Source organism: Delphinus delphis, chromosome 15 (assembly GCF_949987515.2).
Source record: "Delphinus delphis chromosome 15, mDelDel1.2, whole genome shotgun sequence".
Classification (NCBI taxonomy): Eukaryota; Metazoa; Chordata; class Mammalia; order Artiodactyla; family Delphinidae; genus Delphinus; species Delphinus delphis.
Window position 1 is genome coordinate 9568946 of NC_082697.1, and position 144179 is coordinate 9713124.

Consider the following 144179-nt stretch of genomic DNA (forward strand, 5'->3'; position numbering starts at 1 on the left):
GCTCCCACCAGAAACTGAATTGGCTGGCATCTTGATCTTGAACTTCCCAAACTCTGAAAGTGTAGGAGACAAATGTATGTTGCTGAAGCCCCCCAGTCTATGGCATTTTTGTCATAGCAGCCCAAGCTGACCAAGACAACAGCTGAGTATGTGCAACACTGCCCCCAGAGCTCCCTGGGGGATTCAACCAACATAAATTTTGGAGGGTACACAATTCAACCCACAACAGAAGCTGGGCCCTAAACTAAGTTATTTGTGTGTCTCTTTAAGCATTTCCCAGATGGGAAGCCTTGAAGGAAAAAAAAAAAAAAAGTGCAATTTGTGCCAGAAATGAGCTGTTATGAGACCTTATTGAAATCTTCTTGATCAATTCTGCTCACTTTTCTTTCTCATTTTTAGTCTAGGCCTGGTCAGCCAAGTGTACACACCAAAGTCATCCTTTTCTTTTTTTAACTTGAGCCAAATATGCTAGGACACAAGACTAAAGAGTAATGACACCTTGAAGTGCTGAATAAGTTTTTTGGAAAAAAATGTCACATCCCTGCCAACAAAAAAACAAAGCAGACAATGAAATCTCTGGTAAAAATCAAAAAGGAAGTCAGTTGTGATGTTTCAACCATTGAGTCCTCTTTGCAATGTGGTAAAAGAGATTAAAGTCGGTAACCATCACTGTATAATTTTCTTCTGTCTCTGACACCTCTTGGACATGGCCTCATTAACACCAGCTTTATTTCCTACAACTACAGGAGGTCTCAAGAACCTTTTATGTACTATGGTCAAACAGAAATGCTGACCCAACACTATCTTTGTTTCTCATACTTTTAGTTGAATTTCTGATACATTAATAGGAACTTGGGGATTTGAATGCATTTTGAAAACCACATAAGTGATCCTGATATAATAAAAGCTTACTTTAATTCAGGCTGCAGGCTTCATTTTGAGTTATTATGTTAGTGAGTTTTTCAAGCACTTCTCCACACCAACCTTTTCATCTGAGGCACAGGCACTAAAATTCCCTTTGTGTCCCAAAGCAGAGAGGTTTCCTCTTGCTGCTGTACCAAATTACCACAAACTTAGTGGCTTGAACCAACACAAATGTACTCTCTTTCAGTCATGGAGGTCAGAAGTCCAAACTCAGTCTCCCTGGGCTAAATTCAAGGTGTTAGCAGGTCTGGTTCCTTGTGGAGGTGTTAGAACCAGTTCAAAGGAGGATCCAAAGAACAAACACATTCACAGACCAGGGATATTGAATGAATGTGTGAAAAGAGGTGTATTGGTTTCCTAATGCTGCTGTAACACATCACCACAATTAGTGACCTTAAAACACTAAGTGGCTTATTAGCTTACAGTTCTGGAAGCCAGAAGTCCTAGAACCAAGGTGTCGGCAGGGCTGCATTCCTTCTGAAGGCTCAATGGGAGAATCCGTTTCCTGGTCTTTTCCGGCTTCTAGAGGCTGCCTGCTTTCCTGGGCTCATGGCGCCTGTCTCCATCTTCAAATCCAGCAGTGTAGCGTCTCCAAATCTCTCTCTTTCTCTGACCTCTTCTTCTATTGCCACATCTCCTCCTGCCTCCTTTTTATACAGACCCTTGTGGTTACACGGGACCCACCCAGACAATCCAGGGTCATTTCCCCAACTCAAGATCCTTCATTGAATCATGTCTGCAAAGTCCTTTTTGCCAAGTAAGGTAACCAGTCCATGGTTTTCAGGAATAAGGACTTGAACATCTCGGGAAGGAGAGAGCATTACACTGACTACACAGGAGGAGAGACAGGAAATTTGAAACCAACTTGCCCCTAATACGGTGTCAGAAAAGGAGGGGCGTGTAGAACTCCATCAACACACACACTCCCTCTCTGAACCTCAAGTCTCACCTCCACAGAGCCCAGTTCTAGGGGTTCAGATTATATACCTTTCCAAGGGTAAAGCCTTTCCTTAAATTTTTCATTAATTAATACATTTAAAATTTGTTTTAGCTTACAATACAGATAACTTGATCTTTTTCCTTTCAATGTACAGATCTATATATTTTAACCCATGTATAGATTTGTGTAAGCACCACCACAATCAGGATACAGAACAGTTCCATCACTGTCCAGAAAAGACTCTCATGCTGCCCCTTGGTAGTCACACTTTCCCCCCACCCTTTAAAATCTTAAAATCTTTAAAGTGTGTTCACTTTTCTACCAGTATGAGAGTCATGATTTTAGCTTTTCTGAGAATTCTCTTGCAACACTGAGAATGCAGCGAACAAGTGGTAACTGAATCAGCAGATCCAGGAGAGCCAAATCCTGAGCCGGCAGTGGGAGAGGCCAGAAAGGAGCCCTGGAGATGCTCGGGAATTAGCGGCACCAGATACCTCTGCAAGCTGGAGGTGGAAGTGTGACCCAAAATAGTAAGAGTGCGCGAAAATCTAAGAAAGAGTCAAATCCCCATTCTCCCCTCCCCCATGCCACATGCTGGGCACCCGACGCCCTTCAAACCTGGTTAAATGACTGGGCTTTGTGCTTTTGAGAGGATGAAAGAGAAAGAAGGTCTGTGGACGGGGACTGAAGATAGAGGGGACGGGGGAAAGGTGACATTCTGATTGCTGAGACCCCGGCCTTCCTCCCCACCCTTTCCAAGACCAGGCAAGAAGGCTGAACTCCTCCAGGCAGGTGAGTGGACAAGAATTCTCTGGAAATTTTGCCCATAAAGAAGAAAACCTAAAGATACTGATATGTGAGTGTAGGGAGGTGGGTGATCGGCAATGACACAGCCCAGCCAGGTCACTCCACAGCGCTGCTCAGGCTGCCTCTTTCTAGAAGACAATTGGACACCCAAGGAGTACGAGACCTTTGAGGAAAACTGAAAGACACAGGCTAAAAGAACCAAACCGCTGAAGGCAGCCCGCACGGAGGAAACCAAAACTCTCTCTCCCTAAAACATTAACATCGTCGATAAGGGAAAATACTGCAGCCACAAAATAAGAATCAGAGTTCTTTTTTTTTAAATTCAGGTAACAAGGAAGAGTTCTGGGAAATTAAAAATATGAGCACAGAAATGAAAAACTAAGTTGAAAGCTTGGATGACACAGTTGAAGAAATATTCCAGAAAGTAGAGCAAAAAGAATAAATAAATAACAAGACGTGGAACTTGGAGAGAAATGATAATTAAGAAAAGGAGAGGACCAGTGCAGGAGTTCCAATGCCGAACACTGGGAGTTCTAGGAAGAGAACAGAGGAAACAGAGGGAATGAAAAAAAAAAAAAATCCAATAAGATTCCCAGAACCAGAGGACATGAGTTATTAGACAGCAGGGATCCATGCAATGGGTAGAAATAGACCCAACCAATAAATATCATCATTAAAATTCAGATTACAAGGGGACAAGGAAAGGTAGAAGCTAGTGGAAAAAAATACGAAGTTTGCATCTAAAAGTACAACAATCAGAATGGCATGAGACATATCATCAACAACACGGTAAACTCAAAGACAGTGGAGCAAGGCCTTCAGATTTCCGAGGGACAATTATATAGTTGATCCTCATTATTAGCGGATTCAGTATTTGGAATTTATCAACTCGTTACAGTTTATTTTTATCACCAAAATCAATACTCGAGAAGCTTTTGGGGTCATTCAAAGACGTGCAGAGCAGCAAAAAAAATTGAATCACATGAAGCGTGCATTTCCAGCTGAGGCCAACCAAGGCAATGCTCTACCTTCTTGTTTCAGATCTCATACCTAAGCAAGTGGCCTCTTCACAGTCTATTTAGGGCCACATTTTGTGTGTGTGCTTTTTGTTAGTGATTTCAGACTGTTTAAAACAGCCCCCAAGCCTAGTGCTGAACTGCTATCTAGTGCTCTAAGTACAAGAAGCCTGCCATGAGCCTTGTGGAGAACATCGGCGTGGTAGGTAAGCTTTGCTCAGGCATGACCGTGAGCTCTGTTGGCAGAGAGTTCAACGCTAATGAATGAACAATATATATTAAATAAGCTGTCTTTCAACAGAAACACACATAAAATAAAGTTATGTATTGATGTGTTGATGAAAATGTCATGACCAGGGACTCAAAGCAACCCAACTCTGTATCTCCTCTAGAAGCAGTGGTTCGGTTTTTGCTGATTTGGTAGTCATGGTGACTGCAGGACACAACTAACTCAAACACCAAGAATCAATTAGAATTATAACCTAGGATGTTTCTTTCGTTTTTGTTTTATAATACAGGTAATGACATTTTTCTGTCAGTGTACAGTTCTATGAATTTTAACACGTGTATAGATTTGGGGGACCACCACCACGATCGGGATGCTGAATATTTCCATCACCCCCAAAATTTCCCTGGTGTGGCCCATTTGTACTCAGAGCTTCCCCTCACCCTTAAACCCTGGCAATGATTGACCTGTTCTCCATCACTCTATCATTTTGTCTTTTACAGAGTGTCATATAAGTGAAATCCTACAGTAAGGAACCTTTTGAGACTGGCTTCCCTCATTCAACCTAATGTTTTGGGATTCAACCAAGGTTTTACAAGTAGCTACCATTTGCTCCTTTTCACTGCTGAGTAATAGTCTACATAGCCTAGAATTTTAAACTCAAATCCATAAAGTGTGAAGATACACAGATCTTAAACTGTACCTTCCTTATACTTTGTCACAGGAATCTACTACACACACACACACACACAAAGGAGAAGTTAGGGAATAAACCAAGAGGTGAAGACATAAGGGGATCTGCCATAAGGAAGAAACATAAGAAATCCCCAGGATGATGGTGAAGACAACGTCTTAAGACAATTGCTCTTCAGCTGCTCCAATCCACATTGAAGAAACTTCTTCAGAAGATGAAATCGATAGAAGTTGTAAAGTGTTTGAATACATTGAGAAGAGATTTACACAACTGGTGGTGACTAATTCAGATGAATTAATACACAAAAAAGTAAGCAGACAAGGAGAAAAGGAAAATTATTAACTCTAATGAAAACAAAAAGGTGTGCAGAACAGGAAAAGGAATCAGAATACCCTATGGTGCAACTATGACTACTGAATATTTGTCTAAACATAATTACACTGTAATTCCTTTGGGGCCTGGGAAATAGGGGTGGGGAGATCACTCTCGTTCATAACAAGCCTTGCAGAATTATTTAACTCTTTAAAATACGTGCCTTTATAACATAGATAAAAATTAAAACTAAACTTAAAAATTTAACTTGATGAAATATATTCTTTTTCTATGTAAGGTCTGAGAGAGAGAGAGAGAGAGAGAGAAAGCCATTCCTGGTAATACCATCCTTGAAGGGGAAGTCATTAATTCCCTTCTTTGTCTAAAGCCAGTTCAAATTTGGATTTCATTAACAAAAGAAAACTGACAAGTACTAAAGCTATGCACCCTCCACACCAGGAAGCACCAGGTCTTCATTGTGGTCCTCCATTGAGCAGCTGGGACGGTGCAGGATGTGCTGAATGTGGTCCAGAAGATGCTCCACCAGCTGGACGTCCACATCAGCTGCAGAGCTCGCTGCTACGAACAGTGGCCAAGGCGTCCTGGGCTGCTGGAGGAGCTTGTGTTCCAGATGCCCAAGGAACATGGTGCCCAAGCCGACCAGCATGGGGTTGGTTGGGCGTCTGGCCAGGTCTCCTAGCTGGTCCATTTCCAGGTACGTAGTGGTCCCGATCTCTGCCTTTATATAAGTTGGTTACTTCACTGTGTCCTCAGTTGTGCCTGTTTACTGGATGCAGGCTACCAGCAAGTGATTGCTTGAACCACACCTCTGTGCTTTGCTGGTGGTAGTTCGTCATTATTGTAAAATATACAGTATTTCACCTTTAAGTCTGATTGGACTTGAAAGCCATTTGCACTATCACAAGAAATTCCAACATTTACCAGTGACAGGAAAGGATATGCTTGCTGTTAGAGCCTTTAAATAAAACGTTAGTATTGGAAATTTCTGAAAGTTTGTTGTAAAAATAGCGTATGTTTTGGGCTTCCCTGGTGGCGCAATAGCTAAGAATCCGCCTACCAATGTAGGGGTTACGGGTCTGAGCCCTGGTCCGGGTAGATACCACATGTGGCAGAGCAACTAAGCCCGTGCACCACAACTACTGAGCCTGTGCTCTAGAGCCCGCAAGCCACAACTACTGAGCCCATGTGTCACAAGTACTGAAGCCCACGTGCCTAGAGCCCATGCTTGACAACAAGAGAAGCCACCGCAATGAGGAGCCTGTTCACCGCAACGAAGAGTAGCCCCCTCTCACTGCAACTAGAGAAAGCCCGCACACAGCAACAAAGATCCAACGCAGCCAAAAATAAATAAATAAATTTATTTAAGAAAACAATAAAACCATAGTGTATGTTTTTATATAGCTTCCTTGTGCTAACAAAGCTTTGCACTGATGGTACCTATCATATATGTAACATGATCGTCATTAAAAAGACCCAAACAGGAATTGCATGGAGCCACTTTAAGCATAAAACATGATACACAAACTTTATGGATGCAAATTCAAGTTTCTCATGTAAAAATCTGATATGTTATAACAAGAAGTTTTGTAAAATTGTAATATTTAATTACTTTCTAAACTTTTCTGTTTGAGTTTTTATATTTTAAGGAAATAACATAAAGAAATATGATTAATTTTCTTTTCCAGCCTCCACATCAATGCCTCAAAAGTCCTGCCATTTTACCCCAGTGTGATAATAATTAAATTATTAGCATTTTAATCATGATTAAATCATGATTAATGTGAAAAAAAATCTTGGAGAGAACTGGCTGAAATCATAAGGACATCTATTATTATTACAATTGATGAAAAGTCAGGAGCTAGGCAGTCTCAGAGTAGGTTCGATGGCTCAGTAATATCAGCAAGAACCCAGGTTCTTTTCAGTTTTGCTCTCCACCTGACTCAGCATCCCGGCTTCCACCCCCAAGCCTGCCACCTGGTGTCCACAAGACGGCTGCTGCAGCTCTAAAACCCAGGTCCACTCGTGACAATCCCCAGAGCAAAGAGGATCAAGTTGGGAATGAGGGAGGAAAGGGCTTTCTTCTCACATGCCTCTTTCTTTTCAGGAGGAAAATTTTTTCTCAGAAGGTTCCAGGAGATTTCCCCTCCATCTTATTGAGCAGAACTTGGTCACATGTTCCAACGTGTGTGTGGGCGGGTGTGTGTGTGTGTGTGTTTCGACACCAAGTAATTCTCCAACACTAGCTGGGTGTCCTACTCAATTCTACAGCTACATAGTGTCAGATCCCACAGGCTCAGGGCTCAGTCCTGCAAGATGGCCTCCCACTCTACTTCAGAAGCCAGTCACAAGTCCACGTTGTCACCTGTGCTTCTGACAATAGCTATAGATCAGAGGTTCCCAAGAACCCCCTCCTTGAGGTCAATTAATTTGCTAGAGTGACTCACAGAACTCAAAGAAACATTTTACTTACTTGTTACCAGTTTATTACAAAAGGACACAACTCAAGGACAGCCAGATGGAAGAAAGGCATAGGGCAAGTATGTGGGAAGTGGCCCAAAGCTTCCTTGCTCTCCCTGAATGGCCAAGTGTTCACCAACCTGGACGCTATCTGAAGCCTGTTCTTTGGGGTTTTCATGGAGGCTCTGTTACACAGGCAGTGTTGATTAAATCATTGGCCACTGGTGATTAAAGGGGGAGGTGAGACTGAAAGTTCCAACCCTCTAATCACAGGGTTGGTTCCCCTGGCAACCAGCCCCCATACTTAGGTTACTTAGAGACTTTCCAAAAGTCACCTCATTAACATAACAGAAGACACTTTTGGACTTCTCTGGTGGCGCAGTGGTTAAGAATCCACCTGACAATGCAGGGGACACGGGTTAGATCCCTGGTCCAGGAAGATCCCACGTGCCACAGAGCAACTAAGCCCGTGCACCACAACTACTAAGCCTGCACTCTAGAGCCCATGAGCCACAACTACTGAGCCCGCGTGCCACAACTAATGAAGCCCGCACACCTAGAGCCCGTGCTCCACAACAAGAGAAGCCACAACGAGAAGCCCGCGCACCGCATGGAAGAGGAGCCCCCGCTCACCGCAACTAGAGAAAGCCCGTGTGCAGCAACGAAGACCCAACGCAGCCAAAAATAAATAAATAAATAAAATTAAAAAAAAAAAAAGGCACTTTCATCCACTCTCGTCTCTTAGGAAATTCCAAGGGGTTTTAGGAACTCCATGCCAAGAAAGGTGGAAAACCAAACACATATTTCTCATTATAAATCACAACATCATACATGTCCACTGGTAGACTAATCACTAGTGAAAGGAAATGAGTATTTTCATGTACAGCTTAGAAGGAGGCTGGACACAGCCCGAGACAAAAGCTAGTCCTGACCAATGTAACCAGTCCAGCAGCTCCAGTAAACCCACTGCTGTCCATCTACTGAGAGGATTGACGTTATCTATGCCTTGAGGCATCACTGAGAAAAACTCTATGTAAGATGTTGACAGCCAAAGGCATCCTAACTGAAACAGGCCAACAAGTCAACCAGTGGTTACAAAACACTGTGGCAAGTGCTAGAACATGGGCACACAGAAGGATCTAGGGAGAGGCTCCTCAATCCACCTAGGAGATCCTGAAAGAGGTTCCGTAGAAGGGGACCTTGAGCTTAGATTAAATAAGGAGATACGATCCTGGTAGATAAAGTGAGAAACAGAATTTCAGTTGGGAAACAGAATGGAACGTATATGGTACAGAAACTTGGGTGAGCTTCAGATAATTCAGCATGGTAGGAGTTGCTGGCTTGGTCTGTGTCCCATGACCACCTCTGTGACCTTTGGGCTGGGGGGCTGCGATTAACATTATGTGGAGTAAGGGGAACCTTTCTCAAAGGAAGTCATGGAAAGAAGCAACCCTGTTATCAGAAGTAAGAGAGGGATAGTAGGAAGACCAAACAAAAAAGTCCAATAGAGTTAGCTAAATAATAATACACTGAATTAAAACCTAGGTCTACAGACCTCCTGGGTGAAACATCATCTGAGAAAAAGCAGAGAACCTTTTCTGTGCCACAGCTATCCATCCACCAAAATTTGCCCCCCTCCCACTCTAGAAGGCCCACATCTCCTTCAAGGAGACCTCCTTCCACTGACAGCAGCACCCATCTTAGAATGGAGAATGAGAAATTAGTTTCTGTGACTTTGAGCCTTTGTATTCTGGGGACTATTGATTTTTTTAGCAAGTGTGGTCTAACTAAAATACTTACTGGGACACTGTAATGAAAATCTGGATTATCAATACAATTGTGACATGACTATCCTTCTGAATTGGCTGTGATCTTGGATGGGTCAAAAGCATTTAAAAGTAACGAACATTTCAAGAGTTTTTGGCAACACAAAAAGAATATGATCTTATCACTGTGGGGGGGAAGGTAGTGTGAGAACTCTGTACTGTTTTTGCAACTTCTTGTGAGTCTTAAACTATTCCAAAATAAAAAGATATGAAAAAGTATTCAAAAAGGTAAAAAAAAATAAATATTTTCAAATTTCCACCAGTAGCTTTGGATTCCCACAAGGGAAGGACCTCAGTTTCCCATTCTGTAAAATGAGAATTACAGCAGTGGTTTTCAAACCATAGGGTCACTGAGGGTGTTTCAAAAGCTCAGCAAATATCTGATTTGAATTTTGTCTTTAACATATTAAAACTATTTGAAAACACACAGGCCAAAGCATTACATGCTGACTTTTAACACATTGGGGACCCCCACAAGTTCACATGAACTGTCACATTAGCTCTTTGACATTCAGACTTTGGAACAAAGTGTCTTCTTTGCCATCTATGCATTATATTTGAACCTCTTCTGAATCAATAATTACACATTTTGTAACTACATTGTTCTGTTTTGTTGGAGATAGATAGGTGTTAGGAGTTTGTTTTGTTTTGTTTTGTTGCTTAAATTCAGAACTGTATCGTAATTAGAGAAATGCAAGTTAAATTTACAACATAGCTTTTTTTTTTTTTTACCCACCAGATTGACAAAGATCAGAAACTTGATAACACTGTGTGAGTTAGGATGTAGGAAAGAGGTGTCCTAACAAGTTATTGATGGGAGTTCTAAGTGCCATTGGAAAGCATCAAAACTTTAAATGCATATACCCATTGACCTAGCAATTCTATTTTAGGAATGTATCCTACAGATATACTCTCTTCTGTACAGGCATAGATACAGATATATATTCATTGCAGCTTTGTCTGTGGTAACCAAAAACCAAATTAAATGTTCATTAACAGGGAATGTTTAAGTAAATTTTAGTATATGTAGATACACAGTGGAAACCTGAAATCTTCCTAAAGCAATGAGGCAAATCTAGATCCACTTGTAAGCGATATTTTCCAAAATACATTGTTATGCAAACAACAAATCAGGCCGTAGAGTGTTGTTTGCATTATGGTGTCATTTGGAAGAAAAAGAAATGGCTGGATATACATACACCTTTCTGAAGAACACCCCAGCATCTGGTAATAGTGACTATTTCCTGAAAGGAAACTGGGCTGGGGGGGCTGTGAGAGGTTGAAGGGGCGCCCACTTCTCACTGTATACCTTTTTATACTGTTTGAGTGTTTTCATGTTAAGATATTAACTATATAAAAGAGTGAAAAAATCAAGCATGTGTATGCTTGCTCGTATGAAATTAAGTGAATATACTATTAAAACACAGGTGTGCCACCCTCCGTTAGATGCCAGGCAAGACTCAAAGCCAGCTGTCATCAAAATAATGGGTTGTGTAATCACCACTTAATGCCCGACAGGCTGAGTCTTGATTATATCCTATTACAGTAGGTTTTAGCACTTATTTAACTTTCAAGTGTTTCTTTATTGACCTTCATGTTTATGTGAGGACTGCACGCAGTTGTTAAATATTGTTAGTGAATCCATTTTGGAATATAAAAAATTTTCCCCTGGTCTGCTCCAAGATTTCAGATCAGGTTTCAGTGAAAAGGTCAGGAGGGGCTTGCTAGTGTCGTCCACGACGTGCCTCCATGCTACGTGCCTGGAGCCCACGCCCCAAGATTCTATTCCAATGCATCTGGGTGGTGCCTGAGCATGTGTGTTCTCAGCAAGTTCCCTTGGAGACTCTAAGGCACTCTCCAGTTAAGAATCACCTGCCGCGTCCAGAAAAGCAAGAAGAAAATTATAAGCCCCACAAACCTTAATCCAAACCTTAAACCAGAGCCCAACCAGAAAGAGAAAGCAACTGTGAGGATTTAAGTAAAGTTGATGTCAGGAGTTGATTCACAGGTGATGAAAGAGCTGAAAGGCTAAATGGGAATGGTTAGGCAACCAGAGATTAGTAACGGCTGGAAGTCACTACCCCTGCTCCCCAGGGAGAAGGCTGGGGACCAAAGGAGGAGGATATATTTTCAGACACCAGGAACCAGTCACCTGCCAGAAGCTGAGGCCACAGTGGGCCCTTCTGGGATCCGGGGCCATAGCAGAGACACAGCCACTGCCAAATACTCTGGTTTCTCCCTTCCATCCATTAGGCAAACCCAACAGGAAGCTAGAAGCCCCAGGAGCCTGGAAATTACAGACAGGGGTCAGCTCCCCTGACATGCAGAGCTGAGCAGGGTGGCAAGGAACGGATCAAAGGGCAACAGACTCAGGGTCAGCTCACCAGCCTCGGTTCAATGTATAGGTGAAACTTTAGGCCAGAATTTTCTGTAGTACTTTTGAGGAAACTGAGTGGAGAGGCTGCTGACAAGTACTTCTGAAAAGTGCAAAGTTCGCCATTCTTGTTCGCCTTTGTCTAGGAAAATGAAGGAGACTAAAAAGGTATTTGCATACCAGTTACCACACGACTTAAATGGAATCTATAATTTTTCTAGATTCTGTCATTGTACCACACTTTTGTCTGTATGTGTACTGAAAAGGGAAAAATGCTTTTCTGTAATAGTCAAAGGTTTGCTTTAATAGTTATCTTCCAAAGTAACCGTGCTACTAATCGCCCACCCCTCCATCCCTTTTTAGATACCAGGCGCTGTTATAGACGCTGGTGTCCAAGGAAGAAAATAAAAGTTTCTGCCTCGAGAACTTAAATTTTAGTCAATTGTGCATGGTTGCCATAGGAAACTAAACTTGTTAAAATGTCTACTGTCAAAAACATTTTGATCACTTGAAATTATAAATGATTTTGTTAAGAGAAGGATATCTTTGCTCACAAAACCAATGACAATTAACCCAGTGACTATGGCCTCATTATTCTTGTTATGATATTACCAGAATTTTTAAAATATTGTGTATTTTCTTAATAATTGAAGAAAGTATCTGGAAATCTCCGCCAGGAATCATTTAATGAAGGATATAATTCTAACTGACTGACTTTGAAGCCTATGCAAATCTCTATTCTTCTACAGTTTCTGATACTTGCCCTCAAGGATTCTTAACTGAGCTGGTCCTTTATTGGCCTTTTGACTGGAGGAAATTTGTTTAACCTTTAAGAGGCTGTTTCTGCATCTATGAACTAGTATGATAGTGTCTATCTCTGTGTTGTTCTGAGGATTACATGACATAGCACAGGTAATACGGGTAATTCCTTGGTAGAGATTTTTAGTCAAAAGGAATATTTAAACCATGGGGGGGGTAAATCCCTTTTTCTATCAGAAACATGTTGGAAATTTTGTATAAATACATTTTATTTGAATGTAAAAATTCAAATACATGCAGCACAAGGGCAATGATCTAGGAGAACTGATACTCAGTCTTGATATCAAGAAGTATTAAGGAGGAGTGGAGACTGGGGTAAACTGGAGAAGTCAGGCTTCATCCAAAGGAGCGGCTTCTCAGACCTAGCCAAGCGCTACCATGTGATATTCCAAGTCCAGATTGGAGTGCCCACTGAGGCAAAGAGATTGTTATTTTTAATCCTACGTTCATTAGGATTTATTGAATGTAAGGGGCAAGGGAAAACAGGTAATAAACAAGTAAATTGTCATCTATCTCTATAGACAGATATACAGATAGACTGATGGATTGATAGATAGATACAGATAGAGATATTCCAGATATACAATGTTAGGTGTGATAAGTTCTAAGAAGATGAAGCAGACCGGAAGGAAACAGGGAGCCATTGGGTGGTGGAGGAGGGACTGCAGGATTAGAATGGGCTAGCCAAGGAGGGTCTCTCTAAGGATGGGAATTTGAAATCAGGACCTGAAGGGGTTATGGAAGGTGGCAGGTGGATAGAGGGAACAGTAAGCACAGAAGCCTTGAGGCTGGAGAGTGCCTGGGGCTGCCGCCTGAGGGAAGGAGAGAGTAGTAAAGAGAGGAAGTCAGGCAACCGGTCAGATCAGGGAAAGCAGCGTCCACCAATAGCAGGAGCTTCACCTTATAACTTAGAAATGCTCATCCTCGGCCCTCACCCTAGACGCACTGAGTCAGAAACTCTGGGGTGGGCCCAGCAGTCTCCGTCCTAACAAGCTCTCCAGGTGACTGTGATGCATAAAAAAGTTGGCAGACCCCCGAGCAGGGAGCTTACAGCGATTGATCCCAGTTGTTACTCAGGCACGTGATCACGGTCCTCTTTATTTCATTAGCTGGGCAGGGGACCCGCCCAGCGCTCTGCTGATTTGCCGGGCGCTGACGCTCAGCCGGGGTTCACCCCAAGCCCGCGGCGCCCCGCGCACCCACCCAACTGCAGCCCGATTCGGTCTTCTCTGCAAACCACCCGGGCGACCCGGGGGTGACACGGCTGCCCGGCCACAGTGGGGACCAGACGCCCAGGGCTGCAGGTGCAAACGCGCCAGAGCCGGGGAGGCCAAACGCGCCGGCCCAGATCGCAGGGGTGTGAGCTGGGCGCCGGCTGCCGCAGCCCGGGGTGCGCATCCCTCGCCGCCCGTGGTCGCCCAACCCGCGGAGACGCGTGTGCGCCATCCGGCTCCCGGGGGATTCCGCGGGTGCAGGGCCTAGCGGCCCGGGCATCGGGATTGGACCGCTGCTTCCCCCGGGAGCCGCTGATGCAAAGGCAGGTTGGGGCGGCCGAGCCCGGCCAGCGCCCTCTAGGCAGCGGAAGTGGAGCTTGCTTTACATCCGTCCTCCCCGCCTCGCAGAGTTGGGAGAAGGAAGGCTGGGGGGTGTGGAAAAATAAAAGGAAAAGTCCTTGCACCATGTAGACCCGCGCCCCCCTACCCTGGCACCCCGGCCGGCCGGGGACCTCCCAGTCTGCGGCCATGAACGCGAGCAGCGAGGGCGAGAGCTTCCCGGGCTCGGTGCAAAGTAAGTGCTTTTCCGGGCGCAGCGCGCGCTCCGGGGCCCAGTGCGCGCTCCGGGGCCCGGGCCCAAGCACGTCTGCGACGCAGCTAGCAGGCCCGGGGCCCCGAAATCAGGGTGACGGCCTGGAACCGGCGTCTCGGGGACCGCGGCGGGCGCGCCGTGCGGGAGGCGCCGGAGAGGGCTGGCGGGGGGGGCCCCAAGCCGGCGCGGGGGCGGGGGCGTTCTCCAGCCTCCGGAGATCTCTTGGAAGGGAATCGTGGGGGAGGGCGTGCCGTTCAGACAGTCGTCACCCCCTTGGGGCATTCCCCGCCCCCCGGCGGAGTTTGGAGGTAGATTCGGGGTAACCGCGGCAACGCTGATGGGAAAACTTCTGTCTCGGCGGCCCCAAATTCTGGAAGTCTGGGGCTCGGGGACTTTCACAAGGTCTGCCGGCTTACTGCGAAGCCTTTTCCACATTAAAGGTGGAGATCTGAATGGGGAACGGGGCCGTGGTCGTTTTGAGTTTGGGGTTCATTTTAATTTTCTTGTTGAAGACAGCCTTTTTCAAGTCCATGGTTTCGCCCGGAGCATTGTTTCCCAAAGTGTGGACCAGGGACTGAGCGCAAACCAGCCACCTGGGAGCTCGAGCGATTACTTAAAAAAAGAAAAAAGGACAAAAAAAAAAAAAAGAAAAGAAAAGCTCTTTGCGCCCCACCCATCAGGTGGCGGGGTGGGCTTGAGGGGAGGAGGGCGGCCTTATCCTGGGCGATTCTGATGCACATAAAGTTTGAGAACCCCTGGCACCTAGTAAGCGTTTAGCTTGTTTGCTGTTACTGTTTACAAGTTTGGAGACATTGGTTTCCAAACTTGACTGTGTATTCCATGCATAACTTGTGAAAAGCGCAGATTTCCCGAAACCTCAGCCCGCATTCAGCCCACCACCATTATGACTCAGTATCTCCGAAGTGGGGCTCAGACGTGGCCATATTTAAACAACCCCCCACCCCCGGCCCGCCCCCTTATTCTGATGTGGAGACAGGTTTGGAGAACTTTGCAAAGATAAAGGAATTCTTTTTGTTGGTGATACGCACAAATTGTGCCCGTTGTTTGTTACTGGGTCTCAATTAATACAGATTTTCGGAGGGGATACTTTCAAATTCAAATAGGGCACCTCAGTAATAACCTAACCAGGTGACATGCTGGGGGAGGGGATCCCTGTGCTGGCCTTTTACAAGCACCATCTCATTTAATCCTCATAACCATCATATGAAGCAGAAACTTCTCCCCATTTCTTCCTGGGTATCAGTCCTATTTGATCATTAAGGAATCCTCAGCGATGCAATCACTACATCTCTTGATTCCTTGTCTTCCTCTTAGCTTGGGCACCTTAGTAGCTACAGGAAGGCAGTGTTCCAGAGGAGAAGAAAAGTGTCCATTCCTTCCATCCATTGATTTCGGTGTTTGCAAGATGGCTTATAAAACATTACCATGCTCAGCCCAGAGGATCTCTTCATAGCAAGTCAACCAAATTGTATTTCTGCACAGAGATGTCTTGTCTTGGTTGGAAGGGGGAAATTGGACGTAAAGCAAATATTTTATAAATTTTCCAAAAAAGATTATGATGCATGGATGCCAACCATATGTGTACAAAGGTAGTTCTCGTACTGTTTAGACTGGGGAAAATTGGGAATAATATACAAATCTTATAGCTACTGAGAAATTATGAGGCTTGGAAAACATGGAATAATGTGTTGTCATTAAATAATTATTTTATAGAGATTTTAGTGATATAGCACAATGCTTGTGTGATAGCATGTGGGAAAAAGATTAATTTACAATGCACTAGGATCTTAAATAATTTTTAACTGAAAATGAATGGAAGAAAATATTTTGTAATGTTCATGGTATGCGTGGGTGGAAAGATTGTGAGTGATAGCCCTCCTTGCTTCTTCTCTTCCAAATTTTCTGTTATAAACCTGAGTTTCCTTGTAATAAGGCAAAGAAATTTTTTAAAATAAAAAGGTAGTCATATTGGTTAGAGACTTATTAATTGTATTTCTTTATTTAACAAACATTTATATAGCACTTTCTAATATAGTGCCAGGACTGTGGTAAGTGCTTTGCAAATGTTAATACAGTATTAACTCTTTGTATTATTACTGTTGTGAAATAACGCCTCTGTCAGTTAGGAATGAATTTTGGTTACAAGTAACAAAACTGAACTATACTGGCCTAATGAGAAGTCTAGAATTGGTTGATTCCAAGGTTGATTCAGGGGATCCGTGAAGTAAGCTTTTGTAGAGATCTTAGCATTTATCTCATGGTTATAGTGTGGCTGCAGAAGGCCCTGGCATCACATCTGCATTCAAGGCCAGAAGAAGAGGTGGACAGTGTTAACCATGTCAGATCCCTTTTTATCATGAAAGCCACACTTTTCCCAGAAGCTCCTCCAGCATTGTGCTGGAGGGGTTCCCAAGTATGTAGTGGACCAAGATTATTTAGACTAGTGGTTCTCATAATGGGATAGGGGGTTGGAATAGTGGGGGCATTAGTTTTCATAATGACTGGGAAGTACGACTACCTTTTAGTTGGGGTAGGAGATGGCTGCTGGTCCTTTGACGTGTAGGGTAGCCCTGCACATTGGAGAACCTTCTCACATAAAATACCACTAGTGCCCCTGTAGGCAATGACCAGGAGCATCACTTGGGTCTGGGTACATTGCTGCTAGGGCAGAACTGGGATTCTGTTTGCAAGAAGAGGGGAATGGAATAGATATTGGGCCAGCAACTAGCTATGTCTGCCGCCATGCCCTTTTTTTTTTTTTACCATGAATCTGGTTTGTGTTGTAATTTCAAGCTGTTTGGAATTAATCTGTGACTTCCCCTATGTCCCATGGAGTTCCAGGTGGCACAACAGTGCTGGTTGAGCTGACTCCCGACATCCACATCTGCGGCATCTGCAAGCAGCAGTTTAACAACCTGGACGCCTTTGTAGCTCACAAGCAGAGTGGCTGCCAGCTGACCGGCACATCTGGGGCGGCGCCCAGCACGGTACAGTTTGTATCAGAGGAAACGGTGCCTGCCACCCAGACTCAGACCACCACACGAACCATCACCTCTGAGACCCAGACGATCACAGGTATGGCTGGGGGATGGGGGAGTCACTTAGAGTTGGCCTGGCTATGTCCCGAATGCCTCCACAGAACTTGTTAAAAATATAGATACTCAGGGCCAACCCCCTAGGGTTGCTGATTCATTATTTTTAACAAGCTCCACTGGGAAGCCAGCTGCCCAGCCAGGTTTGGGAACCGCTAGGTTAAAACATTAAGTGGTAGCAGTTATAAATTGTTGTCATGTGGTAAACAAAACAGACAGACAAAAAACAGGTTTCTAAAACAAAAACCTATATACTACGAAAAAAATACTCGCAGGAAATGGTAAAAAGGAAAAGGTGGTAATTTGGGGTGGTGGGAGTATGTGTGTGATTCCTGAATTTGCATTATTTGTCTAAAGGGACAAAAAAACAATGTTTCAATTTTTTTTTTTTTAGTTTTTAAATCTATAAACAGGCATTGATGCCTCCCCTCCCTTGTGCTACCAACCAGGAAAACAGAAAAGTTCATCCTAGTTCTTGGTTGTGTCCAAAATAAATTGCAAATGAATGTAAAATTTAAATGTGCAGCATGAAACTGCAAAAGTTCTAGAGTAAAAATTATACACACACAGAGACCCCCCCCCCACACACACACAGACCCAAACACACACACAGAGACCCACACACACACACACACACAGAGACCCAAACACACACACACACACACACACACACACACACACACACACACACAGAGACCCAAACACACACACACACACAGAGACCCAAACACACACACAGACCCAAACACACACACACACACACACACACACACACACACACACACACACACACACACACACACACACACACACACCCCTATACTTATACCTATATAATCTGCCTTACGGGACCAGACAGATTACTTTAAAAATAGCAAGTAAGCCATTTTTGAGATAGTTGGTAGACACACTGCTGGATCCAGTGGGGAAATGGAAAATGTATTTGTTAGCTAAAGGCATTCCAATTTTTAAGTTAAAAATTATATTTATTAATACTGTGCCTGCCAAGGAAGACAGGTTGTGGGATCCCTCCCCCAAAAGAAAAAGAATCATGTGATGAGGTTGTAAATAAAGCTACCATTTTTCCAAAGGAAAAACAATGTATAAAAATGTCTAAAGACAACTGGGAAAAAATAGCAGCACGTGTGTGACTAAGGCCTAGTGTCCCTCATATATAAAGAACTCCTAAAATTCAATAAAAGAACCAAGCGGAAAAGTCAGCAAAGGGCAGCAGATGATATTCAAGAGCCACTAAACATAAAAGGATGCTCCATTGCCTTAGTAGTTAAAGAAATGCAAATCAAATACTGCTTTCCTTTACTTTCTGGAGATGTAAATTCATATAAACTGGGCAATTTTGTGACATCTTTCAATCTTTAAATCTTACATTTAAAATCTTCTAAATTTTAAAATGTACAGAAACATGTTTACCCAGTAAGTGCACTTCTAGGTATTTATCCTATAAAACTTGATAAACAAATGTACATGGGTATTTGCTTAACTTATATACTGTAAAGAAAATGGAACCTTTGTATGTATATGTCAAGAGGAAATTAGATGAATAAATACCAGAGATGAATAGTGAATAGTAATCTAGTAATTTATTAGATGAATAAATTCAGACAGTGGAATGTGACTTAGCATTGAAAAGAGAAGCTAGATCTCTGTACAGACACAGATTCCCAAGGGAAGTGTAAAAAAGCATATATATGCATACATACATAGTATTATATTCACGGAAAGCTGCTAGAACAGGAATGAAGCGAGTAATGTTAACGAGAGAAGTAAGCTGTGCATAAGGCATTAGGGAATGGTGAGGACTGTGGTAAAGTAGAGAAAGCTGCTCTTTGGATCCAGTCATATTTGGGTTTTTCTGAGAAACTGAAAAATGTAAAACTTCCGAAATTTTAAAACTTTGTTGGCCAAACAGGATACGTCTGTGAGCCTGATTGAGCACACCAACAGCTTCTGACTTGTTCTCAATGTTTTGCAAGCAGTTAATCTGGAGCTGAGGTGTGGAGAACATCTGAAGTGGGGGTACCAACTTTCGCCCTATCAGTTGTACATTGGTGTGGTGTCTGAATTTTTCAGCAACAAGCAAAATTTTGTGGTTGTTTCCTTAATGCCTCCAAAATAATGTTTCTGCTGAATTCCTTAAGCATTGAAATATAATTGATCACCTCACAAACTTTAGTAGGATTACCTTGAGGTCTTCCCACTTTCTCCCGAATTTATTTTAATTCTCATTTTAAAGGAAGTCACCAAGAAAATGTTAAAACTGAAAACCACCTTAGAGATGAGCCCAGTACAACCTTCTTATTTTACAGCTGGACAAAGTAATGCTGCACGTGGGTATGAGGCATGGCCAGGGTCCCACCACAGGTTCAAGACGGTCCTGGGACTTAAGTGCTTTGGCCCTTACCCTCGTGGTCTTCTCCCTGAAGACTCCGTGTTGGGTTCCCTATCCTCAAACACAAACTCCCAGTAACCCCACACACTGGGTGTGAAGCCTGGGACACAAGGCCCCAGTGTGAGGAGACCTCAAGGCCTACACTTTATTGGTGGCCATTGCATCCTTCTGGGTTCCGAGCCTTTGCTTATGCTGTTCCCTCTGCCTAAAATACCTTTCCTGCCTGCCTGACACCAGCTCAACCTCAAAACTTTAAGGTTCATGACAGACTGCACACAGAGGATCTGGCTCATCTCAGGACATTCCCCTCCCCTCTGAATTGCAATAGCCTTGATGATGTCCTTTCTGTTTTCCAAATGTGCCACATTTCCTCAAGCCTGGGAGCCTTTGTATGTGTTGTTCCCTCTGCCTGGAACTGACTCAATTCTTATGTGTGTGTCAGAGCTGGGCTTAAAGGCATTTCCTCAAAGAGCCCCTCTTTGACAACACACATGCATGCGCACGGTTCTCCCAGACCAGGTCAAGTCCCAGTACTTAAATGATTATTTGCAGAACAAACTTCAAGGTCTGTCCCATCGCTGAACCTTAAGCACCATGAAGTCAGGAGCTGCACCCCTCGTGTTCACCGTGGATCCCCGGCACCATATTCTTTGTGGAGTGAACGCACAGTTGCCCAAATCTCACATCTATCAGTGAAGCTGACCCCACACCAAATAACTGCCCCTTCTTTTGTCCTAGTTCTTTGCTCAGAGATGTTCACCCTCCTCTCAGCATTTCCACTACCCTGCCGCCATTCACTCTGGCCATGCCTCAGTTTTGCCAACTGCCCTGTACGCTCAGGCCAGGCCTGGAGCCCTCTTTGTGCCCAGCTCATGGTGGTACCTACTGCACAGAGTTGACAGGAGCTCCAAGCTCCAGTATCCCAGTCTGCCATCCTGGCCTGTGGACAAGTCGCTTACTTTGCTTAATTTTCCTCATCTGTAGAAAGGGGTTATAATGGTTCTTAATACTATTAGGTAGTAGAATTAGGTTCCTAATTCATACCTAATATCATTGGGTTATTGTGAGGACTCTGCAGTAATCCACGTAAAGGACCTGGGACAGTATCTCAATAAACGACCGCCTTTATTCATGCAGAGATTAACGCGTGGGGTGAGATTTGCAGGAGACCGAGTCTCTGCCGGATCCAGCTGCTCTCCCTGACTGCGCCTGCATTTCTGCCACAAAACAAGCAGAATCTTGCTTTTTTTCCCTTTCTTTAACACTAGTTTGGTTTTCTGGGCCCAACTTCCCCCAGGTTTGGGCTTCAACGTTGCATAGCCGCAGTTTCCAGACCTACCTATGGACCAGGATCCCAGGGGAGCTTGTTAAAGATACTGGTGCCTGGGCTGCACCTCTGAACCCGAATCGCTGAGGCTTACGCATCTGCATTTTTAACAAGCACCTGGGGGATTCTGGGCCTCGACCCAGTTGGAGGGTCGCTCACTGCCCTAAGTCACAGTCTGACCCCTCACCCTGGCAGATTCCTCCAGATACCCACACCCAGTTATTGTCCTGGGCAGTTTGTCCCTCTTCAGTCCTTGATTGAACGAAACCCTCCCTCACTCAGCTCCTATGTCTTGTCTCAGCCCAGTAATAGTTGGATGTAAAGTAAAGTTTATTCTCTGCTAGCTTTGAAAGCTGCCTACAGTTTGGCAGTTAATTTAAGAACTTTTCTATAAAAGCAGTAAAATTAGATATTGATGCTGGCAAAAAAAAAAAAAAAAAAATTAGCATTCTATGTGCATTTTCTAAGTTCACGGCTTAAAATCCTGGGGCTTTGGAGTCCGGTCCCCAAGTTTGGTCTTGACTGCACAGGGCCTTAGGAGCTGTGTGACCGATGCAAATTATAATAGCTCCTGGTGTCTCGTTTTTAAAGTGGGGACAAGAATAAATGGAAAGGCTACAGAATTTGGTAGTGAAGAGTCTAAGGTCCTGAGCCAGACTGCCTGGGTTCAAATCCCAGCTGCATCACTTGCTAACGAGGTAACCTTGGGCAGGTGACTTAGGGTTTCAGTGTCTTCGTTTCCCCAGCTGTAAAATGGAAGTGATGGTGGTTCTCAACCTCAGAGGGTCCCAGCCAGGCTGCCGTGGGCACCTACATGGAAGACACTTAGAGCTGTCAGGGTTAGCTCTCATTACTTACCCAATCAGGGGCTGTGACAATTAAATGAAACAGCACACGGAAAATTTTGCACAGGGCCTGGCTCATGGCAAGCCCCCAGCCAATATGAGTTGAATTATCACTGGACCTAGAATGATCTTTCCCACCTCTTCTTAATTCCCTTCCCTAATTCTCTTGCTTAATTCCCACTTTTTTAGGTCCCAGGTTAAAAGTCACCTCCACCTAGAAGCTACCTATGATTTCTCCCTCCCCCCCACCGCCCCCCACCCCTAAGGTTAGGTTCTTCTTAATTCCCTTCCCTAATTCTCTTGCTTAATTCCCACTTTTTTAGGTCCCAGGTTAAAAGTCACCTCCACCTAGAAGCTACCTATGATTTCTCCCTCCCCTCCACGGCCCCCCACCCCTAAGGTTAGGTTCATCACTGCTTCCTCACCTAACACATATCACAGTTGCAATTAATTTGTTATTTCGTAACAAGCGGTCTTTAGCCAGAAAAGTAAATTCAGGTGCTCCTGGGGATCAGGCAGTGGCAGCAAATGCAACAGCGGATCCACTGTGATGGAGCGTGGGCGGGCCTTTGGACAATAAGCAGAGGAGGAGGAAAGCAGCCCCTGAGAGCCAGGAGGCAGCATCAGCTGAGCCTTGGTGTTGCTGGGAGCTGGGCTGACTCTCGCTGGTGGGTCGTGCTGTTCTCCTGGTGAACGCAAACAGCTTCACAGAATGTCTGCAGGAGACGGGGCCACTCTGATTGTGGTGGGACAGGATGAAGACAGAACCCCTCTGTCATCACACCTGAGCCACGGGATACCAGACATCCCTCCTCCCCCACTGAGCTGAGTGACACTGCTGCTTTACCTACTACGGCTTTACCTTCTGTGCTTCTCAGTAATAGTCGCTAAGATACCAAATCATAGACTTGTCCCCACCTTCTGACAGCCTCCAACGCAGGCTTCCGTGAACTGTCCCCCCAAAATCATCTAACATGAGCCCCAAACCTCTAATACTCTTTAGGTCCTTTCTAACACCCTCTTACTGAGACCCTCCACGGCTCACGTGGTATGAGGTTTCCTTCGTTATAATGACTAATCAACCTATCCAACTACAGGTGTGTCCCTGGTGGTCTTTGGCCAGAGGTCATTGACCTAGGGAAACCCACCTAGTTGATTTTGAAAGCCTTAAAAAAAAATTCTGAGGGCTCAGTTTGGCCTGTGGGCCCCCAACTAGTAGTTTAGTATCTAGTTTACTAGACTGTAAATCTCCCTGGAGCAGGAACTAATCAGTCTTGTTTTCCTGCCACCCAGCACCAGGCCTGGCACATCCTAGGCACTCAGTAAAACAGTTACCAAATGAATGCAGGAAAGGGCAGCTGTAAGGATTAACTTCATTAAATGTGCATGAAGTTCATGGCGTGGCACCTGCCCCATCATCAGGGCCCCGTGACGGCAGCTCTGGGGCTGTCGTGTGCCAGATGCTGGAGCCGAGATAATGGAGATGCTTCCCGTGGAGAATTCCAGGCTCATCAGGGAGGGGAGGAGAATTTAGTTGTAAGACATACAAACCCAGCCATCTGTGACAAGTACAGCCTTGTGCAGAGAGTTCATGGAGTAGATTGGTCCCAGCGGGGAAAGCCAAGGGAAGAAATGATGAGTGAGATCGAATGTATAATAGGCCTTGAAAACCTCACCTGCCTTGGGGAGGAAGATGGGGGGGCACTTCCTCCTGGTGGTCTGGAGGTGGAGAAGCTGATCTTGCTTCTGAAGGCGAGATCTGATAACAGTGGCAGGAGATGACACGGGGAGTATGGGGTAGCAGCCCTGCTTTGATCTGGCCTTTATTGTGAAGAAGCTGGGGAGCCGTTGAAGGTTGCCGAGCGTGTGAGTAATTAGTAAGGCAAACGATGTAATGATTTGCCGGGAGAATCTGGCAATAATAATAATAGCTAATTCTCATGTACTGCTCATTATGTGCCGTGTACTTTTTTTTTTTAATACTTAGCCGCGTTGGGTCTTCATTGCTGCACGTGGGCTTTTTCTAGTTGCAACGAACGGGGGTACTCTTCGTTGTGGTGCACGGGCTTCTCATCGTGGTGGCTTCTCTTGTTGCCGAGCACGGGCTCTAGGCACGTGGGCTTCAGTAGTTGTGGCACGGGGGCTCAGTAGTTGTGGCTCGCAGGCTCTAGAGCACAGGCTCAGTAGTTGTGGTGCACGGGCTTCGTTGCTTCGCGGCATGTGGGAACTTCCCGGGCCAGGGCTTGAACCTGTGTCCCCTGCATTGGCAGGCGGATTCTTAACCACTGCACCACCAGGGAAGCCCGCCATGCACTTTTTAAGTACTCTATATATGAAGTAGTTTTTCACGACTTAAATTGTTATGAATTTAAATTTTACGTTTCATTTTAAAAATTAACTTTTCACAACATAAATTAGGTACTAAGAATTATTATCCCCATTTTACCCATAATGAACTAAAGCACAGAGGAATTAAATACCTTGACCAAGGTGACAGAGCCAGAAAGGGGCAGAACGGGGCCTGAAAGCCAGGCTACCTGGCCGAGGAGTCTGCACTTGACTGCACCACATCACCCCTTAGGAAAGTCCTCATTGCAGTGTTTCTCAAAAGAACCACATGGAGCTTTGGTGAAAAATGCAGACACCCAGCCCCCTCCCTTAAGCGTACCATCTGGGTGGGTCTGAGCAGGGTCCTGGGAATCTGGACCAGCCAGTGAGGGCTTGGGTCAGTTCAGATGCTTTCGGTTGCTCTTAACAGCACTAAACTACAAGAGGGCTGGATTGTAAAACATTCCTTACCTCAGGACAAGAACGGCAGGGCAGACCCCAGGGTCTTTGCATCTTCTTGCTGTCCTCGGCAGTAGTCCTCCTCATGGCCACAAGGGGGCTGCTGCTGCTGCTTTCAGCCTCAAGTCTTCACTCAGCCCTGCCCATGGATGGGGAAAGGGGCAGCTTCGCTTTACCAGAGAGGAAATGCTTCTCCAGAAATTCTAGATCCCATTGGCTAAGATGCCCCGTTCCACTGTCTTGGAAGAAGCCAGGCCAGCAAGGGACAAGGAGGAGGGGCTTAGCAGTGGAATCCAATCCCGAGGCCCCTCTGGACAGCCACACTCCTGCCACTACCCTGTTAGAATAGTCTAGAGCAGGAGTTCTCAAAGCTGGTATGCAGAAGAATTACGTGGAAAACTTGTTAAAAATCAGCTATAAATATACCCAGACTATACCTAGATCTCGGCATCAGAATCTTTGGTACATGATCAATTTTGAGAACCACTGGACCAGGAGGAGAAAGACAAGAAAGGATGGAAATCTTTCAGTGGCAGTGTCAGGCACGTAGGTGCTTCTTTTTTCAGAATGAGAGTCCACGTCAAGCCGCGTATCTTCGCCCCAATTCCTAATTCCAGGGCAAAGGGGTCTGATTGGTCCAGCGTTTGTGCAGGTGTCTGCTTCCAAACCAATCAGCTGCGGCAGAGAGAGGGGGTGAGGGTCACCCTTGGGACGGGGGACAGATGGGCTGATGTGCTGGGGCAGGTGTGGACCACATTCAGGAAAACCCTTTGGAAGAACATGAGAAGACTTTTCCTTACAGAGAGAGGTGGATTTTTCTCCCAGCAGGTGAATTCTGAGTTTGCATTTGAATCAAGACCCGTAAGTGTGAGTCCTAATAAGCATGGCCTGTACTGGAAGAAACAGGAACAAACAAACGATAGATTTGACGATATGACAATGAAGCAATTTCCTTAATCTGTAAAGATCGGGTGTTCCCCGGTGACTTAGTGGATAAGAATCGACTTGCCAATGTAGGGGACACGGGTTTGATCCCTGGTCCAGGAAGATCCCACGTGCCGCGGAGCGACTAAGCCCGGGTGCCACAACTACTGAGCCTGTGCTCTAGAGCCCACAAGCCACAACTACTGAGCCTGCACACCACAACTACTGAGCCTGCCCTCCAGAGCCCACGTATTGCAACTACTGAGCCCACGAGCTACAACTACTGAAGCCTGCATACCTAGAGCCTGTGCTCTGCAACAAGAGAAGCCACCACAATGAGAAGCCCATGCACCGCAACGAAGAGTAGCCCCCACTCACTGCAACTAGAGGAAGCCCGCGCGCAGCAGTGAAGACCCAACGCAGCCATAAATAAATAAATCTGTAAAGATCATTTACAAGTCAATGAGAAAAACGTAAAAATTCAATAGAAAAAAAAAGAGCTAATAGCATGATTAGGCAGTTCATAAAGAAGGTATATGAATGAATAAAATATGGTGGAAAAGAGATTCATCTTCACCAATTATTAATGAAACGCAAATTAAACTAAAATGATCTCATTTTGTCCTGTCAAATAGTCTGTGTGATAGCCAAGGTGAAGGGGAGAATGTACATTGATTTAGATCTTCTGGAAGGATCTCATAATTATGAATCACCAAGCAATAAAATGACCATTCCATTTTGACCTGGTTCTTCAGCTTACAGGAAGGTATCGAGAGAAACTAGGGATAAGTTAAAATTTTTGGATAGGTATTATTTATAAAGGTAAACACCTAAAAACCAACTCATTGTCCAAAACGGGGGAAAGGTCAATTTAACTGTGACAACCAACATGATGGCGTATTATGTAGCCATAAGAAATTGTGTTTTGGGTGGATGATAACGTGGCAGAATGCTTTCACATAGCAAAATTGTTTAATAAAATTGCTTAATTGTTTAATAAAAAAGAAAAGAATACAAAACAATTTAAGCCATGACTCCAGTTTTATACTTTTAAAATCTATGTAAAAAGGCTACGTTAGTCATTTGGTCCATCATTAATTCAACCAATGTTCTCTGAGCCCCTGCACTGCCAGCGTCTGTGTGAGGTTCTGGGAAACAGTGATGGAGAGAAACAGGTGTTGTCCTCACCTGGCTCATCCAACCAAAGGAGGAGAGGATGGTCGTTAAATACTTTCCCAAATAACTATTTAACTACAGTAGAGATAAGTACTTTGGGGAAAAAGTACAGTATCTAATGAGCATATCATGCAAGGGGGTGTACTGCCATATGGGGACAGCACTGGGCAGGTTTTCTTCTCTACACTTTTCTGTACTCCCTAGATCTTCTACCATTGGTGTTTACTTTTGTTTTGAAAAAATAATACATTTTTAATTTTAAAAAAGAGAAAAGTTTTTAAAAATGGAGTTTTTAAGTCAAAGAAGAGAAGCGAGAAGCAAAGTGGCTTGGGAGACGTGGAATCTTCAGCTATTTGAAGAACAGTTTTGTGGGAGGAGCTACAGTTGGCCCATGTGAGCCCAGCGGATCTAGGACACCAGTGGATCCCAACCACAGAGAGAGATTTTGGTTCCCTGTGAAATTCATGTGACATTCTTACTTTTTAAGCAACAACATGAGTGACTAACTGAACACCCAAGGTGCTCCTGCTACAGACCAGGACTGCATAGAACAAACTGCGTGTTTCAGATACGCACCTGGGCACACGGGCAAGCCAGGGAGAGCCCCGGGGGCAAAAACAAAACCAAAGGCCGGCGTGAGGCTGTGAGCTGCTGGGGGTTGTTGGGGGAGGGCTGGGGGAGCTGATCTCACTGAGCACTGGACTTGATTATAAGAGCCATTGAGAACATTCTCCCCTGGGGATAGGTCATGCCTCTGCTGGAAGCAGTTCCCCCCTCAGCAGATCTGGGTGCTTGCGGTTGACCCTGCTGCCTTCACTTCTGCTGGACACTCAGATTCCCCAAGGCCACTGCCACTATTTATGCCAAATCTGAAGACAGACAAGGGACCCCCCCCCACCAAATGATCCCTGCATTTGGGTGCCTGACTCCCTATGCTTCCTGCCGCCTCCCCCAAGACACCAAAAGCATAGGCAACAAAGGCAAAAATGGGCACGTGGGACTGCATCGAACTTCTGTGCATCTAAGGAAACAACCAGCAGAACGTAAAGGCAACCTACTGGACGGGAGAAAATATTTGCAAACCATATATCTGAGAAGGGGTTACTATCCAGAATACTCTCGTGTTTCCACTTTGCCGTGACTCACCACGAAAGGGATGCTAAGGCTTACGGTGGAGGGGCAGGTGGACAGTTAGGGGACGAAGCCCCATCGATCTCCCTGGAGGGCGGGAATCCCAGGCTCAGGATCATTCAGGACCCAGCACTTACCTCCCCAGGAGGGTTACGGACTCCACAGCTGAGCTGAGCCATAGGGAGGGCCTGGCCACTGTCACAACCCCTCCCCACCCCAGCGTCTTCCAGCCTTTTTTGTTCAAAAAGTGGTAGAGCAGAAAGTTGGGAAGTCATGGTAGCGTGAACAGCCATCCTCGTTTTAGCACTGAAGGTCCTGTATCCCGGGGAACCCTCAGTCCCAGGCAAACGAAGGCAGTTGGCCTCCCTGAGTCTTGATCATATTCCTGTTGAAAGTTTGATGCCCAGTTCTGCTCAAGGGTAGTAACTCACATTTATTAAGACTCAGCTGTGGACATATCCTGTGCTACTGATGCTCTCATGAAACTTTGCAATAACCTTATGAAGTGGGCACAGTGATTATCCCCACTTACAGGCAAGAAAACGAAGGCTCAGAGAAGTCACGTGACTGGCCTGAGGTCCCACACCTAGGAAGTAGCTGAACCTAGACTTTTATCAGTTCAAAGATACATTGTAACATCTGAAATGGGGGTGCACCTTGGAATCAAGGAGATAGCTGCCAGCCAAGAGGCAGTCACCAGAAAATTGTCTTCGCGCTCTGGGAAACCTTGATTGCATTGTCATTGATCACTTTTTTTGTCACTTTGGCAGAGTTGTGTGCATTTTTTGGTGCTACATTTGTTGGGTTTCATTGCTGTTTGAAATGTCTTCTGCGATATTGCAGGATGATTCAGATAGAAGATGAAAAGTAACTGTGCCCAGAAAGATCTGGAAACAGTAGCAGCGGGTCAGTTTGATATTAATGAAGCAAATATTTGTTGCTGGAGGAACAACTGTAGTTTTTGCAAAGCAACAACCAAGAAAGATGGAGTCCCTCAATTAGACAAAGCTGGGTTAAGGTTTGCTGCTGAGATGCCTGGAAAAGGATCCCTTACACCAGTGGTTCTCAAACTTGAGCCTGTATCAGAATCACGTGGGCAGCTTGTTAGATTGCTGGGTCCACCTGAGAGTTTCTCATTCAGTAGGTGGGGGTGGGGCCCGAGAATTGCCTTTGTAGCAAGTTCCTAGGTAAGTCCAGCGCTGCTGGCTGGGGACCATGCTTTGAGAACCAAGCAGAGCAGAGGAAGCAGGAGCAATAGCTAATCCCGCAGAGTAGATGAAACATCTCAACAAGAGGCAGGTGTGCTTGGTTAATGCATCAAAGAGACTTGGTGTGAAGATGGAACATGAGTTTGTCAGACTCTTTCGGCCAGCTTTAAACAAAAGCCACTTCCCCCGACATATTTCAATTGAGGAAAATGGAAACCATGATTTTGCTCAAATACCAAATACTGATAGAACCCAGCTATTCTTTGACATGCATTGGAATGAAGTTGTCATTGCCAAAGGTGCCCAAGGAGTACAGGTCAGGAACCTGAGTTTCCTGTCAAGTATCCAAAGAAATCTAAAAAAATTCATTCAACGAATACTATAAAATGTCTAAGGAATATCTATACATATATAAATACCTAAGGAATATGAAAACATTGCATTATAATGTGTTGAATAGGCAACTTTTAAAAATTTATTGTGTGTAAAATAATGCTGCATCTTACAGTCTATAACATCTTAGATTCAAAGAAAGATGATGTTTGTTTTAAGAGAAACTGTAATTAACACCTCAGACCTGTGGAGGGAGTATTACTGCTTCAGGCAAAGCCAAAATAGGGAGTAATGTCAGGCCCAGGTTGATTTAAAGAAGTGTACTCTGTAAGTACAATGGCAGAAATGTCAAAGGTGGTGCCTCAGTGACTGAGGTTTGGAAACAGAAGATGACGTTGGCTCTCAAAGCCATCATTAGGGCCGCTCAGCCTGACAAGTTCATCTAATGAACAGGCCCCATGGTTGTATTTACTCCTATTGGAAGCCACATCTCCATGTGACGATTACATGTAATAAAGGAAGAAAGAAAATACATATTCCCAAACCATAAATTTAATTAACAAAGTAGTCAAAAGAACTATAATTGAAAAAAAGAAATTTGAGACTGCCTGTTATACCTGTTATAATGACAAGGTTAAAGACAAAGATGATAAAGATGTTTGGTCTCCTTTTTATTCTTTTTTCCTCAAAATTTCAGTAAGAATACAAGGTTTGTTTGTTTGTTTTAGGAGTACTTGTGTTAAAAAGTATTTATGTTTAGAGAGTATTTGTAGTTTTGCCCAGAATTCCTTCAATCAGTTCCTTTCCAGTTGTTTGTTAGGATTTTGTGATAAAGCTTATGAAAGTAATGCTTTTGGCTGAAGTTAAGAGAAAACCTACCTGGTAAATGGTAGGGACATTTCTTTTTTATTTAGTAAGTCTAGATTTGAATGGTTTTCCGGGCTCTGGCTCAACATCTGGTTTTCTTGCTCTCCCTTTATGGTTACAGAATGGCTGCCACAGATCCAGACATCACGTCCTCACTCCAGCATGTCCAAAGACAAAGTGGGGCAACCAGGGCAGCAAGAATGAGCTTTCCTCAACTACCTCTCTTTCTGCCCCCACCTTTTCTTCAAGTCAGGGAGAAAATCTTTTCCAAAAGCCCTGCAGCAGATGTTCTCTAGTGTCTCATGGGCTAGAACGGGGTCACATGATCACTCCTATGCAGCAAGGGAGACTGGGAAAGCAATATTAACATGTTCATTCTCTACAAAGGAAGGTGGGCAAAGGGAATATCTATTGGGTATTCATATTATGAAAATTAATAATCATCATATCTTTTAGTTTCAGCTCCAGAATTTGTTTTTGAACATGGCTATCAAACATATCTGCCCACAGAAAGCAACGAAAACCAGACAGCCACTGTCATCTCTCTCCCTGCCAAGTCACGAGCCAAAAAGCCCACAGCCCCAACTGCTCAGAAGAGGCTTAACTGTTGCTATCCAGGTAAAGGCAGCATATTGTCCTACTTTTGTAGAGAATGTGACATTTAACAGGTCCAGGACTCGAACTCGTGAATTCCTGACAACTGGACGTAGATGTGCTCCAAACTGCTTGGCTTAAAAAAATCAACCCACAGCATTTGCATCATCACATACGACCTGTCTCTCACTGTCTCTGGTCACCATGCACTGGGCTCTAAGACTTTTATAGCCATGGGCCTTTCTTTGAATGGGACTAGTGAAGATTTAAGATTACTGTGAATTTTTCTTTCTGTGCTGTAACTTAGGAAGACATCCAGAAAAATTATTCCTTCCTTACTTTAAAAAAAAGAAAAAAGAAACCTTTAGGGGGCTTCCCTGGTGGCGCAGTGGTTGAGAGTTCGCCTGCCGATGCAGGGGACACGGGTTCGTGCCCCGGTCCGGGAGGATCCCACATGCCGCGGAGTGGCTGGGCCCATGAGCCATGGCCGCTGAGCCTGCACGTCCGGAGCCTGTGCTCCGCAATGGGAGAGGCCACAGCAATGAGAGGCCCACATACCGCAAAAAAAAAAAAAAAAAAAAAACCTTTAGGGAAGGCAAGAAAAATTTCAGACTTAAGGAGTAGTTGCAAAAATAGCACAAAAAATTTCTGTGTACCTTTCGTCTGGATTTCCTAAATATTAACATACTATGTTTGCTTTGTTGTTCTTTCTATATATACATATATTTCCCCCAAAGTTGCAGACATGATGTCCCTTTACCCCTAAGTACCTCAATGTACATTTCCTAGAAACAAGAATATTCTTTTATATAACCACAGTACAATCATCAATATCAGGAAATTAACATTTATACATACAATTATCAAACTGCTGACCTTATTAAGATTTTACCAGTTGTCTCACTAATGTCCTCTGTATCAAAAGGAAAACTGGTCCAGGATCCAGTTCATAATACACATTGCATTCAGTTTTCATGTGTCTTTAGTTTCCTTTAATCCTAAGCTTTTGTCTTTCATGACCTTTGACAGTTTTGCAAAGCACAGGCCAGTTATTTCATATTGAATAAAATGTTCGTCACTTTGGGTTTGTCTGATGTTTCCTCATGATCAGATGTAGGTGAAGCAATTTGAGCAGGAAGTACAGACGAGATATTATGTACTTGGTACCTGGTATCAGGAGCACACTGATGCCTGTTGGTCCCATTACTGTGGGATTAACTTTCATCACTTGGTTAAGGAAGTTTCTGCCAGGCTTCTCCATTCTAAAGTGACTGTGTTTCCCTCTGTCATTGATTTTTCCTTGCCTTTTCTTAAGGTTGCCAGTTCAAGACTGCCTATGGCATGAAGGACATGGAGCGTCATTTAAAAATCCACACGGGTAAGTGGTTCACACACATCCCTTTTCTGTGCTGGGAGCTGGGGATCCGGACAAGTCAGACACATGATATGATGCAGAACCTCACTGGTCATCATGGGAATACAAACACAAATGAAATAAAAACGAGATGCTCTTTCTACACGTGATTTTGGCAGAAAATGTTTAGAGCAATAAAATCCAGTGCTGGAACAGATATGAGAAAACTTAGACGTGGAAATGTGAACTGGTACAGACATTTTGGAAATTGATCTGCCAGAATTAATTTAAATGCACATATTCTTCTCATTTGGAGGAGATGATCCTGTAAGTAAGTGTGTGTGTGTTTGTGGTGTGTGTAATGACTGGTAAACAGAAGAAGGAGGGGGAGAATAGTGACTTTTCATTTATGTATCTTTACACTGCATCATTGGATACCTGAGTGTGTTTTGCAATTTTGAAAGGGGAATTTAATAAATACTTTTTTTAAAGGAGAGAAAAAAAGGATTGCATGGAAAAAGAAAAGTGTGATTATTTCTGGTGATTTTAATTTTCTCTAATGTATTATTTTTATGTCTCCCAGACCTTCTGCATGGAGAAGGAATTGCTTTTAGACTATTTTTCCTGAAGTATTAGATGCTCATAATTCAGATGATACAGTCATATATGAATTCAGTGAGTGTCAACGTGTACAAGGGAGGGACACTGAAATTTGGCGTGGGCATCCCTAATTGCCCAAATTCTGCTACTTAGCCTCAGATAAAATATCTGGAAGATAAAATAAAGAAGATAAAATATCTAGCAGTTATCTCTGATACTCCTTGGCCACGGCCAATGATTGCCTTGTTGCACTGGGATCACCATCATATCTAATCAGCCTCACGGCGTCCTGTCATTTGGATTTCTTCTAGTTATCACAATCTGAAGTTATTAAGTTTTAGGTATTGGTAAGCATTCTCAATGTAACAAGCAATGAATCTCTCCTGGTGGGTGCCCTGTGTTGAAGTTCCATCAGTCACACGTAGCATATTCATCATTGTAAGAGTAAAGTGCTGTCATTATGCATGATAACTGGGGAAGCATTATAAAAATGTAAGTGAGGACAGCACCATGGAGTCCATCGCTGCAAATCTTCAGGAAGCATCCTCTACTCACAGTTAGCCACGCTTGGGTTTGTAGGATGATTTCTGCATAACTGCAGCATCTCCGTCAACATCTTCAAGTCAGAGAGTTGACAAGGTGTACTTACCTTAGTTACTTTCGGAGAAGAGCTCATGGCCAGGAACAGCAAGAGTGGGGCTCTTTACCAGCAGGGCTGGCCGTAAACCATCCAGCTCCACCGACATCCGGCATCTGCTCGGTGTTGCACGTACACAGGATGGTGCCCACAGAAGCTGTTTAGCAGCTGTCAGTAATGAGAAATTATTGTTCCTGGATTTTTTAATTTGACTGTGAACATTTTTAATAATAAAATTACAATCTTGGGCTTCCCTGGTGGCACGGTGGTCGGGAGTCCACCTGCCGATGCGGGGGACACGGGTTCGTGCCCCGGTCCGGGAAGATCCCACATGCCGCGGAGCGGCTGGGCCCGTGAGCCATGGCCGCTGAGCCTGCGCGTCCGGAGCCTGTGCTCCGCAACGGGAGAGGCCACAACAGTGAGAGGCCCGTGTACCGCAAAAAAAAAAAAAAAATTACAATCTTTAATATACTTCTAGATGTATTCTTAAATCCCAGATGTTTGTTCTATGAGGATAGTGACCAACTTTGGCTGACAATTGATTTTAGCACTTAGCTATTTAGGATTTGGCCAAAATACATGTTTGATATGTAAAGTAAAGAGTGAAAATCCTGACTCACAGCCCACATCCTTCTTATCTGACACATGCCCAAAAGTCACCAGTCTTAATAGTCCAGTGTGTCTCATTCTTAAATTTTGGCATGTGTATACCAGGCTTAAAAACGCACAATTTACTTTTTCCATCTCTTATTAAGTTAATAATATATACACTCTCTGCAACTTTCTGTTTCTCCTTTAATGCTGGATGTCTTTCCGTGTCCGTATGCATGTGTCTACTTCATTCTTTTCGATGGCCAAGTAGGAAATTGGTTCAATAATTTATAGTACATTTACAGTATTGTACATATAATACTTCAGCCTTAAAAATCATGTTGTAGAAATTTAATGATGTGAAAATGATTGAAATTATTTTAAGTGCAAGAAAGTAGTCAGTGGAGAGGCAGTGTTGCATTTGGCTAAGAAAGCAAGACTGTCCTGGGTTCTAATCCCAGTTGTTGAGAGAATTAAGTAAAATCATTCAGAGGCACAGTACCTTCCAAAAAATAAGGGTTTAAATTGATGTTGGCCAAGAAGGTTTTTCTACCCCAAAATGTGCACACACACATACAAGATAATTGGAAAAGTCGATATCAAAAAATTAGCAGTTGTTCACAGGTGGCAAGTTGACAATGTGCATTAGTGAGTACAGTTTAAGCTGCTGTAGCAAAACAGCCCAGCACCAGCTCACACAAGGTGGGGGTTTATGTCTGTCTCACGTAGCTGTCCAGAGGTATGCAGGTGGTCTAGGCAGGTAGGCAGCTCTGTCCCCATCATCCAGGGACTTAAGATCTCTCTCTGTATTACAGTACGTTAGGTTACGTATCCGCCATCTGCAGGTATGCTGTCCTCACCTGCTTGTTCACCCTCATGTCTTGGTAACAGCTGGCAAGACAGGTGGAAAGAGAAAAAGTAAAAGGCAAGCCATTTCCTTTTACGAAAGGGACACATTTACCTTCTCTGCCATTTGATTAATGAGGACTTCATCGCAGAATCACCCCTGGCTGCGAGTGAGGCCGAGAAATGTATTCTTTGGCTGGTCAGACGTGAGCTGTACTAAAACTTAGAGATTCTGAGTTTTAGGGTGTGTCTGTTATGAAAAAGAAAAAAGAGCTAATGGGTATGAGACAATGTTCCTTATTTTACTTAGCTGTACTTTAAAATTTTTGAGTTGCCTTCTATTTTAAATTGATAAAGAAAGAATTCATCTTCAATGTAGGAAAAATTAGAAACTACTAATAAACAACATAGAAGAAGCAATTCCTCCTCTCCCAAGACGTTAGCTCTTTGCCCGTCATCCGTGTAGTTTTGGGGCGGGGGGGGTTCTAAATATCCTTGGATGACTGTGTCTTAAGCTTTTCATAAGGCAGTGGGAAATAAGCCTTTTTCCCTTTTCATCTTGTTTCCTGATGCCGTGTGTGCACGTTTGAAGGAGACAAACCCCACAAGTGTGAAGTCTGCAGCAAGTGCTTCAGCCGGAAGGATAAGCTGAAGACCCACATGCGGTGCCACACGGGCGTGAAGCCCTATAAGTGCAAGACGTGTGACTACGCTGCTGCGGACAGCAGCAGCCTCAACAAGCACCTGCGGATACATTCCGACGAGCGGCCCTTCAAATGCCAGATCTGCCCCTACGCCAGCCGCAACTCCAGCCAGCTCACCGTACACCTCCGGTCCCACACAGGTACGTCCTTCATGTGGTCCTTACGCTGCGCTCCCAACTGCCTCTTGCCTAAATCACCGGCACCTTCAAGCACTGAGTCACAACCTAAGTAAAGGACCTGGGCACGTTAGTTCATCCCGTGGTTTGCAGTTTTGCTTTTCATCTGCTCAGAAGTCGCTTTCTCTGTAAAATAGGGAAAAACATCAAGGTTATAACTTTATACACATCTTTATGTAGCTTTAGACCCTATTCACTAGTATTTACTTGAGGAGGTGCGCTAAATGAAGTATAGATATAAGCAATGCATTTTTAATCAGTGTCTGCATAACGTATGGTTAGGCATTTCAGTCGTCTTTTGAAGTTCAGCATGCGACAGCTTGATGAAAAAACTCAGCTGAGTAGGTAACTTAACAAATGATGTATGTTTTCCTTTTAGCAAGTGTGTCTCTTCGCTTTCGATACAGTGGTACTGTGTAACCACCACAAAATCTCAGCAGCATATTATAAAAGCATTTGTTGCTCACGTACTTCAGGTCAGCAGGGAGTTGGCTAGACATTCCATTGATCTTGGCTGGGCTTAATCACATGTGTGGGAAAGGCTGGGTGTCCACTGACCCTGGCTGGGGATCTGCTGGCTGTCTCCTTGCCTTGGCTGGGGCAGTCTGGCTCTGCCCACATGTCTCATAGCCTCCCTCTGGGACCAGTGGGCTACTCCAGGCTTGTCCTTCTCGTGTCAAGGGCAGACCTCTGCATGGAAGGCAAAACAAGTATGCCCCAATGTGTAAGCTCATTTCAAGCCTCTGCTTGCATCCCATTGGCTAAAGTAAGTTAAATGGTTGGGCCTGGTGTCAACGGGTGGGGCTGAGCTCACCCACAGTGGAAGGTCATCCCAGGGTTACATGGCAAAGGCCATTTTTGCACCAACCATCATTCACCAGTTCACCCCACCATCATTCACATCTCTCTGACATGCAGACGCATTCATGGCCTCCCAAAACCCACACAAGTCTAGCCAATCATAGGATCAGGAACTTGCAGTCTCCATCAGGTATAGATATGGCTTCTCTTGACCTAGAGCCTTCTGCAATAAAAAGACAAAGCTGTCTGTCCCCACGCTCCCAGCATGCAGCGGTGAAACGCAGCCAGGATACTTATGATATTCCTCCTGTTCCAAAGGGGAAGAACAGGAGGCGCTTGGCAGTCACTGGTGCACAGATTGCTGAAATCCCTCTGGGCAGGTGTTTCCAGGTCCCCACTCTGGGAACAGGGAATGTTTCTTGATTAGGCGTTGACTCGACCGTGTGCTTTTTGACTCTGCTCCCTGGAGCAGCCTTTCATCACCTCCCTTAACCACTTCTGAAAAGGAGTGGAAAATGTGCCTTTGAGAACCTTTCTCAGCCTGCCTCCTGCCTACCGAAAGTTGGGATCTTTTTAGGTTTTATTTTAGTCTAGACTGACAGCTTTGCTGATAGAGCTATCTTAAAAACGTTGTGAGTTTCCTGTGTATCTGTGTGCCAAAAGCCACACCCATAATTCTTCTGGAGACTTGCCTTTCCTCTAAACTCAATTATAGGCACTTTCGGCAAATAATGTTCTGTAGGTTGAAGCCGGTGCGACTTTTAGGAATCCGTGTCCAGCTGAGAGGACTTACTTGGCACCAACTTTATTCTTTTGGAGATTTTGACAAAGAACCTTGCGCTTACACCCTTCATTTCTCATTTGTTCTTCCCTCTGCGATCAGTTCCCTGGATATGATCTTTGTTCCCAGGCTTTTGTCGTACTTTGAAAATCTTTTGCTGGTTGAAGATGGGAAACTTCATCTAACCCAGCACATCTTTGATTTTCTGTATTCTCGCTAAATTCCATTTTGAAAATGGCCAGTTCTTTTTGGAATTTGTCTCTTTCTTGTGGGACCTTATCATATGCAGCTTGTAAGACGCTTTCACTGTTCTGCTTAGAACTAATGAATCTCTTTGCTCAAGTTCAGAATTCAGTGGGTACATTTTCTATCTTCTAAGTTACGACAGGTGACAGTTTTCCCAAATGCTTGCCGTGAAATGTGTGCACTGCCACTCTTCCAGCCTTTACCTGCCCCCCAAACCCAAAGCTACGGATTTTAGTTTTCTGTTACGGCAGCGCTCTGTTTCTCGATGCCAATATGTATATCAGTTATCTGTTGTCACAATAATGCAGTGTAACAAAAAACCCCACAGAACCTCAGTGGATACAACAACATGCCTTCTCTGTTCATGTTTGGGGATCAGCTGGGTGTCATCTGGGCAACTCTGCTGGTCTTTGCTGGGCTCACTTACAAATCTCAGAATCTGCTGGCTGTGGGCTGGCTGTCCACTGGCCTTGGCTGCAACAATCCAGCTGTGCTCCACGTCTGTCGTCCTCCTCCTGGGATCAGCGGGTAGGACAGGATTGACCTTCTCCTGGCGATGGATGACAGAGGTACAAGCGAGCAAACCCCGATTCACAAACCCATTCAAGCCATTACTTGTATCAAGTCTAGTTAACATACCATCAGGCAAATCCAATGACGTGATAGAGCCTATTTTGTTAGGGGTCGTGGCAAGTCATCCTGTCCCTGTCGGGCGAGCATGCATAATCACATACATGGCAGAGGCCATGGCTACGGGGAGCGATAGGAGGTGGGGAGGTCTGGGGACATTAATCTGCTACAGCAAGTTAAGACATTGGCATAACTGGCGCCCATCTGATTTTCTTCAGAAATCTCCTCAGCCTCGGTTAGAGGCACTGAAGGATTCATTTAGGGAAGTTGTTCAGAATCGTCTTAACTTAGGAGGGTAAACTTAACCATTTCATTTATAATAGCATCTTTAAGTTGGTCTAGAAAAAGTATATTTTCTAAAAATTTAAATGTATGCCATTTATGCAGTATCTCCATGGAATGTTCATTTCCCTTTTATGAATCTGCGGCACTTGTAAAATTTTACAAATTGTAAAATTAATAGGATTTTGTCTTTACCCTTCCATCGCTTTGATCGACTATATTGTCTCGGTGGCAACCTAAACTCAAGAGATCTGTCAGCTTAAATATATCAGTTGCTTGTTCACAGAGCAACATTCATTAAGTCCTCACCAGGTACCAGACACTGCGAGGGTCAGGTAGTGGGCAGGAATGAACGTAGTCATTAGCTTTGGGGAGCTTATGGTCCAGTGGCACTGGTACTGACCAGTCTGCCTCATTTAAGAAATAAATCTATGGTGAAAAGGAAAAAGAAGAAGATAATGATGATGAAAAGATTTAAACCCTTTGCCTTCACGTCAAAAAGTGTTGTTAAGCTCTGCGACTCAGCTGTGAGATCTGGTTATCTGGTTTTTCTGGGTTTGACCTCTGCTAAATTGCTTTTAAAAAAAAAAAAGAAGGCAAACAGATCGTCACTAATTTGGGCAGTGATGTAACTGAAGACCTAGCAGAACATTCTAGAGCAGTGATTCTTCCTCTGAGTCCACAGACACCTCCACCCAGGGATCCATGAGTAGAATTTAGGAGGGCCCTGAACTTGGAGGAGGAAAAAAATTACATCTCCATTTTCACTCATCTTTCTGAAATGTGATGTGTCCTTCAGTTATGAAAATAGGCATCCAGTCTGATTACAGTGCATGTGAACTTGTCGCCAGTAGAAATCACAGATCTTTTTATAATGTGTTTTTGATAGATCAAAACATCGTTTACACTCTTCTCTATTTAGAAATTGGTGTCGTCGCTAGACCCACCGCTAGAGCTTGTTACTTAATGGACACACGTTGCCAAATCACAATTTAATTATTTAATAATTTTCAATATAATTAGTTTGTTTTGTATTCCTTTTGATTTTTATTTTAGTTTACTTTGTGCATTTAAACATTACCCCGAGAAAGCGTGCATGGGTTTCACTAAACCACCAGAAAGGGGTCCGTGGCATAAAAAATGTTGAGAGCAACATTCTAAGACAGAAGTCAGCCAACTTTTTCTATAAAGAGCCAGATAGTAAATATACTTTAGGCTTAGCGGGCCATACAGTGTCTATCACAGTTTACTCACCTCTGCCAGTTGTAGCATGAAAGCAACCAGAAACAACACTCAACAAATGGACATGGCTGTGTTACAATAAAACTTTATTTACAAAAACAGGCTGTGGGCTAGATTTGGCTCACAGTGTGTATAGCTTACCATTCCTTGTTCTAGGGTTTCACGTGAATGATCTCAGCGGCATTTAGTCATGCAAAGCGTTGTTTAGTTTGGGGCTTCTTCCTTTTCTCGAAGCTTGTTTAATTGCTCCATCATTAATTGCATTTATTAAGCAGCTCATTGTGATGTTATAGGTCTTATACCAAAAAGCCAGAACACAATCCCACTCTTTTGAGCTTATGGTAAGAAAGCAAACATTGGTCATATGTACAGATAATCACCTGGCATCCAAGAATACCAGCTTTGGCTACATACTCTAAGATGTTAACCAATATGTGACATTCTGGAAAGGGTAGCACTATAGAGACAATTAAAAATATCAGAGATTTCAGGGGTTCCGGGAGCGGGGTTAGGGGTGAATAGGTGTAGCACAGGGCATCTTTAGAGAAGTGACACTATCCTGTATGCTACTGTAATGGTAGATATGTAATAGTATACATTTGTTGAAACCCATAGAAATATACAAAACAGAGTAAATCCACATGTCAACTGGAGTTTAGTTAATAATAATCTATTAATATTGGTTCATCAGTTGTAACAAATGTACTGCATTAATGCAAAATGTTAATAATAGGGAAACGACGTGCAGGGGAGAGAAGGAGGGAGCATATGGGAACTCTTTACTTTCTGTATAATCTCCCCAAACCTAAAACTGCTCTAAAAAAGTAAAGTCTTTTAATTACAAAGAAAAAAAAAAAAGAATACCCGCTTTGGAATCAGCCTGGGTTGGAATCCAAGCTCTGCCATGTACTACCGAGTGACTGGAAACAAGTGATAGAGTCGCTCCAGGCCTCAGCCTCCTCATTTGTACAGTAGTGTTGGGAATAATATTGATAATAGTACCCACCTCATGGGAATGTCGGGATCATCAAGTGAGACCATTCTTGTGGAATGCTCAGCAGGGCGCCTGCCGTCCGGGAAGCCACCGAAGAACCTTAGCTGCTGTTGTTTCGCTTGCTTAAACAATATTGCAATGGGCGGGGTCACCAATTTGCTTGAATTATCAGATGATTGGGACTTAGCGTTCACTGAGGAAATAAACTTGGAATATCATGTCCTTTCAGATGTTGCAATTTCGCTTTTCCTGTTCATCTTTCACCGAACATGAATTAAAAAAAAAAAAATCAAGCAGCTGGATTTTGTAACTTCACAAGTAAAGAAGGCAGCTGGCAATGTGGGATAAATAAATTGTGCGCAATAAACACGTCTTTATTAATAAAAATCTGCATGAAGTGTAAGCTGGGCGTTTCAATCATTGTAAAAAGAATATTCTGATGAGTGAGCATGGAGCTGACTGATTTGAAAATGTGCCCTTGAATCTGTTACAACATGTAACTCAACCAAAATCAACGGATTATGCACAATTATGCAACTGTGAATGGTTCCCTAGCAGAGTGAACACAATAACCGTAGGAACGATAGCTTGATTGTTTTCAAGGATATACTAAGTGTATTCGCAAATCTTATTTTTTTTTACTGGGGACAGTTAAATAGCTTGATTTTCAATCTCCGTTTTTCTTCTGGGTGTTATAATGGTGGTGGTGGTTTAAGTTTGGGAAAAGGAGAGAAGCCCCCGACCCCTCTTTTTTTTTCTCCCAGGGGCTGCTAGGAGCTGCAGTTAGAAGGTCTCCACCCGCCTGCCTTGGTATAAGCGATTTTCTGGTGTGTGCTTCGGGGGGATCCGCTATGGTTGTTGCCTGCCTGTTCTTATCGAAACTCACCTTGTGTTGACAGGGGACGCCCCCTTCCAGTGCTGGCTCTGTAGCGCCAAGTTCAAAATCAGCTCGGACTTGAAAAGGCACATGCGCGTGCACTCGGGGGAGAAGCCTTTCAAGTGCGAGTTCTGCAATGTCCGCTGCACCATGAAGGGGAACCTCAAGTCGCACATCCGCATCAAGCACAGCGGGAACAACTTCAAGTGTCCGCATTGCGACTTCCTGGGGGACAGCAAGGCCACGCTCCGCAAGCACAGCCGGGTGCACCAGTCCGAGCACCCCGAGAAATGTTCCGAGTGCAGCTACTCCTGTTCCAGCAAGGCCGCCCTGCGCATCCACGAGCGCATCCACTGCACCGACCGGCCCTTCAAGTGCAGCTACTGCAGCTTCGACACCAAGCAGCCCAGCAACCTGAGCAAGCACGTGAAGAAGTTCCACGGCGACGTGGTCAAGACCGAGGCCTCGGAGAGGAAAGACACGGGCCGGCAGAGCAGCCGCCAGGTGGCCAAGCTGGACGCCAAGAAGACTTTCCACTGTGATCGGTGCGATGCCTCCTTCATGCGCGAGGACTCGCTCCGCAGCCACAAGCGGCAGCACAGTGAGTACAATGAGAATAAGAGCTCGGATGTGACCGTCCTGCAGTTTCAGATCGACCCCAGCAAGCAGCCCGCCGCGCCCCTCACTGTGGGGCACCTCCAGGTGCCCCTCCAGCCCAGCCAAGTGCCCCCGTTCAGCGAGGGCAGAGTCAAAATCATCGTTGGCCATCAGGTGCCCCAGGCAAACACCATCGTCCAGGCTGCGGCGGCCGCAGTGAACATCGTACAGCCCGCCTTGGTGGCGCAGAACCCAGAGGAACTGCCCGGAAACAGCCGGCTGCAGATCTTACGCCAGGTCAATCTGATCGCCCCTCCTCATTCCTCGGGGTGTCCGAGCGAGGCGGCGGCGATGCCCCAGCCGGCTGTCCTGCTGACCACTCACGACCAGACGGACGGAGGCACTTTGCACCAGACCCTCATCCCCACGGCCCCGGGCGGCCCCCAGGAAGGCTCTGGCAACCAGACTTTCATCACCAGTTCGGGCATTACTTGCACTGACTTCGAAGGCCTGAACGCTCTGATTCAGGAGGGGACCGCTGAAGTGACTGTGGTCAGCGACGGAGGCCAGAACATCGCCGTGGCCACCACGGCTCCGCCCATATTCTCCACCACCTCTCAGCAAGAACTACCCAAGCAGACTTACTCCATCATCCAAGGAGGCGCCCACCCAGCTTTGCTCTGTCCGGCGGATTCCATACCAGACTAGTGCTTATAAAACAAAAGAAAGGGGGAAAAAGGAGTGACCAAAAAAGAAGTCAGAAATGGAATTCTGTGAGAGGTTTGCCCTTAATGTTTTTAAGGATTGTTGTGAAAACACCCCACCCCCATAATAAATGGTAATTTTATACTGCTTACTGAAATTTTTTTATGCTCCGATAGTTGTGAGACCTCTGGATCGCGGTGTTCTCAGTGCTGTAGAATCTTAAATACTACCAAGATGATCCCGATTAGGGCTTGGAATGAAATGAATTGAGTAGTGAATACATTTGTTTGCTTCCAACTTGATTTGCAAACTCTAATAAAGGTTTTTTCCACCTCATTACATTTGTGTAGTAGATGGTGCTTCTAAGCCTCTCCTAAGACCCCATCCTGAAATACCCCCAGTGTTTGGGGTAATAGTGTTTTAATACATGGATACAAATCTATCGGCATGAAGGACCATTTTCTACATAATGGTACATGGATTTTTGATCAAAAAGAAAAAAGTTTAGCGTAAATGAGGGGAAAAAAGGAATGGTTTCCTAATAAATTGATACATCATTAAAACATAACAAATGTTAGTGATTCTTCAGAGTCACAGTATGATTTGGGTTATTGGGGTTTGAATTATCTAATTAAAGAGAACTTGAAGAAGCAAAGCTTCTTAGTCCTCTCTCATAAATAGTATATAAATGCCTTACCTTCTTCACAGTCAAATATGTGTGGTGCCTAAAGTGACCCAACTACCATTTTTATTTTGAAACTTCAGAGTGACAAACCTGACGTTTCTGTTTAGATGCTGATATAATTAACCTTTAGGTTAGGTTAATTATAATTAACCTTTAGGACAGTTTTCTAGGATGGCATTGTTTTAGATAGTAAGATACGTGCAGTCCCAGGGATCAGATGAGAGGGATTGGAAAAGCACCTAGGTCCAAAGCATGGGCTGTACTGACGAGAGGGAAATTTCAAATTTGTCTGTTTTGAATTGAAATGCTGTGTAATCAGTAGATGGCGCCAGAGAGCGATCTCAAATTACCCGTGCTTGGATCCAAAGACCTGAATTTGGGTCTTCATCTCTGATTTCCAGCTTCTAGCGTTATCTTCAACTCAGGGTGGGCTCTTAATAAACACTGCATAAATGAAACATGCTGTCACAGAGCATGAGCAAGGATTGGTGAGGAGGGGAGGTTACTCTTGTGAGAGAAGCATATTTAAAATGTGAGAACACTTTAGATACATTTTTACCAGAGTAATCAACATTTTAATTTTATTCCCTAACACACAAACTTATTAAAATTCTCATGCATATCAATTCACTTTTACATAAAGATATTATTCCCTCCCCCCCTTTTTTTGGTAATAACAAACTAAGGAAATATGGAAAATGGTGATGCTGAAAACCTTGAGAATTGCCTGTTGGAAATAGAAAGTCAGCATCCCTTAGGATACACATACAGGGACTTCCCCAGTGATCCAGTGGTTAAGACGCGGTGCTTCCAATGCAGGGGACGCGGGTTCCATCCCTGGTCGGGGAACTAAGATCCCACATGCTGCGCAGCGTGGCCAAGAAAAAAAAGAAAACACATACATATATATATATATATATATATATATATATATATATATATCCTCAAGCTGGGCTTTGTCTTCTTTCTTTTCATTTTTGATCCTTCTTCGCCAGAAATGATTTTTGTATCAGCAGTGATGATAATGCGTCATAACTATGGTTTGGTAAGAAATCAAACAAGCTTGCAGCTTACTCTGTTAGTATTTTATCACTTTAGAATTACTGCTTGCAGTGCTTTAGGAAACTATTCAGCCATTGGATTTTACCTGGGAAACTTCTATTGTCATGAACCTGTGTTCTACATCTTTTTTCCCAGTGTGCCCCTAGTTTCAACTTTTAAATGATTTTTTTCCTGATTATAAATGTAATGTGTATTCAAGATAAAAAATATGGGACACACGTTATAGATCTTCCTCGACGTACGAACGGGTTATGTCCTGATAAACCCATTGTAAGCTGAAAATATCATTAAGTTGAAAATGCATTTAATACAGCTAACCTACCAAGCATCATAGCTTAGCCTCACCTACCTTAAATGTGCTCAGAACATTTACATTAGCCAACAGTTGGGCAAAATCTGCCTATTTTAGAAGAGAATATTGAATAGGTCATGTAATTTAATGAATACAGAAAGTGAAAAACACAGATTGGAGGGGTACAGAATGATTGTAAGTGTATCAGTTGTTCACCTTCGTGATCCCATGGCCGACTCACTGCCACTGCCCAGCATCGGGAGAAAGAATCAGACCACATAGTGCTAGCCCAGGAAAAGATCAAAATTCGAAGTATGATTCTATTGAATGTGTATTGCTTTTGTACCATCGTAAAGTCAAAAAATTGTTGAGCCATCGTAAGTTGGGGACCATCTGTATGTATATTAAGAAAAATTTAAAAGTCACTAATAATTTTACTATCCAGGTGTAAAAATTGTGACCATTTTAATGGACTTCCTTCTAATCTTTTTTTTCTATGCTTGTGTATGTTTTCTATTTTTTAAATTTATTTTATTTATTTATGGCTGCATCAGGTCTTAGTTGCGGCATGTGGGATCTTTCATTGTGCTGCGGGCTCTTTGTTGTGGCGCGTGGGCTTCCTTCGAGTTGTGACATGCAGGCTTCTCTCTAGTTGTGGCGTGCAGGTTTTCTCTCTCTAGTTGTGGCACACGGGCTCTCTCATTGAGGCGTGCGAGCTCAGTAGTCGTGGCACGCAGGCTCAGTTGCCCCACGGCGTGTGGGATCTTAGTTCTCCCACCAGGGATTGAACCCGCGTCCCCTGCATTGGAAGGTGAATTCTTTACCATTGGACCACCAGGGGAGTCCCGTATGTATGTTTTCTACTCCAGTTACAGAGTTGGGGTTGAATTGAGCGTACTATTTTCTTTTTATATACTATATTTCTCTTTATATCATTATATCTCCGCGGAACTGCTGCCCTCCATAGATACGTATAATGCATATACACACACATGCGTATTTGGATTTTTTTAACAAACTACGACAGCAAAACTTGTTCCTTGTGATAACCTATATATAGAATTGTACAAAAACCAAGCCAATAATCTCCTAATCTCCAGCCTATTCTCATTCCACCCAAGGTAAGTAAGGTCTCTGTGTTCATACCAACTTAAAAGATAACCTAGAAAAGGCTTTCCCTTATCTTTATAGTAATTGCATCACACTATGTACGTTTCTCTCTACCTTGCCCTTATTATTCCATTTATTAACAGTACTGCGTGTCAGTACAGCTATGCCTTTTTTTTTAAGCAAACGGTAGACTATGACTTACCATGTTATAAGCACCATGCTTTATTCACCCATCTCCATCTTCATGAGTATTTTGGTTGTTTGGGGGTGTGTTTGCCATTACAAACTGCCACAGTAAACATCCTACATAGTTCCTCTTATTCAGTTGTGCTTTCTTTTCTTTCTGTAGGTTAGAGTCCCCAAAGTGCGTTTCAATGAGTTTCTGTAGTTTGTACTTGCATAGATTCAGATGAGTTTTTCAAAACGATAGTCTCGTTGGTGGCGCTGGTGGTGCGGGCTCCAGCTATCACGAATCTTGTTATCCATCTTTTGAAGTTTTGTAGGTCTGATGTGTGAAAATGGTAATCTGGTCTTTGTGCGTTTCCTGAGCTGGTGTTTTGATCTGCATCTCTGTGACACCTCTGCATAGACTTGTTGATTATTTGCATTTTTCTTATCTATGAACTTTAAACTCATACTCTTATTTTTTTCCTTGGGTTGCTGGGCACCTGGGGATGTGAACCCCATGTCTGTCAAATGGTGCTGAGTTTTCTCCCCTCCTATCCTTTGTCTTTTGACTTTCCTCATGGTGCTATTTCCATCTAAAAATAATCATTTTGTATTCAGTCAGATTCTTCTAGTGCTTTATTTGTGGCTCCTGTATTTTCTAAGAAAGTCCTCCCTTCCCCTGAGGTTTTTTTCTTTAATATTTTCATTATTTGTTTTCAGTTTCTGCAGCCAGAATTCATATTTATGTGTGTATGGTATAGGAGTTTAGCTGCCCCATTATAACCAGGACCATGTGTTAAACAAAATATTATTTTCCTTGGAACTGAAATCTTAATTTCACCTTTAGATGAAGTTCCCATATATACTTGTCTCTATCTCTAGAATCTCCGTTTTGTCTCACTGATCTTTATAATTCTCTGGGTTGCCAACATTACATATTTGATTATATTAGCATTAAGGTAATCCTTAGTATCTTTTAGACTTGCAAAGCCTCCCCGTAGCTATTATTTTCCAAAATTTTCTTAGCAATTCTTAACTATTCATATTTCTAAACGAACTTCATTTTGTCCATTACCCCTCCCCCCATAAAAAGTAAACCTTTTGAGGATTTGTATTAGAATCGTATGTGTATGGTTACATGAACTCATGAAAAGAATGACTTTAAAAACTGTTAAATCTGGGACTTCCCTGGCAGTCCAGTGGTTAAGACTGCACACTTCCACTGCAGTGGGCACGGGGTTGATCCCTGGCTGGGGAACTAAGATCCCACGTGCCACACAGCACAGCCAAAAAAATAAAAAGTAAATGTTAAATCTTCCACCCAAAAACTTTTTTTTAAACCCTGTTGTAATATATAGTTTTCTTCATATACAGTCTATTCTTATTAAATAGGGCCTGTATTTTCTTGTTGTTTTGAATTCTATTGTAACTGTAAATAGGATTTTTTGTGTTAAAATAATTATTTGTTGCAAGCATAGGGAATAGCTATATTTGGTATATTTGTCTATATTGTACTACCTTAGAAAAAAATTTTTATTCATTGACAGTATTTATTAGAAACTCTTGGTCGCTGATAAATATGACATGATGGTTGTGGTATAGTCACCTCATTCCCAGGTGTTTTTTTCTCGTCCCTTGCAATACTTATACTACTTATTTTGCATTCTTGTCCTATTGTATTAGTCAGAACCTCCAAACAATGTTGAAAGAGCTGGCATCCCTGTTGCATCTCTGATTTTAACTTGAATGGCTTTAGAATTTCCCAATTTAATATAATATATGCTATTCCTTGGGTGGCAGTTTTTATAGTACTTAGTCATTTTCTTCTCCCATCTTCAGAGTTTTTATCAAGGTGGGTTGCTGATTATTGTCAAATATCTCTTAACTATCTCTTGACATAAATATTTGGGTTTTGTACTTACATATGTTGATATGTGAATTAGTGTAGGACATAGCCTGGTACTGAAGCCTTTTGCATTCCTGAAACAAACCGTCTAGGTCATGTTGGATTGTTCTTCTAATACATTCCTAGATTTCATTTACTAATATTTTCCTTGAAATTTTTATAACCGTATGTGTAAGTACAGTTGAATGCTGGTTTTCTTCTTTGTTCTCTGACTTTGCTTGTTTGTTTGTTTTAGGTTATGTTTCTCTGAAAATAAATTGAGGCTCTTTCTTCCTTTTTCAGTGACCAGCAATAGTTTGTTATTTCAGGAATTATCTGTTTATTTTCTGGGCTGATACCCTTTTTCATTGTACATTCTTAACAAACTTTCCATTTTTTTCTGTAATTAATGGTCTATTTGGACTTTATGTCTCAACCTGATAAATTTTGGTAATACATACTTTGCAAAAGAAAAAATCATTCATTTTGCTCTGTAATTCCACTTAACATTCTCCTAAAATTATTTTAGAATCTTTGGCTTTTTTTTCTTTTTTTTTTGATCTAACAGTGCTCTTGTTACTTTTTTGGGGGGGTGGTGGTTTTAGGGGAGTTTGGGGTGGGTTGTGTTTTATTTGTATTTTCAGTCTTCTCCTTAGGTAGTTTGCCAGGAGTTTATCTGTTTTGTCATTTATGTAAAAGTAAAGCTTTTGCTTTTATTTATTCTCTCTCTACTCCGCCATTTTATTCATTTCAGCATGTATCTTTATTTCAGCACTATCTTTATTAATTCTTTCCCCTGCTTTTCTTTCCGTTTATTTTGTTAGTCTAATTTCCTGTGTTAAGTTCACTTATTTTCAGCCTTTAATAATGGGGAAGTATTTAAAGCTGTGTATTTTCCAGTATGACTTCACCTATGTTAAAAGATCATTTTTTTCAAAGTTAAATCGTGACTGCCATACAAATATAAAATGAGCATGTGTTAGCAATTTTATCTAATTCATTAATTAATGAGGAAATCAGTAAGTTGTTACAACAGGTTTGAAGGGGAATTCAATGAATGCTTACACAGGCAATCAGGAATGCTGAAAGAAACTTACAGACAGATGCAAAACTGGTTGGGGTCTACAGGGCAACCATCAGTTGCATTCCACCCACAAGGTGTGTTTACATTCTTATATGTTTTTTGCATTATTATAGGTTTCTGTAACTCACAAAGTTGTAAAATAGCTCAAAAACGCTAAAAGGCATTGACCGCTATAGGATTAGATAACCCAGAGCTGGGATATGACGGGACAACCAGTAGTCTTTTTTGCCAATTTCCAAGGCTTTCAGAAATTTTCATGACATCCATATCCCTATAGATTTTTATATGAAGTGTCCTTCTTTCGTAAATTTCTAGATACTTCGTTATTTCAGTTTTAGGGTTGGTTGGTTTGTTCCGGAAGTCAGGGGGATAAAACCCAAGAGTTATATAAAGGTTTATGTCTTATTTTTCAAGTAGTTACAGTTTGTGAAACTATATTTTCATTTTTGGTTTCTGATATTAATGAGTTTTGATCTGAGAATATGACCTGTAAAATACGCGCTTTTTGTAATTTATTAGTTTTCTTTATAGCCATGTACATGACCAAGTTTTGTAAACGTTTGAGGAGATCTATGAATCAAGTATGTTGACTTTGTTATTCAGATTCTCTCAGTTTTCGTCTGCTTGATAAACTTTGAAAGAAGTATTTTTAAGCCTCTTACTGTGGCTGTGTTTTTTTATCGTGCTTTTCTTGTATTACTGTGTTTCATTTTATTATACTTTGTCATATGTCGTTTGATGCATGTGAGTTTGTGGCTATCATGTGTGTGTTCTTTGTCAATTTTACATTTTACCCTTTAGTATATGCCTGATCTTTCTATTTAATAGCTTTGGGCCTTAAATTACACTTTATTTAATAACAGTATTCTAAGTCTTATTTTATATTTTATTACATTTGCTTGGTTTATCTTTCCCATTCAGTGGTTTAATATCTTCCTTTAATAGCATGTCTTTGTCTTTGGTTGGAGAAGTCAAACTGTTTGCATTTCTCGTAGTAACGTATACTTGGTATTATTCATTTCTGTCTTATTTAATATTTACTATTTATTAAACTTTGTAATTTTCTCCTTTTTCTTTTCTAACTTTTCACTATGTTCTTGAAAGTTCTTATATGTTTCCATTCTGCTAATAGTTACTTTCTAAACTCTAGCGATTATTTTTAAATCGATTCCTCTGTTGCTATATCAGATATAAATATCAACTAGGCCCAAACCTTTCATTAAGAAGTCTCCTCCTCACAAGAGGAGGCCGTTGGGCCACATCTCTTTCTACAACCCCTCTCTCCAAATCCTGGGTGTTGCTGAGGTAGCTTGTGAGTTTACTTCCAGGCTTTTGTTAAGTCTTGCCCTACAGTATGTCTCTTATGTTCCAATTCCCAAATGACCACATCAACTGAGATTTAACCAAAGATTACAACATTCGTTGTTCACCATAATTTCTTAAACTCTTCTTCCCGTATTTCACATCTTTACTCTGAGTTTATCCTTATTCCATTAATTTCTTGACTATATTCCTTAGAAAGGGCACATAAGCTGGTATTTCTTTTGCCCCAGCAGATGAATGATACCTTTGCACAGCGGATTCTTTTCTCTTCAGTAATCTTTAAATTCTGTTCTCGTGGAGATGAGAAGTTTGATACTGATCTGATCCATTTCTTGAATGCCCTAGATCCAGCGACCAGCAAAGTTGAGACAAAATGGTAGTGTTGCCAGGAAAAAAAGTTGGGAGGTCTCTCACCTCAGCCAGGTCAGGTTGAGAGAACCAATCTCTGAAATTTCCAGAACAGAGGGAGGGGACTGAAAACGGGAAACATTACTAATCTTGAAAAATTTTTGTTGTTCATTTCATCCCACTCCTCAGCAACAAAATTATAGTTCTATAAATTGAAACACATTTTTTATTCCCTTTGACCGTAGGGCTCCAAGCTTTAAACATTTCTTTTACATCAAATTATCATTCAAAACAACTTTTTGTTGTTGTTATGTTGTAAACTACATAAATATATTACACATTTTTGATAAATAATTAAAATAAGCAAGAATATATCTTAATGCGTTTGATAGGCCTAGTTTTTCATCAGTTTATATATCTGTGATGATATTACTTAAAAAAAAAATTTTTTTTACCAATTGCTAGAATGAGATACAGATCTCTTTCAGTTATAGTCCCAATTTTCTTTTTTTATTGATGTAAATGCTGAGAAGTCTCATTCGCATAAATAAGGATAGAGACATAGAAAGTGTATTGTTACAGCAATGCTTCTCAATTATTTTAATTCCTTCTGAGTTAAATGCCAGAAAATCATACAATGATCAATCATAATTATTTGGGTCAATTTCGTTAAAAGCAAAGAAATGAAAACCACCTGGGATTTCTTTCCCAGTCATGGACCAATTACTTTCTCAACCTCGGCACCATGAGTCACCTTCTGGGTGTACTCTTAGATGATCAGTTTTAGGGAAAAGTACACATCAAAGTTGAGGATCTGAGAATTGATTTCCTCAATCATGCCCATACACCTCGTGACAAATCTTTGTATATTCCCCAAATACAAGAACCCCAATTGAAGGCCCTTGCCCTGGAGCAGGGTTCAGCAAACTTCTTCGGTAAAGGACCAGGTAGATGCCACGGAGCAACTAAGCCCGTGTGCCACAACTACTGAGCCTGTGCTCTAGAACCCACATGCCACAACTACTGAGCCCACGTGCCACAACTACTGAGCCCACGTGCCACAACTACTGAGCCCACGTGCCACAACTACTGAAACCCATGCACCTAGAGCCTGTGCTCCGCCACAAGAGAGCCACTGCAATGAGAAGCCCACGCACCGCAACGAAGAGTAGCCTCCACCCGCCGCAACTAGAGAAGGCCCGTGCACAGCAATGAAGACCCAACACAGCCAAAAATAAAGAAAAAATAAATAAATAAATAATTTTATTTATTTATTTACTTTTTAAAAAAGGACCAGGTAGAAAATATTCAATATTTTTCAGCTCTGTGGGCCACATGGTCTTTATTGCAGCTCTTCCCCTCTGCTATTACAGCATGAAAGTAGCCAGAGACAATAGTAAAGGAGTGGGTGTAGCTGTGTTCTGATAAAACTTTATTTATGGATATTGACATCTGAACTTCACAAAATTTCCAAGTGGCACAAACTATTATTTTTCTTTTGTTTTTTTCCAACCATTTAAAAAAAAAATGTGAAAACCATTCTTGGCTCGCAGACCACCTAAGAACAAGTGCGTTGGACCATAGTTTGCCAACCCTTGCCCTGGACCCTGCACATAATAGGTACATAACAAATATTTATTAAATAAATGGTACTAATGATTTTCAGTGATAAAAAGCTAACATTTATTGACTCAGGATATGCCAACACAATGCTAAATGCTCTACCTAATAATGTAATCCTCCCAACATCCCATGAGGGAGGATTACTATTATTACCCACATTGTGGAGAAAAGATATTTCCCAACTTTCCTGGTTTAAGAATCACCTGAAAAACTTGTTAAAAATGCCCACAGCTACAGCCCAGCTTTGGAGATCCCAGTACAGCACATCTGGGTGGGACACCTGAGAATCTGTATTTTAAATCTAGGACTCTGGCTATTTTTCTGATCCAGACAATAAGGGAAATACCACAGTAAAAAACCAGAGGCTCAGAAAAGGTAAGAGATCCACCCAGGGTCACACAGCAATTAGGTGATAGTTAAACCAAGAGCCAACACTCAAATCACCAGCATGTTTTCTCTAGTCATGACCTTCACCCAACTTGCTAAATCTGGGCTTCTTTGCCGGAATTCATTTCCCCTCTACTCCCACCCACCCCTGGATCTCCCTGGAATGTTAAGTGGGACTGGGCAGGCCTTGCTGGGGTGCCTGCCACGCCCACCCCCAGATGTGAGTTACAGGCCTGTTTTGTTACACGTCAGTTTACCACTGTAATTTGGGGAGTTCAGAGTTACTGCCTGTGCTCTGAGCTTTTTTTTTTTTTTTTTTTTTTTGCGGTACGCGGGCCTCTCACTGTTGTGGCATCTCCCGTTGCTGAGAACAGGCTCCGGACACGCAGGCTCAGCGGCCATGGCTCACGGGCCCAGCCGCTCCGTGGCATGTGGGATCTTCCCGGACCAGGGCACGAACCCGTGTCCCCTGCGTCGGCAGGCGGACACTCAACCACTGCACCACCAGGGAAGCCCTGCTCTGAGCTTCTTATACACACCAAAATATTTCAGTTTTGTGTCCCACATTATTCTGCAGTGCTTGATCTAAGAGGTCAAAACATAAACCTGCTAGCATCTAGTTTTACATGGGTTTTCTTGGGGAAACCAAGAGTTCAAGGGTTGTGTCCTGGAACAGGGTTTCTATATTGATACTTCTTGGGTGGGTCTTGTTTGTTTGTTTTCTTGGCTTCAGAAGGATTCTCTGAGCAATAAAAACTGAATGCTTACAACTGAAATTGATCTTCGGTTCATCAGCCAGAATTGGATCTTCTGGAAAGATTTCAGTTGACGATCTGGAATAAAAACGATGATAGCTTCTCTCCCCTGCCCTTCTGTTTCCTTTACTGCTGTGACACTGTCCTGTCTTTAAGAGGCTGTGTGAGGAACTAGATTTGACCCAGGAGACTGTCCACAGCGAGACTGCCTAATCTCAGGCAGGAACTGCAAGGCCCATGACTACAGCCTGCAGAGACGGTGAAGTCTTGCTTAAACCAACCCTTCGCGCTTTAAAATGCTCTTCCGCACTTTCAGTGACATGGGGAAACAGAGCAAGAAACAGGTCACGTGACTTGCCCAAGCTCACTCTGCTGGTCACTGGTCTTTGCTTTTGAGCCCAGGTCCCTACCTCCTTCCTTCCCTCACCCCTCCTTCCCCCAGCGCTGAGTGTCCGGCTAGTGGGTAATGAACAGAGGCAAGAGTACCCATTCCATTTCCTTTGGTTTAGTTTTCTCATTTAGCTTGGTGCTTCCGACTTCATCCTGGCATCATGAGAGCAACAGAGGGTGCCCACGAGTCCCCAAGCCAGAGAACAAACTCTGAGAAAAGGCTGTGGTTTAGTATTGAATTGTGGGGAGCCAGCAGGGTCCCACTGCCACTGTCCTGGACTAGGGGCATTTTTGTCCATTCCTAAACACACACACACACAGAAGAAAATTATATATATATATATATATATATATATATATATGTAGAGAGAGAGAGAGAGAGAGAGAGAGAAACTTACATTTTACAACTGTGTGGGCACAAGGATTAATATAATCTAAACTGGATTATATTAAAATTTTTTTCTTCTGATTTTAAAACAAATTAAAGCTCTTCCATGGGCCCCTAATTGGAGATGTCAGCCCCTGGGGATGGGGAGATTATAACCAAGACATGAGGAATGTTAAGAGAAGTTTTCATTCTACACGGAGAAGAGACAGGTTGGGCGAAAGTTAATTACTTATCTTGGTTTTGCCTAGTTTGTTTTTTTATAACAGCTTTATATTGAATTATACTGAGATATAATTCAAATGCCATAAAAAGACTTATATTCTTCTAAAGAATATAATTTAGTAATTTTTAGTATATTCATAAAGTTGTGCAACCATTACCAGCACCTTTTTTTTTTTTTTTTGCGGTACACGGGCCTCTCACCGCTGTGGCCTCTCCCATTGCGGAGCACAGGCTCCGGACGCGCAGGCTCAGCGGCCATGGCTCACGGGCCCAGCTGCTCCGCGGCATGTGGGACCCTCCCAGACCGGGGCACGAACCCGTATACCCTGCATCGGCAGGCGAACTCCCAACCACTGCGCCACCAGGGAAGCCCCATTACCAGCATCTAATTGCAGAACATTCTTATCACTCCAGAAGGAAACCCTGTACCCGTTAGCAGTCACTTTCCATCCCTGCTCTTCCCAGCCCCTGGCAACCACTAATCTACTTTCTGACTCCGTGAGTTTGCCTATTCTGGGCATTTTATCAATACATAATTGGAATCATACCATATGGGATCTTTTGTATCTGACTTCTTTTACTTAGCATAATGTTATCCAGGTACGTCCAGGTTGTAACGTGTATCACTACTGCATTCCTTTTTATGGCCAAATAATATTCCATTGTGTGGATAGACCACATTTCATTTATCGATTCATCGATTGATGGAAATTTGGGTTGGTGCCATTGTTTGTCCTAGTTTTAAAGATACTCGTGTATTCAGGTTTTTGGAATTATTTGTGAATTTTTGTCATGATACCCACTACCTACTGAACAGTTACTTTGTGTCACTCACATTAACTCTTTGAACATCCCCATCAGCGCTGTTCAGGACCTCTTATTAGCGTCATCATTTTAGGGTTGGTTAGGCTGAGCAACAGAATGGGTGAGCAGCTGGCCCTGGGTCACACAGCTAGTCTAGTTGATTTCGTTGGACTCACCCAGTGATTAAGATCCTGTTCTAGATTCTGATCCTACCAGAATCCCATACTGCAATCTAGTAATGGGCGGGGCACATTCATCCATCTTTGCACGAAGACAAAGACAAAAAGGTTGATTCTAGCCCAGGGATCAGTATGAAAATAGTCAGGCACGGCAGGGAAATGACACACTCTCCTCTCAGATAAGTAGCAAAGGTGGAGCCTGGCCAAGGAGCTACTCTGTTCTCTTAGCAAACTAACGTTTATTGAGCACTTACTACACACCAGGTATTTGCTAAGCATTTAACTGCTGTGCCTCCTATAACCAGCTCTCAAGAAACCAAGAGTGGACCAGAGGAGAACTCCGAAATTTCTTCTGACCCAGTATTGGCATCCCTTAGTTCTCAGGAAACACATCCATCCATACATATATCACATTTACCTTTTTTTTTAACACATATATATAGATAATGTACTTGTATTTTTAAAACACGATTTCTTAGGATAGTCAAAATGTTTTGCAAATTATAAGTAAAATAGTACTTTTGAATATTCTTCCTTAAACCAATCTCTTTATTTTTTTCCAAAAGTGCTAGCTATAAAATTGTAAAAGAATTCCTGTAGTTAGTTGTTCAGTTTTTTTTTTTGTTTTTTTATTTATTTATTTATTTTTGCTGTGTTGGGTCTTCGTTTCTGTGCGCGGGCTTTCTCTAGTTGCAGGGGCCACTCTTCATCACAGTGCGCGGGCCTCTCACTGTCTCGGCCTCTCTTGTTGCGGAGCACAGGCTCCAGGCGCGCAGGCTCAGTAGTTGTGGCTCACGGGCCTAGTTGCTCCGCAGCATGTGGGATCTTCCCAGACCAGGGCTCGAACCCGTGTCCCCTGCATTAGCAGGCAGATTCTCAACCACTGCGCCACCAGGGAAGCCCAGTTGTTCAGTTTTTAATGCTGATTTTGTGGTTCTTAAGCAGTGATGAGAGTCACTTATCTTGGGCTATATTCTTCTGGCATTATCTTTCCCTGAGCATTACTTCGCTGAATTTTGAGGGTGGAATTGGGTGATATTTAGTTATTAGGGAAAGGGAAACAATAGGGCGAATGTTCTGAATGCCATCAGCTGCTTTGGTTGTGTGAGTTGATTGGTAGGTTCACTCCAGGTAGGTGTAGAGAACGTTCAACAGGGCCCACGGAGCTATGAGGACACTAGATGCTATGACTGAGCCACTGCCTTGAAGCAGCTTATGTCTAGATGCCACTGTTTCTTGTCTTGTCGTTGCCTCTACCAAAACTGTGGATCTTGAGGGCTCCGACTGGTTCTAACCGTGCTAACCCCTGGAAGGAAGTGTTCAGCAAATGTTCACTGAACTCATTCACTCATTCAGTGTTTCTCGAGCACCTACTCTGTGCCAGGTGTGGTTCTATAAACTTGGGAGGTATCAAGAGCAAACAAAGAGTGATCTTTGCCCTTGTAGTCTACCTTCTAGTGTGGGGAAAGAGACAGTACATAGAGAACAAAACACATCTGTACATTTTACAGTGTCTTAGAAGGATAAGTGCTGTGGCATGGGGGGCAGGGTTTGATAGGGGAGAGGGGTTGCAGTTGTATATAGGATGGTCAGGGAAGGCCTCCCTGAGAAGTTAAGACTGGAATGAGGGAGGGAGGGAGCCATGTGGATATCAAGAGGGAGAGAGTTCCAGGCAGAGGGAACAGCCAATGCAAAAACCCTAAAACAGAAATGTGCCTGGGATGTTTGAGGTTAACGTGACCAGAGGAAAATGAGCAACAGAAAGAGAAACTGGTAGAAAGTGGGGTTGGGAACAGTATGATTCTGTTTTTTGTATTCTGCCATATTTTAAAATAACTAAAACAATAACAACAGTTGCATTCATTCAGCAAATACTAATTGCATATGATGGTAGGGACACAGGCAGGCAGGGTCCTTGCCCTCTGGGATCTCACAGACTAGTAAGGCAGATGGGCAAATAAACATTTGTCACAGTATATGAATGCTCTATCAGGGGGACATAGCAGGACGACAGGGAACCCATATAACCCAGGTTTGAAGGGCCCAGGGGAGGCTGCTATGGAAAGTCAAAATGATCATTGAAATTGGGAACAGAGAAATGGGGGGTGAGCATTCTAAGGTGGGCTGGAACACATGAAGCCCTGGAGGAGAGAGGTCATTTGTAATCGGAGCATTTTTCTAGAAAGGAAAAGGCAAAAAAAAAAAAAGGTGTTCCTTGGAGAATGTTAGCTCCTGGGAAGGTTGTTTATTTCTAGAGAAGCAGCACCACATTTATACCATTTATATAAAGTGATCATATAGTCCATCATCCAGACTGGGACATCAGACTGGGACACCTTTGAGAGTGGGGTGGCAAGCACTATGGGTAATTATGCTGGGAGAGCAGGTATAAGTAGCCTCCAGTATGCCCTTACCACCCTCACCGATGGAAGGCCCAGCCCAGAAGCTGTAAAATAATGCCTAATGCTTCTCCCTAGTGGTGGAATGCAGCAACACAACACAAGTCAAAGATCAGAGTTTCCTATCCCATGAGTCAGTTTTCCAAGAAAAATAACGAGTCACATGCCACAGAGCTGATCAGAGTTTGGGTTTTGACCTAATGCTTTAGAGATAAATTTATTACTATAAATGTATCAAGTCTTTATCCATCTGTTTATTCTTCGCTGTGTGATTGTATTCCTATTTTCAGTGTTAGTGGCTATGGTAGATTAGATTTCTGTTTCCAGCCCAACACTCCCTCCCTGGTACAGAATCATACTTATCAACCCTTGCACATTGGTATCATGGTGGGTAGAGTGGCTTCCTGGCCCCATTGACTTTGGGTGAAGCTGTGTGATTTGCTTTGCCCAGTGGAATACAGTAGACCCAATGGGAAGAGGGGTTTTAACTGTGTCTATACAGTTTGGCTCATCCTCTTGCTCTCACGTGACCTGTCATGAGAAGAACATGCTGTGTGTAGCAAAACACCCAAGGAGACACAAGCAAACACATGGAGTTGACCTCAACCCAATCCAGTAGAGCCACAATGACTCACAGACACATAAAAAATAACATAAATATTTGTTGTCGAAAGCCACTGAGATTTTGAAGTTGTTTGTCACGCAGCAAAAACTGACTAATACAGGAGACTATTAGTAAACGTACTCAACTTACCATTGTCTACTGAATTGCCATTTCCAGTGTTTAGCATTTACTTGAATGTGTGAAATAATGTTTTCCCTGCAGTACCACTTTAAAATCACTTTCAACACAAGTATGATGAAAAAAGTATTTGTCCTTGTAAAATCTGGATGCAGATCCAGCAGGTCTCTTCTTCCCATCTTGTCTTGCATCCTTTTTCTTCCTTTTTTTTTTTTTTTTAATTTTTGGTCAGTTCCCTTTCATAGGAGAGAGAAAGAAAACCTGCCCAGAGGACTCCCCACCCAATCTACCCAAGACCTGTTAGTCTCCATAAGGGCATCTTTTGTTAGAGGCAACATTTTCCTCACTGGCTCTGAGACTCAGTGTCTTCCAAGAGAACATACATGGGAGGAATAAAGTGCTGGAGATGCCTCAGCTTTTAAGAGACTTTACACCTTTTCTTAAATAGGATTCCATTCACTTTGAGCTAACTCTAAGTTACCGTGTGTCTTCAGAAAGATTCGCAGAGTTCAGATTAATTTGTAAGACTGGTATGCTGAAGGCTCAATGAGAACTTAAATTTTTTTTCAGCATTAAAGTTCTTAATGCAAGAAGCAAGTTAGCAAATCGGCAGTCATCTTTACAGAGCTTCTTTCCACCTAATCCAGTGTAGACAGCATAGATACACCCAGATTACCTGTAAGCAGGTGAGTAAGTATTGTCATTCAAAGACCTTGCAAGCCTGGGTTGTACAGCAGGCCCATGGAGAAGTGGAACAGTGGATGGTAGTGGTTAAGAACAAGGGCTCTGGAGTCAGAAGAAGGTGGGTTCAAATCCCAGCTCCATATTTTCCCAGAGATATGACCCAGACAAGTGACCCAACCTCTCTGAACCTCAGTTTCTTCTTCTGCATAATGGGGATAATAAGAGTTCCTACCTTATAGTGTTGTAAAGAAGGATTAAATAACACATGTTAAATAAAATAATGCATGTTAAGATACAGAAAACAAACTTGTGATACCAAAGGGGAAAAGAAAGGGAGGAGGGACAAATTAGGGGTGTAGGATTAACAGATACAAAATAAAATAGAGAAGCAACACAGATATTCTGTATAGCACAGGGAACTGTACCCATTATATTGTAATAACCTATAATGGAATATATCTGCAAAAACACTGGATCACTATACTGTATACCTGAAACTAACACAATATTGTAAATCAACCATCCTTCAATTTAAAAAGAAAAACAAAAATAATAATACAGGTTAAGTACATAGCACATAGTAGGCAGTCAATTAACATAGCCATATAGGTAGCAGCGCTAATGACCTGCTTTCTCAGTTTTTCTGTATCTTTGGTTAAGCCGTCAATAGCTCACCTTTGTCATCATTAGGGCTGCTCAGGATCCACCGGCTTCCTGTGTAGACGACATCTGTCACTGTGCTCATCCAGGTGGAAGGCAGTGCCCTACCCACCACTGTACAAGCTGGTGAGCATCAGCTACTCCCACCACTTCCTTGCAGCTTGAGGACACGCACAAGCCCTGGGCTTGGCCAGTCAGGTATTCCTGCCTGAGACCAAGCAAGCAGCACAAACCACAGGGAGGTATTAAAATTCATCCACAATAGCAGCGTTTCAGCAGAGGTTTAAACAGTGTGATGACAGCAGCGGCGGTTTCTGGGAGCAGTGGGGCCCAGCTTCGGGGTTTCCAGCATCAGCATCAGAGATGTTCCCCTGCAGCATCCCAAACAGACGTCCTTGCAGGGCACCTCGTTCTGGCCTGCCTCACTTTCTGCCCATCACCTGAGCTGGGCTCTCAGGTCCCTCACATGCTCCAGTCAATCAATTCCTGTTCTGGTTCAACTGGCCAGCAGTTTCTGTTGCTTGTAATCAATGAACTCTAATTGATACACTCCCAAAGAGGGAAGCTCTGATGGGCTCTATTGTCATTGACCCATAGTGAGGACTCCAGTTTGGCAGAATTGGGAGCCATATCAGCGTAGAAGTCATTGCTTTAGACTCAGCCTTTGCACTTAGCTAAAAAGCCAGCTCAGGGGCTTCCCTGGTGGCGCAGTGGTTGAGAGTCCGCCTGCCAGTGCAGGGGACACGGGTTCGTGCCCCGGTCTGGGAGGATCCCACATGCTACGGAGCGGCTGGGCGCGTGAGCCATGGCCGCTGAGCTTGCGCGTCCAGAGCCTGTGCTCCGCAACGGGAGAGGCCACAACAGCGAGAGGCCTGCATACCGCAAAAATAAAATAATAAAATTATTTTTTTTAAAAAAAGCCAGCTCAGATGGTTTCAGTCTAATAGTGCAACGCTTGGCACCTTTAAGCAGAAAGATGCCCCTACCACCACCATGGGAATTCTCCTTCCTTCTGAGAGCCTGATGGGTACCCATGCTTCAGGGCTGGCCTTTGACTTCATTATAGAACGGGAACTTCTTAAAGGAAAAATGTCCAACAATTTTTTTTTCCATAAAACATTACAAACATACAGCAAAGTTGAAAAAAAATGTTTGGTGATCACCCACATTCTTTCCACAAAGATTCTGTCATTAACATGTTACTCTTTTGGCTTTATCATATATCTCATTACGATATTTTTAATTGAAAAGCTAATACATGCAGAGTGGAAAAATTCAAACATTCCAACATGGTATATGATGAAAAATTATTCTCCTTTCCACATCAGATCCCCAACTAACTTCCCAAAAGCAATCACGTGTTTACATATGCTTATATGTATAGTGTTTGTTTCTTCTTTTTCCTGATTTCCTTTTAACGGCCCCTTACTCAACTTACCATCTTGTCGTTTGCCTTTCTTTTTTCTTTCATTTAACAATATATCTTTCATTCAGGATCCATTCATAAAAGCTTATTAAGCACCTACTCTGCTGTACCAGACACTTTTTCCATAAACCAGGCACCCTGAATGGGTGGAGTAGTTCTGCTCTCCTCCCTCAGGGCCAAAATTCAGAAATCATCCCATGTCACCTCATGTGAAACTAGTTCATTCTTTTTTTTTTTTTTTTTTTTGGCTGCATTGGGTCTTCGTTGCTGCGCAAGGGCTTTCTCTAGTTGTGGCAGGGGCTCTAGCAGGGGCTACACTTCGTTGCCGTATGCAGGCTTCTCACTGCAGCGGCTTCTCTCGTTATGGAGCACAGGCTCTATGTGCATGGACTTCAGTAGTTGTGGCACACAGGCTCAGTAGTTGTGGCTCGTGGGCTGTAGAGCTCAGGCTCAGTAGTTGTGGTGCACGGGCTTAGTTGCTTCACGGCATGTGGGATCTTCCCAGACCAGAGCTCGAACCTGTGTCCCCTGCATTGGCAGGCGGATTCTTAACCACCGTGCTGCACCACCAAGGAAGTCCGAAACGAGTTCTTTTTTTTTTCTTAATAAATTTATTTATTTAATTTTGGCTGTGTTGGGTCTTCGTTGCTGCACGCGGACTTTCTCTAGTTGTGGTGAGCCGGGGGCTACTCTTCCTTGTGGTGCACAGGCTTCTCATTGCGGTGGCTTCTTTTGCTGCAGAGCACGGGCTCTAGGTGCGCAGGCTTCAGTAGTTGTGGCTCACGGGCTCTAGAGTGCAGGCTCAGTAGTTGTGGTACACAGGCTTAGTTGCTCCGCGGCATGTGGGATCTTCCCAGACCAGGGCTTGAACCCATATCCCTTGCATTGGCAGGTGGACTCTTAACCACTGCGCCACCAGAAAAGTCCAAAACTAGTTTATTCTTAAAGGGACTTTTAAACCAGGGTTTAAATGCCTATAAGACCCAGGTGACAACAGAAATGTACGAAGGTATCTGCAACACAAAACAATAAACATTTGGAATCCCTGGAGGTCCAGTGGTTAGGACTCTGTGCTTCTACTGCAGGGGGCATGGGTTCGATCCCTGGTCAGGGAATTAAGATCCCGCATGCTGCATGGCAAGGCCAAAAAAAAAAAAAAAAAAATTATGATGTAACAATAAACGTTTGACCACCAGGTGTGCAGGAGATCAGAAGTTGGAACTAAAATGTATTAGTTCCGGGAATTCTTGGGTATTTTCTCTGCTATAAATGAAACTCAGCTATTCCACATTTGGTTGGTTGGTTGGTTTCTTCCTTTTGCTCGGCCCCTTGCCCTCTATTCTGTATCTTTTACACACCTCATGGTTTCTACTTCCGTAGGGTTTTCGCTTCCTCCTGACTTTAGGTGAGGGGAGGTCCTCTCTGGCCTTTCTCTATGGCTCGCCCACATATTTCCAGCACTCTGTTGGTTACAAGGAACAGAAAACAAACTAAAACTAGCAGAAGTAAGAAGACTTCCTGGACAGATACTAGGTAGTTTCCAAAATCGAAGAAAGAAACACAGGGTTCAGGGCTGCTCCCCGGACCTTGAGACCTAAACCAGGGAGATGGTTGTGTGTAGCGTCTTTTTTCATGATCGTGCTCTTCACTACTGGCCTTTGCTTGTTCTTACTCTTTCCTCCTAAGGTGGGTTTTGTAAACTTGCTAGAAAGTTATGGGCACAGTTGGCAACCCCAACTTAACATCAGCCCAATGCAGCAGATCCAGAGGGTAGTCCTTCTGCCTCTGCTTCTGGACATAAACACGCCAGGAATGGTGCGCCCAGCGCCAGAGCACATCTGTGGTCAGGCAGACACAGTGGGTTAGGCTGAGCCCATCCTGGTCAGTGGCCCACTCATCTGGCCATCAGTGGCTTTCCATAAGTGGCACCCCTACCCGAACTAGTTCCCCAAAGGAAGGAGGGTAGCATGGTTACACAAAACCATGAATATTCATTGCCAAGGCCCTGAGCCTCGGACCCCTCTGCTAACGACCTCCTTCTCTGCGCATTTTCCAGACTTTCCTTGGGGATCCACTCCACCCCCTCTTTCAGCCTATATGCTTCAAATGGGGCTAACACACCCCTTTCATGAGGGGAGGGCACGTATCCCATGCTTGGCCAATCACAGTACCCTGTGACCTTGGTCAAAGTTATAAGTCCAAAAGCAAGGGTTAGCAAGTTTATTCTATAAAGCAACAGAAAGAGTTGCTGGTTTCAAGAGAAATAATTGATAGTAAATAGTTATCATCTCTGTTGTAGCTACTCAGTTCTGTAGTTCTAGCACAAAAGTAGCCATGGATAACATATAAATGCGTGATGCTCTGTTCCAATGAAGCCTTATTTACAGAAATAGGCAAGTGGGCCAGATTTGGTCCACAGGCCATAGTTTGCCAAATCCTGGTCCAAAGGATGGGTATATCTATCACCCAAACCAGTCAGGCACAATGTACGTATTCAATAAAATATAGAATAATGGTTATTACATTTTAATTAGTTTTTAAAGTTATTATAGTATAAGGGTAGTAGGTAGATGGCAGCCAATAATAATAACTAATAAACTTGATTCTTTACTATTTGTCAATCCCTTTACATATATTTCCATTTTAATACTCAGAAAAACCATTTGGGGTAGGTAGAATTATTATCCTCATCTTACAGATGAGGAAACTGAGGCTCGAGGAGGTTAAGAGACTTGTTCAAAATCACACATCTCTAAAGAGCTGGACTCTGGTGAGATAATACATGTAGAATATGTTCTAAAATGCTACTCAGCACACGGTGAGCCTCTGTGAATACTCACTCTTCTCATTGTCATCGTCATAGTCATCACTACCACCGCTGTTGCTGCGTCTCAGGTTAGGAGAGGTTGAATAACCTTCCCAAGCCAGGCCTAGAATCTGCCTCTGGATGTGTCCAAGTTTAAAAGGGAGAGAGGGGAAAGGAGAAATAGGAAATGGTTTAATTATACCCTTCTTGCTATACAAAGCCTTTGCATCTACTCCCTACCCATGTCCTGTCTCCAGCACTCTGCCCACCTCCAGCCAGACCGAGGTTCCTCAAAAGTGCCACAGCTGGTCTTTGCACAAGCTATTCCCTCTGCCTGGGACCCTTCTCACCTCATTTCTCTGTCTGCCCCAGACCTGCTCTTCCTACACCTCTGGGGTTATGAATCTGCCTCTTGCAGGAAGCTTTCCCTGATCACTGTGTGAGTCTTTCTTTTCTTTTCTTTTCTTTTTTAATACAGCATGTGTGTGTCTTTATCACACTGTATTGTAACTGTTTACTTATTTTTCCTCTTGATTACTCTGTGACTTCCTTGAAGGCTTACTGTTGCATTCCTAGAGGTTAGTATCATACCTCACACCCAGATAGAACCCAGTTAATGTTTGTAAACAAGTGAATGGTTCTGGAACAAGCCCTGGTAGAATATGTCAGTCAGGGAGACTGTATGCCGTAGATATGGAACACGAAAAGAACCTGAAAATGCCAGTTGGTCTGGGAGATTTCAGTGTCACCAGAAAAGGATTGGAAACTCATTTTTCTCAGGAGTAGGTAAGACAACTGACCAGCTCAGGCCTGCCACACCCAGCCGCACATCTAGAAGCTTAGAATTCCTATTCTTGGATAACATTCCTCTACAGTTCAGGAACTTCCAAATCTGTAGGTGTTAGCAGGTGAATTGGAGGCTGTTTTCACTATAAAGGTCCTGATCCACATTGTTGCTTGTACAGTATCCTCTTCCAGTAATTCATCTCATCATTTCAAATTCTAATCTATGAAGGGAAGGGGCTGCAGTGGGGGAGGAGAAGGGAAAGAAGAGGAAGAACTGAGGGTCTGTATCGTGGTTATTTCCATTTTCAATTAAGACTGTGCCCTAGTGAGTTTTTAACTAGCTTTTTTTTTTTAATTTTAAAAGTTAATATGCTGATGGGAATATAAATTAATATGGCCACATTGGGATAGAGTTTGGCATTTCCTAGTTAATTTGAACGTAAGCATATGCTCCGATCCAGGCATTCCTCCCACACTGCATTTCTCAAACTTACCATGCGTGAGAATCACTAAGGGATCTTGTTAAAATGCAGATCCTAGGCTTAGAGAAACTTACACATGTGAATCAGGAAAGCTATGCAAGAATGTTCATAGCTACGTTGCTCATAATTACAAATTGGAGACCACCCACTGGCAATGAAGGTGTAGATGAAGTGTGATATAGTCACAGGGTAATGATGAATGAACCACAGCTGCCTGCAGCAACGTGTTGACTCTCACAGGCTTAAAGGAGCAAGTGAAGGAAAATTAGTCATACTGTTCAACAAGTGGCAACACTAAGCAACATAGTTAGGTGACAAAACTATTTTTAAATAATTATTACACAAAATTAGCCATCCTGGAAGAAGGTGGCAGAAAGAAGGAGAAGCTGATGGATAGGAATATGTGAAGGGCTTCTTTAGTACTAAGAATGTTCTGTATCTTACGGTGCTGATGGTTACTCAGGTGTTGTTCCTTAAATTGCACGTTTATGTTTTATACATTCTTGTATGTGTGCCAAATTTTCAAACTTAAAAGACTGTAAAAAGGTATATAGCAAGATGTCCGTCGCTCAGACAACTGCATCACAAATACTGCTGTCCTGTCCCCAGAGCTAACTCATGTTACCAGCAACCTGGTCTCCTCTGCATTCACAAGTTTGTGTGTGTATGTGTGTAGATGTATATATGTTAAATTTGATATAGAGAGATACTGTTACATATATGTGTTTACATACATATATACACATACACACAACAGCATTACTTGTGTTTTCTGTCCTTTGAATATTTCACCTAATACATCCTGAAAATATTCCATCAGTGCACAGAGAAATACATTATTCTTTTTATAGTCATAAAGAATTTATTCCATTTTATGATAGAACCATAATTTAGTAATTTTAATGATTAATTTTTAACCATAAAGTAGTATGTGAACACACTCCCTATTTTTAAAAAATGTTACTAAGGATAATGTTCTCTTACGCATACCTGTGGAAATTTTAGGTTCTCCAATCCTTCCCCTCTGAATCTACTCCCTGCCGCCACCTTGCTTAACTCATAGCCAGTGTGCATCCTGCCAGGACTTTTGTCCTCTGGATTTTCATTTTCACCACTGAAAACATATGTGGACTTGAATATGTGTTTATGTCTATGTAGAACTTACTTTTCCTCTTCAATGCAGTATAGCTGGAGCTCTAGCCATCCCCATAAACATAAAACTGGCTGATTACTTTTATTTGCTGCCTGGTATGGCTAAACCACAGTTGAATCTAACCATTCCCCTATTGTTGTACACTTAGGTTGTTTCTCAAGTGGTTTGCGATGACAGTAGTGTTGCAACAAACATCCCTGGACTTGTCCCCTTGTGCACATGTGCAAGCATTTCTCTATAGGAGATGGAAAGCCGAACTGATAAACCATGAGGAGGGCATATCTAAAGATTGATTGCCAGATTGCCCTCCAAAGTGGCTATAACCGTTCACACTCCCACTAGCAATGCATTAGAAGACTAATCTCCCTTCACTCTTAGTAAAAGTAGATGTTATCAGCAGTCTTAATTTTTATTGAGCTGATAGGCGAAAGAAAGGAGGACTTTATGGTGAATATTCATTCCCTTATAGTTAGTGATGCTGAACGCCTCTTATAAGTTTGTTGCCCAGAATCTGCATTTAACACGATCCCCAGGTCATTCTTCTGCACATTAAAGTTTGAGAAGCACTGGAGTCAGAATCTTAACAAGGTCCCCAGTGACGCCCATGCACAGTGTGAGGAGTGCAGTGGGGGAGGAATAGCTGGATCATAGCATATGCTCACTTTTACTAATATGTGTGGGGTTGTGTTTATCTTTTCTATTCAGACAGGATATAAAACAGTGCTTCGATGTATTTTTAACTTGCACTTCTTTAATCATAAGTGAGCTTGGACTTTTTTTTTCAAATTCTTACAGGCATATTTTTCTTCTCTGGAAACCAGGTAGTCACTGAATCTTCTTACTTTGCTTCAAACACACGAAAGCTGATCTCCTGGGGGCTTTTGCTGTTATGGTTTTCTCTCCCTTGGAACGTTCTCTCCCTGGTTCTTCCCAGGGCTGCCTATAATATTCAGGTTTTAGCTCAAAGGTCACTTCTAGCGAAACTCAGGTACCGCCCCTACTACCACTCTTCATCTCGCCACCCCGTTTCACCTTGACCGTGGCCCCCACCCCTATCTGAAATGACCTGCACACTCGTTCTTTCCTTCCTTCTCTGACTGCCCTGCTGGATCTTGTGTGTCTTGCCTGTCTCTCCATACCCAGCACCTGGAACAGAGCCAGGCAACAGTCTAGACTCAAATTATCGTCAGATGAACAAATAAATGAACTCTCGGCAGATGAAGAAATGAGATTTGCTCCTGTCTAGCTTTACGCCCCACTGGGGCATCACTTTTACCTGGATAAACATTTCTTGATTCATTCCTGTATCCACAGCGGAAAATACTAGGTGGTAACGACAGAAGTCGAGTGAGGTAGCTTTAGGAGAACACGACCCAAGCAAGGTGCTCAGCCCCACGGGAGCCCAGGACAATCAGAGAGACAATTACGTTTTTATCTATTTCTCTTAAAAAAGAAAGCAATTACTTGACCAATATTAAATAATATTATAGTGCTCATTTAGTATATAGAGAGAAACTGGTATAAAGGCATGGAAGTCTGCAACTCAGAAGGGTTGGGTAATGCCAGTACAGGCTTGTGTGCTTCCAATTTATTCCCACATAAAACAGAATATCTGTCCCAAGTTCATTGGAACCACCAATTCTTCTGTTTTTTTTTTTTTTTTTTGGCTTTGCCGCACAGCTTGTGGGATCTTAGTTCCCCAACCAGGGATCGAACCTGGGCCCTCAGCAGTGAAAGCGCCAAATCCTAACCACTGGACCACCAGGGAATTCCCGGAACCACCAATTCTAGATGAGCATCAGCTATTTTTACAGATAACTGTAACTCTTACCCTACTCTTATACATAACATTTACAGAGTGCTGCCTCTGTAGTAGACATTGTTCCATGTACTTTCTATATATGTATTCATTCATCCTCACAACCACCCTGGCGGTATTAGCATCGCCATTTTATTGAAGAGAAAACTGGGGCACAAGGCAGCTTTCTCAAGGTCACATGGTAAAAGAGCCAGGATTCTCACCCGGGCTGGCCCCAGTCCATGTGCTTCGTAATGACATGATACTGCCTCTGGAATCTTTGTAATGCTTTGTAAGATGTCGAATGACCGGGAGAATCTTCTGTATAATTCAGAGGTACACTTCACCTCTTGGCAAAATACTTAAGTTATGAAAGTTACAAATATACTCCGTTTTTCTTTTACAAAGGGACAAGCGTTGAAAACGTATTGACTTTCTTTTTGAAGAAAGGGAACTACCTAACAACCACTAAAAAAAAAATCAGGATACAGGTGATATACATATAAAGAATGAGAAAATGCTTTCCAAGAGAAACATGCCATGGAGTGAGTATTTGAAATGCATGTTTGGCCATGATTCCCTTGTTAGGTGATTTTGTTGCTGAAAATAATGAAAAGTTGTCACCTGTAAAGACCTCTATCTGCGTGTTTAAATTTGGCAACAGAATTTCCTAATCTGTTTAAACATCTTCCAAATAAAGAGCTTCAGTGGGTTTGAAATCCAGTTGTTAAAGATATAGTTTAGGGTTTCCCTAGGGCTTCCCTGGTGGCACAGTGGTTGAGAGTCCGCCTGCCAATGCAGGGGACACGGGTTCGTGCCCCGGTCCGGGAAGATCCCGTATGCCGCGGAGCGGCTGGGCCCGTGAGCCATGGCCGCTGAGCCTGCGCGTCCGGAGCCTGTGCTCTGCAACAGGAGAGACCACAACAGTGAGAGGCCCGCGTACCGCGAAGAAAAAAAAAAAAAAAAAAGATATAGTTTAACCTCTTCAGGTTAATTTGTAGAAGCCCCAGGTTGATTATCAGGGGAAATGAAAATCTACGAGCTGGATTTTCAAAGAAAATAGTCAATTTTCAAAGAAAATAGTCAATTTGTGTAACTGGCTAATGGGATTAAAAAGGGAGAATCATGATTTAAGCATAGCCAATGATACTTTGTTTTTTTCTATATATCCTGTGAGGTTTTTTTTTTTTCTCTTCAGTTTTTCAGTGATAACCCTTGAAATCAAGTCATTAAAACCAAACATGGTAATAAACTTAATTTAGGACCATAACATTGAATGGATGTATTGTAAAATACTAAAACAGTGCCTTCAAAAAAGGAAGCAAGTTTTAATCTGTTGCTGTCATTATATTTGTAGAAAATATTGATAATTTACTTTGCCTTTTGTTGAAATATATTCAAGGAAAATGCAATCAAAACCGTAGTGAAATATCATTGTATGTCAATTTGATTGGCAAAAATTAAGACATCTGACAATACGGAGTGTGGTAAAGGATCTGACTCCACAGTACCTCTTACCTTGCTGGGGGAAGTGTAGACTGGTGCCTCCACTGTGGCATCATTTCTTACATAGTCACTTACAATCCAACCAATGTATACATTCATTTAAGAAACTGACACTTTTTAGAAAGATCATAGCTGCATTATTCACGTGGCAAAGACAGGGAAACAACCCAAGTGCCCATCAACAGGATGGCAGATGAACCAACTGTGATATTTTCACACCATGGAATATTACACATCAGTCAAACTGGTTGAACAACAGTGATAATTTGGATGATCTTAGCAATATAATAAATGCGGGGGAGGAGTAATTACTGGAAGATTACATACCCTTTTCATGAAGTTCTTTAAAAATTAAAATTTAAGGAATACATGTAGGTGCAAAAAAGACTTGCTAAGAAAAAAAAAACAAAGGAATGAAGAATGAAGGGTTTAGGTGGATGGCTATTAAATTCGAGGAGGGGATGAAGGGGGATAGATGAGAAATGCAGGTTATGGTTAAGGTCCTAGCTTGGGTCAGTGAGTTCCCTGGTATTAATTATATCTTAATAAGCCAAGCAACAAACAACCAACCAGACAAATACAGGTCAGAAACAGATCAGGGATGACAACGGGTCTTGTACCAAAGATTGGTTAATCCAGTTGTGTGCACCTGAGCTGAAGAAATTATTTCTATCCATAGCAAATACAAACACAGGTACACACCTCAAGTAGTAAAAAGCGGGTATCAGATGCCTCCCAACCTCCCGGCTGGGTGCTTTTCCTTCATCAACTTCCCCAGAGGCAACCATTGGCTCCTAGAGATCCTTCTGAGACATTCCAAAAGGTCACACGATAAACAGAAGCACACACGTATGTTTTGAAATGGCTTTACATATACGTGTACCTAGACACATATACACACAGACCGAAGAAAACGTCAAAAGTTGCTTTTTAAAAATTTATCTCGAAAATTTAACCTTGAGTGACTTCACCTGGCTTTACACAAACACCCCCTGCAATCAATTCACAACTTGAAAATCAGCGGGAAGTTTGAGGAAAACAGCTCCTTTTTAAAGAAATATAAAAATGCTCTTCTTGCAGACAGTCCCCTTGGGTTTGTCAAGGGTAACCTCACAGAAGGTGAATTACAGGACGCTGCGAAACCCCACAGGGCCGGAGCAAGCCACGGCAGAAAAGCTCACCGCGGCGATGTTAGAAATACGGATTCCCAGTCCCCGCCCCACGGATTCAGAGCTGAACACGGGTCTTTTTTAACCAAGGCCCCCACGTGACTCTCAGGTTCGGGCAAGCTTGGGGCACAGCCCCGCCTTAAGTAACTCCCCAATGGAAGAAAGTAAACATCTGGGGCTTGTAGGTGGCTTTCTTGCTCCCTGTTGGATGTCGTTTACTTGGTGCAAGGAGGGGTCCCCTCGGGTCTCATCAAGGGCCCAGCCAGTCTGAGCACGAACGCCAATTAGCTCAACCCCCCGAGGACCACGCCTCAGTCGCCTGCTGGGCGGGGCCCGCGCCCCTGTCGGCCCCAGGCCTCTTTCCTCCGTGTGGTCTCAGACCCCGGGCGCCAGAGTCCGGGGGCCGGGGAAGAGATGCTGCATGGAAATAGAGATGCCTGGGCTCCGCCGCCTGAAGCCAAAACTTCCGGAATCTGCATTTTTAACCAACTCTTCCAGGACCAGTAAGTTCACCCTGCCATTGGAGACACACTAGCCTCATTTAAATTTTAAATTCGAATATGCAGCCACGAGTGGAGGTCGTGCTTCTCAACCTTGGCTGCCCTTCAGAATAACCTGGGGAAGCTTTTTAAAATATATATACACCAATGCCCAGGTTTCAGTCCAGACCAATTAAGCCGGAATCTAAAAGCGCAGCCTCTGCGGCAGCAGCCGCAAAGGCATCACCTGGGAGCTCGTTAGAAATACAGACGCTCAGGCCCCACCCCAGACCCACTGAGTCAGAATCTGCATTTTAACGAGGTCCCCAGTGATTCGCGCGCACATTAAATTGGAGGGGAGCCGTGCTTATAAAATTTTAATGGGCAAACGAATCACCTGGGGATCTCGTTAAAATGCAGATACGGTTTCTCAAACTTAAATGTGCATGCGAATCACCTGGGGAGCTTGTTAAAATGCAGATTCTGATTCAGCGAGTCTGGGGTGGAGCCCGAGAGTCTGCATTTCTAACGAGCTTCCCAGGTGGTGCGGGCTTCCCGGGTGTGGACCGCGCTTCCCCTGGAGTCCCGAGGTCTTGGCTCCGGGCCAATCAGCCGTCAGGGCTCTTGATAAATCGCCCAGTTCGGCTGAGGAGCAGAATTGCCGGGACATGCGCGCTCATGCCGAGGGAGGGGGTAATTTCCGAACTCCGGGAATTGGTTGTGTGAGGCTGGCCGCTCGTAGGGACTCGCCAGAGCCCTGGTCCTCACGCCATGTCGCGGCGCAAGCAGGCCAGGCCCCAGCATCTCGGCTCCGAGGAGCCGCAGCCTGAGCGCCAGGAGTTCGCCGAGGCGGCCCCGGAGGTGCTGGGGGAGCCGGGTGAGTAGTGCTGCGGACGTCCGGCCCGGGGGGCTGGAGGCAGTTTCTCGGACGTTCCCCAGAGCCGCGCGGGTGCGAGGTCCCGGCTACCGGGCGTGGAAGGGTGGGTGAAGCTTCCAACCCGAGTTCTGGGTCTCGGGCCTTGCTGACCTCACCTTGGTAAGTTACACCCCCCCACACACACACACACACCTCGTAAATTCACCCTTCTCGGGTAAATTACGTCGCTCCCCGAGGGGATTCCTGCATCCACTCCCCCTCCCCCCAAGCGCTGTGAAATGACGGTTCATCTCCCGAACACGTTGGAAGGATGCTCTGAGACCCCTTTGGAGGCTGTCTTCGGGGTGCGCCGGCACCCGGGTGCCCGACCTCCTTGGCGCTGGGCTGGAGCTGAGCGCCTGGAAGCTGGGCGCTCCGAGACCCGCGCCCCAGGCGTTTTCTTGAGGGATGGGGGGAGATGTCTGTAAAATGTCTGAGCTTCTGCCGGGACCTGGGGCTAGGTGCTGGAGAGACACAGCAACGAACAAGGAGGATAGAATTCCGACCCTCCTGGAGCTTATGGCCCAGTGGAGGCGAGAAAGATGGCACGTGAGATAAAGCGGCGGAGCGTGAGGTGTGTTAGCGCGGAGCGCCGGGGAAAACCTCAAGCTGGGAGGGGGTTGTCCCGGGAAGGCCTCTCTGTGGAGGGCAGCCTCGAGTAACACTCTGGAGGTTGTGAGGGAGCGAGCGGTGGAGATGGCCGAGGGAAGAGCACTCAGGCAGAGGGAACAGCACGTGCAGAGGCCTCGGGCGTCAGCGAGGCTGGAGCTTGGAGGCGCGTGCGATTGAGGTTTTGAGAAGTGACGGGAGCCCCGGGCTCCGATAAGGACTTTGACTTCTACTGTGAGCGAAGTGGAGCCACGTTGGGGGCGGGGAGCGAGCAGGGTGCCGCGGTGGGATCTAACAGGCTCACCCTGGCTGCCACCGGTCTAGAGGGGGTCCGGGAGAAGCCTAGGGACCCCGGCCTACCCTAGGCCCCCGGGTCAGTACTTCTCACCCGGTGGGCCTTGGAGACTCTGCTTCTGAAGAGCCTGCAAGTAGGGAGCTTCGAGAACTCGCCGAATTCTCAGGCTCCCACCACCCCCTGCGCTGCTGTAATCTCAGGGGTGGGGTGGAGTCGGGGACTCTGCATTTCTAAGGCGCTTCCCCTTCTGATTATCTTGCACTCAGGTAAGACAATGTAGGTTCCTACTTGACGGTCCCTCTGCCCGCCACCTTCCCTCCCGCCCGGGGGTCGCTGCTGCCTTTTGCTTAGTAAGGGGGTAGTGAGAGGAGTTTTAGCAGAACTTTCTTCTCTTCTCTCCCTTCCGAGCATTTTCCTGGCTCGGAAAGGGAGAGGGGGATCTAGTCTCTTCTGCCAGAAGGATCAGACTTCCAGCAGCAGGTCTGTCTGGTGGGCTTTGCTACGCTCCCGAGGAGGTGGTGGAGGAAAGCAGAAGCTTAAAGTCACTCCTAAGCTAATAGTTCGGCATCACGCTTTAGTTTTAAATACAGTCCTAAAAATAAAACCAAAGAAGACCAACCCTTTAGATAAATGGCTAATTAAACAAAATGTTTCAAGAAACTCTTAACATTGCCTTTGGAGGGAACTGGGGAGCTGGGGAGCGGGGTTGGAGACTTTTCACAGTAACTTTTGGATTATATCTATTAACGCTCTATTACCTATTCCAATAAACAAAGTTTCTTTAAAGAAAAAAAAAACCTAAAGCTTGGCTGGATGGAACTCCTATAACCAAAATATCCTGTCTTTGTGCGCAAGGTCTAGAGTGGCGATAGGTGGGTGGAACCGGAGTGGGGTTCCACCCTAACCCTAGGGTGGGGTTCCTGCGGTGGGAGCAAGGCTTCTCCTGATCCTCTGTAAAAGAATTGGGGAGGTATTGGGGATGTTGAGTCTTTGGGGGAAGCGATTATAAAAGACAATTCCTGAGTAAACCCGGGCTGTTCAAAGTGAGTGCCATGGGCTGCTTTTTCTTCCTGCAGACAGCGCTTGGAGGGCACCTCCTGGAGCCTTGCCCTGTGTTTGGAGGGGTTGGGGAGGGTGCTGTGTGTTGTGCAGCACTGTGGGTGCCAGGGCACCCCAACACCAGCCGCCGCTGGGGGGAAAAGCAGCCTTGCAACTGATGTTCCCCCTCCATGCGTTTTAGGTCTGTTATGATGCTGAGTTAGAAGCCTGCCTTTTTTTTTTTTTTTAAGGTTGGGCCACTCTTAATTTGCAGATGGCTTTGCAACTCACCTAGCTTTTGGAGGAGACAGAACAGAGCAGGTCAGTTGGTAGACTTCAATCATAAGAGGGGCAGGATAACAGCCTTACCAAAGGAACATCAACAAAGGGTTAAAATGGCCGCTGTGCTAAACTGAGTTCTGTCAGATGTGGCCCCAACCCCATCTTTCAGACTAGAAGGGCCTCTGCCTTTTCTCAGGAGAGTAGGCTTCTGACCTTCCTTGCTTTCCTGGATGCTTAAAATTGAAGGAGGAAGGCGCCTTTAGAAGCTCTGCATGCCTCTGCCCTAGTGACCCTTTATAGCCTTGGGCACAGTTTTCTGATAGCTTTAACCCATCCATCTCCCTTCTACCTTCAAGCCCTCAAACTTGCATTGCTCAGTGTTTTCCACTCCCTGAGAATCCGGTGGCTCGTGTGTGTACACATCAGTGAATAAAACCAGTTACGTTTATATAGTGCTGACTTATGTATAAGGTTCTTTTACGTATATACATTAAAGAACTTAACCTTCATCTAAACCTGTGAGATGGGGGCCATAATCCTCACTTTACATATGTGGAAACTGAGGAACAGGGAAGTTGAGTAACTTACTCGGTCACACAGCCAGTAAAGGATAGAATTGAAATTTGGAACTTATCACCTGGCTTCCCAGTCAGTTTGCTAAATCATTGTGCTTTACAGCCTCTCACTTGGATTTCAGCTTTTCAGTCTTCCTTGGTTTCTGTGGGATTAAAAACCCTCAATAGTTTAATGGCTTTCTTTAACATGTGAATTGCTGAACAATGCTAGGTTTTGTGTCTTCCTCTGAGGGGCAGAGCGATGGACTTCACATCTGGCGAGTGTGGGTTCTAATTGGCTGAAACCATCTAGCCCTGCGGCCTTGAGCAGCATCTCTTCCGAGCCGGTATCTCTTCTGGAAGAGCAGAAATTCTCAAAATGTGGTCCCCAGACCAACAGCATCAGCTGGGAGCTTGTTAGAAATGAAGCATTGCCAGCCCCACTCCAGACCTACTGAGTCAGGAACTGCAGAGGCGGAGCCCAAGCCACCTGTACCTTAACAAGCCCTCCAGGTGATTGTGATGCACAGGTTTTTTGAGTAGTGCTGGCTTGGAGTTACACTTCTGCCATTTTAATGAGCATAGGCGTCACCTGGGGATCTCGTTAAAGTGCAGATTCTGTAGGCCTGGGACCTGAGGTTCTGCATTTCTAACAAGCTCTCAGGTCATGCTGATGTTAGTGCTCTGAGGACCACCGTTTGAGTAGCAAAGGCTTAAAGAGCAGTATGAGGATATCACTTGGAGTGCTTTAAAAATGCAGGTTCCTGGGCCCACCCCCAGTTAAGTCTGGATGAGGCTTTGGAAACTACATTTAAGCCGCAATTCAGGTGATTCTGATGTGGGTGTGGAGGCCGTCCTGTGCATCATAGGATGTTTAGCAACGTCCCTGGCCTCTGCCCACTAGGTGGCACTATCGCAAACGTGTGCACGTGATCATGACAATCAAAAACGTCCCCAGGTATTGCAAAATGGCCCCCAGTTGAAAGCTATGGGACTAGGTCAGTTGTTCAGACCCTGTTAAGGGGCTTCAAGCACCACAGCTACTTGGATGTGATAGCTGCAGTCCTTTACCTGAAGCCCTGTAATAGCATTGACTCAGTGGAGGCCGGGCGCTGTACCAAGAATTTACATTGTTCATCTCTTAACTCTGAGGCAGGTCAGTGATACCTTTTTACAGATAACCTTTCTGAGCCTCAGTTTACTTAAGTTGCCCATAGTCACACAGCTAGCACGTGGCTAAGCAAACCCTATGCTTGGAACTGAAGCCCTTATCAGTGTGTTCTACAGCTTCTCATGGTAAGAAGGTTTACCTTAACAAACCTAGCAAGAAAGATGGAATCCACCTTCTATAACTGGGGCCAAAAGTCCCTGACCTTGGCCTGTAATTCATAAACTAGTTAATATATTCTTTAAGACTTAAGATTGTGCTCCGCAACGGGAGAGGCCACAACAGTGAGAGGCCTGTGTACCGCAAAAAAAAAAACAAAACAAAAAAAAAAACCTTAAGATATTGACAGCACCTCTTTTTACTTTGGTCTTAAATCTACTTGGAGAGAAATCACTTTACAATCTTCTAGGAGTACTTAGGCTTTGTTATAGAAATTTTTAAACCTGCATATTAGATTGAACCCTATGAAATTATCCGATCATTTTGGCCCACAGAAACAGCAGTTTCACCTAGCTTAGCCTTACTAACAGAGAGAATGATACAGTGAACTTCGTGGACTAGATGCTTAGTTTCAACAACTAGTTACAGTGGCCAATCTTGTTTCTTCTGTGCAGCCATTCCCCTCCCTGGATTATTTTGAAGCACATCAGACATATACAATTTATAAACAGCCATTTGTAAACTATTAGAATGCTTTTTAAAACTTTAATTTCATCTTCACACCTTTATTAAAAAAAATTCCCTTATCAAACTTTCAGTTAGTGTTTGCACTTCCCATGGTCTTAAATGGCTTTTACAATATGTTTAAATCGGGATCCAAAAAGGTCCTGATACTACAGACCATCTCAAATCTTTTAGTCTCTGATTTTTCTTTCTCCTCCTCCATCTTTCAAGTTGAAACAGTGGCATTTTGTCCTGGAAAGCAGTGGCACTTGAAGTGTGGTCTGTGACCTGTTACTGAGTTAGGTCAAAATAAATTCGGAAGTGGAGAGTAAGCACTTAAAGACAGCTCGACATCCACCTTTCTGTCATATCTAATAATGTTTGGGCTTTTGTCTTATTCCACTTTTCTCATAATTTGTCTTTATTTTATAAAAAATACTGGTCTGGGCTTCCCTGGTGGCGCAGTGGTTGAGAGTCCGCCTGCCGATGCAGGGGACACGCGTTCATGCCCCGGTCCGGGAAGATCCCACGTGCCGCGGGGCGGCTGGGCCCGTGAGCCATGGCCGCTGAGCCTGCGCGTCCGGAGCCTGTGCTCCGCAACGGGAGAGGCCACAGCAGTGAGGGGCCCGTGTACAGCAACAACAAAAAAAAATACTGGTCTGACGGATTGGAAATTATTCTATGTACCAGGTCTTCCCCACGTTGTTCGAGAAGCACTGCTGCAAAGTTTTGCAGTCTGGATCTTGGCAGTTGGGTCCCTGTCACGATACCGTGTTCCTTTGTCCCCTGTGCTTCCTGGAAATTGGTAAAGAGGAAGAGGATTGTTAAGACCAGAGTGTGCATGGCTTCTAACTTGTGATGTTTGGGGTTTTGTTTTTGTTTTTTTTGTGGGGTGCGGAGGGTGGTAGGTGAAATAAGCCCAAACCTGCTATAAGACTTACCGTGGTGCTCGTATTTGAGAAATTAAGTAACACTTATTATTGTCTCAATTTCAGCTTCAGAACTAGATAATGATGTTCCAAAACCAACTTGTCCTTCCGCTGATAGCAGTGATACCCAGAAAGCCCCTGTCACAGCTCTTCCCTCTGAGTCAAAGGAACAAACAGCAACCCTTGGGGAGAGGACCTTCAACTGCTGCTATCCAGGTAAGAGTAAACTCGAGGCGCTGAACCCTTCTCTGTACGGGGCTCGGTCACAGGAGCTCAGCATCCGTTCGCTCACTGACTCAGCACGTGACTTTCCTCTTTGAGGTTATTTATATTAAGGGAACCTGTTTTTCTTTTCTAGGTTGCCACTTCAAAACTGTTCATGGCATGAAAGATTTGGACCGCCATCTAAGAATCCACACTGGTAGGTATCCGTTCATTTGTTCAAAACTTGAGTGTTGAAAAAACCCAAGGATGTGGATATGAACGAAAGTGCTGGGCGTATAGTGGCAAGCAGGACAGAAGCAGTCTCTCTGCCTCATGAAACTTAGTCTAGTGGGAGGGTCTGGGAGCTAAAAAGTCACAAAGGCAATAATGGTAACTAACAGGCAAGGGGAGAAGTACCAGGACTGTAGTAGGGGATTTGATCCAGGCTGGTCATGACAGGCTTTTCGGAGGAAGAGACTCTCAAGTTAAACTATGAGAGGTGGCTAAGGGACTTGCCGGGCGGTCCAGTGGTTAAGACTCTGTGCTTCCACTGCAGGGGGCGCAGGTTCGATCCCTGGTCCAGGAATTAGATCCTGCGTGCTGCATGGTGAAAAGAAAAAAGAGAAAAACAGAAAGATGGCTGAGTAACCAGATGAGGAGAAGGAAGGGTTCCAGGCAGAGGGAACCGCGGTGCAAAGGCTTGGAGGGAGCAGAAGCAGGATGGGTGTGAGGTGAAGTTGGGGAGGCGGGTAGAGGCAGGGGAGGGGGACACAGAGGCCCTGTGGCCATAGGAACCTTAGATAAGAGCAGTGAAGTTGCTTCTCGAAGGTGCCTTCAGAGCAACCAGCTGCTAAGAATACAGAGAAACCATACGTGCTGGAGCAAAGGAATGCGTGATCACGAACCACGTTCTGCACACTGCGTACGGCCTGTTATCGTGTCCATTTGTCTAACTGTTATCTGTGGCTGCTTTGTTACCGATAATGTAACAGTAAGCCCATTACGTATTAACAATTTTATGAAAAATAACTTTTCTGGCCCTACAGTGGGGTTATTGAGTAGTTGCTGGGGATTGCATGTTGCACAAAGCCTAAGATGTATTATACTCTCTGGTTCTTTCCATAAACTTTGCCAACCTCTGGTCTCTAGTGTAGACTCTACAGTAGCCTGTATGAGTTGGGATACTGATGTCTTTGCTCTCAGAGAAACCAAACTAAGTGACTGAAACACAATCAGATTTATTTCTCTCAAGTACAATTTAAGAAGTAAATAGTCCACAGCTGGTGGAATAGCTGGCAGCCTAAACATACAGCTTCGTCTCCTGGTCCAAGGCAGCTGCTCTAGAACTCAGTCTCTCAACCAGTGGAAAAAAGAAGCAGGAGGAAGGGCTCACAGCGTGCCTCCCCTCAGGTCATGCCCCAGAAGCAGCATCCCCTGTGACTTAGCGGTATAATGAGCAGACTCAGTCGTGGCCACATCGGGCACGGAGGGGGGCTGGAAAATGGCTTCAAGAAGGGCAGCCATACGCCCAGCTAAAACCCTGAAGCTCCATCATTAAGAAGACAGCTTTCTGGACAACCAGTCTGTACTGGAAATGGGCGTCGTGCTATGGAAACTAGAGAACAAAGGGTCAACTTTGCCTGGGAAGGGTGGATCGTGAAAGGCCTCCTAGTGAAGCCTTGAAAGGCAAGGCTGCCAGGATGATGCCGGTGAGAGCACGCAGACCGTGGGAGCCATTTGAACAAAGATGACCCCCCCTTCCTCCCCAGCAGGGTGGCCTGGCTAGGCAACTTCAAAGTGGGTGACTCTGCCCTGAGGATAACTGAGCAATCCTCCATCGGGGCGGTGCTGCTGCCATCTAGTGGGTGGGGGCCAGAGGTGCTGCCGAAATCCTGCAATGCACAGGACAGGCCCTGCAAAGAACTGTCCGGCCCCAATGTCAACAGCACCAGGTGGACCTAGAGAGCTAGGCAGGGGCTGGATTGATGTTTTATCGAGGTGATACAGAGCATGATGGGGATACAGAAAGTATAAGGCAAGGCCCTGTCCTTGGTGGGGTTCACTGAGTCAGGGATGCATATGTAGGGCAGACCCATGCTTCTCTGGTAGGTATACACTTGAGCTGCTTCTCTGGATCCAAGGCAATTGCTCTACTTCTCTGAATCTCTTACCCAGTGGAAGATAGGAGTGGGGCCTGGGGGGCTCACAGCATCTTTCCCTCTGGGCATGACCCAGAAGTAGTATCCCTTGTGACTCATGGAATAGTGAGTAAGCAACTAAAGGTTGCATAAAAGCAAAGTATTTCAGTCCTGTGACAGTCCAGGCATGGTGGCCGGGCCCCATGGCTTCAGGGACTCGGTCTCTTCTTTTGTTGCTTTGATATCCCAGTGATGTAGCTCTCATTGGTGTGGTCTGAGATGGCTTACTGCACCTTAAAGGCACATCCTACAAGTTACACACATCATTTGAATTGACGCCCATTTGGCCAGAACTTAGTCACATGGCCACTCTTAGCTGTGGAAGTGAGGGCCGGGAGCTTGAAATCTTCAATCTGTGTGGCAAGTGCCCAGCTACAAAGAGAAGGTTCTATTACCAAGAAAAAGAACTTATATAGACCCAATGCCATCTCTGACCCAGCTGTTAGTGGGAGGCAAGGATGGCAGTGTATGTGTGGCTGATCACTTAGGGACCTTGGCCAAATGGGTAGAACATTGATTTCCCAGCCACTGCTTGAGATCTTTTACGCTTCAAAACTGAAGATCCCCAAAGAGTTTTTTTTTTTATCGACAGTTACTGCATTAAAAGTTAGAACGAAAACTTTAAAACATTATTCATTTAAAAATAACAGTAGACGACTTCCCTGATGGTCCAGTGGTTAAGACTCCACGCTTCCAGTGCAGGGAGTGCGGGTTCAATCCCTGGTCAGGGAACTAAGGTCCCACATGCTGTACCACGTGGCCAAAAAAAAAAGTGAATTTTTTTAAAAAAACAGTAAGCTCATTATATATAAACACTTCTATGAAAAGTAACTATTTTCCAAAACTGATAAGTAACATTGTATACACATTTGCACACCTGTCTTAATAGCTGGATTCTCATCCCTCTATTTGAGTATACAGTCTATTGCCATGTGTTCCTTTGGAGGATATGAAGAAAATCTGGCCTCTCATATAATGTAATTGGAAATGGAGGAGGTTTTTTTTGTTTTGTTTTGTTTTGTTTTTGCGGTACGCGGACCTCTCACCGTTGTGGCCTCTCCCGTTGCGGAGCACAGGCTCCGGACGCGCAGGCTCAGCGGCCATGGCTTACGGGCCCAGCCGCTCCGCGGCATGTTGGGATCTTCCCGGACCGGGGCACGAACCCGTGTCCCCTGCATCAAACCCATGTCCCCTGCATCGGCAGGCGGACTCTCAACCACTGCGCCACCAGGGAAGCCCTGGAGGAGTATTTTGATAACCTTTTCAGATAATACTACACCAAAATACAACAAATGATAGTTCGTTAAAGACTAGTTGCTGTATAGAATTTGCAGTCATATCCATAAATTTTTCAAACTGTTAAGTTAAAATCCATTCATTAGTTTGTTTTCCACTTTGAATGGCTCCTACCCAGGCTTGATTTGACAGTCATACACTGGACATCTGGGAAAATGTAGGTTTTACTAACTTTTATAATTGTTCCAAACGTTGACCCATTTCATTGTAACATAGGAGAAGATCACATTTAATATTACCAATCTCATCAGAAGTATCTAAGAACTAGGATGCTGCGGGCCCAGGGTAATGGGGATATATGTTCTGAAATCCGAACTTTTCTTTTAGAATCCAAAAGTTAACCTCACAGTATCATCAGTAACGTTCCTTGACACGACAGTCTCAGTTAGTTCATATTTTAGAAAACATCGGCCAAATACCAAATCTGAAAATAATCATGGTTTTTCAGTTCTTTCAAGTCAAAATGGTGCAGCATAAGAAAAGCACCCAGTTTGCAGTGCAGTCGTCCCACAAGCGCTTGTTCTGAAGCCAACTAGCATAGTTTGGTTTACAGCAGACTTTTTTAAAAATATAATTGACATTTTTAATAGGGAAATTTGCCATTCAGATTTCAAATATACTAAATAAGTTAAATATTAAAGTATGTGACTTACTAGCAAATATGGGAGGACAAATTTATGGGGGGAGATAGACAGGCAAAAACAATTAGCAAAGACCACAAAGAAGGCAGATTAAATATGACTAAAGTTAAAGCTTACAGTAAGATACGATTAAGGAGTTAAGACAAGTGTCCTACAAGAAATGTGCAACGTGGGGCAGAGTTCATCTTCAGAACACACAGGATGCCTACAAATCAAAGATCACTCCAACGGAAAAGGATTTGAACAAGCAGTCACTTAAGACGTAGAAGTGCCAATATTCACATGAAAAGCCCACAAGGAGTAAAGTCCAAAAGAAACAAGTGCTGTATTTTCCTCAGTCGGCTAGCTGGAAAGTTCTAAATTAAGACCGTGAGAGGGAAGAGATATGGGAACATATGTATATGTATATGTATTTAAACATAATAAAAGCACATTAAACTATATTTAAGTACAATTGCTGTCAAAGTGTTCATCGTGTGGTATTTTAATACACTAAACCCTCGCTTTTCTGAAGTGTGGTACAGACCAGAAAGGTCAGCACCACCTGGGAGCTCGTTAGAAACACAGAATCTTAGTCCCCACCCAGGCCCACTGAATCTGAAACTGCATTTTACTTTGTTTCTATGAGCTCAGCTTGAGAAATGGGGAGATGTTGGTCAAAGGGTACAGACTTGTAGTTATTAGAGGAATGAGTCCTAGGGATCAAATGTACAGCGTAGTGACTGTAGTTAACAATTCTGTATTATATACTTGCAAGTTGCTACGAATAGATCTGAAATGTTCTTACCACAAAATGGTAACTGAGGTGATGGAGGTGTTAGTAACCTTATTGTGGTAATCATTTCTCATGATATACATGTATGAAACCATCACATCATATACCTTAAACCTACACAATTTCATATATCAATTATATCTCAAAGCTGTGAAAAAATCTGCATTTTAATGAGACCTCACCCCCAGATGATTCATTGGCACAGGAGCATTGAAGCTCTGCAGTTAATTTTCAGATCCAGTGGCTGGTCTACTATCTTAATTGTGAAGTAGTGATGAGCATAAAGGATACTGAGAACTACAGCAAGTAGAATGTGGTCTGAACATGGCTCATGTCTATTAATGGAGGTCTCGGGTACCATTGTTATGGTTTATTGACTACATCCATAATTGGAGGAAATGCTAAATTCCAGTTAGAGGTAATGGAGATAAAAATTTAATCCTTTCTCATGCAAGGTCTTGGATCCCCTAAATTGTATCCATGAGGCCCAAAATAAGAACCCCTGCTCTGGTTGAGAATCCGCCTGCCAATGGAGGGAACACAGGTTCGATCCCTGCTCCAGGAAGATCCCACATGCCGTGGAGCAACTAAGCCCATACGCCACAACTACTGAGCCTGTGCTCTAGAGCCTGTGAGCCACAACTCCTGAGCCCACATTGCTGCAGCTACTGAAGCCCACACACCTAGAGCCCATGCTCCACAACGAGAGAAGCCACTGCAATGAGAAGCCCGCACACTGCAATGAAGAGTAGCCCTCGCTCGCCGCAACTAGAGAAAGCCCGCACGCAGCAACGAAGACCCAACAGAGCCAAAAATAAATAAATAAAGTAAATTCATTTAAAAAAAAAAAAAGAAACCCTGCTCTTCACAGGGAATAAAGCAAGCCAATATTTTATAATAACTATAAGTGGAATATAACCTTTAAAATTGTGAATCACTGTTGTACACCTGAAATATATAATATTGTACATCAACTATACTTAAAAAAAAAAAAAAAAACCTGATCTGGAATGTTACAGGTCATCTTGGGCAAGAGAAGCGAGTGTAGCCAACCAGACACTGGCTGTTTTTTGTTGTTTGTTTTTGTTTTGTTTTGGCCACACCGAGTGGCTTGCAGGATCTTAGTTCCTGTACCAGGGATCCAGCGGGAGTCCTAACCATTAGACCACCAGGGAATTCCCAAGGCACTGGCTCTTAAAAGCATTTGCCTAACAGTGACTCATCAGTTTTGCTCCTCTTCCATTGGGCAGAGCCAGTCACATGTCCAAGCCTGCAGTGGTGGGACCATGCAGCATAATTCTCCTGGGAACGACAGTGACTATTTGAACAATAAACAATTTACCTTGGGGTACATCTCTGACATAGCAGTTTTTCTAAATGTTATTGCTCCATTTTCTTTCTTGATTCAGATTGTAATTTTATATCTTCCTGGACGATCACCATTTTATTGAGTCTTCTAAACTGATTGGGGTAAAGGCCTGCTTAATAATCATGATTGAGTTTGTCTATTTCTTGTCCACTTCTCCTTTCCAATGTCTATTAAAATGGTTCTCAGCCAGGTACAATTTTGTCCCCCTCCCCCCAGGACAGTTGGTAATATCTGAAGACATTTTTGACTCTCAGAACTGGGGAGGAAGGTGCTACTGGCATCTAGTGGAAAGGGTCAGAGAATGCTGCTCAACATCTTAAGTGCACGGGACAGGGCACAGCAAAGAATCACCTGGCCCCAAATGGTTGTAGTGGCGGGATTGAAAACCCTGGCCTATTGGTACCTTTTCTTTGAGCAAACCTTCCCCTTTTAACAGCCATTTTTTGTTTTTATTGATCAGGTGCTGTTCATTTCTTCTAGTTTCTTGAGTTGCAAATGGTTCGCTTGCTTTCAGCCTTTTATTTAAAATGACCTGAAGTTCACAGACATTCTTCTGGAAAGTGACTAGGCTATGGGCTTTGATACATGGAGCTCCCCCTGTTCATCTCTTGGGAGTTTGTAATTGGATTTTGATTCTTGAGCAAAAGTTGTTTTAAAACATATCGTACAATTTGCAAGCTTTTCTTTGAAAAACCTTTTGTGAAACCGTGTTAGATTCATAAGTCTGATTCGCATCTACTTAGTGAGTTCTGTCTCCTCAGTATAAAATGTTTAGTGGCTTTCACCATGATTTGTTTTGCCTAATATTGATATTTCTGATGTCTTTTAGCATTTTCCTAGAGTATTTTTCTATCATTTTCTACTTCTCTGCCATTTTTATTTGGGTATCTTAAGAGCATTAAGCTGATTTTTTTTAATGTAATTGACATTTTTAATAGGAAATTTAATCCATTTGTTTCTTGTACTAAGTGATGTTTAGTTTGATTTTTACCTCATTTTGTGTTCTGTTGTATCCCTTTTTTTTTTTTTTTCCTCAGTACGCGGGCCTCTCACTGTTGTGGCCTCTCCCATTGCGGAGCACGGGCTCCAGACGCGCAGGCTCAGCGGCCATGGCTCACGGGCCCAGCCGCTCCGCGGCATGTGGGATCTTCCCGGACCGGGGCACGAACCCATGTCCCCTGCATCGGCAGGCAGACTCTCAACCACTGCGCCACCAGGGAAACCCTGTATCCCTTTTTTTTTTATGATTGGCTGTCTTCCGTGGTTTGGAAGCAGTACTTTCCATTTCATTACTTAAAGCCCACATCTTATCCACTTACCTTTTTGTTGTTCTGACGTACACGGCTGAAGTGTGATAGCCTGCGTCATCTGTCAACTGGCTTTATTTTTTCTTCCCATGGAATGCTAGTTCAAGTACAGGATATCATTTCTGTGGAACTTTGCAGATACTGTTCCCATCTTGCTACCATCCAGTGTTGTCTGAGGAGTTGTGTGCTCATCTGGGCATTTTTTTTTTTTTTTTTTTCTGAAAGCTTTAAGATCTCGTCATTCCTAGGCTTCTGACACTGTACCACCATGGCTCTAGGTAAGCCGTCTTAAGACACATGTCTGGGGAATTCCCTGGAGGTACAGTGGTTAGGATGTGACACTTTCACTGCTGAGGGCCCGGGTTCGATCCCTGGTTGGGGAGCTAAGATCCCGCAAGCTGGGTGGTGCGGCCAAAAAAATTTTTTTAATTAAAAAAAAAAATCCATGTCTGTTTTTAGTGTTGAAATAATTATTTTCTCTAACTTCAGGTTCTTGAATTAGGCATGTCTTTCTGTTCTGGCTTTCCCCAAGCATTTGGTTATTGGGTAGACTTCTATTTGGATATGATCAGTCTGGAGTGGTTATGTGGTGGCAATGTTCTGGGCTTGGGGTTCTCTGCTCTCCAGGGTACCTCTAGGTACTTGGGGCCTTTAACATTGTTTCTCCAGCCTAAGCATGCTCACTTCCTAACAGCCTGGGAGGAGGTAGAGACCATTGCTGCTTGTGGTTTAGTACAAGTAAGGGAAGGGTCAACCTGACCATTCTCCGTGTGTTTTATCAACTAGTGAGCCAGAAAGCTGTTCTAATGCCCTTCCACCTGCCCCCTCTGATCTTGAGTACTTCTATGACCACTCTCGTTTTCCCAAACAAGGTTTGGCCTATGATTTTCTCTCAGTCTGATATTATCTCTGTTCCAATGTGCTAATCTAGACCTCAGCGTCTTCCTATCTCTGGGCATTTGGTGAGAAGGAAGAAGCAGACCCCTATGCTCAGGCTACCACCTTGGTCACCTCTCTTTGCAGTCATCTTGGTAGAGAAAACCCTTAAAACCCTGACTCTTCTTATGTGTTTGAAGGAGACAAACCCCACAAGTGTGAGTTCTGTGACAAGTGCTTCAGCCGGAAGGACAACCTGACTATGCACATGCGGTGCCACACCAGCGTGAAGCCCCACAAGTGTCACCTGTGTGACTACGCTGCCGTGGACAGCAGCAGCCTCAAGAAGCACCTGCGGATACATTCCGACGAGCGGCCGTACAAGTGCCAGCTCTGCCCCTACGCCAGCCGCAACTCCAGCCAGCTCACCGTACACCTCCGGTCCCACACAGGTACGTCCCACACCTCGAAACCTCGGTGCCTCCCTTGTTCTCTAATTCCTTAGCGTTCATTTAGTTAAAGCACAAGCAACTTAAATGACTTCAGGGTGTAAGTAAAGAAGTTTGGAGCTTCTCTGTTGATGGTGAAGTTTGTGGTTTCTTCTACCGGGGCAGCAGCTTTCAGTAAAACGTGAAAGTCTGACAGCTGGGTTCTCTAACTTGACTACATAGAATACCACTGGGGATGATAATCCAATTCAGCAGTCAGGAAGCAAAGGATGTATCTCAATAAAAGTCTGATGTATAAACTAGGTGTTTCTGTCATTTAACTGAAACTCTGATTGCGTGGCTTAATTCAGAAACGTGCAGCAAAATCACCTGAATGTAACTGCAAGTCACAGACTTCTAGATCTAGAAGTTAGACTTTGCAGAAAAGCTTTTCCTTCCCTTCTTCGTGAGACCCTGTTGAAATAACAAGATAGAACCAACCAACCCCACATGGCCCAGAAAAATGGGCATGGGGAGGCTCATAAGGAGAGTCGTAAAATGAGAATTTCCAGTGAATTCATGGAAAATGGCAAGCAGACAGGCATATACTGACATCTAAAATTGAGTAAAGAACACTGTGTCCCAGCAGACAAGTGGGAGGTAGCTATAGTGTTGGGAGCCAGTCTTTCCAGCCAATTTCTGTCTGCGTTGAGCGTTCTAGACTTGGAACTGGTGTGTAGGCTGCAAAGGTCAGAGTTCAGAGGAGAAGCTGAAGCCTATTAGCAAAATGGTCTAAACTATCCAGTAACAGGTAAAACCCATGACACCTATGTCTAATCCTTAAACCAGCCTACTCTTCCTAACTGTAAAATGTCAACTGTGGATTATCTCATCATCTGCAGAAAATGAGTGGTATGAAATGTGCCAAATCTAACAAATAACAAATTCTGGAGATAACAGAGCACTTGGGTAACTTACAAGAATTTTTCGGTTTTCTTTGGTATCTACCCACCGGCAGAAATGTTGCATCCAAGAAGAGTTTTATGAGCAAAGGTAGTCAGAAAAAAGAGGTATGAATTGAAATTAGGGTTGCTGGCTATAAAGTTAAACTTCCCAGAGACCAGGAAAAAAGTTGGAGAACTAATGATAAGAAGATAGAAGTCTGGTTTCTGACTAGGTCTAGGAAGAAAAGAGAAGTGAGAAAATCAAATGAGAAAAATTTTTCAATTCTCGGGGGCCATGAGAGATGAAAGGGCTTACAAGAAGCCACACAGGACAAAGGGAATGGCTGGAGAGATCCATACCTAGAAAGACTTTTCAGTAATATTGGCTTCTCGGAGATAGTGGAACAGTGCCCACAAAATTAAGAAATGATTTGGTATGTAGACTTCTATACCCAGCCAAACTATCTCAAGTGTGAACGTAGACTAGACAACAATGCACAAGGACTTGAGACTTCACTCACAGCCACCAGGCTGGTGGAAGTTACTGGAAGATAAACTCTAGCAAAACAAGGGAGGAAACAAAATTTGGCATGAGATATTTGATATGTGAAGATCTGAATGAAGCTGACTGGGGTTGTAATAAAGGGAAATATCAGGATGATACTTATATGGAAAGTTAAGAGGAAATTCAGCAAATCAGAAACTCAAAATCCATAAGAAATTCCATGTAAAATGTTACATAATTAAGAGACTGGATGGCTTTTGAGATGATGGTGAGATTCTTTTTTCCCTCAATGCACAAGCCAAGAAGCAGGATAAAATGTGACCCCCAAGTGAACATGTAAGAAAAGAGAATCAAGGGAAGGGCAAGATAGGGGTATGGGATTAAGAGATACAGACTACTATGTATAAAATAAGCAACAGGATGTACTGTCCAGCATGAGGAAATATAGCCATTATTTTGTAATAACTTTAAATGGAGTATAATCTATAAAAATATTGAATCACTATGCTGTATACTTGAACCTAAGATAATATTATAAATCAAAATACTTCAATGTAAAAAGGGAATCGAGGTGAACTTGATACTAGCCACACGATCAACTGGCCCAGGTGGAAGTGGACGTTTATCCACTATAAGGAAGTGGACGTAATCCCAGTGCAGAATTTGGCTCAGATGAACGTCACATACCCAGTCATAATATACATTACTTGTGGTTTGTGTCTAAAGTTTAAAGCAACTAGTTAAAGCATGGGAATTAAGTCAGAATGCAAACCGAACTTAAATGTAAAAATAAAGTTATTTCTCAAGCAGGGAGAACGTAGTGTGACAAAGAGAAAGGAATCCTTAAACCTCTCAAGCTGATGGACTAAAAGTTGAAGCTATTACTCATTTTAGAAAGTAAGGCTAGAAGAGTCAAAATCACAACCAACAATGCAGGAGAAGTTTGGGGAAAGGATGGTTATGTAGGATAAGTAAGAATCTCATCTTTTCATATAGTCAACTGCCAATGATATTTAAAGTAACAACCTCCAAAAGAACTAAACCCTTAGCAGTGCCTCCAGGGAGTACCGAGGAGGCTGTGGCGTTTCATGATTTGTCTTCTCCTGCTGCCATATTCATGAGTTAATTTTATAAATAAAATTCATTCTGCCATCGTGAAACTACAAAACTTTAATAATACAAGCCAGTTAACTGATGTAAAAATACAGGTTAAACACTAAAGTGAGCACATTTGTAAGTCTTAACTTGATTTGGAACAGTTGTGTGTAACGTAAACCACACCTCTTCCTTCCATGTCCAAATTTGGGATGTCAAGTTAAGTGAGTTTAGATCTGAAACGGAAGTGTCATGAAGAGTGTGGACTTGGATGCCATGATGCCTGGATTCAAATCCCTGCTGTTTGGCCATGGTCGAATAACTTGACCTCTCTGAGCCTCCGTTACCCCATCTATTAAAATGGGGGTAGTAGTACCCACACGTAGGATTGTCGTGAGGATTAAGCGAGTTAATATACGTGGTAAGTGGTGGTGTTACGAGGTGACAAGTCATTGGAGTTCAAAGACCCAGCTACCTCTCTGCGGCCAGGTGTTCTGAGGTGTGTTTGGGGGGAGTTCTGTGTTGCCTGCCTGCTCTAATGGAAACACACCTTCCGTTGCTAGGGGACACCCCCTTCCAGTGCTGGCTCTGTAGCGCCAAGTTCAAAATCAGCTCGGACTTGAAAAGGCACATGATCGTGCACTCGGGGGAGAAGCCTTTCAAGTGCGAGTTCTGTGACGTCCGCTGCACCATGAAGGCGAACCTCAAGTCGCACATCCGCATCAAGCACACCTTCAAGTGCCTGCACTGCGCCTTCCAGGGCCGGGACCGGGCCGACCTCCTGGAGCACAGCCGGCTCCACCAGGCCGACCACCCCGAGAAGTGCCCCGAGTGCAGCTACTCCTGTTCCAGCGCCGCCGCCCTGCGCGTGCACAGTCGGGTCCACTGCAAGGACCGCCCCTTCAAGTGCGACTTCTGCAGCTTCGACACCAAGCGGCCCAGCAGCCTGGCCAAGCACATCGACAAGGTGCACAGGGACGAGGCCAAAACAGAGAACCGGGCCCCACCGGGCAGGGAGGGGCCCCGAGAGAGCGGTGGGCAGCACGTGGCCCAGATAGTGACCCAGCGGGCCTTCCGCTGCGAGACCTGCGGCGCCTCCTTTGTCAGGGGCGACTCTCTGCGGTGCCACAAGAAGCAGCACAGTGACCACAGTGAGAACAAGAGCTCGGGCTTGGTCACCTTCCCGCCCGAGAGCGGCGCCTCGGGGCAGCTGGGCACACTGGTCTCCGTGGGGCAGCTCGAGACGTCCCTGGAGCCCAGCCAGTGCCTCTAGTTCCGCCGGAGAGGGTGGGCAGCCGTCCGGAACGCCAGACACGCGCCCCTGCCCGGCCCTCTGCACTCAGGCCTTCGAGCCAGACTTGAGTCACCAGCTGAGGGGACACCTGCTCCAGCGAGGCCATGGCCCCAGTCACCGTGGCCTGAGGGCGGGCAGGCGCCAAGGCAACGCTGTGGAGACCCTCCCCCATCCGTGTCCCTGTCTTCCCTCCAAGAATCATCTAAGCGGGTTGTCTCGGTTCCAAGGTGGGGGGCGACCATCGAGCGCTGCTCCCTCCAATAGGGATGGTTGCTTCGCAATGGATTCCAGTTCTAAAACCAGTCCATCTCCGATGGCATTATGGAACTAATTAGACCACATGGAAAAACTAATACTACGCTCATCTGTAGAGCGGGAAAGGTGAAGGTGATGGCGGGGTACCTGGAGGGTCTGGGGCGGCCGGAAAAGTTCTATTTCTTGACCTGGGTGGTGGTTTATGAGTATTCGCCTTCTGCGTTTTTTGTGTGGTTCCTTTTATCTGTTGTCTTATAATAAAAAGGCAAGCTCATCTGTAGAATGGTGTAAGAGGGGCACTCCATGTTTATGGTCTTCCACAGACAGGTTATGGTGTGGGGTTCTGCGGTGCTGCCCCGGCCCCGTAGTAATTTCTCTGTAAATGCACGTAGGAGATCTGTGTCTTAGTGCTGTAGTGAAGCGAAATGCAGTTTGATCTGTAGGTGGCGCCAAAGATCAAGCTGACGCTAGCTCAGCCTGTAATTGTGTGTGTTGTGAAATTCAACCTTGGCCTACTTGGGTTCATAAAAAGAGATGAGGGGCCCAGTGGGTCCTGGGCTTGGTTCTGGGACATACGATGCGTGGGAAAGCCTGAGACTAGTGTCTTCATCACGGTAAGCCCTTGGTGTTTGCTGAACCAACAAACGAGAAACCCCAAACCTCTTGTAAATGGACACTTCACTTGACGGAAACTTAGGAGGCCATGGAATGCCAGTGGATATATAATTTATCCAAAGTTGCTTTGTTCTTTTCTTCAAATACAGTCTTTGTTTAATACAAATTCTTGTGTGCTCTCATCAAGCTAAACATCTGTGCTTTTAAAACATTGAATAGATCCATTGTTTTTGATACACTAGAAACAAGGATGTGAAAACATTTTTTTTATAGATTGTATGCAGGGGACTATGTCACTTATGAAATAGAGGTACAGAACTTATTTTAGAAATTTTGTTTGAACAAATCTGATTCCGTTTAAGTCTGACTTCGGGCGAGTTAGAACGCACTGTTGGATCTTTTTGTGAGAAGAAAAGATGGAAATGATAGCAGAGAGAATTAATCATTTCTTTGCTCTAGAGCTATTTTTGGTTGTTCAGAAGTGTTTTGTTACTGAATGCTGGTGCATTGTACAGATTCTTTAGTCACCTTTCTGCCGTTTGTCAAAGAGTCTTATCTGTGTTTCTGTTCCAGTATCAGAAGGGCTGTTGACCTTTCAAGTGGGAACCGATAGATCGAAATCGTATAGACGTTGCTTGTACTTCTGGTGTTATAGCTCTTCAGATAAACAGGAAAAATATCAGCCTCTTTAGAAGACATTTTTTCACCGCTGTATGGGCATCAAGGGTCTTGGATCCACGCTGGTATCACCTGGCAAATTTGCTTGCCCAGTAGAGCGGAGGTCAGCGAAAAGTTTGGGATCAGATAATATTTAATATAAATAGTAAATATTTGAGGCATTATGGAGCCATTAGGTCTCCTTTGTGACTAAACTCTCTGCACAGAAGTAGCCAGACTATAAGAAAAAGAACATGTCTGTGTTCCAACAAAACTTTATAAAATGAGGATGAGACTTAAAATATACAGCTAATCACCAAATAAAGCTGGGAAGCAGCCATGGTAGGTAAGAGGCCGCTGACACGGTTTCTGCACCCAGCTCTGTTTCGCAAGGTCCATATGGATCTGAAAGGGGAAATTGATTAATGAATATGTTTGCAGTTTGACATCACCTGGACCAGGGGTTGGCGAACTTTTTCAGTAAAAGGCCAGATAGTACATTTGGGGGGCTTTGCTGGCCTTAGTCTCTGTTGAAACTCCTCAGCTCTGTTCACCTCTGTGGCACAATCACTCAACTCTGCCGTTGTCACCGAAGCAGCCGTAGATAACAGGTAAGTGAATGGGTATGGCTGTGTGCCAATAAAACTTTATTTACGAAAAGCAGGCCATGATTTGGAGGGCCATCTTTGGCTGACCCCCGAGCTGGGCTATTGAGTGCAAGCAACAGGGTAATTGGTGATGGGTGAAAACACAGGAGAAATACTGAGAATGCCAAGTTTCTTGGGATCCCTTTAAGCAAGCTACAGCTTCATGCGAGAGATCGGCAAGTTCCCACTTAGGCACTGGGAAGAGCTGCGTCTTTTTGATCGTTAGTCAGTGTAGCTATCTCCAGTGAAGAGTACAGAAATCAAGATGTTACCCTCATGCTCTCCTCTGACTAAGGTTTCTTGCTGCCTTCTAAACATTGTAGAACATGAATTTTTTTGTTTGTCCCTGGGTTTAATTTCTTAAAAAGTATGTGCCTCAATTCCTCTTGCTGTGTTGTTGTGAGTCCTTACTCTGAGCCAGACACTGTGCTGAGAACGTGACCCGTGTTAACTCATCTCCTTCTCCCGGGTACCATCCAGAGCTGGAACTAGGGTGAGACAAGGGAGGCGTGTGCCTGGGGCACTCAGAACTCAGTAATCACTCGTTTTAAAGCAATATTTTTTTAATTGGCAAACTGTGGCCCACAGGTCAGCTGCTTTGTTTTTGTAAATGAAGTTTTATTAGAAGTTGGCCTGGGAATGAAGGCAGGACCATGCAGGGGCAGACTTGGACCTGTCTTTAAGAGTGTGGTGTTTTTGTTCGTTGTGGATTCTTCTGCGTTCCGTTTGGTTTTTAGGAAAATTGCGTTAAAATAGTCACCTTGATCAGTGAGATGTTGGGTGCCACTTTCTATCTGCACCAGAGGGGATCGCCTCAACCACCTCACCCTGGTCTCTGCCTCTTGTTCAGATACGAAGGTGAAGAAACTTCTGTTATTTTGTTAGAGTAATAAGTTGATCTGAGTAAGATGATGACACAACCATCCAAAAGGAGCCTTCTTTTGTTAAAAGGTAACAGGGTTGAGGAGGAAGGAGGTAAGAACAACCCTGCCTCTGGCACTACTGTCTGGCTGACGTCCGGCTAGAGATTTTACCTCAGATTCTCAGTTTGCTCGTCTGTAAAATGGGCCATTTCAGGCATCTGGCTTAATGATAAAGTCGACTGGTTTAAAACACCAAAACAGAAATTGGCTCACGTGTGTGTCTTTTTCTCGTTTATTTTGTTTGGGGCCAGGGGATGGGGACAACCAAGGACTAGTACTGTGACCTTATGACACTGGGCATCGTGGTTTCTATCTTACTTCTCAGCCCCGCCCCGCATCTTCAACACATGGTCCAAGGTGGTGGCAACTTAAGCTCGAGCCAGGATAGGAGGGGGAGGCCATCCTCCCTCTTCTTGGCACGGCTAGAAGGTTGCACATAAACTTATGCTCACCTCTCCTGGCTACATGGCTGGCCATATGCCGTGGCTGTGGCAAAGGGTGCTGGGAAATCGTGGCTCTGGAGTAGCCTTGCCGAGTTAAAACCCCACAAGGAGATGCTGAGTCATGAGTATTCTCTGCCCCTGAGCAATAATGCAGGCTCTTGAAGGCTGGAGATGACTTTGCTATGAAACACCTGGCACGGGTCCTGAACACCCAGGGTATTCTGTACATGAGCGTTTCTGTTTTATCAGGGCTTGTTGGGGCACCCTCTGTTCTTTGTGCATACTGGCCCATGGCATTCTTCCAAGGCTTTCTGTTCCTCTAGTCCGGTGGGTCTCAACTGTGGCTCTGGGCTGCAGTACCTGGAAAGCTCTGAGGTATTTGGAATCCGTCTCTGTGGGGAAGGGCCTGGGCATCAGTACTTTCTAAAATTCTGCAGGTGATTCTAATGTGCAGCCAGGTGGGAAGAGCTGCTCCAGTGAAGGAGGGCTGTCTTCATGGGTGCTTGCCGTCTGTGCAGTCACGAAGGGCCTCACACTCGGGTGCGTGCTCTGCTTTTGCTGTCTTGGAATTCTTAATTTTTGAACAAGGGGTCCTGCATTTGCATTTTGCATCAAGCCCTGCAAATTACGCAGCCAGTCCTGTGAGGAAAGAAAAACATGCCTAAGGAGGGAGCCTGTGTGCATCACTGGTACAGAAAAGGTCTCAACTTTTGAAAACAAGACTCCTGGCTGGGGCTGGCCAGCCAGGGCTCTGGGTGGGAGGAGGAAGCGCCCTGAACCATGAAGTTCAAGCATTTCCCTGCCGGATTCCACTCAGACCTTACGATGAATGACATTGGTATTTGCTGTTACAAGAGAAAGCTAATCTTCAGAAAAGTTAACCTGCTCGGTGCAGCTAACACAGGAAAGTCAGACCCACGTGTGCTGGACTCCCGTGCCTGTGTGTAATTTGCAGCCTGACTCTCCACTTAGACTAGGGTGACTTCCACTGGCAGAAGTAGGGGAATCGGGGACGGAGCGATTTGAGTTCTAAGTGTCGAGGCAGGAAAATGACAAGATCTTTTGCACGAATGGTGAGGTCGATGTTGGATTGGAAAAAATTTTGAATATGGGTGTTGTTGGATGATCGGAAAGTGTCCCTAGGCTGTCTGCCCACATGCTGGGGGCAAGTATTGCTGGAATGACCCATGTTACATTCCCCCAACAGGCAGGTTACAAAATGGTTGAGCAAATTTTGCTTCGATACTGATCGTTGGTGATAACCGCACTTGAACTCCCAAGAGTATGAGTGGCCAGCTGAGCCTGTGCTCAGGGGCCGCGTGGATAGGATCTCGTTCATGCCCCACCTTGAGACGTTTCTGTTTTAATAGAGAAGGAAATGAAGGTAAAGAACCCAAGTCCAGCAGTTGGTCAGGATTAGAACCAGTGTCTGCGTCCTCCAAGTGGAGCTCCTTCTAATACCCAGCACCACCTGCTTGGGAGACCTGCCTTAAGGCCAGTTTTCTTCATTGCTTTTTGAGTCATGGACCCCTTTGTCAGTCCAGTGGAATCTCTGAATCCCTTCTCTGAGTGATGTTTAAAAGAATAAAACAAAATGTATAGGTTTGCCAAGGAAAACTGTTATATTGAAATAGTTATCAGAATATTTCCTGGTTTATGGGCATTTTTATTAGCATTACATTAAATGAAGGCTGTAGCAGCAGACCTAGTTAGTAACCATAGTTGACCCTTGAACAATGCAGGGCTTAATCTTACCTAATTTATAGTCGGCCTTTGGCCTTCCATGTCCGCAGTTCCTCCATGTTTGTGGATTCAACCAGCCACGACATATAGTACTGTAGTATTTACTTCTGAAAAAAAAAAAATACCTGCGTGTAAGTGGACCAGTGCAGTTCAAACCTGTGTTGTTCAAGGGTCAGCCATACTCTTAATTTTGAAGGAGAGATGCGCATAAATGTTATTTCAAGATAGCTACAGCAACCAGAATGTTATATGAAAATAACTGATTTCTTTTGCTGACTGAATCACTGGTCCTGTTAATGCTTCTGTGGTTTGGTACGTGCATCCCAAACTGACAAATGCTCAATTTCAGTTAGAGGCGAGGGAGGTAAGATTCATCTTCTTTCCCATCCAAATCCCTGGACCCTCTAAATTCTATCCATGGTCCCTTTGCTGCTAGGTTAAGACCTCTGATGCTAATGGAATTTCTGGGGTCTGGTTTTCTTGGTAAAATTTGAACTTGCAGTTCTTTCCATCATAACTAGATCTAGTAGCACCAGGACTTAAATATTTACCCCTGCCTCCCCTCACCCACCCCCCAAAAGACCTTGCATTAGGAGGGATTCACCGAACAAGGCTCTTTGTAGTGCCTACGTACAGCCCTTTTCTGATAAACTGTCTTAAGATGGCTCAATTCTCACCTGTTAGTTTGAGGGACTTTGGCCTATAGAAAATAGACAGTGTATGTTTGTCAAACAATTCTGAAATTCTCGAGGCATTACACATACTCACGTGCTCTCACACTGCACCATCTATTTCTGGAAAGGTCACAACGGACTGGCTTCAGCCTAAAGCTAAGGGTAGGGTTTTTACCCAAGGCTGAGAGAGTAGTAACACATGAATAACAGCAGATAATTCTAGTATTCAGTGCAGGGTTATCTGCACTTGTTCATTTTAAGCATCCTGGAAGGGAAATGGTTATTTCAATTGTATTGGTGGTTACTTGTGGACTTGAAACAATCTACCTTCATTACTTTTAGTTTTGATAAATGATCCCTTTATATTTAAGAGAAATTCACGTCCTGTGTGTAATTCTTTCAAAACACATAGACATCTCTAGATTTTGAGGAAAAAACTGGACATATTTGCCTCTTATTTAATTGTCCATTTGTCCCTCATTGCAACAAATTTCTAACATCGATATCTGAGGGAATCAATGGTACAGACATCGTTTAGAAATTGTCTTTAAAAGAAAAATCTTCATTCCAGATACTCATTTCTCTCCTGACCCTAGCCCAGTCTCCAGCCCAAAGGCCAGCAAACTTTTCTGTAAAGCTGGTAGGAAATATTTTAGGCTTTGCAGGTCGTACGGTCACTTGCAACTGCTCAGCTCTGGCCTCACAGCACAAAAGCAGCTGGAAGTGGTACGTAAAGGAATGTGCGTGTGTTCCCGCAAATCTTTACGGACACCGAAATTGGAATCTCATGTAATTTCACATCACAAAATATTCTTAATTTTCTCAACCATTTAAAAATCCTTAGCTCGTGGATTATACAAAAACAGGTGATAGGTTAAATGAGAAACACAGGGCAAAGTATACGAGGAATCTCTGTTACTTTTATAACTACATGTGGATCTGCAATTATCTCAGTAAAAATTTCACTTAGAAAAATAAACTAACAGGTAGTTGGCTAGATTTAGCCCCCAGGCTGTAGTTTACTACCCCTGCCAGTCAGAACAGCTTATTAAAATATGATACATAATTTTAAACTGCTCTCCTATTTCTTGATTGTTTTTGACGTGAATGGAATGTTTGAATAGGATTTTTTTCTGACGTGTGCTGTCTCCAAATATTGGTTTTATATTACAGTTCAAATACAAAAGCCTTAGCCATGTAGCTGTTGTAATTAAAGATTCTAGTGTGGCTTAAGTATCTAAGTGATACTAAGCAAATTTACATTTGTCAAATGTTCACTTAACTAAAAAGCTCAGCATATCCTCTCTCTGAAATATGAAAGTCATTTGTAAGAAGTCCTCAGCCCTAAAATGTTTTCTTTTAAAATAATAATCTTGACATTTTTTTTAAAAAATCAAGCAATACCAGGGGATGTGCAGTGAAAAGTCTCTCTCCTTTCACAGCCCCTCATTTTCCCTTTCCACAGGCAGTCACCATTAGCGGTCGGTGTCTATATCTATAAACGTTTTGGTTTAAAATCGGTCATCATGGCTGTCTTTTGGGGTTGGCTCCCCAAAATCATAATGATAGTAGCTGCCAGTGCCAGAGGGTGCGTGAACCTCACAAACGTCTTGACTCCACACAGCAACTCCAGTGTAGGTGACGCTGGCCCCATTTTACAGATTGAGCTCTTGAAGGGCAGAGTCGTCGGACACAAGTGGGTCATGGTGTTTGCATGGTTTTGTGGTTTGATGAAACAAAACCCTCCTGATGCTGAGTGGCTGTTGGTATGGAGGTTGGATGAGGCATTGGAAAGATAAGCTACCTTCCGGTATTGAAAGCGTTCAGTTCTTAAGAACTGTCACTATTGTAAAGTGACTTTGTCTTCTTATCACAAAAGCAACATGTGGTCACTGGAGGAAATGTAGAAAAGCAAAATAAAAATTAACCTGTAGGGGCTTTCCTGGTGGCGCAGTGGTTAAGAATCCACCTGCCAATGCAGGGAACACGGGTTCAAGCCTTGGTCCGGAAAGATCCCACATGCCATGGAGCAACTAAGCTTGTGCTCCACAACTACTGAGCCTGTGCTCTAGAGCCCGCGTGCCACAACTACTGAAGCCCATGCACCTAGAGCCCATGCTCTGCAACAAGAGAAGCCACTGCAGTGAGAAGCTGGCGCACTGAAAATGAAGAGTAGCCCCTGCTCTCTGCAACTAGAGGAAGCCTGCACACAGCAACGAAGACCCAACACAGCCATAAATAAATAAATAAATAATTTATTTAAAAAAAAAAAATTAACCTGTACTTTAGCCATCACAGCATCTTGCCGTTGGGGACACCTCCAACCCAAGGCAGGTAAGGAAGTTTTCCATCGTCAGTGCTATGATGAAAAGCTTTGTGGAGAACTGTTGAATGCATCCTTATTTCCTGAAGATGAGCTTTGAATGTAGCATGGTAGTTAAGAGCCCAGAGGCTGCATTCGGAGTACCTGGCTGGAATTCTGGCCTGTCATTTTGTTAGTTGCATGACCTTGGTCATATTAAGACCCTCTGTGCCTCATTTTTTTTAATCTATAAAATAATCGTAGTACCTACCTCATAGAGTTGTCATGAAGGTTAAATAAGTTAATCTATGTAAAGAGCTAGAACAGTGCCTGGCACGTGCTAAGCACCAGATTGGACTAGCTAATCATAATTTATATTCTTTAATGAGTAGTTAATACTGCCAACAATTCTCAGTTACCCAGGAGTTTCCTTAATCCTCAAATTGGTCTGTGTGACTTTGGAATTAATTACATATTTTATGAATTGGATTTACTTTCTTACTAGTAATTTCTGATGCACCTACTTGAATCAGGACAAACCTACACAGACCTTGCCGTTTATCCTCTTCTCTTTGGTCAAGTAAAAAATGCCTGTACTTTGAAAATAAATGGACATATTAAGTGAACACAATGGAATAGAAATTGCCTATTCGTTGTAAACAAAATTTAATTCTACAGCCGGATAGTGGGAAAGAGTATTCTTATGCCTTGCTAGAGGGAGATTTTGAGGGGGACCAATTTGGTGATATCTACCAAAATATTAAAATGTGAGTTCCTTTTGACCCAGCAATTATTCTTATAGGAATTTCTCCTGTGGAATTAATTCAAGTATGCAATTGAGTATGTTCAAGGATGTTCAGAGCAGCGTTGTCCACAAGAACAGTTAGCAGGATACAACCAGATGTCCATGAGAACAGGGCTGGTCAAATAATGATACAGCCATGCAGTCCTGACCACGCATCACTAAAAAAAAAAAAAAAAAAAAATGTGGTTGACCCATGTGTGTTGAGATACAAGTGGTTGAAGGTCAGTTATTAAGTAAAATTAAGTTGCAGAGTACTCTGTACAGTTTAATCTCCATTGGTGTTTTTTTAAAAAAGTTATATACATGAATATTGTCTTAAAGGATATGAAATAACTTTAATGGTGGCCGTCTCTGGTAAGTGAAGCAGGCGTGGGAAAGAGTGGAGAGCTTTTATTGCTTTACTAAAATCTATTCTGTTAGGCTTTTTACAACAAGCAAGTATTACAAATAAAAATAACTTTTAAATTTATCTTAGAGGTTCTCATCCACTTTGCCAGTTTATTCACTTTGATGCCCAGTTCTAAATATAAATGACACATTAAATGTGTAAAGTCCTTTGGAATTTAAACATTCTATGAACATCTCATCTCTTGTGTTTTGCTTCTTCTACACTCTTCCTCCGCACCTATAGCCTCTTACCCACCTTTGGACACTTTTTAACCTCATTTTCTGGAAAATACCGAAAAGAGTTCTTTAAATGCAGTTTATGAATTGCACAGAACGTCTTTCAAAATGTGAGCATGGAAGAATTGATCACCTTCATGGGTTTCTTTGTTATTTTCTGGCATTCTAACTTCAGGATAAAATAGGAATTTACCCAATTAGAGCAGTAGTCATTTCAGCAGCTGACCTTGTTTCTGCCAAAAAAAATTCAGTCACAGAGTAGATCTATTCTCTGATTTCACCTGTAACTCACCTTGCACTCCTGTGCTTTCCTTTAAAAAATATTCTCAGAGAATGTGACCACACCTCTGGAGAACAGGGAATATTGTGCTGGGGGCAATACAATGCACTACTGATATTTCACTCCAAAAGAATATATTGATCTTAATGTTTTAATTTAAAACTATTGCAATACAGTCAATCATTTTTATCATATTAAATTCATGCTTAGGGCTTCCCTGGTGGCGCAGTGGTTGAGGGTCTGCCTGCCGATGCAGGGGACACGGGTTCGTGCCCCGGTCTGGGAGGATCCCACATGCCGCAGAGCGGCTGGGCCCGTGAGCCATGGCTGCTGAGCCTGCGTGTCCGGAGCCTCTGCTCCGCAGCGGGAGAGGCCACAATGGTGAGAGGCCTGCGTACCAAAAAAAAAAAAAAAAAATTCATGCTTATAGAAAATTTGGAAAATACAAAATAATACAGAAAACTACCTGTAATCTAGTCCCAAATCCATAGGCAACAGTTGCTAACATTGTACTCTATTTTCTTAGTCTTTTGTTCTGCTTAGTATGTTTTTACATCATTGTGTAATACATGCTAATGTCTGCACAATTCGAAATTTTTATTTTCCCCTCTTTGTAACCTAATATGGTATTTCTCCATGTTGTCAAAACTACGTATAAATGTTACTTACCATTACTCCCTTGGTGGACATTTGGGTTTCTTTTCATTTTTTTATTCTTAAAAACAATGCTGCTTTTATCATAATGCATAAAGCTCTTTCTATATATAGCATTATTCAGCTAGATTCCCAGAAATTGAATTACTAGGTCAAAAGTCATGAACAGTTTAAAGGCTCTTGCTAAATGTTACCAAATTGCTTTCCACAAAGGTTGTACCAGTTTACCCTCATCAGCAATGCTGAAAGGCCAAGTTGACTTTCTCCTTCTCCAAAACTGTGTGTTATTTTGTTAAGTACAATGCTAATTTAGATAAGCTGATTATCATTATCGCATTAGTGGAGGACTTTTTAAAACTCCATCCATGATCGTATTTTTGCATTAGTTAAGTGATGTGTATTAAATTCTAAAATGGCAAAAAATATCACAAGTGTGCTGATGACCAGGTATCAATTTGCAAGTATAAAATCCACCGACCCCTTAATCCAACATCAGAGTAGGCATTGTATCGGCATAAAATCGCTTGAAATTTCACCACTAATAATAATATATATAATATATATGATAATATAATAATGTCATTATTTAGCACATAATTAGTGCAGTAACCAGCAAAAAGGAGAATTATTAAAAATCTGGACTGTTTGCCCAGGGATGTTAGGAATTTATACCATGTGCCTTGATTAGTGTAATCAATATGAAATACCAGTTGTATATAAATCGTAGGACTCAGCAAGTGCTGTAACTTCTCATTGGACGATGACGTTCATGATGACCAAAGCTCCCAGCATAATTAGTTTTGGGTGATGAGTCTGCTTGAAAACTGCCAGGCAGGGAACCATTTCCAATGAATTATCTTTCACTGCTAATAGCCTCACAGACTGTTTCTGTTCCTGTATTTAAATGTAACTCTTGAAAGCTGAACACAGCCGTGATCAAGGAAGGGGATGGGGCGGGCACCACAAAAAAATAAATGCAGAGCTTTGCCGGATTTTCAGTAACTGAGGGCAACCTAAAAATTGGAAATGCTGCAGTTGAAAAGCCCATGTCAGAAAATGAATGGGAGCCTTGGGATGGGGTGGGGAGATGGAGGGAAGCAGTTCCTTAAAATTGGACATATTTAAAAGGAAGGAAAAAGAAATGCTTATCTAGTGTCTCCTAAGGGCTACTCCTCGTGCCCTCATTGCTATATCATTTAGTTATTTGGGAAAAGATTCAGGATTGCTGCAAAGTAGCTTAGTTTAGGAATAGCCAAAAATGGGTGATATGAATAATCCTTCAGTGAATAAGGGCTTAAGAGGGCATGAAGATTATATACCATTTGTTGATTTCATTTTTTAACATCTTTATTGGAGTATAATTGCTTTACAATGGTGTGTTAGTTCCTGCTGTATAACAAAGTGAATCAGCTATACATATACGTATGTCCCCATATCTCCTCCCTCTTGCGTCTGCCTCCCACCCCTCTAGGTGGTCACAAAGCAGGGAGCTGATCTCCCTGTGCTATGTGGCTGCTTCCCACTCGCTATGTTGATTTCATTTTTAAAGCAGAAAATCCTGGTACCTCACATTCCTGTTTTTATATCTGTAGAATGGGATTCTGTAAAATCTAACTGAAAAACTGGCACTAAAAGAACAAAATCTTTAATAATATGATCTTACCCCTAAATGCCTGTAATGATGCCAAGCTAACGTGAAGATTATATCACAGATTATATACATAATACTGTCAGGAGAAAACAGAAAAGTTGACACCTTCAGTTCAGAAATATTTACTGAACACGTACTATGTTCCTGGCATTGTGTGAGCCATGGGGAGACACAAGAGAAGGACATCAGTATATGATTTTATTCCTTTCAAGTAATTGTATTTCAGCTATTGCTATTATAAAAGTAACACATGATCATCTGAAATAGATTTAAATCTTACATGTAATTTAAAAAGAAAGACGGAGGACAATCCAATAAACGTGGCTGGAAAAAATAAAGTTAGATTCCCTGCTGTAGTTACAAAAATAAATCCCCCTTGATTAACAAAACCTGAACAAAACTGACAGTTGTGGAAGAAAATACGGAGGAATACACTTTTAGTTTATTCAAAAGACACAAATACCATCAAAGAAAAGAGATTCGACAGCTCCAAATTTAAAACACCGATAATAGTAATAGCAATAAGGCACAAAATAGCAAATTTAAAGGCAAGCAGGATACTTGCCACCTATTTTAGACAAATTATTAACATCCAGCATGCACAAAGATCTCTTTCAAATCACTAAGAAAAAGACAATCCAACAGAGGAGAATATGGAAAGGGCTAAGGACAGAAAGATGGTGAGAGAGGACAAAGACAAACATGTGGTCAGACCATTTGCAAGGGGCTGACTCAAGAAAATGGACTTGGAAAGGACAGGTGAGCTAGTCTCCAACTGTAAGATCTGCAGACCTTTACAGTTGGTGATGCCAAGTGTTGGCAAGAGTGGCTAAGATATAAAATATGTGACTTGAGGGTCCAGTCCTTGTAATACACGACTTGTATGTTGCTGCCTTAAGCAAGCACACTGACTTGGACATAATTGTAAGCCCTCCATGCCTGGTCCTGCCGTCTGCTAATTGTGGAAAGAGTAGAGTACAAAGCAGAAACCCTGCAGCTGTGGTTAGAAGCCTAGAGCCACATCTCAGGCCAGCTCTGCCACTTACTGGCTGAGAGCCTGGGGGCAGTGACCCCCACATACCTTCAATTCATCCTCACACTGTAAGATCTTGAGCAGGTTCATTAATTTCCCAGAAACTCAACATCCTCATCTAAATGATGGGCACAGGGTTAGTGGGAGGATGAAGTGAGATAAGGCATTTGGCCCCTGGCCCAGATCCTGACACATGGTAGGTACTCACTTAGTGACGGCTATAATTGCAACTTTGTATTGGGTCCCCCATAAATTGTATAATACCTGTGACAATAGACTCTGGGACAGGCACAAAATAAATACTAGCTAATTGCAGTGTTTTGCCTCAAATATTCACAAGAGATTCTCATTTTAGATAATAATGAAATCAAGATATACATTTACATATCTTGTATGCAATTCAAGATGTATACATTGGTATACATTCATAAACATGGCCTCCCCTGTTGGAATTTCCCCTGCTCCCTTCTGGAAATTCAGGAGTGAAGTGATGCCCAATAATACAACTCCTACTGGACATATAAAGTAGATTTTACTGTGTACAAATAAATGGGTGTATAGACAGATTGCTCAGGGATGATTATACAGTTCATCTTATGTATTAGGGCATTTTTACTTGTATCTATATCTTGATAACAATGCAAAGCAGAATGTAACTTTTTTTTCCCCTTTTCTTCCTCCCAACACACCTGTTGATCAGCAATCCTGTTCATCATTTCTCCAAACCAGATCTTTTTTTTTCCCTGGAGCTTTAAACGTTTTTATTTTGAAATAATTTTAGATTTAGACAAGAGTTGCCGAAATAGTGGTTCCCAAAAATACCCTTCACTGAACTTCCCCAAATGTTAACATCTTACATGAGCACAGTACAACTGTGGAAATGAGGAGAATAACCTAGCTACGACACTGCCGCCTGATCTCTGACCTTATTCAAAATCTGCCAGTTGTCCCACTCAGGTTCATTTTCTGGTCCAGGATCCTGTTCTGCATCCCACGTTCATTTAGTTGTCCTCTAACAGATCCTCAGTCTTCCTTTGTCTTTCATGACCTTGACACATTTAAAGAGTACTGACCGGTGTTGTGTAGAATGTTCCTTAATTGGAAATTCTTTGATGTTTCCCACGATTAGGTTGCAGTTATGCAACTTTTTTTTTCAGGAATGCCACCCGTGGCTTTTTTCAGCGCATCATATCAGGACTTACCTGAAGTCAATATGTCTCATTACTGATGATGTTAACTGTGGTCACTTGGTGAAGGTGGTGTCCATAGGGTTTCTTCATTCTGAAGTTACTCTTCTTCTCTTTGTCCTTAATAAGAACCCTGTGGGGGGAGATTCTTTGAGACTATGCAAATATTCCATTTCTCATCATTCTTTTGCTCACTAACTTTAGCATCCGTCCACCGTTCTTGGCTGTAACAATTATCCCTGTGGTGTTTGCTAAGTGGTGATTTTCAAATTCTATCATTCCTTTCACATTTGTTAATTGGAATTTCTGTAAGAAGGCTCTGTCCTTCCCCCTGTTTGTTTATTGACATATCATTTATTATTCTCATTGCTTATTTAGTTTGTTCAAATCACTCTAGATTTGGCCATTCGAAGGTCCTTCAAGTTGGCTCCTGTGTCCTTTCAACATGGCCCCATAGTTTTTAAAGCACTTCATTACTTTCTGGTATCACAAGATGTTCCAGGTGAATCTTGTGTATTACCTGCCCCAGCTCTGAGATTAACTGTTTCTCAAAGGAGCTCTGGTTCTTTTTATGGGAGAATAGTATTTAATCGTGATCTGCACACTAGTGTATCCATTGCCACTGGGTGTCTCTAGACTGTATCTATCTTGCATCTTCCTTCCTCTCTCCATCCCCACCACCAACCCCCTGGTAGAAGTCATCATCGTATTTCACCTGGATAACTGCCTCTTTATGGATCCCCCTACTTCCAGTCTTGCCTTCCTCCAAGCCATCCTCCAAACAGTAGCAAAAATAGAATCTTCAAACAGCTGGACACCATCATTTCCTTGCATAAAACCTTTGCTGGGTGTCAAGATTAGGTCAGAATAACTGAAATCACTCTGTCTTCAGACACAGGGGGAATTGAAGCCTTGCTCAAGGCCTGCCATGTCTTAGCACAGGGTTGGCAAACTTATTTTGTAAAGGACCAGAAAGAAAATGTTTTAGGTTTTGCAGGCCACTCAGCTCTGCTGTTGTAGCACAAAAGCAGGCATAGAGGGCTTCCCTGGTGGCACAATGGTTAAGAATCCGCCTGCCAGTGTAGGGAACGTGGATTCGAGCCCAGGTCCAGGGGCATCCCCCATGCCACGGAGCAACTAAGCCCATGCACCACAACTACTGAGACTGCGCTCTAGAGCCCACGAGCCACAACTGCTGAACCCGTGTGCCACAACTACTGAAGCCCATGCACCTGGAGCCCGTGCTCTGCAACAAGAGAAGCCACTGCAATGAGAAGCCCACGTACTGCAACAAAGAATAGCCCCCGCTTGCCACAACTAGAGAAAGCCCACGCACAGCAACGAAGACTGGTAGAACCTGGAACCCATGGGGAAGGGGATTCTGGGAAATGTCAAAATGGCAACAGACAGATTAGCCCAGTGGCTTTCGCGTTCCCATGGACTGAAATTCCCTCCATACCGTGGCTGCTTTCTCCCCTTGCTCACTGCACACACTCCACTATGTTCTTCTCTCTCAGTTCTTCAAACCTGCCAGTCTCTTTTCCACCTCAGGACCTTTGCACATGCTGTCCCATTTGCTGGGAATGCTCTTTCCACCCGCTTTTTGATCTTTTTTATCTTTTAGATCTCAGATGAAAGGGTACTCTCTTGGAGAGGTCTTCCCTGACCCTTCTATTTAAAATCGCCTCCTCTTTTAGTAGAATCTGCCTTATCTCAAAGCTAAGGGACCTCAGCACCTTAGTTTTGTTCCTTGTCACCTCTCCAAGATTTAGAACAGTGCCTGGCACACACAGGTGCTCAGATACATACTAAATGAATGTAACACTTAGCACGAATGGCTAACATTTCACTTGCCTTATATACTATGTTGATTGATTGTTGATCTGCTTTCTATATCCATATAAGCTCTTTTAGGGCAGAGGTTAGGACTCTAGCGTTTATTGCTTATACCTAGCCCCTAAAATAGTGCCTGGAACATAGTTGGTATTAAGTAAATATTTGTTGAATGAATCTCACGCATTTTAAAAACCTTACTATGGATAGTAAATACTGGATAATCATGGATATCAGGTAAAATTACATAGCAAAATTTTCTTTTTATTAAGTATGTTCTGATGTCCATTCAGTGTCTAGACTTCTCATTTTCATGTGGCAACCCATCCAAGGAGGGGAACTCTGGATTTGGAAGGTCCCCTCCAAGTGTGGGACCAGCGTGCCCTGTCAGTTCTTTGCCTCACCTTAAGATGTCACTAAGTGACTTGGCCGTGGTTTCCACTGGCTGTTGCTGGAAGAGCTGGGAGGTCAGGCCAGGGAGGGAGGAAGTGACCTGGTGTCATGAGCAAATCTCCCACTTCCTCCGGCGCCTGGCAGACAAGGTGACGAAGTGCTGATGTGTCCCTCCTGCTTTACGGGGCGTTCATTAGCACACCTGATATTCCAGAGCCCTGGAAACCTGTTTTCTTCTACAGCCAGAACTTTAATAAATCAGGCCAAGACAGATAAATTATGTCACGTCACCATTGACTCCATGGTCGTGGGTCCAGCACTGTTCCTAGGACACTAGGATGGACTCACGTGTTCAGTAATATTTCTGCTTTCAGGAAGTGGTGGGGGAGCTGATAAATACAGGAAAGAAAGAACTAAAAGTAACAGAAAAATCCTAAAAGCAAAGTGGTATTCTGGATTGGATCCCAAAGCAGCAAAAAAGAACATGAGTGGGGAAAATTGGTTAAATACAAACCAAATGTCTAGTTTAATTAATAGTGTTGTACCAATGTTAATTTCTTAGTTTGTTAACTAGGAGAAGCTAGATAAAGCATATCTAGAACTGTACTATCTTTGAAATATTTCCATAAACCTAAAAGTAGTTTTAAAAGTGTACGAGGCAGTGTTGGCTTGGATAGCGGGGATATATTGTGTAGGCTCCTGAGGCAGTGAGTGAATTCCTGAAATCGAACAGACCTGGGATGAATCTTTACCTCTACCACTTACCAGCTGTGTGACCTTAAGCTAGTGACTTAACCTCTCAGAGTTTTAGTTTTCTTTTTTTTTTTTTCTTTTTTTTGGGGGGGTACGCGGGCCTCTCACGGTTGTGGCCTCTCCTGTTATGGAGCACAGGCTCCGGACACGCAGGCTTAGCGGCCATGGCTCACGGGCCTAGCCGCTCCGCGGCATGTGGGATCTTCCCGGACCGGGGCACAAACCCATGTCCCCTGCATCGGCAGGCGGACTCTCAACCACTGCGCCACCAGGGAAGCCCTAGTTTTCTTATTTTTAAACAATGTCCATTGTTTAAAAATCAGGGCTCCATGAGATAATATCTCCTAGTATGGTACATGCACATCATAAATTCTCAATAAATGCTAGCTCTTATTTCTCTGGCATTTCAGAAAAAAAAAGAGCAATCAGCTGTGCTTAAATATTTGGAAAATAAATAACAAGAGGTGAGATTTGTATTAGGTCACCAAGGTTGGCTCTTTTGTATTAGAAAAGCAGGAAGGGGATGAGCGCCCCACCTGAAAGTGAGCCAAAAGAATCCCATTTGGTCAGTTTCTAAATCTATGAAAAGTATTTCTCAAGCTGTTGAAAGGCATTTTTCTATTAAAACTGGTCTTAAAAACTTGTGATTTTTTTCTAAGATAAAATTAGAGATGAGCAAAGCAATACTTGTGAAGGTTATTCACTGCAGCACCGATTATAAATGCAAAAGATTGGAAACCACTTAAATGCCACCAAGTAGGGAAGAGTCTGGGTAAATAACTTATGGTTCATCCATTTCGTGGAATTCTCTGAAGACATTTTTAAAACCAAAAAGCAAGTGTCTGTATATATACATATATATTTATATGCCACAGTCATACACAAAGATGCATTGACAAAAAGGAATAGGGTGCAGAATGTGCACACAATATGCTATCATTAATGTATCATAAAGAGTATATGTTAGTATTTATTTCATATGCATCCAGTATCTCTGGAAAGATATGCAAGAATCTGGTAATAGTGGTTGCTACTTGATCTGCACCAAAGAAAGGGACCATCTATCTTGTTAAAAGTCACATCCATCTTGTTAAATTGTTACTGCCAATAAAATTTTACATTTTTTGCTTAGGAATGTTTAACCAGAACTTATACTTACTTCTTCAATGTATTTTTTAACTTTTTATGGTGGAAAATTTCAAACATATACAGAGGAGTGAGAATCATAATGATCCTCCCTGCACCCATGACCCAGCTTCAAAAATGATATAACTTCTGTTGCTCTGATTTTGTAGTATAGTCACCTTGTTTTCATCAATTACACAAAAATTAATCATTGTAATAGTGACTCAGTTCTGACCAAAGGAAGTTAAATTTTTTAAACTTATGTATAAATTTCCTTGCTGAGAATTTTGATAAGGTGATCAATAAAAGACTTCTAAGCAAAAAATATTTATTACATTAATATAAAATTCCATGAGGATGTGGAATTGAAGTGCAAATTTAAGGAGAAAACTTAAGTAATGACATAAAATTTCAACTATTAAAGAACAGCTTATTCATGTATGATTCAAGTGGGTGACAGTGGAGGTCAAGGATACATGATATTTAGATTATTTTCAATACATATAAAGAAATTATATAACAAATAATTATAGTGCCAGAATCCTTTTAAGCTGTTTAAACATAGGAAGATTTAGATATAAACTTTAAAACATGTAAGGGAGTACATACTTTAAAAAAATTATTTTATAGAGTGTGAGAGAAAAACAGTTTGAAGATCACAGCTCTAGAAGACCTGATGTTTATTTCCAAGTCTCAGGGAGCTGTTGTGTTGATGGGATAGAAGGTCATGCCTGCCTGAACCCTGAGACAGCAAAGGGAACCTGGAACCTGAGATTGAGGTCTGATCAATGTGTCTCTTTCCCACTATCCATCATGACTGAGTTGGATTATTTCAGGAATGCAAGGTTGGTTTAACACTTGAAAATCAACCAATTTAATTCCCCCATCCAAGCCTAGGGTCACAGATGTTTAAGTCCCCTTGGCCATTGTATATATATAGAAATAAACACCACTAGCCACCATCCCTTCCTTTACTTATCAAGCAACCTGTTGAAAGCAACCTGTTTTCTCTGGAAAACTTTTTTCTTTCTTCAATGCGTGGATAGTGGAGGGTGAAGCACGTGTGTACTCTAACCAACTACCTTGAAAGAATGGTGGCCACTCTGTCTCTTCTCCCTGGCTGCGTATTCTGTCTTAACACAGTGTTCTTCCAAGAGTGGCTTTTCTACCTGCAGTTGGAATCCCTGTAGATTCCTGGGCCCCAGCTCAGAACCACTGAGTCAAACTTTCTGGGAATCTGTGTTTTAAACATCTCCCCTCTCCCCAGTACCCTAAAGTTTATAAAATGCCATTCTAACTCACTTTCCCTCTTCACACTGTTGAGAAAATAAAGTCTCTATTTTATTTCCACACTGGGGCCTTCCCTAAACCCTGTCTTGACCTTTCTGCTACCTGACTGTTCCTCCTCTGATCCCTTTGAGGGTTTCACTTCCTTCTTATATTCCCCCAAATCCCTATGCTCCCCAGTACATATGCGTCCTGCCCCGTTCTCTTCAGATTTCGGTTGCCTGCCTTTCTGCTGATGATTCCCGAGTTCCCATCACTAATCCCAATGATTCTCCTAACAGTGGCCAGCTTTACTGAGTACTTACTGAGGAACGTGCACTAGACCTTGACTTTGATATTAGCTCATTTATTGCCCAGAGTAGCCCTTTGAGATAGGTCATCGTTATCACCCTCTTACAAATGATAAAACAGGAGCTCAGAGGGAGAAGCAACTTTTTCCAGCTTGTAACAATTAAAACTGGGTTTTGAACTTGGGACAGTTTGACCTCTTAACCTCTCTGTAGATACCTCACCTGTGCTCCAAAATGCCTGACACAGAACTTGGTACCTTCCCTTTGCATTCTCCCTCCCCAACTCCTAGGCCAAATATCTTCTGTTTGCCCTTCCAGAACCACAGGATGTAACCCCATGTCCTGAGTCTTCACATCTGGAAATACTCCCTGCAGATCTCTAACTTCATCCTTTTACTCTCTTATCTCGCATTTTTTTGCCACTCATTCTCCTTTTACTAAAAATGAAGTACAATGAAGATCTCTCAAAAATTATCTGAACTTAGTGACAGAACCAGAAACAAAGTAACATGTCCAGGTATGGAGGCTTCTCTACTTGTAAACAGGACATTGCTGAGTCCATATTATGCAAAGTCTAAGTGATGGAACACAGGTAACCCTTGTTAAGGTGTGAAGTGAAGGTGTAAATAGAACCTTCACTTTCTTTTCTAACCTAATCACATACCTCTTCTTCCCCACATTTGACTCTGTCATTGCTTTAGTATTTATCAAAAATGAATAATTAATGATCATAAACCCTTCAGAAATAAGCACAAATAGGAAAATGCGGTAGACCAGAAGGCTGATCATGGTGGCTTTAATAATCAGTCCAGCCTAAAGATTTAATCCTTCCAAATGTGCCTTTTATTTTTTAACTTGGATTATTTGTAATATTTTTTTTCATATGAAAACCCAGAATTTAGCATTCTCTTGAGAAATCAGACAGTCCAGCAACAGCAGGTACACTTTCCTACATGTCAGTAATTGGTAAGGGCAGAATGTTGACAGTTCTCTTTAGACAGGGCATGGGCTCCCCAGATCACTGCATCTCTACCATGTCCTGTCATCTCTCTGATTCTGCCCCTTAGTGTCAGCGGCCCTTCATCTTCCCACTTGGCGTTGTTTGTTTAATCTAGCCTGCAGTCTCCCTTTAGACTTGGGCAAGAGGAGCCTCTGCCCTGGACTCCTCACTTTTGTGTCTCTGGATATAAAACACACACAAAAAAATATTTGCTAAAAGTCATGGGCAAGTCTGCCCCTCAACATCTGGTACTCAGCGGTGGCATTGTGCAACCCATGGCATTAAACAGGCACGCTTGTGACTGACACCGTTCAGACCCCGGGAAACACTTCACATCTCTGGTCCTATTCTGCAGAGCAAAAGGCACTTGCCTCTGAATGCCTTGAAGGTTTGTTGTCATACTGCTGCCAACATCAGACAACACTGCTTCAGGGTGCATGGAGGATTTGAGCACGGGAAGCACTTAGGAAAGAGAAAAGACGACTGAATTAACTGTCGGAGCCTTCTCCCAGGCCGTAAATGCATCAGATATTTGTATAGCCCATCTCCATAGCAATACCAGAGCAACCCCTTTCTTGTTTCTCATTGTCCCAATTCATTATTCTAGAGGTGCTTACAAAGAGCACAGTATTTGTACCAGTTACACATGGCAGCAGAGGACATTTTGTAATATTAATTCATATAACTCTTCAATTTGCTTATACCTTGGTCCTGATGTAACAGGCTTAGATTCTCAACATTGGCAGCTAGACAAACACTGAATGCTAAAATTGAAAGTAGTTTTATTTTTATAATGAATATTTAATGGGATTTAACAAATTCTTTTAACTATATATATATTTTAGCTTTGTGTAAATAATTTTTATGTAAAGCTTGATCTCAATTATCATTTGTATTTTACCTTTCCATCTTAAATAATTTTGGACATTTTGGTAGAAAAATATTTTAAAACATTTGTGAAGTATTTATAACATTAATTTTTTAATGAGTATCCACATTTTTTACACTTTGATAATTGAATTTGATTTTTTTCCATTTTTTAGATGATTATTGACAAAATCAGGGGTCAAAAAATGACAGGATTTTATTTCAAACAGCCTAAGGGCTATATTTACCCCATGAACTAAGAATGGTTTTTATATTTTTAAAGGTTTGTACAGCAAACCAAGAATAATATATGAGATCGACCACAAAACCTAAAACATTTATTATCTGAATCTTTACAAAAATATTTTAGTCTTTGGTCAATAGAATATAAATTATGTAAAAACCTGACTGTAACTATACATTTTATGAGTCTACTGAAATGGAAACAACAAAAAGAACTGGGATAAATAATAACTTATGAATTATGTTTGTTACTCATATGAATATCACAGGCCCGTCAACAGGACACCCAGACTTGTGCAGTAATAAGTAAATTCTCTCCTCTGTGGTTGTTTGCAGACTTTTAATCATGTATAAACAATAACTTGACACATATGTTTTGCTTTTGTCATTATGAATGTATACGTGTCAAAGTGGGAAGATTAAATGTTTTGAGATTTGTTTAATGACTTGCACGCCTCCTGGCATACGGTGTGCGGGCCATGACCCACGAATGTTGTTGGCAGATCTGCCTGTCCGTTTTCCTCTGCCCCCTGAGTGCATCTGAGTTTCAGTATTGCCTTAGCCTAAAAATTTTGACCAGAACTCAAGTGACAGATCCCAGTATCTATCGCCCTCTGTTGGCGTTGAGCAGAGTTGTCACACTTTTGCTTCCGCGTGGAGTTGCGTTCAAATCCGGAAAAGCTCGGAGTTGAACACATAACTAGAGGAGTTTCTGTGCTTTGTATTAATATCCTGGTTACATAATAACTTCAGAATACTTGGAGCAGCAAAGGTGCTTTATGAGGTAACATTTTTTTTTGAGGCAACATTCCTATCCCAGAAAAAAAGTCATTTTGGTCAAATCCTATCTTTCTTTTTACTAATCATCATATGTGCTGCAAATGCTTTGGGCCATGTTTCCATTCAGTCTCTCAGACCTTTTTATTGGTATTATTTTGACACCGGGAAAGAGACACATCTTCCGGTTAATTGATGGAAGAAATAACACTAAGTCAAAGGATGGGAGGGCATTGATAACCCCAAAGAAAGACTCAATCCCCTCGCCACTGGAGGCAAAATAAGACAGACGGAGAAGGGGGACGCAGAGCGGGATGGTAGGGGAGGAGCTGGGAAGGGAGAGTGAGAGAGACTGCCTCTGGGCTCTGACCCCCACTGGGTCCTTATCAGCTGCCTCTACCTTAACTGCTTCCTCTTTAACAGCCTTTCACCAGCTACGCCGGTTACTTTCTTTCTGGGTGGAAAGAGGTATTGCTCCTTTTAAGGGGGAGCCTTAGCGAATCGGAGCTTTGGGGTCTTTCTCCTGAAGCCCCGCTGACCGACCCCCAAGTGCAGGCTCTCAATGGTCAGACCCCGCTCATGAGAGCAAACAGACCACCCTCCCCGAGGGACGCCCCTGAAAACGTTTGCGACCTCTTCTGCTCTGGGATTGAGTCCCGAGAGGTTCTGAAAGTGCAGTGAGGGACTGTCTCAGCACTACAGACGCGTGCAGCAGTATCTGGATCCCGTTCCTTAAAGGAATCAGGAACGTTGCTCATCCCACATTTGAATCTACATCTGACACTTATTTTGTCCTGCGTTGTAAGTACTCAGACATTTTCCTACAGTTGCATAAATTAGTTCTTGCCTGTGGCTTTCAGTTTCACACCTTTTTGGGATCTTTACCATAACCAGAGAACTAATTTATGCAACTCTAGGTTAGTATACTTCTGAGTGTTCCTTTTAGGGTTCAACCTATAAAAGCCAGAAAGGAAAAAAAAAAAGTTTGGTCTAAGAAATTAAGAAAGATTTTCACTTTTGCTGGAGAGGAGCGTTTAATTCTGCAACTCACTTTTTAAAAATCCATTGAAGTAGTATTCTAGCACACTTGCTACATTTTCAACATTCCTAAAACTGCCCACAGTACTTTTTAAAAAAAAACAAACAACCCTCTAATCACATTTCACATTGACTTTCATTTTGTCACTTTGAATCGGGGCAAAAAGTCTCAAGATCTTTTCGGTTTTCTTGTTTTTGAAAATAGCGATTCCAAAGGAGGGGCAGGGACCTTTTTCCCCATATAGGATTTTATTTTTTAAACTCAGATCCACTGTTCTGACATGCTAAGACATCGGAGTCTTTTCGTGCCTATACTTTCCCTTAATTCCATCATTGACATATTTTGATGTCTGTAAACCCAACAGAAGGAAGGGTCCCGAGTAACCAGACGTAAGTCAGTATAAAAAAGGAGTTGAGGGGTCTTGGGGACACGGACTCCTCTTCAGAATCCCCTGAAGAGAGATTGACCATTGACGATTTAAATCTTCAATGCTTTATCTCTTTGTTTGAGTCTCGGAATGCCATTGATACCTTCTTTGTATTTATAATTGTTTTAATTAGCCACCCAGCAGGGGCCCCTCTCCCAGCTGGATTATGGGCAGCACAGCAGGACCTTACAACCCAGTTAAAACAAAGCCCAGACTTTATGGCTCGCTTAATTTCTTTTATCTGTATCAAAAATTTTTGTTCTTTTTTCTCTTGCTCTCCCTCATTTTCACTCTTTTTTCCCCTCCCCCTCGTGTTTGTGGGGTCAGGAGCAAAAAGCTTAGACTCCCAAAATGGCTTTGCTTTTGAAGAATCAAAGAATTATGGAAAAACCTCTACAGTGAATATTTATCAGCAGCTCACATCTCAAGGAGGAAAATAGCGCAGACGTGCTTGTCCCCTGCTCTTCGTAACATGCCGTAAACCTCTACGGTGATTGTATCTTGAGCATTACGCTGAAATTGATGTCAGTTGCTAAACTTTAGTGGGCGGAGGGGAGGGGAACGTTAGCAAGAAGGCTCCTCTGTTGTCCCTGGTGTTGTTTGTTCTATTTGACCACATCCTTCTTTTGTGGATGGAAATCTGGAGGATCAATTATGATGCAGATCTGACACCATTTCCATTTGTGGGAGCGGCGTGGCCAGGGATGTTTGGACTTTTGGAAATTCTTACATTGTTAAGATTGTTTTTCCTCCACTTTGAACTGGATGCTGCTACTTTGGTGTGATCACAAACACACTGCCTGACCCAGAGCATTTCATCAGAAGAAACAGAAACGTAGGGCTTGTTTGTGGCTTTATAGAAATTGCCAGGGCCTCTCTTTATTTGTGAATCTATAGAACTGCCAGTCTAGAAATTAAAACAGGACTGATCCCTGTGGAAACACGCATCACTGCTAAAAGTAATCTTCCTTCACTATGCTGCAGATAATCTAGTTTAATTTTTTTCTAATAATACCCGAAGTAACTTATTTGCATTTAAAAAGAAGTGATAGCTCCAGTTATCAGATATGGAAAAGGCTTTGAACTGGCTTCTGTATTTCTGTACAAAGGTCTTAAATGTTGTTGAGCCCTACCTTTATTTCTAGAACTTTCCAGCAACCAGACAGGGTTGGGAGTGGAGGGGTGTCGTTTTCAGTTTATGTACAATTACCCGGTATTTGGGTGTCTTGAAAACCAAGGATGGTTATAATTAAAATTTTATCGTGTTACCTGGATTTATTTTTGGCTTTGTAGCCAATCAGAGACCCAGACATTCCATTGGCTTCGTAAAACAGCAAATATCACAAAGACCATGAATAAATACCCATAGCAATTTGTTGGGTGCAATTGTAAGGCTTTGAAATTCAATGACAGGATTGAGAAGAGGCAGGAAACCCTGTGTGAGCTAGAGGCCTAGGGGTTGGGAGACTCCTACATGAGCCTAGTGTCCTTGAGGGGCACTAAATTACTAAAGGATCAAAGAACGATGCCCAACATTGTCACGTGCGACATATGTATATATTTATGTTCATGAAGACAGTATCGTTTGATGGTTGCACAACATCACGAGTGAGCTCTGCCTCTTAATTATACACTTTAAAACAGTTAATTTCATGTTAGGTGAATTGCATGTCAATACAAAATAAAATGAGACAATCTCACCAAAAAAAAAAAAAACAGGATAATTAAGATTTGGAAAGCACTTTACAATTTACAGATTTTTTTTCTTCTATTTTTTAACATGCACTGTCTGGCTTAATCCTCATAGGATAGGACCCCTTTGGGATCCATGTTCTGAATATTCATCTCATTTCGTATCCAGGTGAGGGGACTCGACTCACCTAGAGTCACCCTCTAGTGACAGAATGAGAGACTTCGAAGTCCTGCTTTTCTCTAGTGCGCTTGCTCCATCAAAATGACAAACAACAGCCTAGTTTTCTACGTGTCGATTTACAGGTTTTCTGGATGCTTGTTTGCTTGCTCAGATGGTATTAGAGTGGGAAATGTGGCGCTTAGAAGCCAAGCAGATCTGTGCTGGGAGCTGCTAAGTACTTGCTCTGAGCCCCTCCCCCCCTACCGGCACCCCCTCCCCCTCCCGTGCTCATCTCCACCTGGGGCTGGATCTCACCCAGCCTCCCAGGGCTGCTCCAGAGCCAGCCCAAATGCAGTACATTATAAACATGCTTCATAGTGTATCTGTCATGCAGCCAGACCTCAGTAATGGAGCATTTTCACTTCTATGAGGATGGTTGTAATCGCTGTCATTTTTATTCCTATAAACGTGACGACATTGACCCACCATCAAAGGCAGAGAATTCTTTTCAATGTAGAATATGGTTCAGAGCGTCAGCAATTTTAATCTGTGTGCAGATTAAAGATGAACAGGAATATTTTTAAAATCACTCATTTGGGAGATTTTTACTCCCCTCACAGATGTAACTGTGAATATCTGTATGTCTGTGTAAGTATATACATATCTGTACAAGAAATTCCCATCACGGTAAAATATTATATGTTAGCCTAGGCGTGGAAGGAAAAACGCTGGAGAAACCCATGGGCTCTGGAGTGGGTGGGCTCATAGTCTTTCCTTTCCATGGAATATGTTTGGTAACGCTTGATTTTTTGTTTGTTTGCCTTCTTCATCCTATATCACCAGTCCTGGAAGCACGCCAGGCACAAAGTAGGCCCTCCGTACATTTTCTGTGGAATGAATATACATAGCGAATATGTAACCAGGAAAGCAGTGAAGGGAATTACACAAAATAAGTTTTACGAAATCCCCGCTTTTATCGCAGTAAGGAAAATACCCTATGATAATATACTGGTCAAATTTCCAACAAAAGATGTATTTCCAACTTTATTTTTCACTCTCTTTTTTCTTAAGCCCGAACTGAAACAACAAAAGGCATGTCTTTTCAGAATCTATTAGAGGCACTGAGCTCCTGGTGGAACAAGCTGGATGGCTCTTGTCCTGGCTAAATTCTATTAGCAGAGGGCCACGCCGGTGGCTTTGCGTTGCCTCGCGAGCTTCAGACGGTTTCGACCGCACCTCCTGAAGTCCCTCTTCATGACATCATTCACATCTGTGGCGACTTAAGCCTCCTGTTTCTTTGAAAAAGGAATTTGAGAATATGAAGGGTTTATACTCTCTAAACTAATTAGCAGTGACCAGTAACTTGAGGAGGCCAACGTGCCCTCTAGGACACTCAGTTTACCTGGGGGTCTCGCCAGGTCCATCCAGCCATTTCTAGATACGTTACCAACGCCAGTGAGGGAGGAAAGGAGGCGTGCACGTTTTTAAAATAGAGAACTAATTAAGTGTAGTTCTTCCAAGATTTCTTTTTGTGTGATGTGACCTGGCAACCAAATGTAGCATCCGGTGTTTGAGAAATGGATTTTCAAGGAAAAGGTGGTGCTCTACGGAAAAAAGTTTAATTATATAAAGCAATTAGTGAGATGGATACATTAAAAGAGAAGACAGTAAGTGGGTTTTCTTGCATAATTGTAACATACAAAATATGTATTTATAACATACATAAATAATATAGTGTGCTCCATCCTGATATGGAACAAACTTGAAGATATAGTAAATAAGGAAGTCCAGGTATAAAATGGTGTACATAAGAACTGAAATTCGAATGGCTAGGATGGCGAGAAAAGCCAGCAACTTCTACGTACCCACTGAACCCAAATTGGCATTTGTCATCAGGATCAGAGGTATCAGTGGTGTGAGCCCAAAGGTTCGACAGGTGTACAGCTTCTTCGCCTCCATCAGATCTTCAATGGCATCTTTGTGAAGCTCAACAAGGCTTCAGTGAACATGCTGAGAATTGTGGAACCGTACATTGCGTGGGAGTACCCCAACCTGAAGTCAGTAAATGAACTGATCTACAAGCGTGATTATGGCAAAATCACCAAGAAGCGAATTGCTCTAACAGATAATGCGTTGATTGCTCTACCTCTTGGCAAATACAGTATTATCTGCATGGAGGATCTGATTCATGAGATCTATACTGTTGGAAAACGTTTCAAAGAAGCAAACAACTTCCTGTGGCCCTTCAAATTGTCTTCTCCACGAGGTGGAATGAAGGAAAAGACCACCCATTTTGTAGAAGGTGGAAATGCTGGCAACAGGGAAGACCAGATCAACCGGCTTATTAGAAGGATGAACTAAGGTATCTACCATGATTATTTTTGTAATCTGGTCAGTTAATAAACAGTGACTGCTTTCAAATTGAAATTAAATAAATTAATTAAATTAAATGGTGTACTTAGTATAACAAAAAGCATATAGGTTTAGCAGCATCCCTGGACCACTAAATGCCAGAGGTACCCACCCCACCCCCAGCTGTGATAACCAAAAATATCTCCAGACAGTGTGAGATATCCCCTGCTTAAGATCATCCCTGCTTAAGAACCACTGGGCTAGGGCATTCCCTGGCAGTCCAGTGGTTAGGACTCCATGCTTTTACTGCCGAGGGCGTGGGTTCAATCCCTGGTCGGGGAACTGAGATCTTGCAAGCTGCATGGTGAGGCCAGAAAAAAAAGAACCACTGTGTTAGACTGTGCAAGTCATCTGGTGACTGTTTTCCAGTTTTTCATCTCACCAACTTTTGGGGAGATGCTTGCATTTCCTATAGTAACGATTAATGCACTGGGTAAACAACATGAATGGGTAACTTACAGATTTGTAGAAATGTTAATCCTGAAGTTCTGTCCTTTTTATAATCAGTACTCTTGTTTTCTATGAATTCTCAACCATGGAAAAATTCTTAAAGACCTTCACCTCCCTCAGCTGGACTCTCCTTCCTCCTCCTAAAATATCCTCTTGTGCTTCTCCAGCCCTAACTCCAGGAAGTTAAAACACAACCATTTACCTGTTACAAATGACTAGCTAAAGTAATCCCCAGTCTTTATGGCCCCCAACTTTACTTCCGAAGAGTGTTTTTACCCAGCCCTAGAAAGTATTACTTTCTGCTTGAGTGTAATTAAAATCCCAGTCATCTATTCAAGAATGCCATGGCCAGTAAGATATTAATTGTGTCTTGGAGCTGGAAAGTATTCTTCCTAACAGGACTTAATGGAGCGTCAGATCCAAGAGACATTCATAATCATTGTCCCGTCCGGAAACATGACACTGGGGAGACTGGGGAGATGGATCATTCACTTTCTCTGTTTTAGGATTTAATGGAGGGTAAAGTTTTTTTTTTTTTTTTTTTTTTGCGGTACGCGGGCCTCTCACTGTTGTGGCCTCTCCCGTTGCGGAGCACAGGCTCCGGACGCGCAGGCTCAGCGGCCATGGCTCACGGTCGCAGCCGCTCCGCGGCGTGTGGAATATTCCCGGACCGGGGCACGAACCCGTGTCCCCTGCATCGGCAGGCGGACTCTCAACCACTGCGCCACCAGGGAAGCCCTGGAGGGTAAAGTTTTTAATCTACTTGTTGGGAGCTTAATATTTCTAAGAAAGAAAAGACGTCTTACAGTCTCAAGAGCCAGGCGGAAGTCTCTTTTTATTTTTTCGCTGAGTTTAAAGACATTTTCTGGGTTTTCTTATGGGAATTTATTCGTCATTACATTAATTCTAAACAACGTTCATTTTTCCCACTGTTCTTTACCAAATAGGCAGCACAAAAATGTTATTTTTTTTTAAAAGGCACAAAGGAACAAAACAAATCATTGTGACTACCAACACCCAGGGAAGGCCACAGAGACATTGGGATGTGTCTGTCTTTTGCACACCTTCATGGTGGTGAAACTCAGAGCAGAGCTCAGCATTGATTCTGGAATATCGGGGCCAACACCAGATCCGTGGAAGGCATTATATTCCTTAAGTGGATTCTGTTAGGAAGGCCTAATTCCCTAACCTGACTTAAAGTCTGAGCCAGATTCCAAGCCAATGTTTCAATGTTGTTGGGTCAGGATACCTTAGATAATCCTGTGTTGTTTTGGTGTCTGCGATTTCTGCTTGTCGGTTTCTGTCATTTGCATGTATGTGATTTATTTATTTAAAAGAGGTAGTCCATTCGCGGGATTGAATATTCAAAAGGTACAAAGGGCTGTGCAATAAAAACATTTGCTCCTCTTTTTCTGCAAGCACCAATTCCCGTCCCATCTCGGGCACCACTGTGAGTTTCTTGTTTATCTTCCTGGGGATTTGTATACATTCACAGGCAAAGGTTTTCACACTGTCTTTTTTATTGGTTGCTACAAATGAAGCATATTAGACACACTGATGTTTATCTGCTTTTTCCACTTATATATGCATCTTGGACATCGACCCGTATCATCAGTATTAGAGAAAGCTACCTACCACATTTTTTGAAATAGCTGCCTGGTATTTCAGTATACAGCTGTACTTAATGTTTTTAACCATTGGCCAACTTACTGCCATTTACATGGTTCTACTCTTTTCTGTAATAACAATGCCACAATGATTATTTGTAAATACAAAAGCATAATGTAGCAACCGCCTGAATACCACCCGCACCATCTGAATTAAGAAAGACTCCTCTGGGGCTTCCCTGGTGGCGCAGTGGTTGAGAGTCCGCCTGCCGATGCAGGGGACACGGGTTCGTGCTCCGGTCCAGGAAGATCCCACATGCCGCGGAGCGGCTAGGCCCATAAGCCATGGCCGCTGAGCCAGCACGTCCGGAGCCTGTGCTCTGCAACGAGAGAGGCCACGACAGTGAGAGGCCCACATAACGCAAAAAAAAAAAAAAAAAAAAAAAGAAAGACTCCTCTGCACTGCACCCCAGATTAAAAAGCTGCTCTAGAATTTTTTATTATTATTATTTTAAACTAACTTTTGTGGAAAGCTTTGTATTTACTAAGATAAGTCATTGTTATAGACTGAATGTTTGTGTCCCCCCCAAAATTCGTATGTTGAAATCCTAACCCCCGATGTGATAGTATTAGGAGGTAGGGCAGGGAATTCCCTGGCCATCCAGTGGTTAGGACTCTTTCAGTGCCAAGGGTGCGGGTTCAATCCCTGGTAAGAAGAGACACCAGAGAGCTTGCTTCCTCTCGCTGTGGTCCAAAGAGAGAATATGAGGATACAGTGAGAAGACAGACAACCATCTGCAAACCAGGAAGTGGGCCCTCACCAGACACCACATCAGCCAGCACCTGGATCTTGGATATCCAGCCTCTAGAACTGTGAGAAATGTTTATTTTTTAAGCCACTCAGTGTATGGTATTTTTGTTGTAGTAGCCTGCATTGACTAAGACTTTCAAATACTTGTTTAGCTCTAGAGACCCTAGAATTGAAGGAAAAAACTCTTATTGCAAGCTACATCAGTCAAGTCTCCTTCAACTGTGAGAGAAACCTAGCTCACATAGGCTTAAAATAGGAAATATACTGGATTACGTAACTGAAAAGGCAATTGCTGTCTGGTCTCGCTTCAGGCATGGCTGCATCCAGGTGCTCGGATACTGTCCCACAGGCCCTGCCTTCCTCTTAGGCAGGCTGTATGTGCGGGATCCTAAGGAGCTCCAGGCTTACATCCTCCCAGCTTCCAGTCCAACACCAAGAGGGTATATCCTCAGGGTTAGATCAGGAGTTCTAAACAAGAATTCCATTTTGCTTTTTCTGAATGGCCTGGGATGGGTCATGGGCCCACCTTTGATACAGTCAGTGTGGCCAGGGACATTCAATACTGGAAGACAGCCTCTCTGTTTATGCTACTTGTTCCTATCTTTGTGTGGGACTGAGTGAGGATGTGATGGCTATAGCAGCTTCTGGCAACCACGTGGCAACAAGTCCGAAGATGGAAAACCAGTGCAAGAGGAGAGACAGCAAAAGGATGGAGAGACCCTGAATCCTGGTGGCTTTGCTGAGCCACCAAACCCACCCAGAACCACCTACCTCCAAGACGTCTTGTTATGTGAGATCATTAAATATCCTTAGCATTTAAGCCATGGTTACTTGCAGCTGAAAAGACCCTAGTGGGCACAGCATCCCTGTGAGGTAGGCTTTCTCCTCTTCATTTCACAGTTGAGGAAACTGATGCTCGGGGAGATTAGGGTTCTGGCTGAGAACAAAATTTAAGAAAATAAATGAAAGAAAATGGTCCTGTTGGTTTCCACATTGCCTCCCTCACCCCAGGCCTACCTGTTCCTCTCAGTCTTCCCCATCTCATGTTAGGGTATCGCCAATCGAGGCTAAAACCAAGCTGCTAGAAGTGATTCTTCTCCTCACCCAGTCCGCCTGGTTCAACATCACAGCCATCATCCTGGACTCTGAACCCATCTGCCTCTCTCCACCTCTACCACCACAGCTGAATCCAAGCCCCGGTCCCCGTCATCTCCCACCTGGCAGCCAGCAGGCAGTCCTCACTGGTCTCTGCTTCTATTTCTGACTCAAACATTGTGTTCTCTACCCAACAGCCAGAGCGAGCTTTTAAAATGAAATCAGAGGATTTCCATCACAGCAGAATTACAAACAAACAAACAAATAAAACCCTAACCATGGGACTTCCCTGGTGGCGCAGTGGTTGCGAATCCGCCTGCCAGTTCAGGGGACGCGGGTTTGAGCCCCGGTCCGGGAAGATCCCACATGCCGCGGAGCAACTAAGCCCGTGCGCCACAACTACTGAACCTGTGCTTTAGAGCCCGTGAGACGCAACTACTGAAGCCCGCGTGCCTAGAGCCTGTGCTCTGCAACAAGAGAAGCCACTGCAATGAGAAGCCCACGCACCGCAACAAAGAGTAGACCCCCCCCCTCACCACAACTAGAGAAAGCCCGCGCGCAGCAACAAAGACCCAATGCAGCCATGAATAAATAAGTTTAAAACCTAACCACGTCCCTTGAATAAAGTCCAATGACCTGGGCCCAGCTCACCTCCACAAATCCATTTTCTGACACCCTCCCCCAGCCCAGCCTTCACCCCAGTGTCCTTTTAATCCTGGAGATCTCTGAAAGGGACACACTGGAGCAGCTTGGGTCCTACATCCGCTAGCTGAAGGATGAGGGCGTGATTCCATCACTTTGTGGAGTCCATTGCCCATAAGCAACTCTACTGGCCTCTGGGAAGACAAACTCATCTTTCAGCCAAAAAATTATTTGGTCCAAGTCTGCAGTTCTCAACTGGGGGCAGTTTTGCCCCCCAAGGGGCATTTGGCAATGTCTGGAGACATTTTTGATTGTCACACCTGGGACGTGCTAACAGCATCTAGTGGGGAGAAGTCAGGGATGCCCACGCTCAACATCCCACAGTGCTCAGGACGGCTCCTACCCCAGAGAACAATCCAGCCCCAAATGCCAACAGTGCCAAGATCAAGAGACCCTGCCCTAGGAAACGGTGGCCCCTTTTGGATGGGGACCTCCTCCCTTCTTGTACTGACCTCCTGACTACAGTCTTTTCGACCATGTGCCCTTTACCCATCGTGGGCTCCGCCTTCAGGTTCTCCCTCTGCAGACCCAGTGTCCACTGCTTGGGGTTCACAGCCCAGGGTCCCAGGGAGGATGGGTGTGGCACACATATTCTAAGAGGAGGCTGTCCTGTGGGATCAATGTGAACCCCCTCCCCACTGTGAAATGTGCTTGCTGTCACCTGCTCAGAATGCCCCACACCTTAGCAAGTCTTTGCACCCGCATTTCATCCGTTTTCCTCCCTAAGCTCCTCCCCACAACCCCATCCTTGGGCCACTACCCAGCCCTGGTCTACAGAAGGAGCCCCCTAAGGAGGCAAAGCAGTGACATTTAAGCTACTCCGAGGACACTAGGCAGGAAGCAAGGGTGCACTGGAAATTGGTGGGGTGTTTGTGGCTGTTACACTAACTAGGGACTGTCCCCTGGCATTTAGTGAACGGGGCCAGGGATGACAGATGTCCTCAGTATGTGGGATAGCCCCACACCACAAAGAGATACTACCCTCTCCAACTTTCTGTGTGTTGTGGAGCATTAATGTAGGACCTGTAAGAACATCTGTAAGATATTCACCTGTAAGAACATCACTCTTGCTTATTTTGTCCTCTGTGCTTATCTGTAATTGGCCTTGGCCTGTTATCATGATGTTAATTAAGGTCAACTTCCATCTTCTCTTATCTGATACAAATAAGCCTGACCTATTCATTCTTGTTGTAATTATGTCCATGCATGCCCTTTGCTCTTTCTTTTCCTATTCTGATTGGCTCCTAAATTCAAACTTGGCCATTATTGGTTGGAATAATTGTCAGACTTCTTTCAAATGTCTCCTAGCCTAGTATCCCAAGCACTTCCGTATGGAAATAAATATTAACATTTTTGTCTAGAAAACAAAAAGTTACCTCTACTGGGAAGCCTTCACTGCCCCCCCCCCCCCGCCCCTCCTCAACCCTCTTTCTGTGCTGAGAATGTCTCTTTCCTGGAACTCATTGACACGGTAGTTAAATTGTTTTATCTGTACCTTTGTTTAACGTCTGACTGCCTCCTACCCTGCAAGCTTCCTGAGAGCAAGAACCCTGTCTTTCTTATTCTCCACTGTACTGCATTGCTTGGCATGTGTTCTAGAACACAGGAGATGACCTGTATATATTTGTTAGATAAAAGAGAAGGGACAGAGGAAGGGAGGGAGGGAGGGAGAGAGGAAAAAATTGTATCCAGAGCTTTGTTTTTTGAAAAGATATTAAATAATGCATTGAGGCTCCTTTTGGGGTTTGGAGGGACACCTGGTAGGTTCACTATAAAGCACTATGTCTCATATTTTTCTAGCTTATATGTTTATTATTTATTCCCTTGAGGGGAATTTTTGAAAAGCGGTTCCTGCTTTAAGAGACCAAGCAGAATCGACGAAAGTGAGTGGCCACTTTCTGTACGAGCAAAGTTTGGAGTCATTCTTTTGACAGGTGGCATCACAGTTCCTACTCTGGGCCCAGCAAGTCCCTGGTCCTGCCCTCAAGCAGCTCACATTGCTGGAGGGCGACTCAGACTCAGAGACAGGTCATTACAGAGATGTCGGGGCGGGGGAGGGGGGCACGGGGGGCAGAGTGCCCAGGAGCGCTAGACAACATGGTGAGGGCTGGTGTGTTATCCAAACATGTCAGTTTCTGGTGACAAATGGAACCACCAGGGGGGTGACAGCCTCCTCCAAAGCAAGCATGGCATGTGATGACTGGGAGTTGGATGCAGTGTGTTAAAGCCGTGGCCGTAAATCGGATGATGTTCAAATGTGCCATCATTGGGTCAGGTCAGTCTCCAAATCTGTCAAACCACTTCCTCTTGGCCCCGGGTCAGCCTTTGTAGAAAGAATTGTTTTCCTGAACTGCCCTCATACTTCATTTCCTTACTGTCTGTGATCCCTTAAGTTTGGATGAGTCTAGATGGTTTTATAAAAGCTTTTTCTTGAAATTACAAAAGTAGTAAGGGAACATTGAAAAAAACTTATAAAATATACACAAGAAAACATTGTGTTCAGTTTTTAAGATAAAGATTTCAGTGTCATCTCTTTGCATAGATACTTTTTAAAGAAAATGGGATTTTTCTGTATATACTTTTTTTTTTTTTTGGAAATAATTGTAAACTCCCAGGACATTGCAAAGAGCATAGAGAGGCCCCATGTTCCTTTCACCCAGCTTCCCCCAGTGGTCACGGCGCACATGACCATAGTACAATGTCTGTACATACTGTTGTGTAGCTTTTTAAGAAAATTACTCCTCTAATGCGAACATCTTTCTGTGTGTTACTCTCTGTTCTCCCAGGTGCCATGCTTGGCCCCTGCGGTCTAGTTTTCACGCTGCAGCCAGAGGGATTCAGTTAAAATCTTAGGGGGATGGCAACCCTCGTTTACTCAAAATTCCCAAGGGGATCTCACCCCACTCAGAGTCTTCACAGTGAACTAGGAGGCCCCCAACCCTCTTAACGTCTGGTCACTTTTACCACTCTTCCCCCTGACTCACTCTGCATCAGCCATGCTGGCCTCTTTGCATTGTCCAACATCTCAGATGTGCTCCTTCCCCAGGGCCTTTGCACTGGCTGTTCCCTCTGCCTGTGTGCTTTTCCTCAGGCATATAATTGATTGTTATATCTATTATTCATTGTATGAGCAGCTGCCCCCCAGTTAGGATATGAGTTTCATGAAGGAGGTATCCCAAGTACCTAGAGCACACTGCTATATACCTAATAAGAGTTCAGTGAAATAGTCACTGACGTACAAATTAAGAGTGATTAAGAGCTTGGATTCTGTGTTTGAATCCCAGCGCTGCCACGTAGCTGCATGACCTGGAGCAAGTTACTTTTCTGTGCCTCAGTTTCCTCATTTGTAAAATAGGGAAACAATAATTATCTATCTCACAGGATTTAGTTACTTTAGCTGAAGATTACCTTAGTTAATGCATGTAAAGAGCTGCTGCAATGTCTGGCATAAAGTAAATGGGAAGCAAATACTAACCACGGTCTTGTTTTATAGCATTGCTGTTAATTATGTGCCATGATTGATTTTAGCAATAGCGGGATATTTAGTTGCTTTCCATTTTTCATGGGCTTTTAGAAAAGTACAGTGAGCTTCCTTATAGCTAGAACTTTGCACATGTTCCTAATTATTTCTTTAAGAAAAAATATGATAGCTTTCTTTTTCCACATAACTGCTCTCCCCAACCAGAGTTATTGCCGGATAACTCCCCAACCAGAGTTATTGCTGGATAACAATTCCTTTTGATTGTTTTTCTATCACCAGTGTCTTATATCTCATAGGTTGCACAAATAGCCCTCAAGCAATCGTTGTTGAATAAATGAATATTTAAGTGAATGAAAAATACACTTTTCCTAATGCAAGCTGACACACTAGTAAACTGCACATTTGTGTTTCAGAAATGGCACATGGTAGGTACCTGTGGCAGAGGCTGCCCTTGTCCTCAGGTAGTCATTCTTCTCTTCTATAAAAGCAGAAACGCTGATTGATGGTAGGACACATTGGTGTCCAGAATAAAGACTCATTTCCCAGCCTCCCTTGCAGCTAGATGTGGTCATGTGACTATTCTCTGGCCAATGAGATGTGAGAACTTCCCAGTAATGGCCTTAGGGAAGGAATGTGGTCTCTCTCCTTCCTCTTTTCTATTAGGTAAATGTTGATATGGTTCCTGGAGCTCTTGCTTCCTTATTGGACAATGAGAATCACAATTTGAGAATAGTAGGACAGCTAGATGGAATGAGCTTCAGTTCCTGACAATCATGAAACCGCCATACTGGCACTCTGCTGCCTGTAGGTACTTGAGAGAAGTAAACGTGTCTCCTTGTTTAAACTACTGTTACTTTGGGTTTTGTATCCTGCACAGCCAGACCTAATCCTAACTCATTCAGGGCTCAATCAATATTTCTTGACTAAATGAATAGAAAGTTTGTACCTACATTCCTGGGTTTGCATTTGGCAAAGCACTTTCTCAAGCTTTGTTTAATTTGGTAAAAGTGCTAAATTAAGTTTCCAACCTTGTACCTTCCAAAATCTACTGCTGGTCTCTGGTATTTCTATAATGTGATGTATCATGTAGGATGCATCTGTATACAAAGGTCATTCAGTTTGGTTTAGACAAAGACATTTAATTATCTCAGAAAACAAAAGTCTTGTATCTCCATTTGACATAATGGTTCAATGATGTCATCCAGGACACAGGCTTTTCCTACAGTCTGTTTCCCCTTTCTCAGCATTTTACTGACGTCTTACCTCATGGTCCCAAGATGGCTGCCACCACAACCAATATCATGTCTCACACAGCAAAGGGAAATGGGAGTGGGCACAACAGTGCCTTTTCCTCCTGTGGCTTCCTCTTTTTGTCAGGGAGGGAAATCTTTTCCAGAGGCCCCCCAGCTGGTGTCCATCTCTTTGGCCAGACTGGGTCACGTGACCTCCTCCACAGTAATCACTGGAAAGGCGACAGAATTGCTCTGATTGATACAGACCAGCTGGTCCTCAGAGTGTAGTCCACAGAACCCTGCGGTCTCTGAGACCCTCTGAGTCAGGGGAGCTGTGAAGTCAAAATGATTTTCATAATGACACTAAAATGATACTTGCCTGTTTTCGTTGTGTGGACATTTGCACAAATGGTGCAAAAGCAGATATGAGACTCCTGCTGTCTTCTATTAAAGCCAGTCACTGAAGAGATTTGCATAAAATGTAAAAGACTGAGTGCCACTCTTCTCAGTAAATTTTTTTGATTTTGAAAAATATTCATATTTCATGAATTTTTTTGTTACCATGTAATGGGATTATTATTGTTTTAAATGAATTACAGTTGTCCCTTGATATCCTCTGGGAATTGGTTCCAGGGCCCCCGCAGACACCAAAATCTATGGCTGCTCAAGTCCCTTGTATATTGTAAGATGGTGTCGTAGGGTCAGCCCTCAGTATCCACAGAGGTAGGACTCACCCATGCAGGGGGCCGATTGTAATAAACAAATATTTTAAATTCTCTCAGTTTCCATTTCTAAGTTGGTATCTTGAGATAAATCAATTTGAGAATTGCTAATTTAGATGAATCCAGGAGGTACACACCATTTGGTCTACACAAAATCAAGGTCTTGTTATAAGGAATGAGAAGAAAATGGTTGTCCAGGAGACAAGCAAGAATGTCTGCCACACTTTCCAAGAACTCAGATCATATATACAGCCTGTGTATTATTAAGTACTTGTATCTATTTTTTTTTTTGGTCATTTGAGTATATGGTTTATGTTAAATTTATACTTCATGGCACTGAGTTTCAGATTTAAGAGTTTAGACCCAGTGGTTCCAGCACTAATTAGTTATATAACCTTCAACGGTGCCTGCGCCTCTAGGAGCCTCAATATCCTAATCTGTAAAATGGGATCATGGACCACTCTTATCATTTTTGCAAATTCACTCTTCTGGTGGGTTAAAGAGATAAAGTACAATTAGTACTAGCACCTAGTACCATTCCTGACACATAGTTAGTAGTTGCCATTAATTCTCTCTCGCCTTTTTTTTTTTAACTTTTATTCATGTTCTAAGTCACAGTCATTCTCATTTTGGTTCCTTGAGAAACTGCGGCCTACCAAGGTGATGTTTTAATATGACATGTGGTGAAATAGCCAGAATGACAGGTGTGGCCCTCACTGTCAGCGGAACATAAGATTGCATGTGACCAGGCAGTGGTGAAATGGTTCTTCCCTTCTCCAGCTCCTGATCTATTCTCTCTCTCTCTCTGTCTCTCTGTCTCTCATACACACACAGCTACCTAAATATATACGTATGCATCTGTATTTATTTATTTCATGCCTGACTTTATATCCTATCATGAGAAATAGAACCATAAATAAATCCAGTAAGCAATTTCCCACCATCTTTGATGGGCTTATTACATTGTCCCCACCAGGAGTAAAATTGTTATTTAAAAAAAGGCCTGAGGGGCTGCTTAATGGGCCCGGGAGTTTCCTTTTCATTTAATGAAAATGTTCTGGAACTAAATCATGTTACTGGTTGCACAATGTTGTGAATGGACTAAATGCCACTGAATGTTACACTTTAAAATAAAGTGGTAGGGCTTCCCTGGTGGCGCAGTGGCTGAGAGTCTGCCTGCCAATGCAGGGGACACGGGTTCATGCCCCAGTCTGGGAGGGTCCCACATGCCGCGGAGCGGCTGGGCCCGTGAGCCATGGCCTCTGAACCTGCGCGTCCGGAGCCTGTGCTCCACAATGGGAGAGGCCACAACAGTGAGAGGCCCGCATACCGCAAAAAACAAACAAAACAAAATAAAGTGGTAAATTTTATGTTATGTGTATTATACCACCAAAAAATACATAAAGCAGTCCAAGAGGCTTTCTGGTCCATTTTAGGGAGACTTGGAGAGGGGGTAGGGTTCTCCAAACTCAAACCTTCCACCACAGTGAATCCTCCCTCTGATGGAGGCTTGGGGCCCTACACACAGACTCGCTTCCTCTTGGACTGACTGGTCCATCTGCCTGTCCCACCTCTTCATTTCCTCCTATCCTGGAAGCTGGAAACATTACAAATACACCCCCAAGAATGTCTTATGTAGAATGATCTGCAAAGCTGTGTCTCTTACCAGAATGGAACTGTTGTTGCTAATGCCTAACGAGCATTACCTTCCGAAGCTGCACCAGACATGTGTTCATAGGCAATGTCTTCATCCTTCCCCATTTCAAGGGAAGGGGATGGCTTCTTGGCACTTTTTGGAAATCCAAGATGCGTACTCCCAACTGTTCAAAGACCTGCCGTTTACTTACTGTACTTGTGTTATCAAAGACCCCATAAAATCAAATGATTTCCTCTGCTTTTGTCCAGGACTCTGGAGAAAATGACACTTAATCACCTCAAATTCCCTTCTGTCTGTGATCCCCTCCGAGAAATAAAGCCATAAATATGTTTAGTTTTGTTGACATTCACACCGGAAAGAGCAGAGAGTTCCAAGTAGTGCGGTTCCTTTCCTATTTTATTACCAAACAGCAAGAAAAAAACAGCAGAGGGGCTTTCCTGGCAATTCAGGGTACGACAGTATACTTGTTTTTTCTCCCCAAGGCGGGGCGGGGTGGGGGGGAGCATATCTCTTCACACCATTGCCAAAGCCAAAAGGCTTCTGAACGCACTGACGCTGCACACAGCCATTCAATAAAATGCTTAGAGCACCTCTGCCCCTGAGCAGGGAATCGGGGAATCTGAAAAGCGTTCATGAACAGAACTGCGTCCTCTCCTCCTCCTTGCCTCGCGTTTGAAAATATCAACAACATTCCTGTCCACTGTAATCAAATACTTACGCAAAAAGCTATGGAATGCGCAATAATTTGTCAGGCGTCCTTTTAGTGAAGTCCGCTAGAGCAAACTCTGGTGGGCCCCCTTGACCCTGAGAGAGTGTGCCCTTTAACCTTATTTGGGCCTCTTTTATGTGGGGCTTCACTCTGACCAGATGGCTAAACTATCAAAGGATTTTATGAGTAAAAACTGCTTTCTCGACTCACAAGTTGTATATTTCTTTCCATGTTAATGTGAACTATCAACCCAGAAGCTTTAAATTGAAAACACAAAAGGTGTCCTGCAGCTGGGCCTCCGGCCTCCCCGCATTGTGTGTGAGCACAAGGGCTACGGGTGTTTGCAGAGAAAACAGCTGACACCCAGATGAGGACAATTTCAGCTAAATATTTAAAATAGCCATCAAGAAAGGAATGATTGATTGATTTTTTTTTTTTTTTTGGTTCCAGCCATGATCTTTTATCAAGCTGCAGGCAAACATGCTTCCTGCATAAATCCAAACTGTTATCTTTCTCTCTCTCTATCCCATGCTTCCACCTTTCAGGAAGGCTGGGTGACAAACAGTTATTAGACCCAACTGCACCTGGAATCCTAAATCGAAAATGTCGCCTCTCAACGTTAGATTTCAAGTTACATAGTCCTGAGAGCTCGGGTGGGTGGTGTGTGTAAATGAATAGTTTGTTTTGTAAATTCTTGGAAACGTTCCTCAGAAATGAGTTGACTCAACAAATATTTATGAGCGTAACCCATGAGGCAGACAACAATTCTAGCACCAAGCAGATTGCTTGAACCAGAACTGGAGGACTCCTATCGAGAAGATGCTCATTTATGTTGTGTGCTGAGAAAAGCAACAAGAAATAAACACCCCAAAATGGCAAGTGGTAATAAGTGCTGAGATGAGAACAAGACAAGGCAGTGTAATGGGGCCGTTGTGTCGTACAAGGATGACTCTCAAGTCTGTATGGTTAGGAAAAGCCTCATTGAGAAGATAATGTTAAAGCAAAGATCTGAGTGAGAAGGAGCCAGACTCAGGAAGACACAGGCCAGAGCTCTTCATTCAAAATATAACACAAGGGCTTCCCTGGGGGCGCAGTGGTTGAGAGTCCGCCTGCCGATGCAGGGGACACGGGTTCGTGCCCCGGTCCGGGAGGATCCCACATGCTGCGTAGTGGCTGGGCCCGTGAGCCATGGCCACTGAGCCTGCGCATCCGGAGCCTGTGCTCCGCAACAGGAGAGGCCACAACAGTGAGAGGCCCGTGTGCCGGGGGGGGGAAAAAAAAAAAAAAATATATATATATATATATATATATATATATATATAAAAAACACAAGCCACACATGTAGTGCTAAATTTTCTAGTGGCCAGCTTTAAGGAGGTAAAAAGAAATGGGTAGAAATAATTTAAAGTTATTTTTATTTTAATAAATGTTTTTAAAATATTATACTAATTACTATTTAAATGTTTTTATTTAAAAAGTTTTATTTTATTTTAATGATATATTTTATTTCATTTGTATTATATACAATTTTATTTGAGTTTTTAAAACTATTTTAAATTTATTTTTATTTATTATTTTATTTATTTTTACATGTATTTAATAATACATTTTGTTATATTTAACCTCATATGTAATGTTAAATTTTCTAGTAGCCAGATTAAAAAGGGTAAAAAAGAAACAAGTGAGATTAATTTTAATAATATATTTTATTTTTACTAAACTCAGTGTATCCGAAACATCTTTTCAAAAATGTTTTGAAAAAAATAACAAATGAGATTTTTTTACTTTTTTTTTTTTTCCCCACAATAAGTCTTTGCAGTCTGGTACAGGTTTTTTACCGACAGCACATCTCAATTTGGACAGTAAATTTTCATGAGAAAGATTTGATCTGAATTTCAATTTCATCGGGTTTACAATTGAAAAGGTAGATTCACATACGCAAATTGTACTAAAGATACTTAAACATGTTCTAATAGTTGAATGAAGTATCAGTTTTGAAGTTTTAAATTAAAAGGAAGTAAAGTTAGAAATCCAGTTCCTCAGACACAGCAGCCCCATTTCACGTGTGGCCCCCGTGACACGTGGCGATCAGGTGGGCCAGCTCAGGTCTGGGGAGGAACGTCGAGCTTCAGAAGGCCAGCTCGGGGGAGGACCAGTCAGCGCAAGGTCCGGGGGCTGGAAAGGGCTTGCTGTCTTCCAGGAGCAGAGAGAGTAACCACGGCGGGGAGCAGAGGCAAGCATGGGCTCGAACCAGGTCCCGCTGGGTCTCACAGGCTGTGCAGAATGCTCGGGTGTATCTTAAGTGTGACTTGTTAGTCCCCAAATGGAAGGCAGGGGCATAGAGTAGAACTAAGTTTATTGTGATACTTTGGAGAGTAAGGTATCAACTTCTGGGAACACTGCATATGTCCACACCAGCCAACCTAGGAACACACACCAACAAATGTCACAGGGTCGTAGGGAGGTTCACAGCACTGCTGGAAAAGCAAAATACTGCAAGCAGCCTGAATATGCACCCATCTGAGAAAGGATAAATAGAACGTGATACGTTCCTGCAAGGAAATATGATCCTGCAGTTGAAAAGAATCATGTGTATCAACATGATACATCTCAAGAACAAGAAACTCTTTATATAAATTAACTTATAACATTTAAAGACACATATATAGAGGTATACACGTAGAATATTAAAATTATTGTAACATAGGCTAGAAGGAAACATCAATATCGTGATAGCAGTCACTTTGGGGGGAGGCCTTCAGAAAAGGTACGGTGGGCTTGACTTAATCGGTAATGTTTTATTTTTTATTTAAAAAATATCAGAGATTGCAACAGAATGATTCTGTTTGCTGATTTGGGGGCAGTGGGAATATAAGTGTTTGTTCTACTATGCTCTGTACTTTTCAGTTGATTTGAATATTCTCCAAATTAAAAAAAAATCTATCAGAAGAGAAGAGAAAGGAAACCTTTGTCACCCTCAGTCCTCATATGCTATCTGTCTCTGCATTTTCTGTAACCTTCCAGCGCTGACCATGGCTTAGAATTAGGCAGTACGGATCTATTACATATTGTGTTTACTTATAACCTTTTCTGGAAAAAAAAAAAAAAGTTGCTGGCCTGGTTCTGCAATGTCTGAGGCTGACAAGAGCATTTTTAACTCTTTCTTCACTAGTGTCAAGCCACCTATTTTTTTTTTTCTCCCCACTAGGATTTTTTTTTTTTTTTTGGTACGCGGGCCTCTCACTGTTGTGGCTTCTCCTGTTGCAGAGCACAGTCTCCGGACGTGCAGGCTCAGTGGCCATGGCTCACGGGCCCAAACGCTCCGCGGCATGTGGGACCTTCCCGGACCGGGGCACGAACCCGTGTCCCCTGCATCGGCAGGCGGACTCTCAACCACTGCGCCACCAGGGAAGCCCTAGCTTCAGGACTTTGAGGCCTCACATGTCCCTGTACCTCTCATGGTTTGGAGCATTGAAGGCCAAATGTGTTCCACATTGAGCAAAAACATAAGTTAAGTGGAAATTCAAGACTTGGCATCACCATTCTCCATTGCTGCAAAGAAAGTAAAGAAATTCCTCTTCTCTGATTTCTGAAGCTATAACTTCTGTTAGGGACTCCATGTCTGTATCCTTCGCAAAGTTGCATGCTGAAACCCTAAGCCCCAGTATGATGGTATTTGGAGGTAGGGCCTTTGGGACATCATTAGGTCATGAGGGTGAAACGCCCAGGACAGAATTAGTGCCCTAATAAGAGGAAACACTAGGGAGTTTGCTTCCTCTCTCTCTGCTCTCCACCATCTGCAAACCAGACACCAGATCTGGTGGCACCTTGATTTTGGACAGCCTAGCCTCCAGAATTGTGAGAAATCAATGTTTGTCACTTATGCCACCCAGCCTGTGGTATCTTGTGACAACAGCTCGAGCTAAGACAACTGCCAGTCCAGCCTTGCTATAAAGCTGTGTGGCTCTCAGCACTCAACTTCCCCGAGCCTTAGTTTCCTCATCTGTCTCATGGGGATAATAATCATCGTTATCTCCCTCATAAAACTAATATGAGATACAAGTGCAATAATGCGTGTAAGGTCCTTGGCGCAATTGGTGTTATATACATATATGTTAATTATTCCTGTATCTCTCTTTTTGTTGCTAACATTTATGTGACCAGATGACTCTATTGGATGGTGGCTAAGAACACAGGTTTGTCACATAGGCGTGTTGGAAACCTACTCACACACTTCTAAGTGAACTTGGGTCACTTGGTAGCCGTAGGGTAGCTGAGAGAACTGAAGGAGATAATCCTTGTAAAGCCCCTTCCTGGCAGGGGCCCTGGCCCGAGGTTCGTGCTCCGGAAATGTGGGCTGCCAGTGAAGGCGCTGATATGCGGAAGGCCCTGGTTCCTATTCCGTGCAGGACAAGAGCGGTGTTTGCAGCAGAGAAAGTACTAGCATTTCAGAGGGTCCCGCCTGCTCACGTGCAGCGCACAAGCTGACTTAATGTTGTAAATTCATTCAGCAATTTCTTAGAGACAAATGTTATTCTGAGCTGCATCTCTATCAACCACCACACGTCCTTTTCAAAAGCAGCCTTATATATTTAAAAGAATGGTTTGCTCCTGTTTGCCGCTTTCTAAGTTGCTCTAGTTGTCATTGTTAACCCATCAGGCTTGCTTACCCAACCAGGTTTATCAATGGCAAATGTTGAGGGCTTCATTGAGTTATGACTATAAACATAAGGGATATGAGAACAAGGTGAAAGGTGGCTTCTTTATAACAGCTGTAATTTATCCAAGATTTTGTCCTGGCCTTTGATTTGGGGGCTGAGGATCTAGTGTCCCCCTGATTGCATTAGGAGCAGCCTTAGGGGTCAGACGGAATTCCAAGGTCCTGGAATCAGTTAGAAAGCTGGAACATACACATGTGTGAAGGCACAGGGAAGAGGCCTTTACAGCAATCATCCTCCAAGACGCAAACACCAGCTCTCTGCCCAGGCGACCTTGGGAGAGGACCGGCCAACTTCAGGGACGTCCAACCTGCTCTCGTGCTCAGAAGGTCCCCTTAAATGCTCGGTTTAAGGCTCTGCTGTTGCCATCTTGAAATTCTTAATAAGGTTTTTTTTTGTTTTTGTTTTATTTATTTATTGGCTGCGTTGGGTCTTCGTTGCTGCTCGTGGGATTTCTCTAGTTGCGGCGAGCGGGGTCTACTCTTCGTTGCGGTGCGCAGGCTTCTCATTGCGGTGGCTTCTCTTGTTGCGGAGCACGGGCTCTAGGCGCACAGGCTCAGTAGTTGTGGCACCCAGGCTTAGTTGCTCCGCGGCATGTGGGATCTTCCCGGACCAGGGCTCGAACCCATGTCCCCTGCATTGGCAGGTGGATTCTTAACCACTGCGCCACCAGGGAAGCCCTCTTAATAAGGTTTTAACAAGAGATCATGCACTTTCATTTCGCATTGGGTCCTGCCAGTTCTGTAGCTGGTCCTGGGAGAGGAAGCCAGGGGTCTCGCTCACCCCAGACACAATCAGGACAGTTATAATAGATGACAAGTATATTGTACACCCAGGGAATAATACTCATCACAAGTGACATGCATGAACCAAAGACTTGCACAAACTATCTCATTTCATCCTCCCATGGACCCATTTTAGAGATAGTAGAACTGAGGCATGAAGATAGTAATGATAATTTACATTTATCAAGGACTTGCTATCAATATATACCAGTCATCTTTTTTCTTTTTTTTGTCATATGCGGACCTCTCACTGTTGGGGCCTCTCCCGCTGCAGAGCACAGGCTCCGGACGCACAGGCTCAGTGGCCATGGCTCACGGGCCCAGCCACTCCACGGCATGTGGGATCTTCCCAGACCGGGCACGAACCTGTGTCCCCTGCATCGGCAGGCGGACTCTCAACCACTGCGCCACCAGGGAAGCCCTATACCAGTCATCTTGATAAGCACTTCATAAGCATAATCTCCTTTAATTTTGATAACAGTCCTGTGAGGTGAGAGTCATTGGTTCAGCCACATCTTAATTCTTCTTACAAATATAAACTATTAAGCAAGAAAAAAGATAGAATAATCCAAAGAAAGCAGAAGGAAGATGGTAATAAAGATAATTTTTGAAATAACATAATAGAAAACAAAGATTTTGAGAGGAAAAATACTGGCCAAGCCAAAAGCTGGTTCTTTGAAAAGACAGATATCTAACTAGGCTGATTAAAACAGATAAAAACATGTAAACAAAAATATTAGGGATAGAAAGAGGGCTTAACTACAGATACAGAAGAGAATGATAATTACAGTTGAATACTGTGAAAGATTTAATGCCAAAAAAAGGTGAACTCTCGGCAAAATTAACTTCCTAGGGAAACATCACTCATCAAAACTGAACCAAGGGACTTCCTCGGTTCAGTACACATGCATATCATATGTACACATGCATATACACATGTGTACACACACATGTATGCACACACACCAGGCAAGAGCAGGTTTACGGGTTAGTTGTACCAAATATTCAAGAAACAGGAAAGAAGAAGCCGTTTACTGCTGCCTGATACTGATAGCTAACATTTACTGTGTACCAAGCACTGTGCTAAAGACTTTAGATGTTTAACTTCATAAAAGGTGGGGACTAGTATCCTCATTTTACAGATGAGGAAACTGAGACCCGGAGATTTTAAGGAATTTGCCCAGAGTCATGCAGATGGCAGGTGGTAGAGAGAGCTGGAATTGAATCAGTTCTTGTGTCAACTCTACAGTGTAGCATCCATTGCCTCTACCTTCAACTCCCACCCAGAACTGGACGAGGGAAGCCATGTGGTCTGCGTCTAAGAGACGAAAGAGCAGGACCTTTGTGGGCTCAGGCTTGACTCAGTGTCTATTTCAGTCCCTGGGATATTCACCCAATTAGAGCACCTAATGGGGTTCCCTGCCCCCACCTAGCTCACATTCCACTGTTTTCTTAAGTGGTTTTGTTTGATCATCCTCTTAAGAGATAGCAGCTTTGTCATAGGAGGGCATTGTCTTTTGGAATCTAATCAAGTTTGGAGGTAGGACCTGATGAGTATCTCAGCCCCATGATTAAGAACAAGAAGACAGCTGCGGGCTTCCCTGGTTTCTCAGTGGTTAAGAATCCACCTGCCAATGCAGGGGACATGGGTTCAAGCCCTGGTCCAGGAAGATCCCACATGCCACAGAGTAACTAAGCGCATGCGCCACAACTACTGAGACTGCATGCCACAACTACTGAAGCCTGCACGCCTAGAGCCCGTGCTCCACAACAAGAGAAGCCACCGCAATGAGAAGCCCCCGCTCGCCGCAACTAGAGAAAGCCCCACGCGCAGCAACGGAGACCCAAAGCAGCCAGAAACAATAAATAAATAAAATAAATAATTTTTTTAAACATAAAGAGAATAAATAAAACAAAGACTATAAAAACATCTTATGTTTGCAAATTTTACAGAAACATGTGACCATGTGAATAGATGCTAGGGCCCTTACTGGGGCCACTGAAGGAAACTTGAAACTTAGGTTTCACATGCCTAACACATCCATCTCAACCTCTCTTAAATCATGCTTTCTGGACTTCCCTGGTGGTCCACTGGTTAGGACTCCGCACTTCCACGGCAGGGGGCACGGGTTCAATCCCTTGTCAGGGAACTAAGGTCCTGAATGCCACGTAGCCAAAAAAAAAAGTGCATTAGAAATTAAGAGATCAGCACCTTAAAACAATCATATATATATATATATATATATATATATATATATATATACATATTATATATATATATATATAGAGAGAGAGAGAGAGAGAGAGAGAGAGAGAGAGAGAGAGAGGGAGAGAGAGAGGGAGGGAGAGAGACTACTATCTAAATACCTCATGGTAACCGCAAAGAAACCGACACTGGTACATGACTCTTAGCTGAACTCCAGACTTTTATTTGAACTTCATAAAAGGAGCATTTTAAAGGGACTTTTCATAGCTGACATTTGTTGAACACTTACTATGTGCCAGGCATTGCACCAAATACTTTGTCTTGTTTCATCGACGCAGCTCCCTGGTGGGGCAGCTGCTTTGATTAGCCCCATTTTACAGATGGGGACACTGAAGCCCAGAGACCGCAATGCTTATTAAGATGGAGTTTGAATCCAGGCAGCCCAACTCCAGAGCCCTCAGTGCAGACCACCGCGTTAAGTTTCCTTTTTCTTCTTTTTTTCTTTGGCTGTGCAGCATGGCATGTGGGATCCTAGTTCCCTGACCAGGGATCTAACCTGCGCCCCCGGCGGTGAAAGTGCCGAGTCTTAACCACTGGACCACCAGGGAAGTCCCTTAAGGTGTTTCTTGTACCTTCTCCTGAGGAAAACATTCTCATTCTAGCCCTCTCACCACCCAGAAAACTCAGCTCAAGACCAGAAACCCCATTCATTCATTCAGTACATACGTTGTTTCTTCCTCAACTTTCCCAACCCCTCCCCATCACCACCATCAACGATCCAGCCCCTTCAATGAACTCAGATAACTTGAAACACCAGCATCACCAACTCAGTGACCTCAGGGCCCAGGCACAGATCAGAAATGCGGGCAGCAGGGCAGGTGGGAACTCCGGTGGCCCGGAAGGCCAGTCCATATCCAGCAGTGTGTATGTGTGTCTCTCAGCCCGTCTGTCTGTGTCTCTGTCTCACTCTTGCCAATGCTCTCCATGCAGAAATGCAGGCCCCAAGTCACCAAATCTTTCCAATTTTCAAGTAAAGCCAGAAGCTCGAATTTTACCAACCTTTCAAACTCTTTGTAGGTCAGACAGAATCTATCCGTGACTCGGAGGTGGCCTAGGGACCACCATTTTACAATTCCCTCATCATTAGAATGGGGACAGGAAAAGTTACTATGAGAAACAAGCCAGTTAGTATTTATAAAGCAATTTAGAACCATACTGGACACAACATAGAAACCGTTTGCCTTGCTGTTGATGTTTAAGTAATAATAATCAATGAATTCGCGGGAGAGACCTATTCAAACGGAGTCATTGATTGCATCCCCCTCCCTCCACAAACCCCTCCGTGTTGACTAACTGAATCTTTCAACTTTCGACTATTTTTAGTCATGTTGACACAGCCTTGGTGCCTGCATTTGAGCTCAGTGGGGCCTCACCCCACAGCCATGTGGCTGGAGCCATCAAAGGCCTCCGTTCACATTAAAAGACGCAAAAAGGAAAAACTTTCCACCCCCAGGGATGGTCCTCAGCGTGTGCCGGGGCTCACAGTATTCCAAAAAATGATGAGCTCTGCCAGAGAGAATTTGCTCACTGATGATGCCCCCTGAGGTTCCACATTATGCATATAGATATCTCCTTTTTCTCTTATTACAATCTTCCATCTGAAGATGTGAAGCCGGAGAGCTGATCTTAGGTCAGGTCAGATGATCTGCCCTCCGTTTTCTATTTCTGACACGAGAAATCAAAAATGAAGTGCAGCTCAGGGAGGCCTGGAAGCCTCTATCTCTGAATGCTGAAAGATTGTCTCATTTTTAGTTCACTGTAAAATGAGAGAAGTTATCCCCAGATGTTGTTATCAGTGGAGGACCAAGAGCCCCCTGCACTTCTCATTGATACGGTGCCTGGCGTTGGAAAGTGAGGAGCAGATGTTTTGAAAACTCACATGGGGCCGGGGGTGCCACTGGGGCAGAAATAAACCTGAAACTGTCAAGGGAATCATGGCTCCGTTGTGCGCTAGGTCGCCCAATCTCCAAGCACAGGGGTGGCCTGGAGGGCTTCGTTCATTGTCTAAGAAACCCCCCAGTGCTGGGATTTAGGGAGCTTCTTGCTCAGGTCCTGGGGAATCATCCCGTTGAAATGGAATCCAGTGGGATGGTCCTAGGAGAGGAGAGAAATCAAGCAAATGGCCAAGGCCATCCCCCTTCTGCTTTGTGCCTTAGAACCATGTAATGTGACATTCCCAAGTTTGTGTTTTCTTTAAATTTCTGAAATTAGCCACACAAGTGGTTTAGTTGTTTCACTCACCTTCTTCGGAGCCCACTTATCTAATTCAATAAGATTTGGAATTTTTAAAATATACAAATAGCAATTGTACTACTTATTCAAACCAAACCTCCAAAGCATGCTGGGTTTTTTTTTCACCCTGAGCCACTGGTAGCCCTTTAGAAACATTTCCAACAGATTGTATGAGTGAGTGTGTGTGTGTGTGTGTGTCTGTAGTGTGGGCATGTGGGGTTTTTGTTATAACATTTTAAAGGCACAGAGGGTAAGTTAGCAATCTAAATTTAAATTAACTTCTTGAACTATGCATACATCCAGGCCTTATTATTTAATTTTCTTTCTTTGTGTGTGTCTTCCACTAACTGATAAAAAAGATCAGTCACAGGCCTGTCAGTAGGATGGGGTAAGGTGGTACCTTAATATTTGTCATCTTTGCCTAACTTACCCTGAGAAAACAAACAGCAAAGAAAGCAGCTTTTCTTGCGTTATCAGCCGTCCCAAACATCTGGTTTCCCCCCCAAAATAAATCACTCCAAGTCAGTGACGGCTTAGTGATGATTTCATATAATTCTCTCTAAATAACAACAAAAACACCCATTAAGGAACCTAATAGATTAAACATGGCATATAATCAACTAAAGGTTTAATTTTTGTGTTATTTGCCATTCATCCTGCTTTTGGTTAAGAAAGCTTTTGTTTTACAAAAGAATTTAGCAAAGGATCAGTACTTAGGAGGCATTCAATGGTGTTATATTAATGAAAAGCATTCTTAAAAATTAAAAAAATTAACCGGCTTAAGATACATTGGAGACAATGTACCAATTAAAAGTTCAGCCTATTTGACTGATAAAAATAATCCGAAATTTTATTTATATAACTTGTGAGGGTTTTTTTTAATGGGGTAGTATAGTCTCATATTACAAGATTGAAAAGACACAACAGAGTCTACAGCAAAAAGTCCTCCCTCCCAATGAGCCAGTTTCCAGGTGAGCCCATATTATGCACGGGGTTTTATCAAAGAGCAGGCCATCCTATGTACAATACCATATTTAAATGCTCCCCAAAGGCTCTTATTCATGTAATTGAGGTTTTCCTCTTCTGGGTTTCTTCTAATATATGAGATGGTAATTTTAGCAGGACCTATTCAACCTAAAGTAGTATCCTTTGGCCAAGAGAAGCTGAAAGCTGAGTTCTGAATAAGGTAATAAATGCATTACCAAGTGCTTCTGCCCTTGCTCCAGAATTTAAATTTGCGCAAAGTGTTCAAACCCACTAGAATCTGCTATGATGCCGTGTCTAGGCATCCTGCGTGGGAGCCCTGCAGAAGGAGGTTTGCAGGAGAGAAAGCAAAGTGATTCTTTTCAAGACTCCGGAGTCAAACGGCTCTTATGCCAAGTTCCTCACTCTCTGGGGTCTTCCACCAGATTCCACTACACAATAATGTGTTGTAGCATGGTTTTTGTTCCTTGGATTATATCCTGCCCACGGCTTCCCAAAGGACTTAGAATAAGTTCTGTAGGATATAGAGTGGCCGTGATCATGGGCTCTGCTCCCACCTCCCTCCTTGCTACCCATGAACACGCCAAGCAGGTTCCCACAGCAGGGGCTGGGTATGTGCTAATCCCCCCTCCCCGAATGCCCTTCCCCCACATTTGCATAATCTCATCATTCAGGTTTCGGCTCAGAAATCCCATCCTGGGAGAGCCCTCCAGGGCTACCATTGCTGAAGATCCTCCTTAGTCATCCACCCGCTCC

At 43.4% G+C, this 144179-nt stretch overlaps 1 protein-coding gene and 1 pseudogene across 5 annotated transcripts; both read left to right on the forward strand.

Moving 5' to 3' along the window:
- The first annotated feature begins 13601 nt into the window (after positions 1–13601).
- Positions 13602–92190, forward strand: ZFP64 (ZFP64 zinc finger protein). 5 transcript variants are annotated; one of them, XM_060033395.2, is made up of 9 exons: positions 13602–14204; positions 17079–17318; positions 30800–30961; positions 32253–32315; positions 35558–35809; positions 78316–78465; positions 78608–78670; positions 87116–87367; positions 90451–92190. In XM_060033395.2, the coding sequence occupies exons 1-9, from the start codon at positions 14159–14161 to the stop codon at positions 91158–91160; spliced, it is 1938 nt and encodes a 645-aa protein (XP_059889378.1). In that variant the 5' UTR covers positions 13602–14158; the 3' UTR covers positions 91161–92190. The 5 variants fall into 5 exon arrangements, with proteins under 5 accessions (XP_059889378.1, XP_059889376.1, XP_059889377.1 ...); XM_060033393.2 differs by lacking the exons at positions 78316–78465; positions 78608–78670; positions 87116–87367; positions 90451–92190 and adding an exon at positions 41721–43323; XM_060033394.2 differs by lacking the exons at positions 78316–78465; positions 78608–78670; positions 87116–87367; positions 90451–92190 and adding an exon at positions 41721–43323 and having other exon boundaries at positions 17085–17318.
- Positions 92191–119340: 27150 nt separating this feature from the next.
- Positions 119341–119965, forward strand: LOC132438447 (large ribosomal subunit protein uL30 pseudogene; annotated as a pseudogene).
- Positions 119966–144179: the final 24214 nt, after the last annotated feature.

Coding starts and splice junctions, on each gene's coding strand:
- ZFP64 (XM_060033397.1), top strand. CDS start 14,560: ATGGGAAAACTTCTGTCTCGGCGGCCCCAAATTCTGGAAGTCTGGGGC. Junction 30,962..32,252: donor GCTTAACTGTTGCTATCCAG/GTAAAGGCAGCA, acceptor CCTTTTCTTAAG/GTTGCCAGTTCAAGACTGCC. Junction 35,810..41,720: donor ACACCTCCGGTCCCACACAG/GTACGTCCTTCA, acceptor TTGTGTTGACAG/GGGACGCCCCCTTCCAGTGC.